Raw genomic sequence first — 108,064 nt, 5'->3', positions numbered from 1 at the left:
TGCCTAGACAGCCCCAAAGGTACTTACCAGGGTACTGGGTTTCCGTGGCACAGTGTTGGTAGGGCGGGCTGCAGGGGCGGCCTCAGTGAGAAGCGTCCAGCAGCTGCCCCATGTCAGACGGGCCAGTTTCAGCTGGCTCCAAAGGGACCTGTGAGAGCAGATTTAGGAAAGGGAGGGGAAAAGAAACCTACCGTGCAACAGCAGCTGGGAGCAAAATGAGAAGCAGCCCCACAACCCCGCAGGTGAGTGCAGCAGGAGGGCAGGAGCTGCTCCAGGCAGGCAGCAGCAGTTCCCCTGGTGGAGCAGGCTGTCCCCCTGCACCCATGGGTCCCACATGGAGCAGATCTCCACGCTGCAGCCCCCCCATGGGTGGAGGAGCCCCCGGTGGAGCAGGTGGATGTGGCCTGGAGGAGGCTGCGGCCCATGGAGAGCCCCCGCAGGAGCAGGCCCCAGGCTGGAGCTGCAGCCCGTGGAGAGGAGCCCACGCAGGAGCAGGGGTCTGGGGGGAGCTGCTGCCCACCCGTGGGGGACCCGTGCTGGAGCAGTTTGCTCCTGGGGGATGGACCCCGTGGGACAGAGCCGTGTAGGAGCAGTTCCTGAAGAGCTGCTGCCTGTGGGCAGCCCCCGCTCAGTTCAGGAAGGACGGCATCCATGGGAGGGACCCCACGGGGAGCAGGGGCAGAGGGACCGTGAAGGAGCGGGGCAGAGCGTCAGGGACTGCCCATAGCCCCCATTCCCATTCCCCTGTGCCACTTCGGGTGAGGAGGTGGAACAGGGTGGATGGGGGGAGGTATTTTTAGTTTGCTTGTAGTTTCTCACTGCTCTAGCTTGTTAGTAGCAGGTAATAAATTACATTAATCTCCCTATGTTGAGCCTGACAATAATTGTTGAGTACTCTCTCCATCCTTATCCCAACCTCTGAGCCCTTTTCATCATATTCTCTCCCCTTTTCCCGTTGAGGAGGGGGAGTGAGAGAGCAGTTGAGGTGGAACTCAGCTGCCCAGCTGAGTACAACCACAACTAGAAGCTACAATTATTTGAGAATAACGCCTGCTAAAACACGTGCTTTGGCTCATCGACTGCAACTTCTGTGGCATAGAGCCCACATTTAAACTTTGCATTTTCTCACTTTTCTGCTGGCACTAGAAAATGGTGAAAAAATTCAGTACTACCTCTGGTTCCCAGACCTGAGATCTGGGAATTGTGGGCCCAAAGGAGGACTGCTGGACTGCTCTGATCGCTCCCTCTGAGCTGCCTGGGTGACAGGCTGTGCTCACTGCAAGCAGGGGCACAACTCTAGCTGTGCAGACATTTCTCAAGTTAGGGCTCTGGCTCTAATGAAAATGAAACTGCTGCATTCACGCAGCTTCGTAAGAGGCTTTGGGTGAGCTTGCTCTCTGCTGCAGGCTCTGAGGCAAGGTCCTGGACTGGTCAGCTGGCACCAAGCAGAGCTGCAGGGCTGCCTGGGCACTCAGCTCTCCCCGTGCAAAAGGAAAGCGCGCTCTGACGATACCGAGCATGCTGTCATCTCCTGCTATTAAATGTGTGGTGGGGAAAATGCACAGAAAAAAAATAATCAGTCTCCCGATTTAGAATACATGAATCCATGCCAAAAAAAAAAGTTTAATGTGGGTGCCTAGGGCATCATATCCAGAGTCCAAGGAAGGGCCACAAAGATGCTGAAGGCACCGAGCATCTCTCCAGGGAGGACAGGCAGGGGGAGGTGGGACTGAGCCTGGAGAAGACGCTCAGGGGGAGCTCACCCGAGGGGAAGGTGCAGGGAGGATGGAGCCAGGCTCGTGGCAGCGATGCCCAGGGACAGGGCGAGTGGCGGGCACAAAGTGGAGCTCAGGAGGCTCTCTCTGAACATCAGCACACGCTGCTGTGCTGTGGGGGGGGCGGAGCAGCGGCACAGGTTGCCCAGAGTGGCCGTGAGTCCTTGGGGCCAGCCAGCAGCCTCCTGAACGTGGTCCTGGGCAGCGTGCGCTGGGTGGCCCTGCTGGAGCAGGGGGGCACCGGGTGGCCTCCAGGGGTCCCTGCTGGGCTCAGCCACTGTGATTTTGAGACAGACCAGCAGAATTCTCTGCTCTATACAATAATCCAAGTGCTCTGAACATAGCCAAGTTCTATCTACTCCCCGAGGCTGCACACTGCAGCAGCAGCTGAAGTATCACCCCAAGGACCAGGCTTCTCCACCCAGAAAATCCTGTCTCCCGTTTAATTTTAGGCTGGATAATCTTACAGTGATTCAGGCAGAAGGGACTTCTGGAGGTGTCTAGCTCACCCCACCCCACTTCACACACACACGCATTCAAAGTGGGGCTAATTTCAAGTCCAATCAAGCTGTTCAGGGCCTCATCCAGACAAGTATCAATCATCTCCGAGGACTCCACGCCAGCCCAGCCACAAGCACATCCAGAATAGGCAGCACGTGAATCATGAGTGGACTTTTGGTGTGTGTGGGTCACAGCACAACTGTCTTCCAAGAGCTAGGTGCCTTCCCTCTACCTGTCTTGTATGACAGCACCCCTGAGCAAAAGCACAACATCCCCACTCTTTGCTGTAAGCTCTGCTGGGCTGGTACAAAGCAGTTCTTTCTGCTGGAACTACACAGCAGAAGCAGCCAAACCTCCTGGATGTGCAGCCTGACCTGACAGGAAAGCACATGCAACTGGCTATGCAACAGCAAGGAAGCTTGGTGTTTTCTTACTCAAATGGCAGAGAAAACTGAACTTCCCATGGACAGCAAAACCATGACTTTGGGAGAAAACACAGACTGGGGGACAGCCAGCTGATGTCAGACCTGCCAGCCTGGATGATAAAAAGGGGAACACAAAGTTACTCAGGTGTTCAGTAAAACCTGCTGACATCACATTATCACCACAAAAAGGTGAGCTTTCAAGCTGAATAACGTACGGAGACATTTAAAGCCTGCTGGGAAGCAAGAAGACTTTTACTGACCCCAACCCCATGGTCTCCACAATAAAAATAAGAGCAGTGAGATAGCAGCTTTAGATGCCCACTGAAGAACTGAGAAAAACGGGAGAGTGGTACAAAGGGAGGAGAGATTGCCTTCTCCGTGACGCTTGCCTCCCAGAGGAGGAGACATACCCCTTCCTTGATGCTGTCTAAGGGTGCTCTCGGTGCGTGCACGACGTGGGTGAGCCTGCTGCCCCCAGCCAGCCCTTACAGCGTGCACAGGCGCAGGCAGAATCACTCCACCAACCCTCAGGCTCACCAGCTTTTTTCTTCCAGACCCCAGCAGGAGCACAAAGCACCTCGGAGGCTGCGCCACGCTGCCCGGATGCCTCACGGAGTCACCAGCAGCCAGGCCCAGGACCCCGGCAGCGTCTCCCCTCTGCAAAGGGGACGATCGAGGGTCCGGACCCTGCGGGGCCGGAGGGGGGTGGGCAGGCAGGAGGGCGCACTCCGGACATCCCTTGGGGCAGCAGGCAGCCGCGCAGCAGCCGGTCCCGGGCAGGCAGAGAGCAGGCAGGGCAGGAGCACAGCGGTTTATTGGCAACACGAGCGGAGGAGACGGCGGCGGCGAGCCCGGTGCAGGCCGTGGGACTCCAGCTCCAGCGGCGGGGGGCCCGGAGCCGCCCCCGGTCTATGTCAGCGTCTCGCCCTTGGTGACCTGCAGGAACAGGGAGTGCCTTAGGAGGAGCCAAGCTCGATCTCGGCCCCGCCACCCCCGAGCACAGCGCAAGGCTCACCCTGGCCTCGATGTACTCGATCCTGCGCTCCAGCGCCGTCAGCTTCTCGTTGAGGGTGGCCAGGCGGGAGCGGCACGACATGTCTGCGGCAGCGGCAGTGAGACACACCGCCCCCCCCACACAGCCCCACACGGCCCCCCGGCCCCCGCCCCCCTCACCGAAGGAGTTGAGGAAGTCGGCGATCTTCTTGATGGAGCTGGTGATCACCTCGATGTACTCGCGGTTGGCCCAGTCCTGGTGGATCTCCCGCTGCACCGGGTCCTCCTGCACCGACATGGCCGCCGCGCTCCGCCCTCCCCCCCCTCCCGCTCCCTCCCCTTCCCCTTCCCCTTCCCCGCCCCGGGCGGTGCTCAGGGGGCAGGGCAGCTGCCTGCCGCCCCCTGCCCTTCCTCCTCCTCCTCCTCTTCTTCTTCTTCCTCCTCGTCCTGCTCGCTGGGCTCCTGCGGGAGAGGCCGGCCTCAGCCCCGGGGTTGCGGGCTCGCCCCCCGCCATCCCCACCCGGCCGCCTCACGGAGGGGGCAGGCGGTGCCCCCGCAGCCCTACCTCAGCGGAGTCCTCCTCGGAGTCCCTGGTTTCGGAAGCTTCGGAAGCTTGAGACAAAATCTCTTCTCCCTACGTGTAACACAGATGTGTGTTGAGTGGATGGGAAGCAGCAGAAGCGTGCTGGGGTGGAACGGAAGATGGCGTTTTGTTACTGCCTCAAATAAATAGGTTTGCGGTGAAAAGCAGGCTTTGTGCTGGCTGGCCTGCCTTCAGAGTGTAAGATGAAGAAAACGGCCAGAACGGGTTTCCATTAACACGCAGACAGCTGTGCAGGAGGTGTTCAAGAGGGGTTACCTCTTCCTTTTGCAAGTTCTTAGCCCTGAGGAGAGGAAGGGTCCCTGTACCCACTTGTTGGGAACAAGAAGAGCTGACCCCTTTGGTGTGAGGCACGCTGTGAGAAAGCCCCGCAGAGATGCAGGACCTTGAAAACCTGACAAAATGCTTCCTGCTGTGCTTGTTACAGCTGTAGTATGGTCACGTTGAATGCAGCCTTTCAATACTACCCACACACAAAGGCAGAGTCACAGCTGTGGGGGTAAGGTGAGCACCATCCTTTCCCTGCTTGTAATTGCCCCCAAACAATTCTCACCTGCAGATCCCGATTTTTGAGGATTCCCACCCAGAATGCCTCCTGGCAGTGGTTGAATGCCAGCATTGCCTTCACTCGGTATACAAATTGTTCCAGTGACTTCTTCAACAAAGGCACATGGTTAGTCAGTCCAAGATCTTGGCGAATCTACATACAAAACAGTTGAACAACATGGTTACAACTGATTCTTGCCTACATTTTCTGCCTGTAAAAATTAGGCAGTACAGACTCAGGCTGGGAGGAGAATTTCACTGGCAAATTATGTTCCGATGTTACAGGAAACTGGGCTAGTCCAAGCCACAGTTACACAGGTGGGAGGGATGGGACACAGTTCCTGCAAAGGTTGCCCAAACTATGTAATTTCTTAGCCAAATTCTTTCACATATTAAAAAAAATAAAATAAAACTCAGACAAGCGTTTTGTCTAAAACAGCAAATGAGTCATTTCCAATAATCCAAGCAGCTGCATCCTCTGGTAAGAACAGGAGGAGCCTCAGCTTTTCTCATAAACCTTACAGGCAGGCCACTAACATCTCTACCAAGTCAGATGAATTCTGCTCACCCTTGGGAAATCTTTTGAGAATCTGCTTTTCATTTGCTCCATCCTCTCAGCAACAGGCTGGTGTCACTTGCTCTTTTCTCCAAGAACACACAGCTCCTCACAGACAGATCTCCCACTGCTGCCACCATGGCAGCCACAGCTTGCTTGCACACAAGTGTCTGAAAGATGCACTGCTGCTGGTGGCATGTGCAACTGATAATGTTTGGGTAAATCTGGCTCTCACGTGCAAGCTATTGGTGAAATACCAGTTATCTATGTAGGTCAGAAATGGATAGTCGCACAGATCCAATCCCCAGCAAAAAGCAATGCTACAAACTGCAGACCACCACACTACCTGCCTAGGAAGGGAAATAGCTGCTTGCTGATAGCCGCAAACTGCCAACTAATCCCAAGGGAGTTTCACGTCAGGAAATTCCCAAGTACAGAGAAGACAGAATGAGAAAGGTGTTGAATAAACCACTGTAATGACAATCTTTTCTGGCTTAGTGCCTGACATAGTTCCTTTACGTTAGCTGCATGGAATGTATCTGCACTATCAACTCCAAAGCCAGCTTATGCAGACCAAAGCAGCACTGGCTTTTGGAGGACTAGGACAGTTGGAGCTGATGTAAGCAAAAATCAGCTGAGGAAGGGCAGCTATGCCAAGTATTGTGTGAGATTTAGCTTCAGGTGAGCGTGTTTGTCTGAGCAGTCCCTTCCTGCTAGGCTTGGATCTAGAGCCATTGCTAAACGAGAGAACCTGCCAAGAGACGTAAATAATTACTTTGTGTGCGTTTTCTTCATTCACGAGAATACTTTGCAAGCTTCTTGCTCTCATTAGCTGTAGTCTGAAATCAGAGTAACTTTATTTCTTGGACGAGGTCAACATGTATGGGAAGAGGGGCACTGCCTTGCTTCGTGTTCTGCCAGCAGGGAATGAGCAACTGAGTACCAACAGCAATCTGCTCTCTGGTCTGCGTGAGAGGCAGGAGCTAGCAAGCGTCAGCATTAATCAGAACTTAATCAGGGAAGAGCTCGCCAATGACGCTACCAACACCACAGTGCTCCCTGGGTCTTGGAACCCACCCAACTGCTTTCAAGCAGTTTGGAGACTCGACAAAGCACCATGTCCGTTGCAAAAATCTGTCCCCTTACGTCCAGCATTAGATATGCAAGCTGATGCAGAAGAGCAAATGCTAAATACCTCAGGTGAAGCTGATCGCTGCTGTCTGGTACGAGAAGCTCTTTAAAGACATTCATATCAAGGGAGTAGCAAATCTTAGATAACATCACATGTAAGTCAGTGAGCATCTACTAGTGTTGTATGAAAATGGTATCAAGACTGTTTTAACAAGTGTTGCCATTAACTCCACACAGGTAATTTTCAGGTAATCCTCTTCATTCATTGCATACATTTATTTATTTGCCCCGAATCAGTCACTGCCTTCTCACTCTTGCCAAAACGATTTGGCGCAGAGGCCTGATCAGATTGCAGTGGATGGAAGAGCAATTGTAAAACAAAGGTGTTCACTAATCGCAGTTATTTGCTAAGAGGGACTGTGGGACACCACACTTAGACATCCAGATCAAGTGCAAAAAAAACCATCACAAGCTGCAGTGGTGTTATGCTGCTTTTGGGGTGAACTGGGACTTTAAAGTGGGCACAAGGAATTAAGTTTCAAGTGTCAGACTGGCTTTTTAGCATTTCCCAGGTTGGTGCCAGGTTCTAGTTCACCAGACTGATTGGACAGGTTCTCCTCTATGCTGAGAGCTGCAATGGCACGTTCTGTTTTTCAGCGAGGTTTTTCTGCTCCTGATGCCAGCTCTGGATTACACTGTTAGCAAATCTAGCTTGGGGAGCACTGCTTCAACTACTTTGGAAAAGCTTCTTTCTCAGACGTGTTCTTGGAGCTCTGAGGAGTCTGACACAAGTGAAATTCCTTTTTACTGCATTTTTCCCCTGTGATTCTCTCTTGTGCTAAGTACTGTCTCTCCACACTGCAAGCAGGGTGCTAGTCCTCTTCTTCCTTCTTTCCCCCAGTCTTCTACAGAGAGAACTGCAGACTGGTTGGGTGTCACCATCTTACTCCTCTCCCTTTGCCCTTTTCTTTAATATAAATGTATAAAGCCAAAAAGGCACCTCAAGAGGATTTTGAGTATGGTTTTTCCTCGTCCGTTCTTCTGACTCACAAGGCTGTTGGTCTTTGCCAAGGCTTCTCTCCCATATTATCAGTGTAGCACCTGCACTTTATTCCAGGTCTCTAGGGTCTTAGCTTGTGTCCTCAAAAACATCCTCTTGCAGATGCCAATGACCAAAGATATCAAGAACCTGTCCTAAAAAATAGGGTACGCTAACCTGATCTGATATCCACCTCAGCCACTTCCAAATCAAATAATTGAACTCCAGGGCCATGAACTAAGACTATTTCTCCTCCTTCCAGAGCTTTTGCTATAACTGATACTGCTGTAAGCCTGCAAGTAGAACCTGTGTATGCCCTAGAAAAACAGGGAGAGGAAAATAATCAATTCTTATGACAGGAGTTTGTGCTGCAGTTGGAAGTTACCTTACCTTGGAGTGGCCACACATGTGATGAAGTTGTCTGGTACTCAGCTGCAAGGTTTTCAGCAAACCCTGCACATCATCCTGAAATAAATAAATAAATAAATAAATAGATCAAATCATGGTCAAAGGATTTTTCCATAAGGAAAATGAGAGTAATGTGAGAGTCCCAGTAATCCTTTTAAAGATATGATGCAGAGATCATCAGATGAACAGGATAAACCACAGGAGACTTGCACCATGCACATCATCAAGTAACTGGTAACAGAAGTAGGATCACATGTTATAAGCACTATCAGGCCAAGCAATTTGAAAACTGATTTTGAGTCAGCCTTTGGAACCTAACAGTGAAAGTGGAGCAGTTAAGATCAAGACCATCTTGGCACATCTGTGCTTGAGTACAACCTTCTTTATCAGGGGAACCAGAAGGAAAATACATAACATACTGCTAGACTGTGATATTTGAAACACTTCCAACATGAACTCTGGTCATCAATTCTCTCTACTGAGCAAATTATGAGGCAGTTTCTATTGTGCAGTAGTAATGACTAGATATCTTTTTGATAACTTCATTCCACCAAACAGCCATGAGAACAGATCTCATATTTGCAATGGAAATGGGTTATCTATTAAAGACTCGGACAAGTTGTAAAGACAGAGCCAAAGAACGAGTCTCACCAGTAAAGGAAGTTCATCTTGCAACAAAGGAAAGGGAATAAATAGACTGTTTTTGCTTATCACATAGAGCACTGAGGTTGCTCAGTCCATCTGCATTCATGCATATTGTACTGCTCAAAACTGCAAGAATTTTTGCAAAAACACCCTCCCATGGATCCCTAGACCCCACCAACACCAACTACTCAATGTGAGCTTCCTACTTTGAGGGACACCTTTGTGGTGATAACTGTTGAAGGAGAAGGAGGTTGAGAGGGCTTCCTTTGCTAACAGTGAATCCATTCAGCTTTTCCAGTTCACGGCCAAGAGCTCACAAATAGCAATCTGTTTGCTAAGAGAGCACTGCACAGGCATGTAAGCAGGGCACAGCAAGCTGGAAACATCAGACACATTTGTCATGAAGCACTGCAAGTGTTGTGCCAACATTTGACCAAAGACAGGAATATCCTTAGAGCAAGTATCAGTCGTGCTTCTCAACCAGTTCTAGACAGTTCTGTCTCCAAAGTATTTACCCTATGTTTTTTAAAGCTGTGATCCAGGAGAGGCATGGCAAGCTTCAGAAATGCTTCTACAAAAAGACGTCCGTACTATAAAAGAACAATAAATACATTAGAAGGCAAATTTAAATTCCTTTTCAAAGAACCATCATGAAGTCAGGTAAGAGAGTAATACATTCTTTCAAGTTATCCTGGAGAGACTGTTCTTGCTTAGTAAAAGATTATGTTCATGTAAAAGCTGTACTGGAATATACAAGCTCAGTAAAGGGTCCCACTCTAGTCACTGCAAAGGTGGACTCATACATAGCCTTGTACATGGTCTCATAATTGTACGCATCCCTGGTTTTATTCACTAGCAAACTGGTAATAAACCTAAGTAAAGAAAATGACAGAGTCACTACGTAAATCCTAGCCAGAAAAGGAAGAGCTGCAGGAGGACACACTGTCTCTCTGGGCTCTAAAGGAAACCTGCCTGCTGTGATGTCTCCTCTGATTTGAAGTACCCCAGGGAAAGCAGAGATGGAAAAGGGCTTAAGTCAGTAATGCCATTAGCAGCAAAGTCTTCATGACTGAGCCATTCGAGAAGGATAACTGGAAGACAGCTCAGCGTATGAGAATAAGTTATATCTGCTTCTTCCAGAGAAATCAGTAACTACTCTTCTCCACTGGAAGCAGTAATTCAAGAAAGCTGGTATTTTAATAGCTCTCTTCAATTATTTTGAGTTCTTGCTTACCTTCAGGCAGATGTTGAGTACAGGCCTGCTGTCAAATACCTGCGTGGGCAAGAGGAGAGCTAGATCAGTCTGCAAGTCTAAAGGCAAAAACACAAGCACAGCAGCCAATTGCAAATAGCACTCAGTTACATGTGTGAAACCTGTTCTAAGGCACCATCCATTCTCAAATTTCAACAGAGAACATATGTAAGTGCATGAAATGTAGTGGTTGTCAGACAGAAGTACTTTGCAGGATGGCTATTCAGTCATCTAAAGGGAGCAGGGAGCTATACCTTTTGCAGATGGCACAAAATCATCCCAGTGAGTCTGCAATTATTGATAGTCTGGGAACTGAGAGACCCAGTCCAGCTGGTGGGCAAGTAAACACCTAACAGACAAAGCAAAACTGAGGCATTCAAAACAATGTATTCTGGAAGAAATAATGGAGCTGTTATATTAATGATGTCAGCCATGAAAAAGCAGCAGGTGTCACTGCACAGGTCACACAGCTGTGATCTAACAACAAAGAAAGAAACCAAATAGATGGTCTCAGCTCTCCTGTGGGCTTTCTTCTGGTATATTTTTGCATACATATTTTTTGCCAGTGACCAATTCTATAGCCAAATAATGAGCATTTTAACTGGCATAGCACACAGATGTCAGTAAAGGCTGAGAAGGTACTCTGGTGCTGCTATGGACTGCAAAAAACACAACTAGTTGAGTCAGCTCTACTCTTTATGCTCTCAGATGGCAGGTGCTGTGAGAGCATCTGGAGTGCAGGTAGGGCCCCAGTGAATGCTGTTGTACAGAAGAATCCAGCTCAATTCACCAGAACTCATAAACTGTACTTGAAAAAGCTGAACTTGCTGATCATCACTGCAAATATGATAAAAGCAAATAGTAATGATCAATCTAGGCATAGAGCAACGTGCAGCCGTACTCGTTCCCTTCTGCCCAAAACGTGGTCACAATCAGTGACATTGATTGTGCCAACTCAAAAACTGATGGAAGGGAGTATTTCATCCAGCGGGGCTGGCCTCTGGAATTTATCACCACAGGGTGACGTGGAACGTTGGCAGGGTTCAAAGGAAGCACACATTGGGTGTGAGTCAGGAGATGAGGGCTATCAGGTAAACACTGAATGAATGTTCTAGACAGGAATCCAAGCCTTCTGAGTTCAGAGTATTAGCCTGCCTCTAACTGAGTACAGCAGGAGAATGCCTCTTTCTGTCAGATGTTATTCCAGACCTACCTGTAAGGCTTCTTCCATCTACCTCCTTCCACAGCTGGCAGTGGACTCTGTCATACACAAGATATTGTACTAGATGATAGGGGGGTCATTCTGTACTTTGCCTGCACCACTGTACATCATTCTTCCCTTTTACAGACTTTTTATTTGTGATAACTGTATTAGTAAGATGTGCAGACTGTACAATTAGAAAGTACTTAAGAGAAAGCTAAATGGAAAACCTTGTACACAAATTATAATTGCCTTTAATTACCACTTCCAGGTCATTCCACTAGTAAATCATCCTTCACATTTTTCCCTTGTGCTCACAAACTTGGGTAAATTGCTAGGAATCTGAAGGTAAAACCAGAAAAATATCCCAAATCATCATCAATCCTCACCTTGACCAAGTTAACAAGGATATGGAAATTCCGCACAGCAATGTTCCACTGCAGCAGTTTCTCCAGTTGTGTCTAATGGGATGCAAGGGGACCATAATTAGAACCTCCTGTAAACAATGTTAAGGCAAATGAAAGACAAGGAGGTGATCTGAGACAGCCAGCATGGCTTCACCAAGAGCAAATTGTGCCTGACCAATCTGGAGGCCTTCTATGATGAAGTGACTGCATCAGTTGACAAGGGAAAACCAACCAACGTCATCTACCTTGACTTCTGTAAGGCCTTTGACATGGTCCCACATCACATCCTGATCTCCAGACTAGCGATAGAAGGTATTTAAGGGTGGACTGTTTAATGGATAAGGAATTGTCTTGAAGAACTGTACCCAAAGCATGGTTGTTTCTGAGAACAGCTGGACAAAGCTTCCCCACAGGCAGATTTATCAGACAAACCCACTGACAAAACCACACAATGGCAATGCCAGCCTGATCAGTTCCCACATGCCTTAAAAAATGCTCAGAGTTAACACACTTCCTTGATCTTAGAGAAACTCCTGCTTGGAAAATAATTTTGTGCTGCAACACAGGTGTGCAGGCCAACTGCAAAGCTTTTTATTTTGCTGATTACTATCTGTTTTCCAGTTATGGCTTCTAATGAATTTACTGTCTTTTACATGGTGCAAACCAAGAAAAAAAAAGGATGCTACTCCTGTGCATCAGTTTTGTATGATCAATGAGCCTCTCTGACTGCTTTTCACAGACCATGTTCAGCAGTAGATTCCTTTACAAGCTGTACAACTGTATTATGCTGTATAGTTTAACTTATGCCCTTTTTCCCCTCAAAGATTCCATTGCATTTGTTTTCCTACCTCACTTGAGTCTGATGGTTTCCCAGCTGGGATGCTTTTCACTGAACTCTCTAGCTGAGCTATCATTACTCTGAAGAAAACTGGGAATGTCTGCCTGTGGAGTAAACAAGAGCAAAATTAAAAGCCATCCCTCAGCACCTAGACAGACTTATTGTCCCCAGAACAATGTGGAATACTTAAAGATTGCCCAGCTGAGCATTCTGCTTAGTAGCAAATCCCAAGAGACTGAACCTAGGACTCATAAGCATGTCTCTCCATCAAAAATCTAAGATTTTAGTTGTTTTGAAGTGCAGGAAATTTGGCCGTCCCTACGTATGCCATGCTCCTTAATTCCTGTGCTAGTAGCAGGAATAACATGAGTCCACAGAGCTTTTGCAAACCACGTACCAGCCCAGGACTGCTTAGAGCTGCCCCAGGTTTATGAAGGTGACTTTTAGAGTGCTTTATATCACAACAGTAGCAGCATGTAAAGAGGCAGCATACTTAATGACGGATGGCAGTTCATTCTCTAATTGAAACGGCTCACAAATAATAAAATTAACATTGCAGCAACGCACAATGACATTCCACATCCATTTAAAGCTAACTATGCACTAACCTATTTTGGACTGCCCCAAAAAAAGTTAGAAGTGCCCAGAGCTGTCCACAGCAGTACTAGCATGAAACCATAATAGACTACAAAATAATTGAATATAAAAAGTCATTGTGCATCTTGCGATGTACAAAGTCTCTATTGATATAATTACCTGCTCAGTGTAGGATATGTAGAAGAACATCCATCTTTGGCAGAGTTGATCAATTCAGGAATACCAACACTGGAGATTTCTTCTATAGCTTTCAAGATGTTGTCTGTGTGCTCTAGGTAGACACTAAATCCGAAACAAGCTTAGTTCACCAGTAAATATTACACAGAATAACCCAGAAAATTCTTGAACTACCTGTAGCACGTGGCCTAAAATTGTCAAGCTCACTCTTATGCCACTCTTACGTAGGAAATCCAAAGCAATAGTGACTGGTAGAGGTGCCTGAGGACTAGAGGAAAAGCATCACTCCTACCTTCAAAAAGGACCCAGGGAACTACAGGGATATGTATGTAATGTTAACCAAAGCTGGCCCCAGTACTGAGCCCTGGGGAAGACCACTTGTGACTGGCTGCCAAACAGATCTAGCTCCATTCATAGCGACCCTCGGGCCCTGGCCATCCAGCCAGTTGTTTTTTACCTAGTGAACCATACAGCCCTCCAAGCCACAAGCAGCCAGTTTCTCGAGGAAAAGGCTGTGGGAAACAGTATCAACTGCTTTAGTAAAGTTCAAGTAAACAAAGTCTACAGCCTTTCCCATATCCACTAAATAGGTCATGTTCTCACAGAAGTAGATCAGGTTAGTCAGGCAGGACCTGCCTTTCATAAACCCATGCTGTCTGGCTCTGATCACCTGTTTGTCCTTCATGTGCTGTGTGAGGACACTCAGGATGATCTGTTCCATCACCTTCCCTGGCCCCAAGGTCAGACCGACAGGCCTGCAGTTCCCCAAAGCCTTCTTGCTGTCCTTCTTGTAGACAGGCGTCACGTTTGCTAACCTCCAGTCAACTGAGACCTCCCTGGATAGCCAGGGCTGCTGATAAATCATTAGAAGTGGCTTGGTGAGCACTCCTTCAGTACTCTTGGGTGGATCCCGCATGGCCGCATAGATCTGTATGTGTTCAAGTGGCGTAGTAGGTGGCTAACCATTCCCCTTGGAATAACAAGAGCTTCATTCTGCTCCCTGCCTCTGCCTCCCAGCTCAGCGGGTTGAGTACCCTGGGAACAATTAGTCTTACTAATGAAGTCTGAGTCAAAGAAGGCATTAAAAGTACCTCAGCCTTTCCCTCATCTCTCATCACTTTTTCTCCCTGCATCCAGTATAGGATGGAGATTCTCCTTAGCCCTCCTTTTCTTGTTTATGCACTTATAAAAATACATTTATTGTCTTTTACAGTAATGACCAAGTTAAACTCTAGTTGGGCTTTGGCTCTTCTGATTTCCTCCCTGTAATAACCTCACAACAGCTCTGTAGTCCTCCTGAGTTGCCTGTCCCTTCTTCCAGAAGTCACAAACCTCTTTTGGTCCTTGGCAGCCTGCTTTAAGGGGTACCTGTTAGAGCAGGGGAGTTGAAACAAAGGAACCTCCAAAGGTCCCTTCCAACCTTCACCATCTTTTGATTTGGTGATTATATTTCACCTAAGACTCAGTCCTGCTCTCCTTGGCTTTAGTGAGAGCAGATTTGTGTTCACTTTTGTGAAAACAAAACCAGATATTTTAGTCCACATCCACATTTCTACATGTATGCACACATATCTCTAATGTGCTGATGTACACTGACAAGCTATCATCTAGCAAACACGAGGTGCAAGCATGCTTCTATGGCCAATGACTAACAAAATTCTTACCACTCATTGTATCCTTAAAGTATGAGGGTAATGACTGAGAGGAGTCATCCCTCTGCAACAACGGTAACGACTAGAAAAATTTGTATAGAGTGTCTCAGCATGCTCTTACAACAGCTTGAGTCTTACCAGAGCAGAGTATGCAGTGCGCTGTTGAACTGGCTGCCCTTCTCTTGGTCCCCATTGGGTTTCACCCAGGACCGGCAGAGGAACTGCTTTGCCAGCAAAGCTGTAAAAGATAAGGAATAACTTACAGAAGAAATTGGACGTGCTTTGGTTCCCAAGAATCTAAAACAATTTCCTTCTTCCATAAAAAGGCCATATGTCCATGTGTCTTGCAGAAATATTTTAAAACCGGATATTATTAGTTAAAATTTATTATTCCCTGACATGGTCAGTGGGCAGTTCTCTCAATGTGGGCCTGTTTAAAGACGTAAAATCCCATCAAAGATGGGATTTATCACGTCTCTCAAAGATGAGAACTTATCATTCTGAGTGGCTATGGACATCTGAGAAAGGCAAATTCTAGAGGTGTCTCAGTATGACAAGGTACAGCTGAGAGAGCTGTCATACACTGAAATAAAGAATTCCAAGCGGAGAGCAAGTGTTTTTCTTGTATATTACCTGCAAGCATACCTATGCTTCATCTGCTTGAATGTTGTCCCTCCTACAAAGCTGGTTCTAATCCCTAATAAGGGCGGTTCTAGTGACTGAGAACATTTGTTGTATGGGGTTAACAACAGATAAGCATTCCCCTCTCTACCCTGAAGTAACAGCTCTATATGGACAGTTCATTTTAAGGGAAGTTACATCTGATTATGTCTGTGGTTAGCTCCATCATCAATGGTTAATCTGGTATCAAAATTAAACAGCAGAAACTCTTAAAAGTTGTGAGTCTCTGATTTTAAAAACACCAACCAAAGGAGCTGGAGTCTGCCTTTCTGCATGTGACTGAGGCACAATAAAACAAATATCAAAGAGCTTCTCATACATTTACTGCAGTTCCTTTTATTAGTGGTTAGGACTGCTCACCCTGGTGAGACCACTAGGATACTGAGAGGAAAACTCTCCCCAAAAACATGCACTCCAGAGACAGAACCCAAGATTTACTGGCGAAGGACAGCATGAAAACTAATCTGGGAGAAGAGGTTCTTCACACATTACCCATTTTCTCTTTCTTCCAGCCAGCCATTGGTTTCTCAGAGATGGCAATCAGGAGCTGAGTGAGGATGAATGCACACTGGAAGCTGGGAATGCTCTGCTGGAAATTCAGTAGGTACTGGAAACTCTCACTGGGGAATGACAGGAAAGAAAAAGGTAAAGACTGTAATCTCCCATAAGCACATAAATAAAAAAGGTGTATTAGACCAGCTTAGATCCAAGGTCTCCATAGTCCAGCCTGGCATTTGTCTCTAGCAATACTCTCTTTGAAGAAGGGGTAGTCAACCTCTAGGAGACCAAAAGTCAGTCACTGGGAAACTTTTCTCAGGCTCCAGTCACTTTAAGTTTAGCAACGTCTTTATACACTGCTTTTGCCTCATGTCCCTATAGACCTTTTAACTACCCAGAACTTGCTCATTCCTTCTGTGAATCCTACTGATCTCCCAGTCTCAAATAGCTCGCTTACAAATGACATGCACAGACTGATGCACATCTTACCATCCTGTAGCAACATTTTATTAGCTTTGACTGCGCTATGGTTAGACTAAATGAAAAATCCCCTGTTTAAAGGTGGTATCATCTCTGAGAGAGATCCCAAACACACATTTACCCATAATGCCCACCAAAAAAAAAAAACTGCTTGAAATTCATCACTTTCAAAGTTTGGGAAATATTGATTCTACCTTATCAGCTCATCAAGAAGAAGAAATTCCGTCTCTCCTGGCTTTAGCCTGTCTGCAACTACCTGGAGAGCTGACCTTAGCAAGTCAGTATTCTCCTGCTGAGAAAAACCATTCCTGAGGGCAGAAAAAAAAAGTCCAGTTTATCATCAGACTAGAAAGAGGAGAGATATCAGATACAAAAGCATATCTGGGCATACATTTGCAACAAGAAAAATAAAGAAGCTGATATGCAAGAAGAGCCCAGCAATATGAAAGTTATAGGGCACATACACACAGAAACCCACAATTTTAACAGCAAGCTTAGTTCAAATATTCCATCTTTTTCCCTGCAACTGCCAGGGCAATGGAAGAGAAAAAGGAAATTAGAAAATTCTGCTAAATATTAAAGAGAATGTAACTTTTATAACTGAGCGTTTAACGTTTAGGGAGTGCCAAAGTGACAGTTACTTGCATTCTGCTACTGCCTTTTCATACTCTTTTTACAGTTACTGATGTTTTTGAAATACAACAAAGGTAAAGTGCTTTCTACATACAGATCTAAATTAGGATTCAGATAAAAAACCTCCATGATGCTAATCAGAATTATACTAACAGATGCGGAGGTTAAATCCATGCTGCACATGCACTGAGTTTGGCATTTATGAGTCCAGTTCAAGTACATGAGCAGCATAGGCTTTTCAGTAATGAAACACACATTCATCCTATCCATTGACAGAAGAAAGTCTTATTGCTCAGGACTCAGGCAATGACAAATTAGCCTGAGACAAGGGGACTTCGGGGTAAGAAATTCCAAGATCCTTAGGCAGAATGAGAGTTGCACAGGCAGGTGTGAGAGTATGCCTCTTATGTTGGTCTTAATCCAAAACCACATGGATTAACACAATGAATGCTGGCCAGTTCTACGCTTCAGACTACCCTGCATTCACTGTGAGTCACCTACTGTCTTAGTTCAGGGTTGACAACAAAGGTTGACATAACTACAAAATGTTTAAATGTCTCCAGTGTGTTGTGTGCAGTGTGTTGTTCTGCATGACTAACAGGCCATTTGCTGGGTACAAACACTTTAAAGGAAGGGAAGAAGAAAAGGAAGCAGTAAATAGACTTTGTTTTTTTATGCAATTTTTATACTCTTCTGCTTGAACTCACCAAGCAAATAGCAAGCGAAAAGTTAGTAGCAGCTGTTGGTAACAAGAGGACATCATCTGGTGCTCCTGGATGTTCACTCCTGGTTCGTCTACCACACCCTGATTTTGTTTAACTGCCTTTAATACAGAACAAATCACTCATTACATGCCATTCCAAGGAAAGACAACAGCACAGCAATCCATTTCCATAAATTCCATGTTTAAAATAACAAACAAACAAAACAAAACAAAAAAACACTCAAGACACCAAAACCACTCTCTTTTCCCCCACAAACAAAACCAAAAATACTTTGAGAGGCAACAAAACCGGATGATTTTTTTGAGTCAAAATTGCTGTCCACTGACCTGGAAGTAATTGTGCATGTTCTCCATGTGATTACACAGTGGCTTCAGTAGCTTGACTACACACACAGCAACTTCCTTAGGGGATCTCTGACGCAGGTGGGTAAAGCCAATATCCTTGTAGCTTCTTTCCTGTGGCAAACCCAAAAATTCAAAGTCACTTCATCAGTCTTACTTGAGAATAATGTTGTATGACATACTTGAGAATAACTTAAGATTACTTCAGCAGTGCAATTCCTGATGTCATATACTCTGCCAGGAAGGAGCACTGAATAAAAAAAAGGGCTTCTGCTGAACAACCAGCACCAACTCAGACAAGTGGACAACATTTGATGGAGAGAACAAAACTGATGTGACATCTAGGTCATCGTGTTTTATTCAAACACTAAGAGAAGGCAGTCTGTGTACATGGGAATTAAGATAGGTAGAAAGATAAAGAACAGGAACACTGATGTAGTGAATTTCTCATAGGTTAATGCAATGGGCCACATGCATTTACTTTCTTCCTGAAGTCATCGGCCAGGAAACCAAAGAGTTACTACATTCGAGGTGCTGTTTTAAAGACTACAAATCAAACAAACAAAAACAAACAAACAAACAAACAAAAAAAACTGAGTCCAACAGCTTCTATCTGCCTAACCTGAGCTACATCTTGTCCCCTTGGACAGAGAAGTGGTACAGAAATCTCTTTAAGACAAATTGTCTTTAGGACAAAGGACAAATGCTGCTGTGACACACAGTTGGGACATTTAGCTGTTAAGAGAAAATAATTCTGAAAAGCATTTATCCATTCAGGATAAGTGTGGAAGTCACTGACATGCTCTGCTTGGCACAGGCGTTGCACCATTAGCTACTGCTGTACGTGCCTTTAAGAAGGGCACTCTCCTTGTGGAGCCTGGAGTCAGCACGTGTTCCAGCTTCCAGCACAGGTCCTCCAGAAGGAAGTAGAGTTCAGCAGGCCCCAGCTGCACAATTTCACTAGCCTGTAATTACAAGGAAGGACAGTCAATTCCTGGACTCAGGACCTAGTTGTAGGTGCCTTGAAGCTCAGCTTCACCTCCTCCATACTGACAGAGAACCGATTTATACATTAAAGTTCAAAATACTATTGACGTCCTAGGGATAAAAAGAGGTTTGAGTCCAAAGAAGCACAAAAATCACCGAGTAATAGCCAAGATGTAATTTGAAATACTGCCACAAATGCCAGGAGATTTGTCACACGGTCTTCCAACTGCCCTGCTCTCTATACACACAGAGATAGCTGGCCATGGAGCAGGCCAGGCCACACTCCAGCCTACTGTGCCCCTTTCATAGCTTATTAATCCCACCGCTGTGCAACAAAATTAGACTCTAGGTGGACTCAGCCTGCCTACAAAGAGCATAATAAAATTACACATTTCTGCTTTCCAGATCCATAGTAATGCAGTTTTACAGAAGCTCCCAGATGGGAGACAGGAGGGCACATCCATGACACTAATCCCATATTTGAGCCGAGTTTCCCATCTAGAATCATAGGATATCCTGAGCTGGAAGGGACCCACAAGGAACACTGAGTCCAACTCCTGGATTGACAAAGGACTACTTACAAATCAAACCACGTACCTGAGAGCATTGTCCAAACACTTCTTGGACTCCAACAAGCTTGATGCCATAACCAGTTCCTTGGGGAGCCTGTTCCAGTGCCCAACTACCCTCTCAGTGAAGAATCTTTTCCTAATACCCAACCTGAATCTCCCCTTACACAGATTCATCTGCTGATAACTTGAGACATTTGCCTTTTGCAATGTGGACTGTAATGCCATAGGTTCTCTGCAATAGGTAGGCCACCACATCCTGCAGCTAAGCAGTGTTCATTATTAAAACCTCTTGCTTTCTGTTAAATGCATACGTTATGCTGTATCTTTTCCCCTTATATGCAATATTATTATTATTTTTAAATATTGTTGCTGTATTTGATGTCTACTATAGAAGGAAAGTCCTTTTTATCTCAGTGCCTTGAGCTACTTCATTTTCTTTGTGGACAGATTCTCTCCTAGTACCCAGCTCACAGCCCTGGATCAATCTTCCACCCATTTCAATGGATCAGAAGGAAACAAGGCCTCAGAGAGAGGCAATACATAACACAAAGTCATACCTGGATGTTTTTGTGTTGTTCCACTCACCTCTGTATGCATCTCCGTGTCCAGGATAGACTTTGTCAGCAGCCCGCAGTGGAGTACAGTGAACACTTCCAGGTCTAGTTCTCGGAAGTAGGGGCGATAACTCTGCAGCTGCGCCAGAGGGTTCCCTGCCTCTCTCTCAACAGCAGTCTGAAAAGTAAATGGCAGAATTCAGCTTGCAACTTGTAAAACTAGAAGACTTACTAGCTCAAATAACACTATTTTTTCACAGTCTTTTATATTTCATGCCAGGCTGAAACAAGACTAAGAAGAATTCACAGTAGCTAATACAGAGATGGGCACACAGAATTAGAATCAATTCCATTTTGTCCCATACAAGTCACTGAAAGCTTTCTGGGAAAAAAACAATATCTAGGAAACTGGCACAATCTTTGCTATCGTCTTTCCATGAATCAACAGCCATCATGAAACTCATTCTGGACTTGATAAAAGACAGTGTCCCATAAGCACCATAAAAGGAGAAGGCAAATGTTTTTGTCTTTGATAACTATCAGGATGGTAAGCCATGGGATGCTATCTTGCTTTTAATCATATCTATAAATTTGTAGAGTTTCATTCCATGCAGCCCTGTTATGTGACCCAATGTATGTTATATGTGGCTCACACCAGGATTTCTGTATTCTGTTGTGCTGGATAGGGCATGGCATCTATGGGTTAGTCTGGGACCTGTACTCTGTTTAGCTAAGAAAGGTTAGTTACATTAATTCCCAAACTATCTGAGACTTTGTTTATTTTTATTAAGTTAAGTGACATTCATAGAATGGCTTGTGTTGGAAGGGACCTTAAAGATCATCTATCTCCAACCTCTCTGCCCGAGGCCCCATCCCTCCTAATGTCTAATCTAAATCTATCCTCTTTAGTTTAAGACTATTCCCTCTTATCCTATCATTAGCTAATCAAGTAAGAGTCCTTCTCCATCCTTTTTATAAGACCCCTTTAAGCATTAAAAGACCACAAGGAAGTCTCTCCAAAGCCTTCTCTTCTCCAGGCTGAACATGCTCAGCCAGGCATCAGAGCCCAAAACCAGGCACACTTCTCTGGCTTTGCTCCCTCAGCCAGCACAGACCTTGCATTCTCAATATGATGACAATACCTTAAGACCTTGCTTCAAAGAACAAGAAATTTAATCCAACAATTCATTAGCTGACAGGTTTGGGAGCTAGCTCTTAACATGGGATGCAAATGGGTAATTTTTAATATGCCTTATGATGAATATACATTGATCAAACAACACAAAGAAAATATGAAAAATGAGCACCTGTGACTGAAGCAGTCTGGAGACAGTGGGAAATACGATCCTTACAAGGGTCTGTATTTTCCAGATTTATCTCACAATTTCTGATCAGAGTCTAGAAATAGCAGTTGCCTGATTATTTTAGTAATTCAAAACTTTTTTTTCTTTTTCTAAGTCATTTTCCTTTGTCTGCCTTTCTTGCCAGTCCCCAGGCGTATATTCCTACCTTCTCCAGCTCAGAGAGCTCAGTGTCAGGCTGGTTTCCCTCAGAGCTTTCATCTGCTTGAGAACGGTCTGCAATGCTGGCTTTGCTGCCATCAGACTTTTTCTTCCTTCCTTAAAGAGAAAAGCAACTTTAGAAAAAAAAAAAAAGCTGCACCATGCTCAACACTGTTGAGGCTGCAAGGCAGGGAAATAGCTCAAGCTGTACTTTAATCAGCCCTAAGAAAGCATGGAATATACACAGGTTGTGTGTCATCTGCAGCTAGGATCAGAAAGAAACAAAGAGAGTCAACAGCATTTGGGGCTTTCTCCCCAACCAGCTTCTCTTTTATAAAATCAAGGTAAGAAATTAAAGTAAGTCTCACTTTTTTTATTGTACTTTAAAAATGTTATGCTGTGACTGCAAAAAAATGGTGGGTCATCATCTTAAAAAAAATGCTTGAACCAAAATTAGTGTTGCTGTTTCACTGAGAAAAGCAGAGGACCTGGAAAATGACAGTAAGTCAGACAACTCCAGAAGGGGCTTGCAGGGACGCTATGCCAATAGTAGAGTAACTCGATGAATTCCTTGCAATGGGCTTCACTGCTGACAAAGGTGGGGAGACTCTCAAACCTGACACACTGTGTAGCATCTCGAAAGACCAAAGGAACTACATTTCAAGTAATCCTAAACAACATGTTAAATCAAACAGACATCATCCAGGAAGTCACCAGGGCCAGGTAACATTCACACAAGCTCCAAAAGCAATTCAAGCAGAACACTTCAGAACTGCTGGCCATTGTGCCACAGGACTGAAAGCTTGCCAACAGAATTTCTATCAATGAAAAGAGATCTAAAGGGGATCTGGGGAATTCATTTCAATGAATTTTCAATAGTTATATGCTAAGCATAGCTTCCCCCCAAAAAAACAGACTATCCAGCAGCTGTATAGAGTAGGAAAAATTTTACACCTCCATCTGCACCAGGAGTTGATCAGGTAAGATTTCAAGCTAGATTGGCCATACCAGAAATTCTGTGCTTTATGCATCACACAAGTGCTATTGACTACAGTGCAACTTGCCAATCAAACCCATCGCGTCTGCTTCCTTGTTATAAACTTGTTACCATTTTTTTTTCTCATGGCACCAACAGCGTTAACGGATGGTCCTCCCTCCGTGGCTTCAGAATCAAAAGTAGCTGGTGGTGGGACATAGCCAGGGGTTGCTGAAAGAGCCAGAATGCAGAACTTTGGTTAGTTCAGCTCCTGAATGAGAAAACAGAGGCAAGATGCACGTCTAGAGGAAGCACCCCATGTTTCCCCATCCCTGCGAACATCCCTCTGCTCTTACGCTCAGGCACATTTAGCTCCAGTCAACCTTCTTGTATTGCCATGCTGCACCAGAATCACAGCTCTTTGCATTCCTCCAGAGAGGGAGAATAACAAGAGCTCAGCTGTCTTTGGACCTTCATAAATGTAAGTGAAGCTGAAAGGGCTGCTCTAGCGCATCTGAGGTCTTTCCTTGCTGTCCCTGTAATTCTCTTGGAGCAATAGAAAGGTGTTAAAGAGGCTCTTTATTTAGGATTGATGTTGATCCACTGGTTTAAAAACAAAGCTTGTAATGGATAGCTTGTGGAAGGTGATAAAGTATTCTCTATTAAGGTTATTTGATTGAGGACCTTTTCAATGCAAAAAAGAGTACAATAGGCGAAGCCCATAAACAAGAACAAACACAAACCTGGTAGGCAAAGACCAAAAGTCTCCACTTACTCATTGATGTTCAATAAGGAATTCCCAGCAAAGCTTTAAGGAGAGACAGCTGGGCTTTGAAACTGATAAAATGGGATGAAAAAGAGGAACTTGAGGACTTATGATATTCCAGGGGAGTAGGAGTGGTGGTGGAACTATGCAAACTGATGAAGACATGTGCATGCAAGGAAAGGGGATGGGGAGGAATGAAGAGGGGAACACATAGAAGCAGGTATAAGAGGACTGGACATGAGTACAACATTGCCAATCAGTACATTTGCATGACCGAGCCCTTCACCTGACCCCACAGTCTGTCCTATCTTTGTATTAAATCCTTTCTTAGCTTCATTTCAATGTAACCTCACTTCTCTTATCCTGTGAGTGTGTGTGTGCAAAAGACACAAAACACAAACCACTGGCCAGACCTGTGTGAGTAAATGCTGGGCCAGCAATTAGAGTCAGACTGGGCATTTAGGAGCCCTTGGCCATTGGTGCCAGTATCTGGAGTGAGCAAAGGTCTCAATTTCAGTAGCTGCAGGACCAATAGCTCTTGGAAGCACCTCGACAGGTCCTGTGGACTTTGTGGCCAAAGCACCAGCTACTGGGGTGACTGGCGTGAGTGGATTTGGTGCCAGCACTTGCAGCAAGTGGGTCCTCGCTGTCAGCTCCTGGTATGGGTGGGGGTCTCAGCTACCAGCCACTGGGGCAGGAATAGCGCTTGTGTGTGCTGAGAACCAGATGTTAGAGGGCATCAGCGTGAGTGGAGCAAGTGAGGGACTCAGCACCAGCAGCTGGAGCAGGACCACGGGTCACAGCCCATGTGCCCGGTGCTGGCTGCTGGGACAGAGCAGGGGCGAGCATTTGCATCTTCCCCAAAATTGGCACTCATTGTGGTGTGCGTCTGCAATTTCTCATCCAACTTCAAAGGCAGACTAGCCAGCTAGTAGGAGGCCCTGGGTCCAGGAGGGGCTATCAGCTGGGTGGATGGTCCATGCTGGGATCTGGAGGACCTACAAGCGTGAAGTGCCTGTGGGACAAGTTTTTATATGAGTGTGTGTGTCTGCCGGGTAGTAAGGAGCAGCAAGCTGGACTGGGTGGTTAGTAGGAGACCTGTGGAGCAGTTTATAGGGCCCAAAATCTGGGCAGGAGTATTAGGCAGACAGAGGGGCTGTGCCAGTACTCGGAGATCCACAAATGCATGTGTGCTTGTGACTCAAAAGTGTCTTAAGCAGCTCAAGAGCAGGAAGGGGACTTGGCTGTCTTTATTTATGTTTTACATGAGTCCTATGCATAGGTGCTGTCTTCAACTGTTGTCATCTGTCAGTTTCTGTGGCTGTGCTCATTGGCCTGGGACAGAGACCACCAGGTTCCTGCGCTGGCTTCCAGCTGCCAGACAGCAGGAATTCATGGGCCAAGTTAACAAAGGCAGCTGATGCTTGTAACAGTTCTCAGCAGCTTGGTACAACCTGAATGCCAGAGAATCGCACTGCATCTTTTGGAGACAAACAGGCTTCCTCCTCTATAATCAGGCAGATTATTAGGTCACTGTAATAATGCAGCATACATTACTATACAATTTCTTCTTTGATGTTTAAGCCAATACCTTTCACTTCACAGCTGGTGCAGGCCCAGAACATGCAAATATTTTCATACGCACCTGCCAAGCATTTTCCTAGCACATTCTGCAGCTCTGTGATGTTCTGTATTCGAGTCAAAACCTTTCCCTTCATCTCAGCGTCTTGTTGCTGGCAGAAAGCATTTACAACCTAGAGACACAAAACAAACTCACTGTGAATTAGAGAGATTTGCATCCATTTTTACTTTTTCTTTTCTGAATAACATCCATAAGTCCCAAATAAGCACACAACAATTAGCACAAGTGGCCTGGGTGACCAAATCCAGACTGCATGAACAAAGCTCCTCAGAAGCCCATAAGAAAATGCAATCTGAAAAGCAACAGCACAGCAGCTAAAGGTCAAGTTCTTAGCCAAGTAAGCAGAGTTGTTACTAGAATCAGGATAAAGCATAAATCATAATGAAGAGAAGAAAGAAGAAAGAATCGTAATGAAGAGAAAGAGAAGACCTTGCTGGAGAACATTTCCAAGAGGCAAGACTCTTCTTCGGCAATTGCACCCCTGAAGCCTGGGGTTTGTGTTTTTACGTGCTACTCCTCAGTTCCACTGCAAAACATGCAGACAAGGCTCTACTCACCTCACGAAACCAGTTGAGTGCATAGAAGAGAAGCGAGCACAGAAATTCCCGTTCCTGCTTGGAAAGAGAGTCTATCTTCCCTTCAACTTCCAGATCAGTCGAGTACAGGGGGCAACCTGAGACAGGGTAGGTAGAAAACACACCTTGGACTGTGTTTGCTACCTATGCTTTGCTTTTTGCATGGACAATGACTCTTTCAAAAGCCTGTACTCTCGATTCCAGTGACCATTTGGAGTGAACACCATCAGTCATTTCCCAGAGAAAGTGATTGCCTCCCCTGCCTCCCTTCCACTTGTGGCCAACAGAGCATCTCGGCCTCCATCATAAACTACACAACTCTTCCCACAGCTGCAGGAAGGCTTTGCAGATCTAGGACAGGAACAAGTGAGCCAGAGGGGTCTGTAAGATTTACTTTCCATACCTAATAAGGCATCAATCTCCTCCAGGCTTCCATTGTTTTGCTCTCCAGTGTAGAGCCTGAGCAATCGGAAAGAGGGTGATAGACATATTGGTGACACTACCCTGGGGAAAAAAAAAAAGAGAGAGAGAAATGAAGTGAGTCCCATGTTTTATACGCCTCCAGAATGCTCATCACTTTTCTCTTGTGTCCTATGTCCTCTCCACACCACCTTGCCTGTACCTTCTTTTATTTTGCTTCTTGAGAGTCATAGCAACACAAAGCTGAAATGCCTCGTATGGTTAATAAATACATCAGTGACCATCAATTTTCTGGGAAAACTTAAGAGTAGAAAACCTGCTGTACTGAACAGAAATGCAGTCAGATTTATTTCAGGTAGGAATCAAAGTTGAATAGTTCAGGAGGAACTACAAGAACTTGTGCAAAAGACAGCTGTGAGCAGTAGAGAAACCTCCCTGAATGTTTTCTAGCATGCTACTGCTCACGTTGTAAGCGAGGAAAATTAACATCTTTTTCCCCCTCCATCAATGCATGTGAGGTAGCTATATTTCTTTTTATTTGGTATAAAGTAATCATGTATTTTTTAAGCACAACTATGATCTCAACAAAATCTGACAATAAATTATGCAAGGTATAAAGCTGATTGTTAGAAAAAAAAAGCCTTTTATTATTTTTAACTTTGATGTCCCATTGTTTAATAAGATGTTTTACTTCCTGCATGCTTCTTGTTTCGTTCTCTTAGGACAAAGCCTTTGTTTCTCATACAAATTTTACTTGTGGTGGCATGTTTGTGGTTTTGCTGTGAAGCAGAAGTCCATGCTGTGAAAGTGCAACTGAAGGGTGAGAACCAATTGTGTACTCTTGACACACACAAACTACTTGCTGACTCCATTTGAGACTCAACACTCAAAATATGAATTTTGCCCAAATGGATGGAGTTGCCTATCCATCTTGGCATGGCCTTCAATATCCCAATGATGCTGGAAGGAAGAGCTACTATTCTCAGATGACAGATGGGAAATGAGGTAGATGCAACATGACTTACACAACATCACCTAAACAGTCTGAGCCAGAACAGACTGCCAATTCCCCAGCACGTCCTTATGCCTCTAGACCTATCTGACCCATGTCTAACAGCAAGGGAAGGAAAAGAACACTGGAAACTGGTAAATTTTCTGTCCAGCTCCTAATCAAGCACTTGGGCAGGCAGGGCTGGACACAAAATGAAAATACAATTCCTTTAAATGTAGAATGATTGCAAAGGTAAGCTCCACAGTACCTCTTACTTGGGTTATTCGTTCCATCAGTGACCCTGCCAAGCTCACTCTGTGACACCAAAGGTAAGAGGTTAATAGCAATTGCTCCTTGACTTTCATCTTCATCGAGATTATACAAGGGCTTCACTGGGAACAAGAAGGAGCTGCAAGGAAAGGCAGACAAACTCAGTTAAAAGGATCACCACGTTGACAAAGTTGTCACTGACAGGAACGTTACAAATACTTAGCCTGTGCTCAGCATACCCGGTCACTGTGGGGCTGAGATCCACCACAAAGTCAGTGGGAAAGTCCTCCACCAGACTCTTCCCAAACTCCTCCTATAAAGAAAGGAAAAACCTGCTCAACAAATGGGCTCAGCAAAGAAAGCTGCGACAGCAGCAGTGGAAAATGCAGAAGACAAGGCCAAGCAAAAACACCCTGGAACAATCACAGCAGTGAACCTACTGCCTGCAAGGAAAGCCAAAGCCTAACTTCAGAGAGACAGCCAGGAAACATTACCAAGCATGCACAATCAATTTATTCCCTGCTCTTTCGACGTGGGCTCATCTACCAGCTCCCCACTGCTGCAGAGAGGCAGAGCAGCTGGCTGGAAGGGCCATGGGAAGTTCTCTGTCCTAAGAACCCAAGGTCAGGATGAAATGGCTACAAAGTGCTGGCAATATTTTATTTCACACAATGTATCCCGCAGACTTCACCTGCTTACATGGGTAGCAACAGTTAAGAGAGAAATACTGCAACAGGTGAGAGTTTGGACAAACAATGAAAAGACAAAAAAGTTGCACAAATGTTGCAAGAACTGAGTCATCACCCTTACTAGGAAAAGGGAGAAAGAGGTGAAAAGAGGATTTTGTCTCTCTTACAGGAACCTCAGGCATGCCTCAAACAAAAACAGTTCTCAGACTGGAGTGAAATCCTCAAAATGACTTTGTCCTGCTCATGTTTGAAAAACATTCTGCTTTTGAAGAATACGTAAGTGATTAAATTCAAAAACCTCTGCAACATACCAGGAGCTGCAGGTCCAAATTTCCCTTCTGCTTCTCAATCAAATTGGCAAGTTCATCGTAGTAGAGTGCCAAGACTTCTGGTGTTTGCTCGCAGCAGAAGCCTACAAGGTCCAGCAATGTAGAAAGCTGAAAGGAGAGAACAGTCTTCACAATGTTTTTTTGTTTTTTGTTTGTTTGTTTGTTTGTTGTATTTTTTAAAGAACAATTCAAACTTTTACCTTAACTCCTTCTTGTTCTTACATTAATTTACTCTGAGGTATATCCAAAGATTCAGCTCTAGGCTAACAGCCCATAGTGACTGGTCTACAGACACGTAGTTTTAAGAAGAAACACGGGTCTTTCCCAGAGCTGGGACTGTTCCACCATGGAATAACACAAAAGAGATTGTCCTGTTTCTTTCCTTTTTGTCTGAAATAATGTCTGGACAGAAGACTTTCACTAGATGGCTGTAGTACTGCTGGAGTGCTTCTTAATACAGCCCTGCATTTCCCCAAAACCAATTTTAATTGATTTTTGCCTCTGTAGTTGATACACAAGCCTCCCAGGCCCAGTACAGCTGACTGTCAGACACACACACTGCTTTACCTAAGACTGTGTCTCCAGTCACACCTTCTTGCTGACTGTGTCCTCCCTCTCTCCCATACTGCCCCAGCACGCACCCATTCTTGGCACCCACCTGCCCATCACGCTCGAAGTTCGGCTCAGGTCTCTCCGATGAACCACCATCTCCTTCATTTCTGAAAGCAATTGATAACCTTGCATTTGTTGCACAATGTTTAAGAGATGGCAAAATCCATCACACACATTAACTCTCTCCAGAAAATGAAGAATTATGCATGGAAAGAAGACATGCTTTGGACATTATTAGGAAAAGACCTGCTGCTGTTTGGCACCTTTGGGACAAGACTCAATGTCTTCTTCAAGGAAATGCTTTTTCTAGCCTGAGACCTCTAGCCATCTCCTCTTCTGAAGGCCATGGAGCCTCTCCTTACGTGAGCCTAATATCTGCAGCTGCACATTATGCCAGCTACTCAAATTCCTGCTGCTTATTTCCAGGGCTCAGAAAGGTAGTTTTTTCTTTGACAGAGGCTTTAGAGTCTGTCTTCTTCAATCAGTTTCTTAAGAAATCAGACAGGAAGCCAGTACGGTACACAAAGACCCAATTACAAGGGTATTTCTCAAGTAGCAGAAGACAGATTTTCTCCAGGATCTTGGGTCAGAGTTGGAGAGGGAAGGAATTTCTCTGTAAGTCAAACAAACAACTTCCCTGGGGATTTAATCCTTTTTCTGAGGCACAAACCATGGTCCACCTGCTGGGGTCACCTGTGTGCATTTTACCTGGCAAATTCACTGCTACTGCAGGTTCCTTGATGCACTGTTGACTCCACTCTTCTAACTTTTTGCCTATAGTCTTTTAGGAGTTTCTAATCCTGTTCTTGAAATAACCATTTCGGCATCTACTGCCTAGACTTAAACCAGTGCCTCTAAATTAGTAAGTCTGGTATCCGTGCTATGGGAGCAACCATGAAGAAGTCTGATAACTCAGGGCCCAGAGCTAAGACAGGCTTTTCTCTTCATGTAATAATCAGCAAAAGCATTCCATGAAGAGGTCATGCTTCCCAACACCACTTAAATATTTGTTTCACAAGCCCTTTGATCTTTGTCACAGATCTTATTGGGAGTTTGTCTCATTTATCAATGCTATTTATAAATTATTTATATAGTACATTAGAGATGGTCACACCAATGCCCAGCACAGCAGTAATTTTTCTTCTTCCTTCTCCTTTAGATTTCCCTGTACTCAAACAGGGGAACATTAAGCTATTCAGCCTTAGTGCCAGAGGCTGATCTGCAGTCAGTCCACCACAGCTTTTTCTTTTTTCCAAGCACTAGATCTCACTGGTGCTAGTCAAGGCCCCCATGAGTAAGCACTAACAAGAAATTCAGGATGCCTTCAAGATTTGCAGTGGAGATTTAAGCAGGTTGCAACACCAAATGCTGCAATTTTTAGGAAAGATTTCAAAGTTATTGGATTTGACAGAGATGTGCATGAGCTAGAAGACAATTGCTCTCCCCCACGTTATTTGTCCCACTCCAGGTAGTCTTAAAGCATGTTAAATTCACCTTTGTACATTTCTTCTCACCTTTTCAATGCCACACTGCCTATCATGGTAACAGCACCAATAATCCCCATTTGTTTGTGGTTGGGAACAGTGCTGGAGAGCCATTTCCTGATCACCATGTGCATATCATCCTAAAAAGACAGACACAGCCTATGTCACCACAGAGGTACTTATGGGCATCGTTCAGCTCTATCAGCATCTGCACCTAATGTCATCTCCAAAGGCTGCACAGAAATGGTTTACTGGGATTACAGTGTTGTAGAACGAACGTACATCCTGTAATTTCCTTTATTATGAGCACACTGGTCAAAACTCTAGGTAAGGCTGCAAAAAGGATTAAAAGTGATTTGCTTTGGCTTTGCTCTAGTTACTGTACTGAACATGTCCAGATTTCATTTATAATTAACAGAAGAATATATATTTTGAAAGGAAAAAATAGATGGTCTTCACACACACATTGTAGCTGCATAGCTGCCCTCTGAAACGCTGCCAGCTGCAGGAGGCTCAGGGATAGAGCAGTTCTTGGGGGAAGGTCCAAAGAGAGTTAGAGGAAACAGCACACCAGGCACCTGGGACTGAGGCATTCCTCCAGCTGCCTCCCTTGTCCCCTGGGAAAGCATGGCTGCACAGCTTTAAGGGCTCCTCTGCAGCAGCTCCATGACCACACAGCAGGTCTCAACACAGCATGCGCTATTTTAACAGTTGTATCAAAGCAGCTGATCAACTGCACTTTCCCAAAAGAGGCACAAACACCTTGGAAGAATTCTGGACTACTAAGGATAGACTTAAGAGATCTCCCAACAATGAAAGCACACAGCCTCCCTGTTCTGACAAGGAGCACTCTCAGACTGGAACTTAGTATGTGAGACAACTCAGAAGCAATTTCATAAAAGCAGCAAAGATCTCACAGGCCACCAGAAAATTTTATGCTATCAGAACAGCTCCGGTTGTCTTGATGCTTATTAACTGCCCATGCTGGTTCTGCAAAGGAAGTGTCAGGCCCATACAGAGGTGCTCAGTACGCAAAAGCTGTAGTCTTGAGACAGAGGAGATGAAGACTTAAGGTGTAACTTATGCAAAGAACCAGTGCCAACAAGATCAAACTGGTAGCAAAGAAACAAGGAGTCCATGGCTATGCCATCTTTTCTTGACCTTCCCTAGGCAAGATGCCTCTGGAATGACCTGTGCAGTGCTGGTGCAAATGGGTACAAATTCAGACCCAGGTACCTGACATCACCACTGTTATGCTGCAACAGAGTCATACAAGGTATCCTCTGTAAAATGAGTATGAACTTAGACAGAAGAGGTTTCACAGAATCACAGAACTGTAGGGGGTTGGAAGGGACCTCGAGAGATCATTGAGTCCAACCCCCCTGCCAAAGCAGGTTCCTAAAAGGTTTGATAGCTTCTTTTGTGCCTCTTGTATAAACACATGAGGTAAGAAGTCTACAGCATTGCAGCAGAATCTTCTGTTCAGTGGGGTTTAGTTCTATTAACACGAGAGCTTTTGTCATCTCTGACCTACAAACATCAACAACCTGAAATACGATGAGCACCTTGGGGAAAGAAGCTGAACTGTGCTTTCTGAATGCTTCCAAATGAATGAGAAACAAAGCTTGAGAAAGAGGGTCCAAATCTACCCTTCTGCACATCTTCAAGGTTCAGCTAGATAAAGCCACAGGCAACCTGATCTCATGCTGGTGACAGTCCCACTTCCACTGGGAGGTTAGATCAGAGACTGACATCAGTTCCCTTCCACCGACATTTCTACCAACTCTACCTTTCTTAGATGTGAGAAAAGAGGGCATTTCCAGGACAGATACAGCCTCTGTATTTCCTTGCTAGCATTGCTATACAGGATAGGAAATTCTGGAGCCGCAACCTAGTCTGCATAGAACAGAGTCTAAGCTGAAGGACATCTTGACACCAACTGCTGTTTATAAACAAGGCAGCTATTTGTGCAATATAACCACTAGAATTTAGCCTAGCCAAAGGACCAAGGTGCAGCTGAACTCCTTTTTGTTGTGCCCCTCCTTACCTGAATATAGCTTCCTTCCTGTCTCTGGCTGAAAGCAAGTGTGCTGAGAATGTAGAAAAGCTTCCGGATCTGGCACGGATTCAGTTTCTGTGTAGAGTCTAAAATGGTCTGTAAGAGAGAAGCCACAAACTAGCTCGGATATGTCAAGAAGGCCTTTCCAGATTCCAGTTGTAGGGAAGCAGATAAACTTTGCCATTTTGGTACAGGCATGAAAAATCCACATTCAAATGAAATAAACATAAATGCAGAGCTATTGCTCTGGCCTTAAATATTACAGTCCACTCTATCAGAAGCTGCATGGGAAGAACAAGCTGGCTACTACAAGCATTTTGGGAGTGCTCTGATCCCATTAGTGATGGCTGTTTAGCTTCTATTACATATTTCTTCACAGTGTTCAAAGTATTTGACACAATGAACATTTTATTTTTTTTTGCTAATATTTCCAACACAAGCACTGTAATAGGCAAACCTTTAACAATTTAGGGGTAAGTCTTCTCTGTTGACTGGCATCTTCAGCTATTTCTTCTTCTGGTGCTTAAGTGAAAATAGTCAAGCCATTTTCCAGAGCAATGCTGGCTTTTCTAACATTGACAAGACATTTTGCTAACATTATTTTTCTCCTAGAACTGGTCAGCCTCGAGCAGGATTTAGATCCAGGCACTGAGTTTGACAAGGATGACAGCAGGATTATATAACCCTTTTTGCCACCCCCAAGAAAATTCACCCAGTTTCAACATTAAAAAATAGCAATTAGGAAAGAAAATTTGTGCTAGGATCTGTATGTTCTCTCTGTGCAGAAGAGTCTCCAACTCTGTGTGAAACATGCCAGGCATCTGCTGCTCTACAGATCTTTTTACAGGTAAATGGCTACTGTCTCAACCACCTACATTGTGCATGTCAAACATGGCACGCTGCAGGTCCTTAGGGTTGGCCAGAACATTTATTAATGCCTTTCACATACAGGCTTTGGTAATGCATCGAAGATTGGCCCACAGAAACCAAAATCTGTCACTAATCTGCCAGGGCAAGAACATGCAAACAAGGTCAGGTGTGAGCAATTGCTCCCCACCACACTTGGACACTCCCATCTGTGATGATTTTAAGTGTTCAAAGAAAAACAGTCCAATCTTTCAGCTCACCCTTCCATAGCAGGTTCCTTTTCATTCTGACCACTGCATTTCTCAGAACTTTACAAATACGGGTTGTTCCCTTAAGGCTGTTTCTGAGAAGTACTGACCTATTCTGGATTTGGGGCAAAGTACTTTAAGGGTCCTGAAATGTTGTATTCCCACGGAAATATACGTACCTTCACAAAGGTGGCATAGCGCATCAACAGGGATGTGTGCACAACCACCAAATCAGTGAGAACATCCAGAGCAATATCCAATTCTGCTTCGTTCCCACTGCACACGTGTGTCACCAAAGCACTCACAACCTCCTGAGGAAACACCCACCAGAGAAACCGCAATGAAATATCAGCAGAAAAATGTCTGTCCTGTTCTACTCATATGAAATCTATTGATCAAGTACAGATAGTAACTTGAAACTCAACCATATTATTCCATCTCCCCTCTCAGTTTGCTTTTTAATTCCCACTATCCACAATACAGGCTCTTTCAGCCTGAGTTTTATTCAGTTCTAAAAGCTTCCATGACTTCACAAAGCTTTTCTTCACCAATCTTTTCCTGCCTGCCTGCTAACATTACTGCAGCTTCCTCTATTTGCTACTATCACATAAGATTAATAAAAACCCATACAATTTTCATAGGCACACAGAATGTTGCACCTTACCCGGTAAGACCTCTAACTACAGCATTTCCAACGTCTCAGCCCTCATTACCAACAGCAGCTCAAAACAGGTGTTTTTGTTTCAAAAATCTTCTTATTTGCCTTACTTCAACTGGCTTCTAGACATGGGTCTTTCTCCAACTCAATCCGTTGTCTGGGGCTCTGGGTCTTTCCTATGTCCTTAACTGTTAATACAGCCTTCCTCTTTTGAAATTTGTAACATCTCAAAAATATTACTAAACTCCCTAACTTGCTGCAAACAGCACCGAATGTCTTCACATTTCAAGTTTTTCTCAGTTGCTTATTTTTTAAATTTGCAATATCAAGTAATACAGGCGCAATGTTGGAAACAGCCCTAATCATAAATATACTGTGCCAAAAACTGCAAATACATTCAAAAGCTCGTGCAGAGCTGTTTTCAGACCACAAACTTTCTGATGTAAGCATGGGTATTGGAACTCATAAACAAAGTCTGGCCTGCAATTATTTCCGAATATACAGGAGTCCAAATTGGTCAGAGCTCTGAGGGGAAGTTGTGTAGACTTTTTCATCACAGTGAGTTCTCCAAGGAAAGTGTTTCAATAAAAACTATAACAATGGCTTTTTTTTAAATAGAAGAGGCTCAAAGTGATTAAATAAAATAGAAGAGATAAGGAAGCACAGAGATAAGCACAGTCCCCTCTGCTCCACAAGTATTTTTCATTCTGTCACCTCTGAGGTCTGCCAGTTTGCTCCCGGCTCCTCTTAGGGCTTTCTGTGCTCAAGTCACTTGAGTAAGGCTCTGGTAGCTACAAAATCATCACAATCATCTTTTACTGCAATGGTTTTCCATCTTCTGCTTGGCCTACTCTACAGCATAGACCTCTCTCAAAGCCTTCGAACTGCCTCAAATCCCCTCCTCTGAAGGATCAGGACATGCATTCCATAACAAAGTGTGAACAAGCACAAATAAAGCAAATCCATCACACTGTACCTGCTGGCAGTAAGAGTCAAAGACTGCAAAAGCTTGTTTGTACATGCAGCTGCCAAAGGAGACTATGGCTGGGTGTGCAGCGTGCAGAAATGTCTGAGCAAGTACTAGGATTGAAGGGAAGAAGTCTCTGATAACCTGAAAAACAGAAATGCAGACATTGTTAGAGAGCAGATTGCTGCTGCTCATTTTCAACTCTCGGGTCTCTAAAGAGATGCTACAGCTCATGCCAAAAGCTTTGTCTACTTTAGTAAGTGCTTTCCTGACTTCTCTTGCTGTCCTATCTAGCACAAATGAGCAGCAAGAGCAGATGAGGCACACCGAAATGGGTTTCTCCTACTTTCTCCACACAAAGAATTTACAGATTGGTTAAGCCAATCTGCAAAGCTGCAGAGTTCTCAGCAATATATCCCTGATCAGTGACACCACAGAAGTCACTTTATAACTACACACCACTAAATAAAAGCCCCAGGACAGAAACAATACTGGCACCACTTTAACAGAAGGACTCTGCCACATCAAGATTTTCAGAAAATTCTGAGTTACCTTTTAAACTTAGATAAATCATTCAAAGCCCCTCTAAACAAGCTCTTATTTACCAATTACGTGGAAGGATGTTAAACAAAAATTGAATTCAAGTCACTTATATTCAGAATAGATGTTTTCACTTAAGGAATTAATATAGTTTAATTTATTTTAAATTCACAACAGTGTTTTCACCTGCTCCCCCATATCTACAAGAAGCACTGTATCAGTTTTTAGTTTTCTCTTCAGTTTTGCAAATCTGTTCTGTTTTTCAGATCTTCCAGATCTGAAAACTCATCTCAATTTCTCAGATATTTTCAGTTTTCTCATAGTATTATCCAAACACGTGCCTATACATATATACATGTACACATATCTAGACCTAGAAAATATTGCGCTCAAAAAACGGTGTATGTAAAGATATGAACTTATAAAAATACTGTGGGAGACAACAGCATGTCAGGAACATGCAGTAGAGATCTTGGGCTTAGACCACATAAAGGCTGAGAGGTTTTGCACCAAAATAAAGGAATTCTGATCTCTAAAATAACAAACTAAAACAGACCATTACAACACAGGACATGTGCCTTGGAAGATTGATCAGTGACCAAAAGAAACCTCAGGAGTAAGCATACATAATGCAGTCCAGGGTTAAATCATCATCTGACAAGATATTTGAGGGATAAAGGAGAAAAGGTGTCCCGGTGCAGAAGCAGCACTGACCATTGAATGATCCTGGAAGGCATTCTGCATCAGCTGTTCTGGCATGCAGCCCAGCCGAATTTTGCTCCTCAGCACCTTCTCAGCTTGCTTCCTGTTCTTGGTGTTGGTTGAATGGATTAGCAGCAAAACTATCAGATCCAGAACCTTTTTGAGGAAATAAGCACCGATCATTATGCTGAAAATATATGAAGCAGTCCAGACAGTCTAGGCTTCTTTGAAGCCAAAACTAAGAAAATCAAGAGCTTAAAAAGCTCCCAAGAGCCACAACTATAGAAAACTCAGCCCCACAAGAAAAATTCAAAGCAGGTTAATTCTGTCCCCTGACATTTAGAAGGGATGAACTAAGAGTTACAATGAAAATGGATGGCTGTTATAGGGGAAACAGGTCAAATACCAACAGATGCAACATTACATACAACATTATTTGCAGTTTCTGGTTTGGTTAGAAAAATCTCCCAGAATTTACTCAGAAGTATTACCTTATGGTCAGACACAGATGTGGTGTTCTCAATAGCCTAAGAGCAAAACACAAGAATGCTGTTACATTAAAGTACAATACTGTATTTCAAACCCAGGAGTGTTACATGAAGTCAAATGAAAAAAGGCAGACACCAAAAGAAATACTGCTCACAGATTACTCTTCTCTACAACAGGACAACTATCAAAGTCAGCAAACTGGATCTTGCAAACAGCACAGAATCCAGAAGGCACTCAAAAAATGGGCATGAAAATTCAGTACAGACATTGTCAAAAGATGACAAACACACACACGACAAGCACACACAAAAACCTAAGGTACAGAGCAATCAAAAGCTGAGAACAAGAACAAGTTTCATGGTTTACAATGAGCCACAATGCCAGCCAATACAGATATCCTGATAGATATTTTCAAGCACCTTAAAACTTCGTAAAACTCATTCTCAGTGGATGGGTAAACATTTGTGCTCTCTAGCTGATTGAAAAAAAGCTAAGACTTTTTCTTCAAAATTCTCTTGTAAACACATAGAATCAGGTTTACTACACACTTCAAGATCTAGGGTCTATACAATGGAGCCTAGTGGCCAGCTTGCAAGCACTGGGAAATCAGTAACTGAAGAAGAAAGCAGACTCCTAAAAAAGCACTCCTGATTTGGAACAAAATTAAATCTGTGTCAGTAAAATGACGGGCTAACATTTGTCTTTTGATGTCACATTTGTCAGCCTGTTGTCAGGCTCAACCTACAGGTTGAATTCTATCAGGAAACAAGGGCCAAAGCACACAACTCACCTTAATCCAAGCTTCAGAGACATCTTTCTGAAATCTTACAGCTAGCTTTATCACATCAAAAAGTAGCTTCACACAATTCTGGCTGGTGGTTACTTGGCTCGTGGATGAACTGTAAATAATCAGAAATTCTCAGCCTCTGTAAATACCGTAGTAAAAGGAACAAGGCAGCTAGCAGCAATGGCAGTTATGTAAAGCAGAAATTCTCTAGAGGGAATGTTGTGGTGAGGACAGGGAGTTTCAGAAGAGGGTGGAAGTGGAGGTCGCAGGACCCATCAAAGACGTACCGGAAGGAAGTTAAAACAGATGAACTGGCAGCAGTATCATCACTAACGGAGCCATGTACTCTCCTGCAGACATGGATGCCACGACAGACATTTCTCAAAAGGTACTATATAAATGGCAGGGGAAGCTGGCTGGGCAAGGATTGACAAGTGTGTTACACTAATACCAAGCAGGAAGGAATAAGGGTCTTAAAGGTCAGCACCTTTACTTAAGATAAATTAGGCTCACGTATGCAACTAGGCATGCCTCAGAGACCAGATAAAGAAGAGCTGAAGTCACCTTGTCCCACCTCACCTCTGCAGAATCATGTAAATATGCTCAAGTACCTGGTTTGGACTTGGCTTTTAAGCTTCTTCTGGGACCCTACGATCTGAAGTGGCAGAACACATGACGACAGATCCAAGTTCTTACGAAGATCAGAAATCACCTGCAGAACACAAATCCTGGCACAAATCACTCTGATGTATGAGGGAGAAACAGAAAAGGCTAAGGAAAAGAAAAAATCTCACAGAATTACAAATCAAAATCTCCTAGAATTACAAATCAAAACTCATATTTGTTAAGATTCCTAAGCATTTAGCTATGCTCAACTTTTTAAATACTTAAAAAGTGAAAGTTCTTCATCACAATGTTACGAGGTCATGTGTGCATGCACGCAAACAGAAAGCAGGAGAGGATTTCTTAACAGCTACTCCATGAAATTCTCATCTATTTATGCTAAAAGCTGCTGTGAATTAATTTTATCCTGTTTAGCAGCAGAGCAAGAGAGGAGACAGCCATAGAAATGCTGGGGTGTGAGAATTCACCAGTTTGACTGTTGTCAAATAGTCAGTGCTATGCTGTGGGTCAGCATAGATTGGGCTGCACGTTATAGGTATACTGTTTTCAGTGCTTTCCCTGAAAGATTTGGGCAGATTATAAACCACATCTGCCTTAAACTGAGGCTTCTTCAAAGAATGAAAAAAAAAAAAAAGCATTGTTCAACAGTTCATCAAGGCTGGCTTAACAAAACAAATGGTTCATTTAAAAAAATATTCTGAGTATGTTTCCTTTGATAAAATGACTCTCAAAACCAAAAGATTCTTACATACGAAAATGAAAACAGCCCTCTAAACAGGAGAATCACTACTTTGGGAATGTTTCTAGAATGGTATTTAGAGCAGAACTCAGTGGAGAGAATTACCAAGTTGCAATCCCAGGTCTGTTGGATACTTCATGATTTTAGAACCCTTAAAAGATCTGTACAATGAAAATACTTAGATAAAACTCAAAGGCTTAAAGTTGCCACAAACAATTCTTCAGTTTAGGAGCTTAAATCAGCATAATTTCATTACTTTCAGTTCTCTGAGGTGTTCAACACTGAAGAAAAAAATAAATGCAAATTCTAAAACCAAATGAGAAAAATCTGCAACGGCCAGCAAAAAGGAGGAGGTTTCAATTTTCATGCCTGAAGGCATAACGAAATCTATGTCAAAGGACAGACAGTTTCTACATGTGCTTTCATCCTTGGCAATTTTAAAAACTGTACTTGAAAATATATTATAAAGCTTATATTATAAAACTTAGCAGTCTTTAGTATAGAGAAAATGCCATACCTCTACTGCGTTAGCAGCCTTGACGTTATGGAGGATGAATTTTACCACCACAGGCAAATCTTCCAGTTTTACAGAAGGTACAATGGTCATGGCAGACTGCTGCACCTGAGGGGAGAGCAATGCTGGATCACAGCTCTAAGACTCTGGTTCACAGATACACGGATTAAGTCGGTCGGAAGGGATTGTTTGAGGTTTCTCCTGTGGCCTTCTGCTCAGAGCAGGAATATTGCCAATACTAGATCAGGCTGACCTTGACTTGATCAGACTTGACCAGACCCCAAACCATTTTCCAGATGTCCAACCTGAACCTCCCAGACTGTAATTTGTTGCCTCTGCCACTTAACGTATCACCTGGCACTGCCAAGCAGAGCTTGGCTCCATCATTTTTAAATAGCTTTCAAAAGGGGAAAGCATGGAAGAATCTAGCACGTTACACAGCACTAGCCTTTGGGGACTATGAAAAATAGCATTTAATGCACTCAAATGAACCAATGTTATTCTATTCATTAGAAGCCTAACTGAAAGCAATCCAGCATACCCAGAAGACCCAAGGCACATGATCTCTTTTCTTTTGGCCAAGAAAAACTATGGTCATATGATGATGCAGTCACCAGCCTGCCTTTATTTAGAATACGGCACTCTAGTCTGGTCACTGTACCTCAAAAAAAGAAACAGTGACAATGGGTGGGTTTAAGATGGGTGGTAAATGTTTACTGCAGCAAGGCAAAATGCTTTTGCATTTTGTAAAACAGAATTGTCTGAAACTTTTGAATGGATATTGTAATGGCCAGAGTATGCTTGTCAATGAATCCCTCATAATGTTTCCAAAAATATTTTAAAAATATTTTTAGTTTCCAAGATTCCTTTCCAATTCCAGCTAGCTCAGAACTTCTGAAGGCCTACAGAAGTCATATATAGCGACATATTTTGAATGACCAAACAGCTCTTGCTGGCATGTTGCTATGAAGGGGCTAGATTCTGTCTGACCACTAAGTAGCAGCACTTACTTCAGCAAGGAGTTCTGCATCAAGATCCAAACGAGAAAGAGCATCCAGAATCGGAACTGTCAGCCGCCTGCCCTCTTTTAGTAAGCAGCTGATATGCAAGAAAAAAGAAAATAAATTATCTTAATAGAACCATGTAATGGGAACACAGAGCTACAAGGTACAAGGAATAGGATGTACCAGAGGTACAACCAGGGTTAGGCTGAAATAACAAACACCAGAGTGAAAAGATAATTAGCACTGGCATAAATGTAAGTGAACTGTGTAACAACCCAAACTAGAAACACGGATGTGTATAAATAAAATTATAAATTAAATATAGGCTAAGGCTAACAAAAAAATATATTATTGCGTAAAATGAATACACCATAAAAAAGACAGATATAAGGGCTAGCTTAATGTGATGCTCCCTGAGAAGATATCTATTGGTGTAAGGTCATCCTGTTCTTCAGGTCAGTAAGAATGCTTGAGAAAAGTGTATAAAAGAGCTAGAAGGTTCTGCTTCACAAACATGTTTATTTTGTTGTGTGTTGTGATTTTTTAATTAATAAAAGCAATGTTGTCTTTACCATGGCAGAATCCAAAACAAATCCAAAGATGCTGATAGTGATAACCAAGTGACTAATCACAGCAGAAGTAATGAGTGCTTAACTGGAATCTACCTACGCCGTACCCATGTACTCAAGAACTTAATAATTTTATTTTATTTTTTTAGTTAAAGACACTTCTGGAGCATTAGACATCTCTTTAAGAGCATAATAGCACACATCCTAAGCCTGTGCTGGTTGTCCTTGAATGTTACCATTAAGAGAAACAACTATTGTGCTGCTTTAGTCCTGGTACAAACTACTTTCACACAGGATTTTTTTTTCTTCTGTTAAGAGCAAGAAAAATGGAGGAGAGGGAATGGGGGGGGTGCTGAATCAGCTGTACCCAAGCTCTCTGGCAACTTCACTTTGCTGGGAATCCTCCAGGATCTCAGGTAAGCTGGTGATAATATCATGCTGAATTGGCACAGGAGACACACTAAGCATCTGCATTAACTTCTTGACGAGATCCTACAGGAAAAGGAACACTGGTAACGTGCATGTTCATTAGAATGGCAACAATACTACGCATGAAAGATCACTCAGGAAGTTATTTGCTTGGATTTATGCCAACTGTCCCTTAACTCATTGTGCCGCTGAAGCAGGAAATCATTGCACAGACTCTTAGGGAAACCAGCATTTTACAGGTAGGATATGACTATCTTGCTGAGCGAAGCAAACTGGGAAACCCAACAGCAAGCTTCCCAGAGTTGGGTCTTGATTCAGTTCATTCTGCAACTCTCCTTAGGAACAGCCCTCCAGGACAAAGTAACTCACGGAGACCGCTGACTTAGGAAGGGAAAGAAGGAAAAGAACCATCAAAGCCAGAACAGAGAATTCATCCCCAGGTGCTTGCAAGTATCCAGTACCTCTTGTTAAAAGGAAACAAGGAGGGGACTGTAACTTCTGCAACTTCTTGTTAGAGACTGCTTTAAAAGGGGGTCACCCATGTGGATACACACGTACAGATACAAATTTATGTAAAAGGACACTTAGAACAAGAGAAGAAGAAAATACAATGGGACGTCCAAAAGTCACCAAAGAAAAGAAAAAACAAGAATTAAATACCATCTCCCCTTCAGGATGTGCATAAGGAAACATCTGTTCTCATTAGCATCAAAACTGATCTCATCCCACCTGAGAGGTGTTACAGAAGTTGACTGGAGAAACACACAGGGGTTTGTGCCATCAGTGCCCACCTGGCTGTCAAGAAGACCATCAAGCCATTTAAACTGGTTGACAATGAGCCGGGGAAAATTTGTTCCAAATGTACCCACACTAAAAGAGAAGTGAAACACGGGTTAGTCAGATCCACAGACAGACTCAAAGGCTTTGCTGCTGGTCAGCAAGACCATGACAAGCAGTTCATATTAGCCAACTATCAAAATCCCATTGTGAAAATATCATTAACACCTCTAGAGCTTTTAGCACCATGAATGAAGAACCCCCACACTTCTTACTTGCTGGACACACAAATCAGGGATACTACACTCTCAGCAACACCCTAATTACAGCACAAAAAAACAAAACATGCCATATGACCTCACTTCAGGTCTCCTGTCCTGCCACACATGTGGCTATGTTACCTTAGCCTAAACCTCTTTTTGAACCTGGTATCCTCATCCCAGCTGCTGGGATTAGATGCATTTGGACATTTGGACTTCTTGGTATTAGATGCATTTGGACAAGTTTTGAGCACCAGAAGATGCACAGGGCCATCTTTTCTGAGAGTTTCACTCAGCCTCCAACAATACACAGCTTAGTAAATTCCCAAGGCAGAAGGCTCTACACTCTGCAATACCGAAACTGCAAGGTAACTATACATGACCTGAAAAAGTACTTCTGCTTAAGTTTGCTGCCTTGCATAGTTAGAAACATGGGTTACACTTTCCTCAGTTACTTTTTCTAAGTCTTTCTTGCTTTCACTTGCTTTTCCATCCTCTCTCTGCTTGTCAGGCAGGTAGAACTCTATTTTACTTACAATATTTTTCCCTACTTATGTAGAAATTATTCTACTATGTTTTCCTTTCTAGCACTTCTGAAAGGCTGCCACACTCAAAATGTGAATGTGCCATGCATTTACAGTGACATGCTGCTTTCCATTTTGTTCCCAATTCCTTTCCTAATATTGGCTGCTGTTCTGACTAATGCTGAACATTAAATGCATACTCAAAATGAAAAACAAAGAACCATCTATACAGGATGTCTTTCCCCAGTTATAATACCGAGTTTGTCACTGTATTTACATAATCAGGATTATTTTCAGTCTGATTTTCTATGAAAACAAGGCTCATACAGATGCACTAAGGCATCCTCCCTCACCTATAACTGCTGATCACGATGGTCTATGTATTGATGAATTGGCTGTTCCAAACAGTGTAGATAAACCCAAGTTGCCCCCACCCTTCCTACAGTAGGCTAATAAATTACTTTTCATCTGTGCAGGCATCAGTTGGCATTAAACCTGTAGAAGTCTATGTTTTTATGTCAGATTTGGGTGAAATTGGCCAGCCAGTCCACGTGTGGGTACAGTTCAGCTTTAATGAATGCTCTTTCTTGTCCCATACTTGAACAAAAATCTTCTATTGCTCTTCACAATCAGTTTTAGATAAGATTAGCTTGAAAACTTGTTACCATAGGCTGGTACTTTACTCCTCATTCCCTTTTTCATTTACAAACTTGCTGAACAGCCCAGATCTCCAAGGGACTGTCCTAAAACTTTCTTGTACTGCAAAATGGATTTTTCTACTTTTTTGTTTCCATTTTTAACTGGTCATTAACACATGGAAAAAAACTTCACTCTTCATACAACTCAATAGAAAACAAGTGTAACAACATCCCTTTCGAAGTCAGTAAGAGTTTTTTAATAAAAAGAGTTCACAGCACAATTAACAGCTTATCATTTTTAGATCCAAGATTCTTTAGAGCTCTTCAGTGAAAGCAATTCAGTCCTCGTCACTGTTTGTGTTAAACCCTCCTCTAACAAGATTCCAGTGAGGGACAACTTCTCAGGCTCTGTACAGCATTTGTATCCTGCTCGATATTCAACACCGAACAAATACCGTACAAATACTTTTTCTGTTTTCCTTGTTTAAACCAGAACTGCATTTTTAAGAGGCTCTATTTTCACCTAACAGCCACCTAAAACACTGCCAGTCACTTTCATCCTTTTTAAATATTAGGACACTCTACTGAAATACTTCCAGAGTTTGTACCAGTAGCTAACAAAAGCATAATGAATGGTGAGGTGTGTCTGCATTTAAGCTTCTTTTAGCTTGTTTTCTGCTATATGCACACATAATATAAAAGGCATAGTACCCCACAGATAATTTTACATATATATGAATAAACAACAACAAAGCAGTGCAGACTTCCATTTATATTTTTTAAGTGTTTTTTTTTTAGGTAGATCCTTTTAGGTAAATTGGAAATTACAGTCGAAGTCAAACAGCTAGTAATTGTTCAAAAGAAGAAATTTCATTTCAAGTTAGAGGGAAAAGTCTATACTCACACATCAAAAAAGAATTCAGGGATCTTTTCCAACAACAGCGTTATGACAGCAGGCTAGAAGGAAGGCAAAAAGACAACATTAGGATGATGATTTACTGCTTCTGCTGTGGCATTGCCTTCAAAACTAACTTTTCACAGAAGCTGAAATACACAGGGAATAGAGGACTCAAAAGAACAAAGAAAAGTATTTCCTGTAAAAGAAATCTCTTCCCTGTTGCCAGAGAGGAGACACACAGCCTGCAAGGTAAAAAACACAACTGCAAGCTACATACGTAATTTAACAGAAGTAGACCATGTGAGCAGAACTTACAATTCCTCTGGGCCAAACTCTGTCCAACCCATCTGAGTAATTTTTCACCACACAAGGATCTAAAGCATCAACTTTAGATAGGTTTGAAAGCTACCTACATGATCTCACCATTTCCCTAGCAAGGCTGATTCTTTTTCCCCTTTTAATATGCAATTCTAAAAAAAAAATGTATTTAAAATAAGAACTTTGAAAAAAAAACAATTATAAGAGGATTTAAATCCACAGCTGTTCTCAGGTTTCTCATGCCTTAGCCTTAGTGAGATACATCATCCTCAACTCCATATGTTGATGCAACTTTTTTACAACTTAATAAAACTTGTTACCACCAGCAATGCTTTGCAAACACAACTATTTACTATTCAACAACACCTATTAAGTACTATTTAAGTACCACCACAGCGCATTTTGCTTCACGTGTGTGGTTCTTTTATGGGGGACGAGCACCAGCTCCCAGGAAGGCAGGAGAACAGGAGCTTCGATTGCACTGTAGGGCTGAAAGAAGTTGTCTTTGGAGCCACATATGGGAAAGGAAAAGACAGAAGGGGATGAAAGGAGAACCGTGTCTTTTTGCCTGGACATTTCTTGCACAAGGACAGTCTGTATGTTCACTTTCTCCTTCCGTGCCCCAGGACAAGGCAGAGGAAGAGAAGACGAGCAAATACCCGTTGTCCTTTTCCACAACTGCAATTAGCAGCTGCAGGAAGGGGAGATGACTGATACAAGAGTTGAGTGAACTGAGCTCCCTGCTACACCCAAGGAAATCTTGGGAGGGCCTCTGTCCTTTCACATGGATTGTTTCCTTGTAAGGCTTCTTCAGAACTGTATTTTAACTATGAAAAAATTTGCGTTAGAAGGGAAATTTGGAGTTCTCTGGTCCAAGTCTCTGCTTAAAACTTCATCATCATTAGATCACGTTGCTCAGTGTCTCGTCCATTTTTAAACACCTCCAAGATTTAACTACATTCTCCACAGTGGAAGTGGTTAAATTCTCTCAGAATGTCCTGTCTTTAACTTGACTTCATTTCTCATCCTGCCCCAGCCCACCTTTGAGAAGACTCTCTCTGTTTTCTCTGCACCATGCAACTGGAGAGCAGCAAACCACAAGACCTCCCCTAACTTTCTCAAGACTAAACAAGGACAGTTCCCGCTGTCTCTTCTGACATGCCGTGTGCCACAGGCCCCAAGCATCTTTGTGTCCCTCAAGAAACAAGAAATTATAAAATCATTTGGGTTGGACAAGACCTTTTAAGATCATCAATCTATTAACCTAGCACCACCAAGTCTACCACTAAAGCACATCCCTAAGCACATCTACAAGTCTTAAATACCTTAGGGATGGTGCCTCAACCACTTCCCTGGGCAGCCTGTTCCCATGCTGCACAACCCCTTCTGTGAAGAATTTTTTCCTAATATCCAATCTAAACCTCCCTTGGTGCAACTTGAGGCCATTTCTTCTTGTCCTGTTGCTTGTTGCAAAGAGATCGACCCCCACCCTGCTACAACCTCCTCTGAGGTAGCTGGAGAGAGCAGTAAGGTCTCCCCTGAGCCTCCTTTTCTCTGTGCTACATAGCCTCAGCTCCCTCAGTCACTCCTCATAAGACTTGCTTTCTAGACCCTTCACCAGCTTTACTGCCCTTCTCTGGACATGCTCCAGCACTTCAATGTCTTTCTTGTAGCGAGGGGCCCAAAGATGAACACAGTATTTGAGGTGCAGCCTCACCAGAGCAGAGCACAGGGGAACGATCCCCTCCCTGGTGTGCTGGCTGCACTACTCCTGATACAAACCAGGGTGCTGTGGGCCTTCTTGGCCACCTGGGCACCCTGCTGGCTCGTGTTCAGCAGGCTACCCACCAATACCCACAGGGCCCTTTCCTCCAGGCAGCTTTCCAGCTGCTCTGCCCCCAGCCTGGAGCACTGCATGGGGCTGTCGTGTCCCAAGCACAGGACCCAGCCCATGGCGTTGCTGAGGCTCATATACTTGGCCTCGACTCGTTTATGACGGATGCTCCTCCAGATGCAGCCTCCTCTGCCTCATCACCAGTTCTGCTCATCCTCTACTTACAGAAACAAAAAGATCCCGAAATAAATCAACACCACTGTAAAGAGAAACCTAAGGTGTACGTACCTGTAAGATATTAATTCCAAGAAGCATTTTTATGAGGCTTTCACAATACGAGTGCACCAAAGTCCTGCAAGATGACATTGCACAGTTGTAGTAAAAGCACAGGAGGAGAGCAAAGTAACTTTTTCCAGTACTTTTAAAAAACAAACAAACAAAAACCACAATGATTTGCTTTATATACCAAAGACAGCCCCCAAAACAGTAGGTAATACAGCAGGAATGTTAGTAAATACTCATTACTAGATAACTGCAAGAAAATGACACTTCCAAGACTTCTAAGAGAATTCTTTTAGAAGTGAAATACGAAAATTAATGGCTAGGTTTTAAAACCTTTCAATCCTAACTGTCTGTATTGGTTTTCCAGGGCAAGTTTTTAATACTGGGGGCCTGCAGGGGTGGCCTCTGAGAGAAGCGTCCAGCAGCTGCCCCATGTCAGACAAGGGACAGTTTCAGCTGGCTCCAAAGGGACCCACTGCTGCCCAGAGCCAAGCCAATGGCAATGTCATTTGCACCTCTGTGAGAGCAGATTTAGGAAAGGGGGGAAAAAACCCTACTGTGCAGTAGATCTGGGGGGGCTGCTGCCCATGGGGGACCTGTGCTGGAGCAGTTTGCTCCTGAAGGATAGACCCCATGGGACAGAGCCGTGTGGGAGCAGTTCCTGAAGAGCTGCTGCCTGTGGGCAGACCCCACAGTTCAGGAAGGACGGCATCCATGGGAGGGACCCCACAGGGAGCAGGGGCAGAGGGACAGTGTCAGGGACTGCCCGCATCCCCCATTCCTGTTCCCCCGTGCTGCTTCGGGGGAGGAGGTGGAACAGGGTGGATGGGGGAAGGTATTTTTAGTTTGCTTGTGGTTTCTCACTGCTCTAGCTTGTTAGTAGTAGGTAATAAATTACATTAATTTCCCTATGCTGAGCCTGTTTTGCCTGTGACAATAATTGTTGAGTGATCTCCCCGTCCTTATCCCAAACCTTGAGCCCTTTTTATCATATTCTCACCCCCTTCCCTTTGAGGAGGGGGAGTGAGAAAGCAGTTGCGGTGGAGCTCAGCTGCCCAGCTGAGTAAAACCACAACACCATCTCATACTTATGCTTTCTGAGAGAGAATATAAAATACTTTAAAATACATGAAAGCCTACATGTTATAAGAATTAATTAAATAAATAAATGACATTATATGCTGGTTGGAGATTCCCAGTGTCAAACCAAACTGGAGGTTTCAGCTGCCTTTGCCCTGAAATCAGCAGCTGTGTAAGAGAGAAGACATTTTCCATAGGTGTCTGAAAGGGGAAAACATTCAAACCAAAGAATGACGGGGTCTTTTGCATAAGACACAGGTCTTGTTATCAGCTGGAGCTACGGCTTTTCACTCCACTCAGCTCACTGTTGCACAACATTTAAGTAGAGACTGGCTCTGACTGAAAGGGAGAACAAAAAATACATTTTCCCTGACCTTGACCCCTCAGTCCGTACGGGAGTGCATGGCAAAAGACAGTTCTTGAACTGGTTTCTGTCCCTGATGTGTGATTCCAATCCACTGATAAACTGCTTCACAACCTGCAAAGCAGAAAGAGATCATTCGCTTCCTGAGAAGATGCCCTCATCAACTGCTGGCTTTCAGGATGCCCTTTGTGAGCAGATGATGAAAACAGGAGAGAGCTAGCCAGGGAGCTAGAATTTGTCATAGAAGGAATGCTGGATAATCTGTAGCCTCAACCAAAAGCAAACACTGGTTGGTTTACAAAATAATTCTAAATTAACAGTCTCTCACTTCACCTCAATTTAACCTGGCTTTCCCTACCTCCCTGTTCAGCTGAGACAGCAACATTTATCGTGACAAGAACGGCATCCAAAAACATTTGCAGGATTCAAACCACTGGCCTCAGGACATTCATGCTGGGTTTGTTGCTGGAGAGGAGCACCAAATCTTGACCATTTTAACACTGCCAGCTCCCAGCTAACACAAAACCAAACTTCCACTGGAAAAGTTAAGCAAGCTACTGTGCTCTCTTAAGAGTCTTTATTTATTGAATAACGTTGCCAGTGAATTACTTTGACAAGGCATGGGGTTGGAAATGCAGCAGTTGTGCTTTGAACTATGAAAAACCAATCTCGGAGCAAACACATCGAGGTTGGTACCAGAGGTACGTGCTGGTTGTCACTTTGTGCCTAACTGTTCTGAAGAACAACGAGACCAAAGGCTGGGATGATGACATTGAGCAAAATAGCAAGTTTTGCTTGCTTCTGTACAAGACCAGCAGAGAAAGGCAGCTGCATCTGTGCCTTTTGCTACACAGCAAACAGTTTTAAATCTGGCTCCTGCCAAAGCACAGTCAGTTACTTACGCCTGGGTAAGTCGGGTGCTTCTCTAGGGTCAGGCGGAGCTTCTTCTGGAAAGCCATTTGATCTACAGCTAAGGAGAAAGTTTAAAGAGAATAAGGAATCAGACATATTTTAGCCATGCAACACTGCACTAAAGCTACACTGGCTACAAGCTCTCAGGATCACCCACCGTTATTGCTGCATTTGCTGTTGAGAATTCCAGCTAGCAAAAGCCCGAGTGGTATTACCTGCCGCGTGTGCTCTCTCCACTCTGGGCTGAGGGTACCTAGTAGCACTGACAAGGTTTGACACACCAACTCCTACATTTTTTGGCAGATAAAGACAAATCCATTCCAGACAGAATGAGGGGTCAGGAAGTGGAGGAAGAATCCCTAGGCTTTTTTTTTTTTCTGTCCTTAGGAGGCAACGTGATCCTTGCCAAATGTGCAACCCAAAAATCCCTTTGCCCAACGTAACAGAGTAGCCATCTTCCAGCAAAATCAGGCCTGTAGCCACAAAGCGGCTACACTCCAAAAGCAAGCGTGATGAGTTTAAGAGAAGCACTCAGTTAGGCAGGAGCTGTGCAATAACAAATAAGAGTCCAGATGAAAGTTTCCTTGAAGTTTCAAACAAGCTTGCTCAAGCATTTCTTACTCTGCAAGTAACAAGTGTCTTTACTTTGTAACAGTCATCTTTGCAGGCTTTGAGATACAAACAGAAAGAACAAGTGTTAAATCCATACCTATTTCATTCTGTCCTTCCCCAGCTTTCAGTATAATTCCTGATGTTCTAAGGAGCTCTTCAAATACTCCCTCACTCTCCAGTCCACCTTGGGCAGAGGCCTTTTCCTTATCAGAAGCCCGTGGCTTCTTCGTTTCTGAGAAAACAAGACAAGCTACATCAAATTATTGTGCAAAAGAGTAGCAGGGAATTTCCATAAAAAGAACTAATTCAAAATTAACCTTCTAGTAAGAAATTACAGGAACGCAGGAATACATTTATGGGATCAGACAAACAAACAACACTGTGATGCTCTGTTTGACAGCAGGCATTAGCTAACCCAAACACCAACGCAGAGATCCTATCAGAGTTACCCCTGCAGCACGACACCACAAAGGAACATTTCTTAACCACCACTTTTAGCACTCCAGAGCCAAAGGCAGGAAGACACACTTTTGGTGCTGTACTCCCAGGTGAGACATATCTGCAAACAAACTGCATAATACAAGAATCATGCTTTCCTCTGGCCTGGAAAGCACAAATTTAATTTAGATTCTTCCACTAAACTTGTCACTTAGGGATCCACTCACATGCTAATGCAAAAAAGTCTCTTCCCTCTAGCTATGTAGAGAGGTTATTTTGGTTTCAGAGGTATCATTTTTGATCAAATGGGATTAGTCTGCAAAAAGCCAAGGTGCTGAAGCTTCAGATGATTGACCTTGACCAAAGGTACAAGAACAGTGGGACTAATAAAAGATATGGCACTGCTTTTAGTGTGATTTGACTGTGATTCTGTTGGGAGGAAGGAGTTAAAAGTGGAAGATCGTCTAGGGGGATGGGGTCAGAACTGAAGACTAGCAAGGAGGATTGTAAATATGTACAAATGACCTTGCAACTGGGAACGCGTAAAGTCTGGGGAGTAGTAATGTAGGAAAGCACATAAATTGTACCTGCTACTATTTGTACCTGGGTATTTGGCAAGTAGCACATCTGTGTATAAGTAATAGAGGTGTTTGGCAGGCTCAGAGGCATCCTATTGGATGCACTTGAGCTCCCAGCCTCGGTACAGAGAAGATCAAAGAAGCACTGTGAGGATCACAGCATGGTGGTAAAAACTGTGCCTGCGTGAACCCTTGATAAACAGGTGCCAGCTGGAGGCAGTGACCCACCACGGCCTGAGCTCGGCAGTGCCTGCACCCCTGCTTGTGTGCAGCTGCTGCATGTTGCTCTGGGAATCCCCTGGTTGGCGAGGTGATGGGAATTAATCCACCACGGGAGCCTGTGGTTGTTCCTGCTGCCTGCCTGTGCTGCGTCACACAGCTTCATAAAACAATAACGCTTAAGATCAACAGTAAATTAACAATTAGCTACTGGGATAATCAAACTGCTGTTATGGCCTGTTCTTTCTCCTTTGGAGCTGCTGCCGCTGCCGACAGGTTTCCAGTTCTTGCAAGATTATGCCTGAGCACCTACTCGGCAAGTCTGGTTTTGAGTTCTCTCCAGAAGCATCAGTTTTTGACAATTTCCTTTTGGAAACCATGGTAACAAATCGTTTGTTGTCGCCTATAAGAAAGCAGGAAAAAAAGACAAGTAGGTAAAGGAGATATAACTTTAATTCAGAAGAAAACGTGACTTTAATTCAGATCTTTTTATGCAACTCTAGAATGGATTAGCGAATAGTGAAGCAAAACGCTCCAGAAATGTAACTTTTCCACAGGAAGGCAGGTTGCCTGGCTGACCGGTGTCACACCACGCCGCTCTGCCGTACAGGTTAGATTTTAGACTCGTACAGGTTGGGCTTTTAGAGCCCGTCACACTGAAGCACCCACACCCACACCCACACCCACACCCACACCCACACCCTCCCCTCCTGTCGGGGCCTGGAGGCCACCCAGCGAGCCCGGGCCGTCCCCCAGGGCTTAAGGGGGGTACAGCTGACAGCGAGTGTCCGCGCGGGGAGGGGCCTGGCCTTAACTCACCCAAACGACGCCAAGTGCCTCCCGACACAGGGGACGCGTCGCGACACGGGGGCACCTCGCGACACCTCAGAGCGGCGCCGGGCCCTGAGGCGCCTCCCGGCTCGAGCTTCCCGCCACCGGCGCGCGGCACCGCCTCTTCCGGCGGGGGGGCGGAAGCGGAAGTTGGCAGCGGAGCGGCGGCGGCGGCCGGAGGCGGAGCAGGAGCCGGGACGCGGCCGGGACCGGGGCTGGGCCCGGGGTCGGGGCCGGGCCGCCATGAGCGAGCCCGAGCTGCTGCTGGACTCCAACATCCGGCTGTGGGTGGTGCTGCCCATCGTCTTCATCACCTTCTTCGTGGGGATGATCCGGCACTACGTCTCCATCCTGCTGCAGAGCGACAAGCGCCTCACGCAGGAGCAGGTGTCCGACAGGTCAGGGCAGGGCAGGGCAGGGGCAGGGGGAAGGGAAGGGCAGGGCCCGGTCCCCCCCTCCCTCCCTCACCACAGCTCTCTCTTGCAGCCAAGTCCTGATCCGGAGCAGGGTGCTGCGGGAGAACGGGAAGTACATCCCCAAGCAGGTACGGGGGGGGCAGGGGCAGCATTTGGGGCTCGCAGCATTTGGGGCTCGGCCGCTCCCAAACGCTGCACAGAGCAAAAGCTGGGAGTCGGGCGGTGGGAACAGCAGCGCCGGGTTCACGGGGACTGGTACTGGGCGAACAGGAGCTCTGCACAGTGCCAAAAGGTCCTTATTTGATGTAGATTCTTTTTAAGAGATTTCTGTCTTAAAATATTTTAAGGCTTGCAGAGAGACAGAGCTAGTACTTCAGGGAGACATAAAAGAGCTCCATTTAGAGCTTTTTACATTTAGTAAAGTACCTGAGAAAAAAAGATTTAATCAAACAGCTCATAATGTGTCTAAAGGAGCAAGAAATAACCTTGTCCTCCTTTCGTTTCTTACGGTGCTATTGGCCTTGGCTTTTTTTTTTCCTCTCCAGTCTTTCCTGACTCGGAAATACTACTTTAATAACCCAGAGGATGGATTCTTTAAGAAAACAAAAAGAAAGGTAGTGCCTCCTTCACCAATGACAGGTACGTTAATATAGCTGGGCAGAAAACGTGTAACTTGCTGCCAAGGCAGCAAGGTGAGCCACCTCGGCAAAGAGCTCAGCGAACGTGAGGGTCGGGGTGGGGCTGGGGGGTGAGATCGCTCCCTTCGGCAGCAGCGTATCGGGTCACTGAGTTTTGTTTAACGGCACTTCGTGTCTGCCTGCAGCATCTCACACCACCACGACTGTCCCAGTGCTGCTGGAAATAGGAAGTCCTGCATGTTCTTTTTTTTTTTTTCATCAGCTGCAGCAGGACCTTCTCTAAACTGATACAACTCACTAACACAGCCAAAAACGCAAAAAGCAAACCAGCTGCATTGTTCATTGTCACCCTTCTAGCTAAATAGTCTTGCAACAAGAGGGATCCATTAATTTCAGAGATATAGAGCAAGGGATGGGGTCACACGCAGCAGGGAACGCAAGACACTTCCATCAGCAGCCACTGCTACACTGTGAGCTACCCCTGTGCCTTTAATGTGACACACTCCTACATTATGTTAAATCCTTTAATTACAGATCCTACCATGCTGACAGATATGATGAAAGGGAATGTAACCAACGTTCTGCCTATGATCCTCATTGGTGGTTGGATCAATATGACGTTTTCAGGATTTGTCACAAGTAAGTGTGCGGCGTAGCACAGCCCGTGGGCCGGGCCGTGTTGGGTGGTGACCTCCTGGGTCCATCAAAACCTTCATCTGGGGTGGGAGCAGCTGGGTTTGTCTTTGTGGCACTGTTGCTGTTTGCTCTGTGAAGTGCAGTGACTTGCTGGCCCCCCAGTAAAGGAGAGAATGTTCGTTTCAGGGTGCTGGACAAGATCACAAAGAAAAGTCTGGACTTCCACTTGTAGTAAGGGATTTTCCTCTGAGCACGTCCAGGCAGTCCGTTACCATGTAATGCAGACTATACAAAACAGAAATACTCCCTCAAATTCAGAGTTCGGTTGTGTTTTTTTTTTCCTTACTATTTACGTGATAGCTGTTTCCTTCAGAAAAGATATTCCCCTTAACAGTCACTGAAACAGCTGGGGTAGTTTGGCTGCCTGATCATGTTTTGAAAGACTCCATATTAAAGTCAGTATTTGAATTACAGCCTTTCTGAAACTATTTGTTATCGTATGCATTACCTTCAGACTACGTTAGGTCCAATGAATGAAACATCTGTTGGCTTTGCAGTTTGCTGTGCAGTTACCTAGTGTTGCTTGGTAAAACTGGGCTTTTTTTTTTGTCCTGCAGCAAAGGTTCCGTTTCCTCTGACGCTGCGTTTTAAACCAATGTTACAGCAGGGAATTGAGCTGCTCACTTTAGATGCATCCTGGTAAGCGTGTGTCCTCCACGAGCAAGGCTGAATGTTTATTTGGAGCACTGGGTGCAGTACTAACCCCTCAGCAGCCTGTGCATGCCTCTGAAATAAGGTCACAAGCCACACGTCCCATGCACAGGCAGCATCGAACTGCAATCAGACATGCTGCTTCTGATTTCTCAGGGTGAGCTCTGCTTCCTGGTACTTCCTGAATGTGTTTGGACTCAGAAGCATTTATACCCTCATCCTGGGCCAAGATAATGGTAAGACAGCATCATTTCTGTGAAAGAGGTGGCTTCTCCTTCCACTGGAAGGCTTGTGGGGGAGGTTGGGGAAGGATTTCTACGTTTTCAACCAAAAAGCTCTTCAAAGCCTCTCTCACTTGTTTGAGATTACTCTGCACTGGCTAGGTTTGATAGCACCTGCAGCAGTTACCCAGCTCTTTTTGCACCAGCCCTTGGCTAACTGCTTGTGAACTTCCATGGTAATTAACCCATGCTTTTCTTCTCATCAAATTGGTGCTTGGTAACTTTGATGTTGTGTTTTTGTTTCTAGCAAGAATGGATTTTAAGGAAAGCTGCAATGATTGTTTCTTGTTAGATGCAAGGCAAGACACTTATGGAGAATGTAGAAGACCATATTTTCCTCTGTCTGCCTATTTTAAGTAAATTTAGCTAAGATGTAAGGAATAGGGACAAAATATCTTGTGAAAAGCTGCACTAACCAGTTAATGTTGCATTCTGGGGATTTGTGCAACCTTTTAGTCTTTAGGAAGAAGCCAGCCTGTTGGCACTACACTCCAAGCAGTCCTGTTTAAGTCAAATAAGAATGAACCTCTCATTTCTTTTTGTAGCTGCAGATCAGTCTAGGGTGATGCAAGAACAAATGACAGGTGCAGCAATGGCCATGCCAGCAGATACTAACAAAGCATTTAAGGTACGGTATTTCCACCTGCATCTCTCTTTGCTGTGACTTTACAAGATTGCAGGCTGTGCATAACTCCTCCTCTCGCCCTGACAAGCAAGGGAAGTGTTCTGGATTCCTGTTCCTAAAATTAGAGGTGACAACTAATGTGTGTGGAAGCCTGACAGTGCTATAGTACCCTGAAGCACACCTGATTAGGCAGTCATAGCTGATGAGGCAGTCATTCCTGATTTAAAAAAACTCACATGCCATCTTCTGCCTTTGCAGAAAATCACTTTTTCATAGTTATTGTCTAATGTGTACAGAAAGTGCTGATAACTACTTTTATACTAAGTGGCTTTTCTTTCTCTACCTGTGTTTAATGTCAATGAAGACGGAATGGGAAGCTTTGGAATTGACTGATCATCAGTGGGCCTTAGAAGATGTAGAAGAAGAGCTCATGGCAAAAGATCTCCATTTTGAAGGCATGTTTAAGGAAGAACTACAGACCTCCATCTTCTGAATTTGAGAATATGCTGTTGGATCTTCTGGTAAAAGGCATTTGAAAAAAAACGTTACGTAAAACTGTATAATGTATTTTAGCAAAGCTGAGAATAAAAGAAACACACCACGTTCAGTACTGTGGTTACCTAACTCTGTGATTTGAGCCTCGGGCCCAAGTATAATATATTAGAGCCAGAAGGTCTCAGGGTGGGTTTCTAGCTGCTGTTTTACTCTTCCTGGGCTACATATGCTACAGGAAAAAAGGGAAATTTCTAATTCTAGTACAAAAACAACCAAATTAATTACGGCATTGAAAATTTGAGACTGGAAAAAAAAAAAAAAAACTAGTACCTGTACTTCTGGAGGTATCTGTTTAAATAGCTTTGTAGCCAGTTGTCTTTTGAACAAGACAATGTCACATTAACAACTCACACCTGACTGCTGTGGAGGTTCTCTAACATCTTCAGTAGCAGCTTGAGTTTCAGTTTTTTGAAGTGTTGGTTGTCCTTCCTGTTTATAAGGAGGATACCTCTTTTCCTCTTGCAATAATTGTGGTTTGATGCTTTCTCATAAGAAAACGAATGAATGAATAAGAAATTTTCTGAAAGAGGGCTTTTTGTTATTTTTCCTGCAGAGAATGGGCAATTAAGCAACATCTGCTAGATTACTGCTCTGACAATTAAGAGCTAACCTACAATTTATGAGCAGTAATTGTGACAGAGAAGGCTCTGATATTTGTACCTTGTGTGACTGGCAGGCTAAGCATTACTTCTCTTTTGGTAAGAGAGTTCTGTACAACAATGTAGAACCAAAAAGAGACGTCCCCTTTACCACTACTGGCTCTCACAGGGGTTTTTCTAGCACCTGTTGATGGCTGAGCTCACCACTCGACGGCGTGAGAGAAGTGGGAGTAGTCACTTTTGCCCCAAGATTTCCAGGTGTGATACAGGAAAACTGGTCAATTAATTAGGTTCATTTGCAGACATGTTAGCTGTAATGGGCTAAATAGCCTACAAAGCACCTCTGAATCCAGCTGGCCTCGGAAAAAAAGCACAGGCTTGGACTTCAAATTCAGAATGGAAAGCATACACACCAGCCTCCAAGCAAAACATCACCTGTGTGATCACACCAAGGTGGTGGCAGTGACCCCACTGCTGCTGCCCACCAGGCAGGAGAACCCAGTCTGCGATTACAGCCCACCCCTCTTACCTCTCTCCCTGAGCACACAAGAAGATCCTCCACACTTGCACGCAGCAAAGCCTGGCACAGCCCCCCTTCACCTCCGATCCAAGCCTGCACCACAGCTCCCCAGTGCTGCAGAGTCCCATCAGCTCCCTTCTGCCCCGGTCAGCGTGCTGGTGGACACTCGTGGTGGTCACACAGGCAACCTCTGGCTCCCCTTTCACTTCTTTTGCTCCTGGGCAGAACGGCTCCTCAGAGGGCTTTGGGGAGCAGAGACAGGAGGCACTTCTGTGCACACGTGGCAAACACACAGGCTGTTTTCCCATTTATTTCTTGTTTTCCCAAGCACCTTTATAAGCACCTCACAACTTCCCACTGAGTCAGCCCCACAGACCGCAGAGACCCTCACGCCTGACACACCAGCAGAAGGATGCACGAGCACACGGGGGTGCCCTATAGTCCCTGGTCCAGTTATTTACTGGGCTAGGTGTGGAAAAATAAACACTGATCTTGTTTTAAGCCTCTTACCTGTCACCTTTTTGAGCTGGGACGAACAAGGAGAAGCTGTTCCTGGCTCATGTATTTCAGTGCCAGAATCGAGCACTGCAGGAGCTCCTCAGCTGTCCCGTCCCCAGGGTGAAGAGCACTGACCTGGGGAGGTGTTTCTTAAGCAGAAGTTGCCGTAACTGTGGCTGTTGTTTCTTCCCTTTTTATTTTGGCTCCTTTGATTTGGGATGAACAACACAGGAGCTGAGCCAGGACTGAGACACATCCAATTCGCCGTTTTTAGCAAAATCATTTGCCCTCCTGTTAAGAGTCATAGCGCTGAGACATTCTCTGCCTCAGAGATTTCTTTCCAGAACACTGCTGCTCCACTGGCAGCACTGGTGTTTCAGGTCATTCCCCACTCCCCACCCCCAATCTTTATTTTGTAATGGGGAATTTCGCCTCATTTCATGCCTGGGGCATTCTCGCATGAGATTCCTGCAAGCCCATGCACTGATACAGAATACCCCAATAACTCCACGTCAGAAAACTGCCAGTGTGCTCTCTCTTCTTCCCCAGTTCCTACTTTAATGAAAAAATACACAGATCAGTACAGGGTTTTAACACAGATCAGTACAGGGTTTTGCCACCGACCTCTGCTATTGCATAAAACTTACCCTGTCCTCCACTTTCTGGTTTTGGATCATTTTTCTTCCAGGCGACCTCCCCATTGCACAGGAATTTGATCAGTCTGTATTCCCTTTCTCCCGGTTTTCCACCCTCCCTCATTTCCCAAAACACCGCCCACTGCCCTGTTTCACTGAAGAGAGACACACAACCTCGCGTTCCTCTGCAGTCACAGATGGTCACAAGGAGCTTCACACCGTGCTTTGATGGTCAGCATTTCACAGCGAAACTCAAGATCTGCTCTTCTACATCAGGGTTCTTCTAACCCTCTCTGAGGCTCCAGCTGAGATCCAGCTCCTCAGCACCACATGAAGATATAAACCTTCTTACTGGGGCTCTTGTCCTCACAATCACCCTCGATCCCCCAGATAATCCCCCAAGTCTCCCTGAACATGCACCTACACTAAAGAGTGCTAAATACATACCAATCTGTTGCATTTAACTCCCTTCCTCAGCCTTTTCCAGTACTTGCTCAGCGTGCCTCCAAAGGAGGCTGCAGGACTGCAGGACAACCATTTCAGCAGCCACAAGCCCAAAAGACACCACCTGCTACTGGAAAAAACAGTGATAAGGGCAGGGCACCCTCGTTCTGCAGAGGAAGAGGAATGACGATGAAGCTGAGGCTGCCCAGTATCACAGAAAGGGCAGGACGAGCTTCGTTATGCCACCAGAGACGAGCGGCCCAGTGCTGCAGAGGGGAAGAGGCACCCTCTGAGCACCGACTCGGATTTACACAGCAGTGTGCTGTTCTCCTGAATCCCCTTGGCAAAGCAGGGTGGGCTGTGCAGCCTCACTCTACTTGCCATGGCCCAGCTGAAAGAGCTCCTGCGCCACCAGGCATCCCCACAAACCAGCAGCTGTTCAACCCGCACTTCAGGTCACTTAACGAAAGCTGAAAAAAACAACCAAACAGTTTCAGTGCAAACCACTCTTTAATTTTCCTCTTTGTACAATAGAGCCAGCCACTTACAAAGTGCTAGTCTAAAAAACAGGTCTGGTATTACAGAAGACACACACCAGCCTAAGCCCATCGGCTCAGAGTCAGAGAAGGTAAGAGCTGGGCCACTTTTTCTGCAGTACAACAGAGTCTGTTCAGCATCTGAGCATCAGATTTAGCCCCACTGACACATTTCTTAGTGTCAGCACAGGAAAGGAAGTAAAGAGGAGAACAAAGGCTATTTCAGATAGATCTTTCCTTTAAAAAGGTCTTTTCATCCCCTTTCCTCTCCCCCCCATTTTGGAATGCCCGTGTGACTTTCTTTCAGGGTAAAACTAACAAAAATGCTGCTCAGAGTAATTCAGTGCAGTGCTACAGCTTAAAAGTTGATTTTTGGATGCTCCCCTCGGTAACGAGGAAAGAACAGAAATAAAATAGTAAGAGTTTAAAAAATCCCAAACAACCCAAAAAAACAGAACAGCAGAAGCAAATAAACAATTCGGAACTCTATAAACTCAAATTTCAATGCTTTAAAAGCAAAATTCTGCAGAACAGGATCATAATACTAACGTGCCAGCTAGAGACAGGCCTCCCAGTCCTCCCTCCTCCTCTTACACCAAGACCTTCTCGTGCCCTGGCCAGGGAGCCGTAGGTGCTGCCCTCCCATCCCACTGCCTGCATCAGGACAGGACAGCAAGCAGCCAGCTGTGCTTTGGCAGGGCTGCAGCACAGAGGTCTGGGGACTGGCACGTGACAACTTCCGATGGGGCTTGTTGCTGAGGGAAGTGGAAAGGAGCTGAGCTGGTGCGCCTGGAGTTCAACGATGGCTGCTGTTATGTTGACAGGACAGTTCTGGCCAGCAGTGAAGCCGCAAGAACTGTGCAGAGAGGAGAGTGTGACTGCAGGAACACATTTTGTTGGGGGGGAGGGAAACAAGCCCTCGTGAGGCAATAGTCTTTCTTAGCCTTTGGTTCTGCCAATGCACCTGGCTCCGAGAAGGAAAAACCCACCTGTGTGGCTCGCCACCTTGGGCTAGAACTTACCCTCAAAACCACAGATTCAAACTAGATTTTTCCTATTTTTCATGGGAAGACCACTTCTCCATCGAGGACTGACCCAATCTAGCGGTCCCCGGAGCCCTCATTCAAGAGCAAAGCCGGACTCAATTCCTGCAAATAACAGACAGTTTGGGTAAAGGTGGAGCAGGAAGAGCATTTGCCAGTTGTGTCGGAAGGATGGAGCAGAACAGCTGAGCAGCTATGGCAAAGGGGAACCGTGGCCAGGGCCTTTACACCTGCAGCCTCACAGAAGATGTTCGCGTGGGTGACATTCAAGGGAAGAGGACAAATACCAGAAGAACGGTGCAGAAGAAAAGTCACGAGAAAAGGACAAAACCTCACACAATCCATTGCACTGGGCTAGCATCCTTACAGGCGACAGCTTTGGGACACAGAGCTGAGCCTTACCAGCGTAAAAGCTCCAAGGAGACACTTCAACGAACTAAAAACAAAACATAAAAGTGCTGCAACCATACAAACCATGGGGAAACGCTGGAGGCAGTTGTGGGTCGTTAGGGGCTGGCGGCCGGAAGATGTGGCGCTGGACGGAAAGGTGGAGCCCCTCCCTTGATGGACAGCAGCGTGTGGCCTGTGCTGTAAGCAAGCGGAAGTGATGCTCTGGGCCTCGCCTAGAGAACCCCATGGGACTCGACAATAAACGCCATTTGCCATCCACCACATTGGTGTCTGGGAGCCGACGGACCGAGCGGCCTGGGCTTGGCCGCCGTGCCGTTCCTGAACCAGGTCGCCGCTGCCCCCTGAAGGCAACAGGCAGTAAAGTCCTTAGAGTGGCCTGAAGGTGGCATGAGGGATACAGGAGACAGATTGAGAGGACAAGAAGTGGACAGCCTTACAGGTGGTATTTTCTCTAGTGAAGAATAGGAGCCAGAGCTCTAAGAGCTGCATCCTGCAGCCACTGTGCATGCACCAACCATGGGGCCAGGTGCAGTAAAATTACCCACATGGCAGGATTCGGTGTTCACATTTACAAGGCTGAGTCAAAACTGCCCAGAAGAGTTGTGAAATGCATCAGCAGATAAAAGGTGCAAGAAGGAGAAACTCTTGATGCTTGGCAAGGGAACCAAAGTACAACGGCAGAGATGGCAACAGGCAAGCCAGATGGATGTAGATTTGAACTGAGAGCTTCCAGAAAGGGTGCACGCGCCTCCCTGGCATGGGATGGGGGGGCCTGGGGCATCAGCAACATCAGAGGATTTACAGGAAGCCCCTGGACCAATTCACAGAATCACCTACTGCTCCACGGGCCTCACAACATTCAGCTGTGATCTCCAATTCCTCCTCTCCCCAACCCCAGCTACAGCTCTCAGCCCGGCTCAGCCCTGACCCCTGCCTCCAGCCACACAGCTCAGACAGATTTTTAAAAAGAACTTTATCAAAGCTCCAATATATGTTATTTTTGGCCTCTAAATATACAAGTGTCAGCACCTATTCCTGACTCTCCAGTGCTATTCTGCAACCCCAAGCACCGGATCTTTCAGTGCTACGTTTTCTGCTCAAATCCTACAGAAGGAAGAAAAAATTTCAGATGCCTCAGACATAGCTTTAGAAGAGTGACCGCTAACACGGTGGGCGAGTGCTGGGCGGGGGCGATTGCGACGCTTAGTTGGTATCCATGCCATCACACTCTTCTTGGGGAGGAGATGGAGCAAGATGTTCTTCACTGGTTCGGCGCTGATAAAACAGCACATATGCAGCTTTTGTCTACCAAACAGAGAAGAAAAGAATCTGAAAGACTGAAGCAATCCATGTAGCTTAGCTAGAAATACAACCCCCAAAGCAGGAACCACCTGCCGTACAAACTCGGATTAGCCTCAGGCCAAGCACTCACCACTATTTGGTCTTCTGAAGCCGCGGACACGCTACTGTCATCAAAGTAGTACCACTTGTCGTTCACTTTGTTCTTGGCATAGGCGGTGTCTGTTGAGAGGAAGGAATGCCACTCAGGTAGTGCCACTCAGCTGCACTGCACAAGTGACATTCAAGACTCAAACCAGTCGTGGGAGACGGTTCCAGAGCTAACGTTGTCAGCAGCTGCCCCACACCTCATTCACTAACACAGCTTCAAGAACACGCTAGGTCATCTAGTGAGGCTAGAGCTATGTCCTGCATGGGACTCAGCACTAGTCGTAAACAGTGCCCATGGCTTGCACAGGTACACTCTGTGCTGGGTTAAAAACTGGCTGCATGGCCAGGACCAGAGAGTGGTGGTGAACAGAGTGAAATCCAGCTGGTGACCGGTCACCAGGGGTGTTCCCCAGGGGCCGGTCCTCTTTAATGTCTTTCCTGATGATTTGGATGAGGGAATGGAGTGCACCCTCAGTGAGTTTGCAGGTGACACCAGGTTGGGGGGAAGCATTGATCTGCCAGAGGGTGGGAAGGCCCTGCAGAGGGACCCGGACAGGATGAGGTTCAACATGGCCCGGGGAGGTTTAAGGAAAGGTCGTATATGATGCTTAAGGACATGGTTTAGTGGGTGATATTGGTGGTAGGGCCATGATCAAGGACCTTGGAGGTTTCACCCAACCTTAATGGTTCTCTGATTCTATAATTCTGTGAAGCACTATGCATTTGTCTGTGTGTTTTTGTTTTTAAAAAAAGCCTGGAAGAAAGGGGGAAAAAATATAAACCTGCTTTAAATCGCTGTTGCACCAAACAAGTCAGGAAAGCAACTGCAGAAAGGCATCAGACCCAGGTTCACGGCAAGGTTTGTTCTCTGAACCGTGTCCTTGGCCTACGTGCAATTATTTGTCACACCTCGTGTGACACCACTGAGGGAACCTGGCAAGCTCTTGCCTGGCTGGCTCAACTGCTCACAACCTCTGCTCCGCAGCTGTAATGCTGTGCCCATGCTGGACGAGCAGCTACACTGCAGTTTGGTGCAGGGCAAGAAGCTGAGACTTGGAGTCGAACTGACAGCTTAAGCTGAAGACTCTACACCAACACTCTTCTGTAGGAAGCTCCTTTCCACAACATCGTCATGTTCCAGCATTAAAAATAACGATGCCCCTCATTAACTGCAAACACAGTTTGCACACTCCATAACAACTACTAACCAGGGTCCTACAGTCGTTAAGATTCAGACCCAGGCAGCTGCAAACTACTCAAACTAGCTGGCTGCTCAGCAAATCCTAACAGGAAGGAAGCTTCCTTTCAGTAAGATACTCACTCGCCTATAGAACGTGAGTAAGTTTTGGACTAGACATCCTTAGGTGAGGGCTGCTGCAACTCCCCAGTGCACAGAGCCTCCCATGGTCCCTCTATTTCCTTGCACACATGAAGTACAGAAAAGCAGTTACTTACAGTGGCCTACTCCCATGGCTCCATAGTGATTGGAAACTGCAATAAGGTCATAGATATACGAGCCTCTTCTTGGATCACAGACAAACTCAGACATGTTTAAACCCCTGGAAGAAAATCCAACAGTATCAGTACAGGTTACTGGCATATTTTCTGAAAACTAATGCCTGACACACCTGCGAAGCTCTGCTGGCAGTCAGCACTGGCTAAGGATTGTGCTCTGCTGCTGAACAGCCAGATGCTACCAGTGTAGATGTGCCCGTGTTACCAGAAACAGGAACCCTCTCACATAGGGTCCTAGTGAATTCATCAGGTGCTGCCAAAAGACCGAGAGGGAAGTGCTGAATAAAAATCAGTGCAGAGTGTATCCGTGTGTAGGCATGAAAAGCGAGATGGAAGTAGGAAGGAGTATTGCCTCAGCATCAGGGCTGAGGCAATCCCAAGCACAAATATAGGCTGGGGCTTTGAGCAACCTGTCCGGTTTCACAGCAATCCCCCAGTTTTCATCTTTTTTCAAAAGAACCAATACCTGATAGTAACTGTAGTTCTCTGAGATGTGTGGAACTGATTAACAAAACCAAAAAGAGGTAACGCAGAGCTGATTCACATTCTGACTTTCTAGGAGTGTGTCTACCATGTAACATAACACACTTGCCCACCCTATCTGCCCAGGAGCAGAGCAACAGAAACGGGAAACTGCTGATGTGTCCTGCATTTTGACTATTACCCAAGTTTCACTTAGGCCTGCTGCTTCCAAACCCTAAGACAGAACTGTTCCAGTTACACCATTAGTAACAAGCCCACACAACAGTAACAGCAGAAGTAGATTCCTCTTGACCAACTCTTCACATGCAGACTAGCTCGAAGGAAGAATCCTACCTGATAGGGAATTCAACAACGGTGTCGAGTTTATCCCTCCAGTATCGGCTGTATGAGAAGCGTTTTAAATGAACTACCAAAATCTTGGGCAAAGACCACAAGTCAAACTTCTTTGTGGCCTGCTGATGTTTCTTACAGTTAGGGCAGTACCTGAGGAAAGAGTACAAACAAGGAAATGAAAGGCTATGGTAAACAAAAATCTTCTTGTCTGTCTGTTTGAGGATACATCAGTACTGCAGTTCAGTCTCTGACTTAGAGAAGACATTTCTGGCTTGTGCAATATGCAGGAGAACACTACTCCCTGAAGGCGTCAAAGCTACACACTGCTTTCACTTTGTAGGTAAAATGTCCAATTGCAAGTGCATTAACTGAACATTGTTCGAAAACAAATAAAAGGTTTAAAGGTTCCATTGCTGTTTTATTGTTTGTTTTATTGTTTCCTGATGTAGCTCAAACAGGTAACGGGTACAAACATCTAATAACCTGTAAACAGAAATTAGTAACAAACAAGCACCTACTACGCTACAGGTTGTTTTCTTACACACCCAGCAAACAACTTCCAAGGATGTTCTGTATGCACATTAATCACATTTTGGTCCCTTAGGGTGACCTAAGTGCTGTACCTAACCCCTCAACTGGGGATTTTTTACAGAGTTAGGAGTGTTTCAGGATAAGTACAAGCTGAAAATAGAAAAGCAAAGTAAAAAAACAGCCACATGCTAGCCATGAAGTAGCCACACACACTGATATCACAACTGCTTCCTCTGATGCATCTGGAAGATAGATGTATGTTGGAGAATGAAAAATAGCCTCATCTCTATGTATCCAGTGTCTTTTTGTTTAATACAGGCAGGAAACACGTATGTGTTATTAACCCATGCTTGCAGCCTACTGTCAGTGACTGAACAAAGACACAATAGACTTCTTCACACCAAGACAAAGAGACAGACCTAGGAAATTATCAGAATCCCGTGACAAATAACGTGAAATCAAGCAGTTACAGCATTTTATGGTAAATGTGACAGGCAGAAAGATGGTCTTACCAAGGGTCATGTTCACCGAGTGTTTCCATAGTAGTAAAGAGCTCTATGCAGTCTCTGAGAGCTACCACAGCCTTCTTCTTCTGTGGTTGTAACAAACTTGAATGCTTTTCGAATGCCTAGTGAAAGAATGCATGCTTTATTCATTTCCATGTAGGCTTTACTCCTTGACATCATGAAAACAAACATGGCCACCTTCACTCTGCTTATGATTTCTGGACCTCTTCTCCACCCACACAATCAAGTTTCCAGCCACTCCTTTCCTGTGCTCTGAACAGTCCTTTTCACTTTTTCCACCTCGGGTATGATCCTCCCAGACTCCTCAACAAATTTAGAACTCCTCACACCTTAGCAGCAATGAAATAAGGCTGGCATTTACCAGAACTAAACACTTTCTCCGTACAAAAATGTTTATAAGGTATGAAAAGGACTGGAAACACCCAAAAGCAGATACAAGGAATGATTATGGTAGCTTTGTGACAGCTAGAACAAAAAGCAAATAAAATATCAGTCTGCACAGCCTTATGACAACCAGACCATTAAACTTGTTCTCTGACAAGATTATGAAACCCCTAGTAAAGGACGGATAGCTCTGCAAACATATGGCATAGCTCAAGTATGCTGCAAGACATCCAGAATAATCAACAAATGTTAAAATCATTATGACATATGCTAAATGTATTCAAGTGATTGACAGAAACCAAATGATACCGGGCCAAAGAAGCTATCAAATCCTAGAGAAATAATCGCGTTTGATACATACTTCCAAGTGAACCAACTCTTGCTCTAAGCCATTCGACTGCTTAAGTGTAGCCTCTTAACAAGAAGTTTAAACAAAATCTTTGCTGTTTTAATTGACAGAAAAACAAGTATCGCCCTGATAATGCAACTGCATTTTTTTCCTGGCGATACCAGAGGGTGGTAAAACTCAAGCATTCTGGATGAAGTGCACTTCAACTTGCATTTGCATCCAGGTGTTAATTTCAGGTATGCCGTATAACAGTTGCAATAAACAGTTTTGCACACACAAGCAGAGTGTCTGAAATATAATCCTGGCTCTCCACCCCTACCTTCTATGAAGACAGTGATACTTGAAATTGCATCTAAATGGAATAACACCATTTCCTTTAATCCTGTCCCAAAAGTTTATACTCCAATTTGGTATACCCATGAGCCCAAATATGACTTAGCTACTGCCTAGCACTGCACAATGCCTACACATGGAAAAGTTGCTTTGCGTGAGACCACATTTAACTAATGGGGGCCTCTCTTCATAAGACCAAAACTTATGTTGTTACTTCAAAGTTAAATTATTTTTGTTTTGGCAAGGGAGCAACAACAGATTGTTCTGTTACAAAGCATGACTCAGCAGAACCCACAGAAAGAACACTGTGGTTTCTATGAAGCTCTATGCATTTGGTTTAGTGTATTTTTTATTTTTATTTTTTTAATTTGAATGGATAATGAACTAAACTTGAAAAAAAAAATAAAGTATATACTTTTAGGAACACTGGCAGCAGATATCAGCAAAAACAGATCTATAGGCCTTATCTCTAGAAGATTTTAAGTAAGCTTATCACATGCTGCTTACTCAATTTTTATGCAGGGGACCACACCTACATTTCAGTGCTTACTATAATTTGTTTAAGTACCATGAAAGTTTATACACACAATATTTATGAAAAGAGCATACTACAACCTGTGCCTCCTGTTCATCAAAGAGTAGCCTCCGCGTATCAGAATCCCAGTCAATAGCAAGTGTAGAAAAAGCTACAAGAAATACAAAAAACATTTGTTGCAAATTTGTTCATGAAAGGAGGAAGAAAAAGTATACCAAGTCAATAATTACCATTCAGTTTCAAGATTTTTCCTTCCACAATGGAGTTTATCTCAGAGGTCCCATAAGAATTCACGAGGCTAAAAGTGAAATGCTGCTTCTTGCAAGGCTGCAGGTCTCTTGTTGACTCAACCTGCATGCAACCATCAGAGTGGCATTCAATTTCTGACAACTTTTCCTTGCCTTCCTGTCCGCCATCCTGATGGTCCATCTCTTCAATGTCACCTGGCAAAATTTAAAACAAGCCAAATATTGAAGAGTTTTGGTTAAATGTTTAGATTGAGACCTCACATTGACAGCTGTTTGCAGGAGCCTGTGCACAGTTGGCTTAGAATTTAGTGAAAAACACACACAAAGAAATCTGTGCTTCCAATCACTGCATCTGAAGCTGTGTTTTGTCCTCTAGCAAATGTCAGCTAAAACACTGGGGTTTGTATCCCAGCATCAGATATGATGAAACCTGCTTAATGCACAGTAGGTTATCAAATCACACCATCTGATAACACACCCTAATAAATATCGCAAAAGAGAACCAGCAAAGGTTGCAACTAGGTGTCTTCACAGAAGGGAAAATATAACGCCAGGGAAGCTGTTGCCATTCCTTGGTTAAAAATGGGCATGCTTTCTCCCCAAGTTAAATTTCCGATATAACTTGTTCTGATTGTTATTCTCAGCATCACAAGCAAATCCTTTCAGAAAGGGAAGGGAAACATGTACTTCTCATCACCATTAAAAGCTTCCTTGTGAACATCTAACCTAGGCACAATACCCCATGATTCTAGGTCCAGGAATACAAAATGCTGTTTTCATTGCATTTCTCCAGAACTTGCCTTCATAGGATCTAACAGGCCAGTTTTCATCACAAAGGGCACATTAAAAAAGGATTTTCCTCTAGAGGGAGGCACCCGAACACCTAATAGAACACCAAGAACTTCACTAACACTGATCAGGACAAACACACACCACTTTTTTTCTCCACCTGTTGCTTGCTGACATCTGACCTCTCTAGGAAGGAAAATGGTCTACGGGAATCTTCACTACACCACGACAAAGTCCTATGCAACAGTGCAAATTAATCTTTGTGTAGAGCTAAAAATCTATCTGCTGGAGCTTAAGCCACTTACGCACAGCACAACCTAAATGCTGACAGAAGCTTTAAGCTGAAAAGCTTCCAACCAATTTTGAAAGGCTTTACCTTCAGCCACACCGCTGGAGCCATTGCAGGTGCCTTTGTCTGAGCAGGGCGTCGAGTATTCTTCTGCCAAGGGGAGTTTCACGTAGCGACTAAACAGAGGTCATATTTTTATCACACAGTCATAACAAAGCTGTACTTCAGAACAACTACACCCTCTCCACCACCAGTAATAACAGTCCCTGCCACCCAATTGCCCTCTGCAAACCAGCATCCACACACTGGGAGCTCTCAGTCAAACAAAAAATTCAATAATTTTATGTTTTCACCACTTGTACCAAGTTTTACAGGTAGTAGAAGTAGCATAAAAGCAAGTTATGGTGGCCCATCAAAGGAGATACAGGAGAGCCCTCAAAACGTTTCCCAAGTTGTGCTCCTGATCTGTTTTGCAACACCAAGCAGGTGACTTCCATTGGGACCACCAGCAGCATCATCATCTTACAGCCCCTGCTTCTACAGGACCTTGAGATGCCCTCGTGGCCTCCAGACACTTCTGTAATCCAAGTGCTGATTGGTGTTCCACAAACAGATCAAGGAAAAGATTTCCCACTAAAAAGGATTCAGTGATCTTATTGCAGCCTAACTCAGTAAGGAAACCCTAGAATTCTGCACAGGAATAGACGTAGACGTGGCTTACCTGATCTGCTCCAGAACTACAACGTACAAGTGATCCACTGTGAGCTTGTGTTTCGGCACGGATATCAGCAGTGGCTGCCCGAACAGAACAGTGCCTGAAGTATTGCTGGATTGCCTCATTGTCTTTTCCCGAAAGTAAACGGAGAGAGTAACATACTCTGAGCCATCCTCACTTGGCTTGCAGACTTCATATCTGTTTGAAAGACAGGCGTTTCCACAAGTTATTTGTGCTGCTGAGAAGCACAGTGGGTAGAACCAATATTAACTCAGTCCAACAACTCTCTCCACCACGTTCTCCTGAGAAAGACAAAAAGGGTTGTACTCCATGCCTTTGTGCCAAAGATATGCTTCCTGAACACCTCCCACAGCCCGCAGTGGCACAGGATACGCACCTGCAATCAACTCAGCTGCCACCTTCCCTCTGCCTTTACGTCCTATATTCACATCCATATTGTCACTCGTGTCCCCAAACGCTACCCTGACAACTAGATGTTGTTTCAACCAAACCATCGCACCAGTGAAAAATAACTAAGTGAACTTTTACATCCCTGAAACAGTGATTGTTCTGTCTAGAGACGGAAACCCCTCCCAATACCTTGGGTCTCGCACTCCCCCAGCCTCTCATACAGTTACGAGCCTGGGCTCACACCACTGACCGGCCAATGCTTCAGGAAACCAAGGGCTGGGAAACATTTGATTCACAGAAAAATCCAAGGACTGTAAACACAACAAAATCATTCTGGAAGAAACGTGAAACTTAAGGGCAGCCTTGGTTGCAGTGATCATGAAATGGGGGCGTTTTGTATTCAGAGGGCAGCAAAGAGGGAGCACAGCAAGCCTCCTGGACTTTGGGGGAACACTTTGGCCTCCTCAAGGATCTGCTTGGTAGAATATCATGGGACAAAGCCCTGGAAGTCAAGAGGAGCCCAAGAAAGCTGGTTGATATTCAAGGATCATCTCAGGAGCAATGCACCCCAAGAAAGAGGAAGCCAGGCAAAACCAGCAGGAGGCCTGCATGGATGAACAAGGGGCTCCTGAAGAAACTCAAGCACAAAAAGAAAGCATGCAGACAGTGGCGGCAAGGACAGGTAATCCGGGAAGAATGCAGACACACTGTGTGAGCAGCCAGGGATCAGGTTAGGAAAGCTAAAGCCCAGACGGAATTGAATCTGGCCATGGACATCATGGGCAACAAGCGAGACTTGTACATCACTGACAAAGGAAGATTGATGAAAAGGAAGATTGATAAAGGGAAATTGTGGGTCCTCTCTGGAACGAAATAGGAGACTTGGTTACCCAGGACCCAGAGCAGGCCGACGGTACTCAGTGACTTTTTGCCTCAGTCTTCATTGGCAAGTGCTCTAGCCACAAAGCCAAGAGGGGCAGAAGGCAAAGACAGGGACTGAGAGAATGAAGAACTGCCCACTGCAGGAAAAGATCAGGTCTGAGACCATCTATGGGACCTGAAGGTGCTCAGGTCCACAGGACCTGATGAGATCCATCTGCAAGTCCTGAGGGAACTGGCAGATGTAGCTGCTAAGCCTCTCTCCATCACATTTAAGAAGCTGGGGCAGTCTGGTGAAGTTCCCAGGGACTGGAAGAGGGGAAACACAATCCCCATTTTAAATGGGAGAAAAAGAAGACCCAGGGAACTACAGGCCAGTGAGTCTCACCTCTGTGCCCAGCAAGGTCATGGAGCAGATCCTCCTGGAAACTCTGCTGAGGTCCATGGAAAATAAGGAGGCGACTGGTGACAGCCAACAGGGCTTCACTAAGGGCAGATCGTGCCTGAAAAATCTGGTGGCCTTCAGCGATGGGGTTACAGCATTCACGGGTAAGGGAAGAGCAGCTGATGTGGCCGACCTGGTCTTGTAGGAAGCATTTGACACTGTCCCCCATGATATCCTTGTCTCTGAACTGGAGAGATGCGGATTTGACAGATGGACCAGTCAGCAGATGAGGGACCATCCAGATGGTTGCACTCAGAGAGTTGAGGTCAACAGCTCAATGTCCAGGTGGAAACCAGTGACAGAATTCCTCAGGGGCTGGAACTGGGAGCAGCAGTACATGTATTTAACACCTTTGCTGGCAATCTGTATGGTGAAATTGAGTGCACCCTCTGTGACTTTGCCGATGACACCAAGCTGGGTGGTGTGGTCAGCACACTGGAGGGAAGGGATGGGGATGTCATCCAGAGGGACCTGAATAGGCTGAAGAGGTGGGCCTGGGTGAAACTCATGAGGTTCAGCAAGGCCAAGAGCAAGGTCCTGCACCTGGGCTGGGGCAATCCCAAGCAGGAATACAGGCTGGGTGACAAGAGATAAAAAGCAGCCTTTCAGAGAAGAACCTGACAGTGCTGGTAGACAAAAACCTGAACACAAACCAGCAACGTGCGCTTGCAGCCCAGAAAGCCAGCCCTCTCCTGGGCTGCACCAAAATCACCATGGCCAGTAGGGCGAGGGAGGGGATTGTGCCCCTCTGCTCTGCTCTTGTGAGACCCCACCTGGAGCCTGCGCTCAGCTCTGGGTCCCCAGCAGAAGGACAGGGATGTACGAGAGTGAGTCCAGAGGAGGACCACAGAGATGAACAAGGGGCTGGAGCACCTCTGCTATGGAGACAGGCTGAGGGGCTGTTCGGCCTGGAGAAGAGAAGGCCCCGGCAGACCTCCCAGCAGCCTGCCCGTGCCCAGCAGCAGCTACAGGAAAGCTGGGGAGGCACTCGTTGTCAGAGGGTGTGGTGATAGGACAAGGAGTAATGGCTTTAAACTAAGAGAGGGTAAGTTTAGATGAGATATAAGGAAGAAATCCTTCACTCAGAGAGCGGTGAGGCCCTGGCCCAGGCTCCCCAGAGGAGCTGTGGCTGCCCCATCCCTGGCAGTGCCCAAGGCCAGGCTGGATGGGGCTGGGGGCAGGGGGCCCTGCCCATGGCAGGGTGGGTGGAATTAGATGATCTTCGCAGTCCCTTCCAACCCAAATCATCCTGTGATTCTATGAAAACAAACAGCTCCAGAGAGCAGTGAGAAGACAGACACAGCTTGTGCTACTGGGTGAAACAGCAACAGCAGATATTCGCTTTTATAAGTGTCTAAAAAATCTACATGGCCCAACACTATTGCATTTTTCACCCCCATGTATCTTCTGAGACTATTCATTAGAAAATATTTATGAGATCTCAGGAATGCCACATCATACTGCTCTTTAACTTGGTGAGTCACCTGTCCCAGGCTTATATTTCTTTTTTCATTAAAACTGAAAAGTTTTTTTCAGAAAAGAAATATAAATATTTCATGAAAAGATGCCACTAAACAAAACCACAATCACATATCTGGGCATACCAACTCTCAGCAGCTCTCTTACATTAGAGAAGCCACTTTCTCTTGAAAGCCAAGAAAGAGATTTTTGCTCCTGTGTTCAGAAGACCCTTTCAGAGCAGGGAGTGGAACAATTTCAGAGTTGCAGTTCTACTTCATTCTATTTAAAAAGAAGTCTGGGTCCCAGCTTGAGGCCTACCCTGAGCCTATGTATGTCAGTAGAAAACAAACAAAAAAATTCCTTCAGAGAGTTTCATCCCAGCCCCCAGGAGCACTAGCGATTAGCAGAGCCCTCCAAGAGCAAGTGTGCAATCCAATGACTGCTGAGGTTTTCTATGCTATCGATGCTATTCAGTTAACCAACAGCACTGCATACAGCTTGCACCTTCTGAAGTTTCCTGAGAAACAGCACCACAAAGAGTTGAATTATTTCACTTAGTACTGTTTAAATGACAGAAGACCATCATACTCAGAGCATCACCAACGATTAACTCCAGGTCCTACGAGACCCTTAGGCTGGTCTCCTACAAAACAGATCAGTACACGACACAAGGTACACATTCCTCAGCGTCCTGGTGACTGCCTCTCACACCACCTACACTGCTGATTAAAGCAGCCCCCATTCATACCCCATCCTCACGCAGGTCCTGTACAAAATCCTGCCTCTGTGCTGGAACAGATGGGAAACAATGAAAAGCCAAGTGTTACCCACACAGAGGTGCCATCCACCACGAGCAGCCAGCGTGCTGTACCCCTTACAACACTCCTCAAGGGAGCATCTTGCAAACTTCTTACTAGAACATCCCAGCTTGGTTACTCGAGTGCCCCTCTACCTACTCTGCTGCAGAACGGCTGTTGTTCTAGTATTACAGACAGATGTAACAGAATCCAGATCACTTTCTGAATCTCTACAAAAAGAGTACTTAAAAATTAAAGAAATTAAAAGAAATTAAGAAAATACTTTATCAGTATTTTAAGGAAGCCTACAGAGCTGATAGAGGGAATTAGGTGACAATGAGCTGTACTTCTGTACCCTAGAACTTGACTGAAATAATCAAAGATAAAGATGATGCTACGCCAGATTACACAAGGTGGTTTCATAAATCAGCCACCTGCTCACCAGCTACCACACTGAACGTTCCCTTTATAATTCATGACAGCCTTTACAGATGTTTTTCAATGAAGCACCAGTAAACAGGGATGGCCTTGACCAGCCTTCAACCTGACAAATAAGCACCGGGAAGCTTCAGGCTTGTGGTTACTATTCAGAAAGGAGGCACCAAGCAGTGAAGTAGCTAACTTTTGATCCTTTGCAAATTAACATTAAGCGAGAGCACAGGAACATGAAAAACTACAGGAAAGACAAGGCAGGGTGATGTGAAAGGGCACTACAAGGAGAAGACAGTCTGAGCTAAATGCCAGGGTAATGTATCTATCACAGATACCCATCTATCACATACCTACCCACACACACTACAGCGTGTTATTCAAGCATTCCCTCCAGAGCACCGGGATGTAACATTAAATACAGCTGGAAAACACTGCGTGGGTCACAGGTCAGCTCATAACCACCAAGAAAACAAGCGTATTTTGTAAGTGAACAGAGAAGGGTAGAAAAAAATGCTACTGAAGAAGCTGACAAACAGATCCACCTGAACAGGATTACCATTCCACATCTACCCAGACACGCTGCCGTGAAGTTACAGCATTTTCAGAAGTTGACAATAAGAATGAACAGAGGCCTAGAAAAAAAGACTGAATGAAAACAAAGCACATATTCTATCTCTTCTGGGAAATGGAGATACTCCTAATCTGTTTACTTTCTCTCATGACATGAGAATAAACACAATCAAGTGAACTAGGAGATATGAAACTGGAAGTAAAACATATTTATTTAGACAACAGGTGGATTGCCCTGCAGAAGTCTGTCACAGGATTTTCCCAGTCATGCAGAGGAGCAGGATTTAAAAGGATGAGGGTACTCAATGAGTAAGATTTTTCTAAAGGTTAAATGATACAAACACATACTGGAAGGGATACAAACTCTTGTAAACAAGCAAACAACTGAGAACAAGCTTCCTAGATTAGCTTGCTACAGTCTCACGCATTTCAGATTTCACACAAACTCCTGGGCTAGCTGGTTTGCTGACCTAGCAGTGCAATAACTGTTCTAGCTCTTCAGTAACAAACTTGACCTTTCTGCAGCCAATCATGGTTTTCAAGACCACCTAAACATAAAACACTGCAAAAAACATAGTACGTATGGCAAACCCAATATATTTTATTAAAATATGCAGCTTTTATAGGTTAAAGGTGACCTGCAAATCAATTTGTGCAACTCTCATCCATGTAAGCAATACACGTTGTGTTATATGCCCCATTAGCCAGGCTAAGAGAACGGGGAGATGTGGTTTATTCATCAAAACATTTTTCTTCTTAGGTCTTAGGAACTAAGAAGAAATACTAGGAGTTGTGCCCATACAGCAGTGGGCCATAGAGTCTGCTTTCCAGTAGCACTTACCTGACCCCTTGTAGGCCGGCTCCGAGCTCCAGCGGGATCCCTGGGTGATGTGATATCACCAGCATGGTGCATGCGGGGGTGTTACATTGGAGCGGGAGCCGGGGGTCCTAGTGGGGCTGCACTTCATGGAACCTAAGAAAAAGAAATAGTAAGCATTTTGGTTATGTGCTGAATGCTGCTCTCTGCTTAGCCTGGAGAATGAGAGCATTCAGCACAAACACTGAAGTGATTTTGTCAAATTGATTTGCAGACCACCTTTTCATGAGTGACTTTCTGGTCATTTGCCACAGAACTCCCTGTCCTCTCACAGTACCACCGTGACTGCAGACAGATGTTTACAATGCTGCAATAAGTGGGCTGCTCCCACTGCTCTTTGGCTGCACAGCTCCATGTGTCATGCCAGCAACCTTCCTTATATCAAAACCCTTTTTTTCAGCAAGTATCTTACCTCTTCTCTGATGCTAAATATATTAATATATCTTTCAACAGGATTATACTACGTTTCCAAGCCTATCACAAAGAGAAAGAGATGAATACAAGCCCCTGTGACAGAATGGGTTTGGAGAATTCTAGACCCAAATCCCACTCCACTGGAGAAAAAAACATTGTTGTCCTCTTGTGTATATGGAGCCAAATTCATTTTGGAATGCTTATCACTTCAGAAGTCCAGTAACGATTCATTTTTCTTTTTTTTTTTTTTTTTTTTTTAGAGGTTTTACTATCAGAGAGCACAACAGACAATATGCCATAAGAATCAATAAAACAGAAACGGATCAGCTGAACGGAAAAATACATCTTAGCCATCCAGGATCAAATAAAAAAAATTACTGTCCATTTAGCTTCAACTCCAAATGGAGTCCAAGGGCACTCTTCTTCCTCCTCACACCACTTTAGCAGAACATGAAAATTCACAGTGCAAATTTCAAAACACCCCATGTGCACTGCAAAGTCACAGAAAGTTGATGACCTCCGTATATTGAGTGAAAACAGGAAAAAAAATACAGCTTTCTGACCACTAAAATCACTTTTAAAAGGTGCAAGTCACAGCAGACACTGGTGCCAAAAGCAGGACAACAAAAATTCTAACAGTAGTACTGTCATTTCTTATTTTTAAAAATGAAACAAACAAACAGTGTCAGGGGCACAGACCTTCTACGGGACTAGATGTTTGAACTAAGACTAGAGTGTTAGATTTGGAACTGAATTTTGAGCTGAGCTGTGTGTTGCCCACTGGCTAGCACACTACACTCTAGAATCAGAAGTCTGTCGAAGCAACTGGGATATTGTTTTCACATGTAAGCTCTGGTTTGCCTACAGCTTTCAGTGAAACAAACCTGGAGAAAATACTGCCAGAGGCTGACCCTTTACATTGAAACTTCACAGTCCTGAGTCAACTTCAGAGTAGCAGCTAACAGCCTCAATTCCTATACCGAGGTATTTGTAAGAAGTAATTTCATGAAATCATGCTTCAGCTAGGAAAGAACAGCCTTGCTCCTTCTGCTCAGCTGACAGTAGCTTGTCTCCTCCTGAACAAGCCCAGCAGGAACAGATGTAAAATACAAACCCTGCAAAATCAACTGCTGGATTCTGTCTGGCAACCTCTTTAGATGGCGACAAGGAGAGCAAGGCACGAGACAAACCCACTTTGGATGCAGCTCCTTGTGAGATCAGAGCCTTGGGGCCCCCCACAGCTCCCCCAGTTACTGCATACTTGTCCCTTGCGTCCTTTGCTCACGCTCTAGCAAACAACCGCAGTTACTAACAGCACCTTGTTTTGCTTTTTTCAGTGGAAGGGAGGAGTACTTTTCAAATGAGGAAAATATTACACAATTAAAAAAGATTATTCGAACTCTGGTGGGAGGCAGGGAAGGGTGCTGCCTTCAGTTTATCACAGCTTTTCTCATAATTCCCTTGGCATGGAGATAAGGAAAGAACAAATGAAGAGACCTGTGAGAACACCAAGCAAAATACTTAAAAAAAAAAAAAAAAAAATACACAAAGGACCCACTGATAAGTTTGCAATTTTTAAATACAAGTTTCTGAAATGTACATCTAAGAACCTATTTCTGAATATGCTGTACTGATTAAACTCTGTTTTTAATTGCTTGGTTACTTGCACTTTGTTTCCTTGCCAGTGAAAGGAACTTTCCATCTAACTTCAGTGACTTCAAACATAGTGATGAGATGTACACGTTACAATTTGCCAACAAGGAAGTCGTGCCACTGGATGTTAGTGGAAAACAAGAACAGATAGTCAGCACATAAAAGGGACGAGGAGGTGCAGGGATCAATGAAACAGCAATTCGGAAGGAGTTTGAGTATCTGTGACAGTGAATATCACAAATTTAATTACGGTAGACCTTTTGATTCTAGAAAATATCCTTAATGTAAACCACAAACAAGTCCATGGTCCTCAACAGTCATATCCTGGATTGCATGCACCACCCTAGGTTAATATTTAGTACTTAAGAACACACAACGTAAAAGATACCAGGATTATCAGATCTCTCTCTAGTTGATTTTTCCCCAAATGAAAGCTAACGTACTTCTCACTCAGGTTTGCTGGACTGCAGGCACAATGTCCTAAGATGGTGCAGATTTCCCATTTGATATGTACCAGAAGTTATTAATGTTAAAAATCTCATTTTCTGTTACTCTTGTTATTACATAAGGAACTTAAGTGATTCTTCAGAAAATCTTAGGAAAAATAGTTTTCAAAATATTGTAGACAAACAGCTTAACAGGGTTTTTCTTTCTTGCATACATGTATAAATCATTATCTTCTCAGGCCAATTTAAACACTACAGAACATTTTCTTAGAAGTTTATTTTGTGGTAATACACTCTTGTAAATGTACTACTAAAAAGACGGGTTAGCATGATTGGTTTAATCACTATCTTTATCACAATTGGTTGATCACTATCTTTAAATCGTGAATTTTAGGTGAAACTGCTGTAGCTGTAAAAACATTACACCTACTTTCTAATAGAAGGCAGCTGCTCCCCTTATTAATCAACACAAAGTTTTATTTCAGGAACAGAAGGGAGATACATTATACAGTGTAGACAGGATACACACCCAACTACATCGCCACTCAGCCCAAGAGAATCTTTTCTAAAAGTTTTTGTGGACTACGAAGATGCACAGAGCCATGCTTCGAGTCCTAAGATGCAAAAGTCTTTGCATCACTTCACTGAAGAACTAGCCTTAATTTAAGCCCAACAAAAAAACAATACTTTTACTGGGCACTCAAGTCTTCTTTGCTGACTTGAGAGAAATGAACTATTTCTCAGCTATATGTGATTTCGATTACATACCTCTGCTTTCAAGTGTAGCAAGTTTGCTCTTTACAGGTGGAAGAATTGGAAAGACTTGAGATATCTGGAAATATCTTTAATTCTCCCATTTATTAAACAGCAAGATGTTTGTGTGTAATGAAAGCAGGTAAATAAATGACTAGGATATCAGAAAACCTTGAAGTTATCAGCAGCAATGTGAACACACGCCGCCTGATATCTCACTCATTAGTGAAGCATCACACAGCACCTTCAGGAAGGCTGTGAACACTTCGCAGTCCCTGTTGGTAACTTCCACCAGAAGCATATCACTAGGACTACAGACTGAGGAGCAGCTGAGTATTTGTTTAATCATACCCATGTCCCACCCGTTTCCCCATTTACAGCAGCACAGCGATGCACAGAGCGACACAGCACACTGGACAGGGACCTGACCCGTATCCTGATCTAGCTCACCCTCCAGTTCCACAGTTCTGCCAGCACAACTAAGGCAAATGAATGCTGAGCGTTACCCAACCAGCACGTAGGGTACAAGCTATTTTCTTGCTTAGAACATAACACGCAGGAAATTTTAGGAACACTAAACCAACGAGGCTAGAAGGAACAAAGTAACCCAATAACACAAGAGGAATGAATGGGGCCGATTGTGTGCTGGTTTTGGAGAAGAGGCCCACACAAAGCAAATTCACATTTCAGTGCCTGAGCCCAATCCCGAGAAGAACAGTAGTGACAGGTACAAGTCAGTTGCACTTGCTTCTGTTAAATAAATAAATAAATAAATAAATAAATAACGTAAGTAAGCAGGTAACCCATGGAAGTCCCAGAAGTGAGGGAAAATGCCAAAGGGCCAGGATGTCAGCTGGAAGTGCCAGGGCAGGTTCTATGAAACAGCCCTCTAAGCTGGTATTAAATCCTCCTTTCTGCAAGAAGCAGGAGGAAGAAATGCAGCTCCATGGCTAGGAGCAAATTTCTCAATGGAAAATATGTTTTGAAGCCAGTAGGATAAAAATATCCACATTGCTTTGGAAGTGATTCACATTTTAGTAACAACGCACCAAGTCCAAGCAGAAATTAGCTCTCCAGAAGCAACTCAGATCATTCTCATAGTCCTAAAGTTTAAGATTTAGAAAGTTTCAACTTATACATGACAGTTTCAACTTGCTGAAGAGCTCTTATTCAGAGATCTTCAGGGATTCCTCAGTACATGAGCTACATATACAGAAAAAATAAAAAGTTTCCTAAAGAAAAACTAAAGAAAATCTTAGTTTCTTTACACAAAAGATATTAAAAATACACAGCACATACACTAAAAAGCTCGCCTTCAGCATGTTCTTAGTGTCAACACTTTGCAAGAGCTCAATGAAAAAGAATTGACATAGCTATTCTTAATCTCAACTGAATCCTTTCTGTGACAATTTTCAAAGATTCAAAGTTCCTGCCAGTGCCACGACATTCCCACCACCTTCACACCTCAAGTTCTACAAGGCAGTAATAGAAAAAGGGTAAACATCACTAGAGAATCACTTGGAACTGCAGATCAGAAATCTCACATTGAAGACCTACTTTGCTCCCCATCACCACCCTGTGAGGATCTTACCACAGACTTATGTACCCTCAATCTCTCATATATCCTTAATCAAGTGATTATATAAAGAGTTTTGCGTGTTATGAACAAGTGCTGCTGTCATGTTTTGGTACTTCCTTTCAGTAAAAAGGCTGGGGTTTAGTATACAATTTTACATTACTTTTTCTTGGTGGTATCATCCCTTCAAGCAGTTCTGGTGCACAACTTTCTCCTAATTCCCACCCTGGTGCCTGCCTGGCTGCTTGTTCTTGTCCCACAGTGCAGAAAACATCTTAAGAGGGTTACGCGGAAAAATAGGATTAGCAAAGTTTCCTCCTGCTGCCTCTCCTCTTTCTTGTAGCGTTATTTTTAGCCCAGGTCAGGTCACTGCTGTGACTCACACACCGCATGACCTCATTTACAGTTAAGCCTGCACATAAGGAAATGGTCACTGCAAGGGCTGCAGCTGAGCTAATGCTTCCTCAGCAACCCAGGAGCTGAGCTAATGAAGACACAGTCGTTTTCTGTGGAGGAATATGCAACAGATCACACGTGTAAGAAAATTATTTTCTTGCAATTAGCAAGTTCCTCAAAGTTACAGGAACAATCCCAAGGGGCAGCTGAGAGATTCTCCAGGCTGGATTTCAGAAAGAGCACTGTAACATTATGTTTGTGTTTTCTACATTGTATGAGCTTTGGACAAAGGCTTGGTTGCAACTTAATGCCTTACAGTATCATAACAAAAATGGATTTCACAGACACCAAATATCCTTCCGAGGCACCCTAGCCAGCCTCACCTTCAGCTGTCATTGACGAAACCAATGGGTATGACAACAATTTCCAGAAACCATCAGCTTTTCCTTCTCAGCAGCGGATGGCACAACAGGACAGCACCAAGCAGAATGTCACCGCACTCCACTCAGTGCAAGGTACACGTTGTGCCAGAGTATGAGAGTGCAGGGCTTCAGACCAGCAGAATTTTTTAGAAACAGCATTGTTGCTCTGGAATACTCTCAAGTGAGAAAGACAGGACTTCTCATGAAGGTCTGAACTGGACTTCACAAGCTCCAGGTTCAGCTACTAGCTCCCAGACTCTGTTTTATGTTTCACACGCACTATTTTCCATTACTCAGCTGCAGCAGAGGAACGCTACTTTTGCTCTCCTCACAGAGAGCTAAGTCATCTCATTCACCACATGTATAGCAAACAACAAGCACAACCAAATCCTCAGCTTCACTCAGTCACTTGTAACCCCTGAGGGGAGTCTACACGGTCCTCTGCAGTGGGACACAAAAAACTGAGTAAGCACTAGTCAGGAGTCTATCAAAAACTCCAGTCATGAAGTGCTGTAACAACTGCATTGGTGTTGGGAAAGGCACAGTGCAACAGCTTAGGCTTGATGCTATTCTAACATCACCTCCAAGGCTTTGTACTGATTTGGAGCATAAAGTTAGAGGCTTGAGGCACAAAAGCAGGAGCCACATGGAAAGGGTCTACAGGAAGGCTTAGGTTTTGAGAAAAACAAAAGGTTCAGGTTCTATATTTTGACACTGAAGCAAATGTTCTGTAACATTCTTTGCATCATGGCATCTTCCCACTTTACTCACACAAAGATGTCGTCTTTTGGCATGATATGATTTAAGCCTTCATCCATTTGGAAGATTTTGTGGAATCGATGATTATACACGTCTGTCACCACCATCTAGAACAGCAAGCGATATATACAAAGAGATTATAATAAATATTTACATTAACTTAGGCAAACTAAATTCGAGCAACAGTTTATTCATTCTTGTTGTGATTTTTCAGCATATCTATCATCAGTACTCTGCTTTCTGTAACAGCACCAGCAGCTAATCAGCTGTATTCATTAAGGTGGATCAGAAAAACAAAGCAAGCAACAGATTGATTTTACAGAGGTATCAAGGAGATGCAGTTCCTACAGCGGCTAATCAGGCTGGTAAAAACAACTGCACAAATCTCAACACCAGAGTGACAACGGGCTATGATTTTAAGCAGAGATCACTCACATCTGTAATTAACTGACACAAAATGAAGTGCTACGCTAGCATCCTGAAAACAGTCCCCATCGCCTATGAAATTGTTCACTTTATAAAAAGCTCACCTGATCCCTTTGTTACCAAAAGGATGTCCAACGGGAGGTGGACCCAAAACAGACTGAGCATCTCACATTACTAAGAAACTACACTATCAGAAATGCTAGAGTGAGTAGAATACACCGACATTTAACGATTTTATTTTATTTTACAATTAAAAACTGCATTCAAACTTCTAATGAAATAACGACAGAACCATATGATTCTGCTTATCAGCCATTTAAAAGCTAAGACACCAAAATGCTTCCAGAAGAAAAAATATTTATCAAAATCACTGTTAGAATTTTTCCTTACATTTTCTGCAGGAACCCCAGAAAGTTTGGAGAGTGATTCACACAGATCTGAGATGGCCCCCATCATTGGCACCACGACCCGGTACTAGAAACAAAGATAACATCATGCTTACACAAGGCAGAATAAACCCATGTAAGGCAGCGAGCAAGACAATGGATATAAAACTTCAAATTTGTAGGAGTTCAGGTCACAGACACACATATTAAGGTTTTCGGGATTTCAGCTCTACCTTACAAAGCCAGGATTTACAGGGAACAAAAGAGCCTTAAACAGCTGGCCTCCTGCTTTGGTAAGGCTCACTTGTAGCATAACACGCACACACAAATACAAAACAAAAAGCACACACGACAACCTGCTAAGTAGATAACCCTGCTGGGTTATTTTATGTGTTTAAAAAAACTCCTATAGCCATTCTCCCCTGATTTTGAAATGCAGGATGGCAAACTCATGTGTACTGCATATAAGGATGGATCTGCCTGAGCAGATCAGGTGACTCAAGCTTGCAGTGGACTGGAAACATCATCTGCACTGAGTGTAGCTTACTTCTTTTAGAAGCTCCGTTCTGGACATACTCTCAGAGCTCACCCAGCAGAGGACACACAGGGCGCTACACGGCACTGGGGCTGGCGAGGATGTAGTTAATCTTCCTCACAGCAGCCTATGTGATGCCATGCTGTGAATTTGTTTCTAAAACAATGCTGATATCACACTGAGCAGTGGCAAGGCTGTCTCTCTCTCCCCGCTCTGCCCTCGCAGCAGATAGGCTGGGAGTGGGCAAGAAGCCAGGAGGGGACGCAGCCAGGACAGCTGTCCCCAACTGGCCAAAGGGCTATTCCACACCTACAACCTGATGTTCAACAAAATAATTGTGTTAGAGACAGAAGGGGTGCCTTGGGCACTGGCTCGCTTGTGGGAGGTGGTGAGTGATTCCCTTGGTGTTATTTGTGTCATCATTCCCACTTCCTCTTCATCTATTAAACTGTGCTTTTGTTCTTCCTATTCTTCTCCCTTCCCATTCATGGGCAGGTGTGGGGAGTGAGGTGCTGTGTGGGTGCTTGGCTGCTGGCCAGGGTCTGTACACCACACTCATGGAGCTACAAAAAGAATGGCACAGTTCAAGAAACCCTTCACCCTGTACGGCAGAAATATCTTGCAAGTCTGTAGGGAAGTGCCCTACCTCAGAGGCTAAACTTTGGATAAAAACACTCCTCTGAAGACAGCTATATGACCTTTTACAACAGCTAGCTGATGTTATGCAAGCAGAAATGTGCACGAATGCAAAGATTTGGGTGCACCAGAATGCAGACACCTACAGCTTGATTTGGCAGGGCATCTTTTCTTCATCAAGGAATCGGTACTGTATGTTTTAGAGAAGGACTCAAAGGCACAGTAGTAGTTATAGACAGGCACATGTTTAGAGTATCATGTGGAATATGAGCCTTGACTAAAAGGAACTATGTATCTTGATTATTCACTGGGATCCTCTCAGTTGTCCTATGTGCATATTCAGCTGTGGCCATCACAGGTTCTCGGCACAACCCTTACGGTGTCACACACCAGAGGTGGAAGGTAGTGGTGCGTACCTCTGGCTTCTCAATTGGGAGATCACAAAATGCTTACATAATAATTACAAATAACTGCTTACAGGGAGACTGCAGGTGGGATGTGGAACAGGCACACAGCCAGTTCATCTAGAAGAGCTCCAATTACTGACAGTTGGGTTTATCTTAATTCAAAGTAGAATTTATCCTTTCAACCTCTATGCCACCAGTAATCTTGGTCAGCTTCTCCATGAATCGCCCCCCTCTGTTCTTTCCCTTTATAAAGCCTCAGTGACGAGTGCAGCTGTCCTTGATTTCACAGTTGTACAAAAAGCAGGATGAGAATTCATTGCTAATTCAGCCTACTGCATCTACCAGTCCCCTCTGACAAAATAACAGCGTATATACAAATCACTAATTTTAATGCACAACACATGCAAATATTGAAGGCTACTTCAGGTATATGTGCGTTCACCAGCAGGCCTATTTGAAAAAAAGGAGAAAAAAAAAATTAGTCTACCCTGGAAATGAGCAGGCTTTAAAAGCAATCAAGTCATTCTCCTTTTTTTTTTTTTTTTTTTTGCAAAAGGGATTGTTTTTTTCAAGTGTTTGAAACTGCAAGGCCTTACTCATTTAGAGTCAGAGAAGTTTCACCTTTACGTTTTCCCCAGGCACATTTTATACGAGGTAAACATGATGACGTAAACATATTACTGCCTTCAGAGACAGCATATCACAAATAACCTCATCACAAGAAAAATTAAGCCACTTTCAGCTGACCCATGACCTTGGTCTCATGAATGGAGTTTTTACAAAGCCTTTTGATTTCACACGTTTAAATCCCAGCTTTTACAATTAAAAAAGGCCATCCCACCTGACTCAAAAGCAGACAGTGTCTTTTAGGTTATTTGAAGTGTCTCAACTTTAAAACTTCAGAGAAAGAGACAGATTAAAAAAGAAATTCAGGTGTTACTCATGCCTCACCTGGACAGGTCTGCGCTGTGGGTCTGCGTATACCAGGGTGACTTCCATGAGACGATCTCTCCTCAAAGGCAGTGGAAGGGTCAGGTAACAGAAGGGATCAAAGGTCACAGAAACTTTAGAGCACTTGGGACAAACAAGTGTCGATTTGAAGAGACCATGAAAAATATCCACAATGATAGAATCATTCCTCAGCCTATGGTTCTCCCAGGCTTCTTTTGCTACCACCTGTAAAAATTAAAAAAGAATAAATATTTCTTAACAACACTTCCAAGGCTCTGCGTGCACAGGGATCAAAGAAAATTCATGAAGTTCATACTGACAGATACAGAGAAATTCCACAGATGGGGCGGTGGGAGGACCTACCCTCTTTCCAGCCTAACACACACGGATTTTTCTCAGTGAAACTAAGGCCTTGTGTCAAGTGTAATTCATCATACCAAGTCACTTGGCCAGCATTGCTTTGATGCAAGCAAAGCCAGAAGCATGAACAGAAGCAAGTGGACAGTGACAGGGTTACACGCTGCTCCTCAGAACAGAAAGCTGCTAACTCTACCCCAGGAGGAATGGATTGATGTCCCCTGCTTTTAAAGGCAGCTGCGGTTACAGCTTCCAAGAAAACAGTTTTTCTTCGTGGAAGGGCCTATTGCTTGACAACAAAGTATAAAAGAAGGCAAATTAAAACCCCTTGAAGACTTTCACAATACAACTGAAAATTCCTCATGTAAGGACAACAAATAGCTAGCATTTGTCTATTTGTGTGATTAGAGGCTCATCTTAATATGAGATTTTTAGGTTGCGGTACAATACTGTATTTTTCATAGCGCATCTTCACTTCATCAAATAAAGTAAGTGCCATACACACCCCCTCCAAAGTTACTGCCAGTAACCAGGATGCTGAGATGAGAAAAGAGGAATTAGCTCCAATAATTGCAGCAATACAGAAACATGGCAGAAACATTTGTGCACCTCCTACACCAAGAGAAATGGAAGTACCTAAATAACATGAAGGCATGCTGGGCACCCTCTTCATCCCACAACTATCACCATTTCTTGGAGGAAAAAAAAAAAAAAGACTAAAACTTCTTGTGTTGCTGCTACATGCACTGTATTACACATGAAAAGGCAAAAACCATTATACTATTGCCAGTTAAGAGGAAAAAAAAAAAACAAATATTCACACAGACTTCCTAAAAATAATTGTTTTACCTGGCTTTTAACAGCTCCTAAAGCCTTACCCCACCCTAACAATATATTTACTCTGGACTCCGCATTTCTCAGTATGCTGCAGCTGTTTGTACCAGGGCAAGAGTTAAAAGCCTGATCAGGAGAATGCAATTTCACTTAGGGAAAGACATTCCACTATTGTGTGTCTCATTTTAATGTGAGCGTGGTGTTTGGCAACTTGAGAGCAACAAAGAGGTATTTGCAGAATGCTCACGTACGAGCGTTGACAGAAGATGGAGAAAAAGGCAGGAAAAAAAAAAAAAAGAACATGAGATTTTTCAGGACTTGGTCAGGAAAATGGCATAAGAGAATTAGTTTTCTGTATTTATGTACAGTGGGTAACTGGAGCCCAACAGTGTAAGGTTGCTTTTACATCAGTGCACCCACTCCCACAACACCAGAAAGGAGGAAAAATCAAGTCAAGCCTCTGCAGGAGAGGCAGGTAGTTCACCAACTGTTAGGTGTTCAAGATCCACAGCAGTACCAAGTTACAGTGAATCACCTCCGCACAAAACTAAGTTCTCTCTTTGCTTTGCCTGGTGATTTCCAACACCCTGTTCAACCCAGGTCGGCAGCCGATGGCTTACATTCACCTAGAGGCCACAAGGGAGCACACCTGAGAAGTACGGCTTCTAAGTTCTTTCTGTCTGGCACGCTGCTGTCTACCAGAACACTGCTTACGATCCTGTGCCCAGGACACTTATACTGGCACTTTCTTGAGAGCCACCTAGGCACCACTTAAGAAAATCCTGTTCCACCTAATGCCACATGTAAATACGACCGCTTGCACAGTAAGCATTTCCCTTGAATTGATGCAAAAGCTGCTGCCCAAACTACCTGGAGGAAGCTACCCGAAGGAAGACAGTGGGCCTGAGTAGTCAAGAGACGAGATTATGGTAATAATTGCAATCTTACATTTAGCTGTTATGTCACCAGATCAATTTCCTTCCTTCCCACTGCAGAAAGGACACTGGTGTTCTGCTATAACACAGAGCAACAGCTACGTGCTGCAAAGTGTCACGAATAACCATATGGGCCACAGAGCATGGCAGGGTTCTCCCCTCCCAGGTACACTAGCAGGGAAGGTGCTTGTGCAGTCTGTGGACAAGAAGGCCACCAAGTGTCACAAAACCCAGTTGGGCTCCCTCAGAAGCAGTGGACACTTAAGTAAAGGGCACCATACCGAATCAGGTCTGCCATTAGCATCCTTCAGCTCCAAGTAGGGCTTCTTCTTCACTCTATTCAAATCCTCATGCAAACCATCCAGAAGAAAAGCCAACAGCTCCTGGGAATCTTGCTGCTGGTATCCTGAAAACTGAGGAGCAAACCGGCCAACCTGTGTCTGAAACATGATGCAAGAGTTAGAGGGGGGGGAATATAAACTGTGTGTAAAACAAAGTGGAATAAAAACACGTCCTAGCTTTTGCGGGAATCAACCCCATGCTACCTTGTATTAGTAGCAGACCCCAGTGAGCTGGATGCTAACAGAACAGAGGGTGCCAAGATACTATTCCCAACTATTTTCTACTATATCCCGCAACACTTGAGAGAGACGAATGCATTTAGTGCTGTAACACTGGAAATCTAGATTACCAGTGTTAATATAGGAACCTGCAAACAACCAGCACACAAAACTTACCTGCCTGATGCATTTCTTACTTTTAATTTCTTGCAGAAGCCTACACTTCCCACAATGCAGACTTGCTATACGACTGTAGCTTGAAGAAGTTGGACTGCAAGATTGGAAATGCTTGCAGAAGATGCTTGTGAGCTAACACAACTGACTTAGAATTATGATTGAAATCACTAGTCACCCGTAGCCTCTAGCTATTCTTAAATTATTATTATTATTATTATTTTTTTTTTTTTTTTAAAAAAGAGCTATGAAGCTCTAATACATAACAGCCTGGGCAGCAAAAGCCAGGAACAGCACACCCAAATATATCCTTTGCTTCTTCATGCAGCACAACACTGCCCTTTAGTGTTCCTGCTTCTAAAAACAACAGCTTTTCCTGTGGCATCCCTTTCAACAATTAGCTGAAGGAGCGGTCTTGTCCAAGTGACCAGCAGAAGTTTTCTCATGAACACACGGCATCCAACGTGCTTCCAGAGCTAATGCTTCAAACATTTTAACCACTCAAGATGACAACTGCAACAAAACCCAAACTGAAGGGCTGAGACAGTCATTTATCTGCAACAATATTAGAAAGTCACAAGCAATACTGCTCCACAAAGTAAGAAGTAATGCTTATTCCAGTCTTAAATAAGAACAACCTACATTAAGACATTTTTATTGATGTCCACTACTGATTCTGCATATTTCTTCTGAACAGAAGATTACAGAACAACTTTAATAGTGGTAGATGTTGTGCGACCAACTCCAATTCACGGATATTAAAGACCATCTTGTTGATGCATAATGACCTACAGCTCTACAGAGGACAATTTCTATAGTCCATAAGACTTTTGCTCTAGGTCACAAAAGCATTTACCCTCAACTTCGAGACCGTCTGAACGGCAAGAGGGTGTACATTTACATTAAGGTCAGCTCATTGCTTATTTTGTGCGTTCAGGACATTATTCTTTCTCAGATTACTAAAACTGCACTTACAGAGGTAAACTCTTAATGTACCTTGGATGCTTTCATTACATCGTCATGCAGTGCAGCATGACATTATATTTAGAACAAATGACTTTTTATCCTATGGGGGGAGTGTATACAACTGCTGCATTCCAGTATTTTAGCTGAAAGCAGCTCTTTATAATGAAAGATTAGAAACATTGAACCAATAAATAACGTGGCAGACAAGGAAATGTATTTTACTTTCTACTTTAAAAATTCCAGTTTTCAGATTTATGACTTGTACACCTCTTTTCATTACTTAAATTCACAGCTGGCAATTCACATTACCTTGCCTTGGTTTGTAGCAAAGATCATGTTGATTCATTTGAAAACAACTCTCAGGTTAAAAGGTCATTTACTAAGTAAGGCACTTAACATTAAAAACAGAAGCCAATTCCAGGTTAAGTTCCTTCCCTCTATCCTGAAAAGCAGTTAATTAAAACATGAAATAACACTGAAGCAGTTCTGTTATTACTGCTTTCAGGACACCACAATTTGTGGAACGCATGTTATCTTGTTTCTTCTGTCAAAGACTTATGCTACAAGAACACAGATTACTTACTTTAAACATGCGTGGGGCCACGTGAGACTGTCTCCCAGACCAAATCTGTTTTATGAGCTCTGCATAGGCTTCTGCAATTTCTCCTCTCATTCCCAGGGGATTGTTCTGATTTATTTCAGCTTCGTATTTATCTTCCAGGAAATAGTCAGTCAGAGGAGGGGTATTGCTCAGACACTGAAGAAATATTAAGGAAATGAATTTACTGCACAGGACAATAAATCTGCGTGACAGCAAAATAACAAACCCAGCTTTCACATCCGAACATGTACTAAGTTATTAACAGATCAGTGAAACAGACTTACAGAGTACATACTTAGGAAAAAAAATCCAAAATCTATGGGAAGGGTGGGAAACTGTAATCACTGCAACTCAGAACATTGCTGAAATAAGGAAGTCACCACATGACAGACCACGGCATTCAAAAGACTCATTTCTGAAACGCAGTTTCTCTTTGCAGATGCCTCACTGACTTCTCTTGTTTGCCCACAAGTATAAGCCTTCTCTTTGGAAGACTTTCTCCCAGTTCGTCTAGCATAAGGCATATAAGGCTCAAGGCTCCCCGGCCTGTAGCTCCTTGGTTCATCTTCAGAAATTTTATTTAAAACTAACATATTTGTCACCTTCTGCTCCTTTGGTGTGGAGTAATTTTACGCATGTATTTACTACTACTGTAATTAATAGTTCAGCAAAGCAGATAGCTAGCAATCTTCTGGAAAAAGTGGCCAGCATACTCATCTCACTAATGCTGCACGCACGTTAAAACATTTCCCATGTCAGATCATCGTTGCCTAAGCACTTTTTTTTTTCCCCATTCTAGTAGTGGTCTCTTCATTGAGCCCTGTCAGAATGCTTTTCTTTCCACAGATTGTGATTCACAATTTCTGTAGGACTGTTCTTGTATTTAATTCTGAAGTGTTTCTTTCCTTTTTTTTACCTGCAATGCAGAGTTCATGAAGCAGGTATTCCCAAGGTTACTGAGTCCACAAAGTCCAGGTTGTGACAGGGAAGCAGAGTCCCCGCAGTTGTAAGAGTTGCAGACAAATCCAGAACCTCTGAAAGAAAGAAAACACAATGAGTTACCCGGTCTCAGTAATGCTGAAGACTCACACCAAATACGAGATAAAAATTGTTTAATGAAAGGCAGCAGCATGCATATTTCTGCTGCTTCAACGCTGGATAACATTGGATATCAGGATGATGAGGTATACATGCTAACTTTGGAAACATTAATCACTACAGTCTATTATTAATTTATGTTTCATAAAACCTTAATTTCCTGTCTGCGAGTACACAGCACGCTATCCTAATGCAGCAAATCTAGTATAAGAATCCACACGATGTATTGTAACAGCTAGCAAGAAAATTACAGTCTCTACCTGGAAAGGCTAACACACTGGCAGGTGGAGAGAAGAATATAATCCTTTCCCTCGTATCCTCAGTCCCCTCAAAATGGGGCTAAACCCTAGCAATTAGTAACTATAAAACACGTACTACTTTACCAAGCGAGCAGGGAACTGCAGAGCCTAGTTGCCTCAAAAGCAAGGTTTGGTGACAGGTACACAAGAGAAGCAGAACTCCTCACAGGGCACCATTACACTCCTTTTCTATGCAGGCAAGGATGCACAAGAGAGTTCACACAAGGGACGAAGAAACAAAAGAACATTCCTGCTCTTACCCCCTGCCCAGGTGGGAGCTGTTCAGTCCATAGGAGTTACTGCTATCACCATTAGTAATGACAGAAGTGGCAGACACTGAGGAATAAGAACTTGCTGATGATTTTGAAGAGGTAGTAAAGTTTCTGCTAGTTGCAGTGCTTGATCTGGGAGAAAGGAAAAAGAAGGAGAAACAGTGCTACTACTTTTGTCTCCCCCCACACCACCTCCCACCAAACTCCGAGGACTTGCCACTTGACAGTCAGTCCCTCCACACAGATTTTACTGCTTTGATCTGTGTGATCACATTTCCAAACACTTGTCTGGAACAGAAACGTCAGAAAAAAGTATCAGAAGCAGGAGTAGCGATTCTTGCTTAAACCAAAATCTGGGTCCCAGACTGAAACAAGAGTGTAATTCAGATGGCACAAGCGACAGGACAGCAAGATTTACATTTACTCATAAACCACCATGGAACAAACAAAAATCCCAGTGTTAAGGCTACAAAACACTCGCCCCATGTTAAACACCACAAAATAAGTCCTCCTCTACTTAAAACCCAGACCACCCACCCAAACAAAACAGTGATTAGCAAGAACTAGGGTGCTAGGGGGAGCATAAAGCACTTTGTTACTCCTCGAGGGCCTCCAGATGCTGGATTCAGGCACTCTCTTAAGCAGAGGTCAATGTATGAAACCAGAGGGAGGCAGTGGGAAGATGACTGCTATAAGGAACGTAGAGGTTTGTAGATGTGGCCACTGTAAAAACCACCCAGGAATCTTCTGGTAGTTGCAGAGTTAGCAAATACAACAAAATACCTAAACTGAACATAGGAAATGACAGAGGGAATCTGGGCTGTGGCAATTTAGGCTGACAGAGAGGAGTTCTGGATTCCCTGAGCTGCTGAATATAAAAACGGAGGCATTGGTCAGCCTCATTTACCTGGTGGAAAACTGTTGGACTTTGAAAGTGGGGGTAGAGGGAGGCTAAACAATGCAAAACGATAAAATCCCTGAGAGAAAACACAAAAAAAAATAGATGGAAAAGTTCATAACTTTCAATCTATCCAGCTGAGTCACAGACTAATGCACACAACTCCTCTCCCTGTCCAGAAAAGGACGGGAACACCATGTTAATAGACACCTACAAGGTTCTAAAAATCAACAATGTTCTGCCACAGACAGTTTTGGCTCCACAAAAAGCAAAACTACAAGGATCAGAATAGTTTCTGTAAGCCTAAGTAATTTCTCTGTAGCAAAGGCTAACTGGGAAACCTTTATCCTCCCCATTTTTACCTAACCAAACACCCAGAACTGACTGCAGAGAGGCCCAGAACACAACACCCCACACAGCAGCGCTAATTTAGGCACCCAAAACACAACCAGAAATGATGCCCCCGAGGTCTGGCTCGTTCTTCTTAAGGTACCCTGAGACTTGAAGGATAGAAACTAAACTCCCATCTTCATACTCAAATGCTACTAAGAAAACAGGACTGGAAAACCTTGGCAGAGCAAAAACTGAAAGACAACAAGCTGCAAGGGCCAAGAGGAGACAGAACAGCTGGAGGCCTTACAAGTTTGGAAATAAAACATCAGCAAAAGAAATACAGAAGGGCAGAAGTTAAAACAGGAGCTTCTGGCTGAAAAATGCTTGACGTGAGCCAGCAGTGTGCTCTTGCAGCCCAAAAGGCTGCACCAGCAGCACGGCCAGCAGGGTGAGGGAGGAGATTGTCCCCCTCTGCTCTTGGGAAACCCCACCTGGAGCCCCACGTTCAGCTCTGGGGCTCCCAGCATAAGGAGGACAGTTAGAGCAAGTCCAGAGGAGGGTCATGAGGATGACTGGAGGGCTGGAGCACGTCTCCTATGAGGAGTGCTATGAGAAGTGCTTGGCCTCCCCAAGGCTAACCAAAAGCCAGAACACGTTAACGAGGGCAGTAACCAAACGTCTCCTAACACCAAGGGGCATGAGACAGGCTGGATGGGGCTAGGGGAGGGGTTGTGCCTGTGGCAGAGGGTTGGAATTAGATGGTCTTTGAGGTCCCTTCCAACCCAAACCATTCCGTAATTCTGTGATCTCACATCATGGTTTTAAAGTGCTTTTATTCAACCCAAGAGATTACAGATAAGCCGTTCAGATCATCAATAATCTCTGAAGTCACAACAAACTTGTATTTCATTCTGCAGCATCGAGTATCTGGCTTCAGCTTCTTCTAGACATTGGTTTGTGCTCATCTCCATCTGCTGCCTGTAGAGTTCCTCATTTAATTTCCATTTCTCGTACACCGCAGAAGCTTTTAAGCATTCAAATAACCTTTTAATTTTCTCACTGGAATAATACTAACTTTAAGTAGTCCGGTACAAATATCATCTGCTACTTCAGCAGTTCACTCCACTACTTCCGAAACTTCATTAAGCTACTTTTCAGATTTCTCAACCTACAGGCACACAATCATTTCACATGCCCTTTACCAGTGTGCTGGTGTGTGACAAAAAGAAAATCTGATTCGCACTCAGAATTTCCCTACTGAACCACTGAGGTTGTTTTGTTTTGGCCTCAAGGCTGCTACAGGAGCTTACTTTCCGGAGGCTGACCCAGAACAGGAATCCCGTTGCCACAGAGTCCAGCAAGCACGCAGGGCTCCCGTTCTTGATCCCCAAACACACTTCACCTTTCACAGCAGTGATGCACGCTGCCCCTACTCTACCAGGGGAGACAGACATGTCAACACTTAGCACACAACCTTTCAAAAACGCATAGAAATGGTAACGGAAGAGAAACCTGGAGACCAGCAGAATAAATCTGTCAGCTTTATCTAGTACAGAAACTGTGAGGCCTTGTGGTTGATCAGCACAAAAACCGCTAAGATGAATTATTGAAATTAAAGCTATAGAAGACTTTCAAGTGGTTGGAAGACACAAGAAGAGTATTCTAACTGAGCTAAGGTTACCTTCAGAGCACACAGTAAAATGAGTCCTTCTATAAACTAGGAATACAAAGAAAAGAAAAAACATTAAAAATACTTTGACAAAATCAATGTCAAAGGAAGAAAAGATGGAACTTGTATTTAATTGGAAAAGGAGGGGCTATAACAAATTTCCATTTCCTCTTCAGCAGATCTCATATTCTTTGTCTGCTCACAGCACAGCATTTGCAGAGCAAGCACTTCCACAGCAAGAAATAAAGACCTGCCCACAACATCTTTAGCCCAGTTGCTGAAGGGTTTCCCTGAAGTCACCAGCACATAAGGGAATAGGATCAGTTTCAAATCTGGAAGTCCATTTAATAAGGCATTCTGTACCTACAAAATGCCTATCGGAGGTCTTCAACTGTACAAGAATTTTGGGCGTGTGTTATCACTGCCTGGTGCATCAGGTTGAACAGATGCCTAAATCATGACAGAGCAACTGAAGAAAAGCAACACGTGTTCTGCGAAGAGCAAACTACAAGACACCTCCTCGACGCTTTTATTCGAAAGCATCCTAGGAAGAAAGAAGTGCCCTGAGTGCACAGTGCTATCAACAAACTGAAGAACAGGAGGAGAATTCATTCCCTCTTCTGAAAAGCAATTTCAAACTACAGGAAGGAGAAGTCACCTTGCTCCTTCAGGAACAGCAAGTTAACAGCAGTGGCCACGTGCACTCCAAATACATCCCCCAAAGAATGCTATGGAGTTGAAAAGCCTTTTTTTTCCTGCTAAAGCCCAGTCCACTTGATGGCTGGGGATATCAAACACATGGAAAAGAGTCTCTGACAGGAGGCAAGTGGTGTGAAAAAAGCCTTGTGGCAGGAATTCCCCCACACCTCACAGCCCCCTTGTGCTCGGCAAGCAGTGGATGACGGACCCCCAGCTCCCCAAGGCCTCCTCAGGCACATGGGCAGCAGTGGAGACATTCACAGCTCCTCCACTGGCACCTGAGAGCTCGACAGCCCACGTGGCTTATGGCATCAGAGCTCTGAATGCCAAAGAGCTCTCTCATAAGCTTTTAACATTAGTGATGCAGGCCAAGGAAAAAAGCAGGGCAAAAGAGTGACCATGAAGGAGCGTCAGACACACAGCGCTGGGGACTGAGCCTGTTCCCCTGCAGAGCTCAGGGGCAGGTGGCAGAAGAGGCTGAGGGAGGAGATAAGGTGGCTGCAGCTTACTTTTAGTTTCCTCACTGCTCTAGGCTGTTAGTTTATTACTAATACATGCTGATAATCTGGTGCTCAATCTGTTTTGCCCGTGATGGTAATTGGTGAGCTATCCCCCCGACCTTATCTCAACCCAAGACGGATCTTGAGCCCTCCTCCATCATATTTTGTCCCCCAGTTCCTTAAAGTAGGTTTGAGACCACCATACCTAGCACAACCTGCCTCTCCAGTGGGCAGGATCAGACACAACTCCTTGGGGCTGCAAGCTCTGTACCACCCCTGTGGCTACTCTCCTTCCCTTCCTCTCACCAGCTCTGTTTGGTTCCATTGCTCAGGATCCCCCACAAGTCTTGTACATATAAGTAGCCTGTTACTTTGTGACAAACTGAAGTCTTAAGTATACAACATTGATTTAATGTAACATGTGTATGCACACACAAACCTCAAAGAGGAAGACAAACCACATCCCAGCCCTCTGCTCCAGGTTAGCCAGTCTTGCCAGCTGGGAAGAACAGTTAAAAATGCTGGCAATGTTTCATTGTAGCTTCATAAGCTACTCTTAAGAAAATAATGAAAAAAATAAAAGATTCTCAATAAAATATGAGAAGTAGCCAGAGAATATTCCAACATCAAATAAATTACAGATCAAAGTAATAACTATTTATACATTTATAACAAGATATGCCAAAAAAGGGAAGGAAAACAAACTTCAGAAATGATTATGACTGATGTCAAGGCAAAGCACGGAGCAATTATGAATGGATTCATAAGGAGTAACACAAATGACTCAGGAAAGGCATTAAATCTAGCTTATTTGCTAAGAATATATGAAATAACAAAAATACAGCTTCAATATTTCTTTTTAAATATCTGAGAAAATAGGCTCAAAGTTGTGTGCAGGAACTTCTGTGAAGGACAGCAGGAAAAAAAGTAACATACACACATGACCCAGCCTAGCACCTGAGGGGAGTAAAGGCATGTAACAGGGGAAGCACCAAAATGCAGGAGAAAATCTCCCCAGGCCATCAACACCTGTTCAACACAAAGATCTAGCAAGATGACTGCCGTACGGCATTAGTAGTTTAAAGATATAAGACAACACGGAAGGCATTAAGGAAAATACTTTGCGTCCATCATCATCCTTTTTATATGTCTGCGCAAGAGCAGGAAGTTCTCAACTTCCTCCTCCTTCCATTTCAAACACAGAAAAAAGTTTAAAGCCCAGGCTTTGTCCCAAGTTGTCTTATACAGCACAGCCACCTTTGGGTAGGACTGCACAGTATTAGGGCTTGTCATAACAGACGTTAAGACATACTGTTCTCTTCAGAGACTGCCCGTGCACTGGTCACACAGAAATCTTTGATTAGCACTGCGTGCTCCGAGCAGCACACCCCGGTGTCAGTCCCACAGAGAAGGGGCAGGCCAGCTGCTTCTTTCCCTCTGTCGTTCCAAGAGGGTTTCTGAGCAAATGGCAAATATACATTTAACCCAAAAGACTAAATAAAAGCACAAAAGCCAGAGAGCAGAACCTACTAAACCAACTCACCCAAGTGTATAAGGAAGACATCACGTGGAACGTACACGCATGGTTAAACAGAGATGAGGGGAAAGTAAATAGTTAGCCCAAAGGAACAGATAATCCTCTATGTAGGAATTAGGTAATTCTTTCAGCTACCATTATCAGCATCAAGTCAAACAACGTCACAAGTTCTGTGTTGTAATAAGCACTTCTTTATTCCTGCATCATTAGAAAATATTAATCTACATCCCACTAACCATTTTTATTTAAATACCATTAGACCTAAGTTGAAAGTCTTTATGGCTAGCTACTAAAATAAACCCTGAGGCCTGGAAGCACTCCTAGGCTGAAGCTTTGCTTCACATGGAAACAAAAACTTATGATCTGGTCTGTGTACAGCCGCCTCTCAAATACCTACTGTCAACCTGTACTCGGTTACGTATGTGACATGCTTTTATTTACATGCTTTTCACGTTGTATTCTTATAGGAAGGTCACAGTGATCCTGTGGACATTCTCCTAATCCATTTCTCCAGCACTGCATTTCAAAGGAACTGAATCATTTCAGAACTGGCTTTGTGACAGTCCCGTCTTGACCCCAGCCTTCAAATTTAACTCCAGGAAGATCTGGATCTCAATGTGATCAATTGGCAGCAGGTTCTGTAAGCTAAATGCATCGTACAGAAAAGCATTTCCTTTAGCAGTATTGAGTCTGATGGCCTCATCTTCACTGGATTTTACCTTCCTTAGTGTAACACTAGATAACAGCAGTTCCTCGCCATTGTATGTATATAGCAAGTTGTATGCAATATTTCATCATACATCTTACTCATCTCTTCTCTAGAGATTAGATAGAAGATTTGTGTCAATACTTACAGTTTTCTAATTGTTGGGTGTTTTGTTTTCTGTTTTTTGGTTTTTTTTGGCTGAGGGGAAGCTGCATGTTTGTCGCACTGTTTCTATGCCCTCTTTAAGGGGGAACAACCAGAACTCAGAGCATTCAAACTACTGGCAGCTTTGGAAATACATGCCAAGATCCTTTTTATTCTTCTATAGCAGCAAAATATAGATTTTCACTATGCAGTCTGCAGAGTTAGCTTTTTAAGTAGACTAGCTCAACATAAATAGCACTTATGTCTCCTAAACACTGCAGAAACCTAAGCTATTTAATCCTTACACAACTTATTTGAAACGGGCTTTTGGACAGAAGACTGCTGCTAAAACAAGAAACCAGCTGTAGAACAACTGAAGGATGCTTATATTCAAGTTTTTACATCCTCCAAAATATCCAAGACAAAGAAATCCACAATAAGCAGTGATAACTAGGCTTTCATGGAAGACACGGTGACTAAAACCAAGTAAACAAATCGGACAAAATAGTGGAAGTCATCAGAATATGCTTACTTTGCCAGTAAATGCTGTCTAGGCCAGGTGTCATCATCATTTTTCACTTCTATTAGAACAACCTGAAAGAGAGTTCAGGTAATAAAAACACAACTGAAAATCTGCTACACACTTTGCAAAATCATTAACAAATCACATTCTCAGCATTTGCTCAATGTATATGACAGGGAAAGAAAACAGCACATGATAATCTAAGAAGCTGTAAACTCAGAGATAAAGCATTGCTCGAGAAAACTTATACTGTAAATTGCAGAGCACTTTTAGTGTACACTGCCATCCTTTACCGTGAGCATTGGGGGGGGGGGAAGAAATGCCCCTTACCTGCCCATGATACAGGCCCGCATCTTGCACAGTGCTATCCGGCTTGCTGAGCTGCTCAAAAGTGTTACTCATATACCTGTTCCATAACCTAGTTTCCTTCTCAGCTGGGATGTTAAATAGTTTTCTCATTTCTTTCTCAATAGTGGCTGTTCAGGAAGAAAAGACACCAAAATTCCTAAAACATGAGTACTTTTGGAAAAAAAAAAAAGCCAGCCTTCTAGCAAGGAAGTACATCATCGATTAGTCAAGATCTTTTGAGTAGGAAAAGCACCATGGAAGTTACAATTGCTCATGTAACTTCTCCAGTATTTAGTCTGAAAGAAAGAAATGCAGTTATTTCAGTCGTGCATTTGCATATCAGGCCCTTCATTCGATAACATTCAGAACACATGGAGAAGCTTCTGTCCAAAGGCCAGCTTTTGTGAAGCAGTCATGATTTGAAAACACAGGCTCAAGAAACATTACAAGAAAACTTTACAGAAACATAATAGCTGACACTCAGCATTTTTGCAGGTGAAAATACAGGGATGATACACAGAAGCCACGCTTCAGGAAGAACAGAAGCATAGGATAAGCCATTAAGAAAACATCTAAATATTCACATACAAAGAATCATGTAAGAACCAAAGACAGAACTGCTTTACACAAGTGACGTGGATGTTCCTCAAGAACACAGGTTAGTAAGCAATGCATTCCTCAAAGCTTTTAATAACAAATCTCTGCACTGCACACAGTCTCTGTGGCTAGAAGAAACTTCAGGGTGTTCCTAGTCCAACCACTCAAAGCTGAGTTAACACCGCATTCAGACCAGGCTGCTTGGGACTTATCCAACCAGGTCTTCCAAGCTGGTAGGGAAGGAGATTCCCCCTCCCTCTGGGCCCCGTTCTGACTGTCCAGCTGTCCTGACAGGGAAAACTTTTTCATTATATTCAACTGCAGTCTGTCACGTTTCAAATGATGACTGTCTGCCGTTTTCTTGCATTGTGCCTCAGTAAAGAGCCTGACTCCATAACCCCAGTAACCTCCTCATAGGTACTGTGAGGCTGCTAAGAGGTCTCCCCAAAGCCTTCTCCAGGCTAAACACAGCTCCTTCAGCCTCTTCTCGCATATCGCATGCTCCAACCACAACCATCTTTTTGGTACCCACTAGACTTGTTCTAATTTCTCAACACCTTTCTTGCTCTGAAGGGTACAAAACATCTCTTGATGGAGTCTCAGAACACAGCTTAATGCATCAGAGAGCTACTTACCAACGGTATCCGCTTTGCTGAAGTGGCAGCTGATTACGTTGTCCGGATCACTGCTCTCACACAGCTTCAGTTCAAGAAGATAAACTTCAACTTTACAGTGCTTCACAAACAGACCGTATTCTACTACCTCCAGACAGAAGGAAGATGCGACAAAGCACAAACAAGAAAGTTAGAATCGTAAAGAAGTGTAGTTTACACAGCATTAAGTGTTTTTAAAAAGTTGTTAAAAGTGCTTCTTACCCTGAGACCTGTTTTCAGCTAACTGATGCACTAAGCCATTAAGGTTACAAATTTGATGCATTTATTTCATTTCCTGTCTCTACACTATGGACAATTCCACCAGTACTATTTAACTTTACGTGCTTAAATACAAGTAATTTGCATTTAAGCCTGCTACTTTATTAATTTAAATACTATACTCACTTCCTCATAGTCTCTTTTTGATAAAGAAAACTACATACAGCACAATCCTGAAGTCTCTTCCAACACTCCATGCAAGAGTAATATTTCATTTATAAAATGAATAAAAGCCAAGTTTTAGTCTATTTAAGACTGTACAGGAAAAACACGTGGTTTCCCAAGCATTAAACTACTAATTCCATATCGATTTGGAAAGAGACACTGAAAAGTTTACCCTATTAAAAAATAGTGGTTTTTTTTTAATTATTTGCACAGAGCTTTGCAGTTGTAAAGCCTATGAAACTGAGATCACATTTCATTTAACCAAAAGGTGTAAAAAGTAAGGTTTTTCCCGTGACATCAAACTAACTACGATCTACATCCATGATCTCTATCTTTCTCATTTTATAGGTGAAAACAGAAATGAAAAACACTTGGTCGAGTTTTGGAAAGAAAGGAAGAATCAAGTCTAAGACTTATTGTAAGAATTTGGCAAAACTACGCTTCCCTTTTTGGAGCTTTTATCGGGTAACATAATATGAAATATTAAAGGTTGTTTTTTTACAGAAGGATCTTCAGTATTTTACTGTTACAACAGGAACAGAAAGTAACAGTCAGGAAAGTTTTTTTTTTTTTTTTTAAATATGCAAAGGAACCCATTCACAAGCTCTCGATTTCTTTTTAGAAGAAATTTTAGTATATGGGACTTCTTGGTTTCTGGGATTCTTGACTTAGAAACAAGTGAAAACTGCATTTAGAAATGGAGGAACTCTTTCCAAGGAAAAGTTTCTGATCAGATTACTGCATCTATTCATAGAATTTGGGTTGGAAAGAACAAAGACCATACAGTTCCAACCCCCTGCCCCCAGCCCCATCCAGCCTGGCCTTGGGCACTGCCAGGGATGGGGCAGCCACAGCTCCTCTGGGCAGCCTGGGCCAGGGCCTCACCATCCTCTGAGTGAAGGATTTCTTCCTTATATCTCATCTAAACCTACCCTCTTTTAGTTGAAAGCCATTATTCCTCCTGGTCCTGTCACTACACTCCGTGTAGGCCCCCTTTAGATACTGGAAGGACAGATGAAAGTCTCTAATCACCTGCAGATGTCTTTTAAAAAAAGTCTCTCCTCAGCTAGCTTGCTCTCTGTGCAGTTTGCCAAAGTAGAATTTGAGTCATCCCATTAGACATTGCTGTTCTCAGAGTGCTGTCCAAGTGCTGAGGAAGCACACTGGTACTGACATCCAAACTCACTGCTCTACAGTTTGTACATTAACACACTCTGCATTGGATCATTTATAGGGACTATCCCAAAAACACGGTTTGGAATTCTGAAACAAAACGAACCCCAAACAAATCTGATCTCCCCGTACTTGTCATCAGACACACAGCAATGGAAGAAATCCCAACTTGCAAAGTTAGGAAGATGTTTGAAAAATAATTACTTTCAAAATCTTACAGATACCCTGACGCATAAATCATAGTTGACCTACTTTTAGGAAAAGGATTAGAGCACTCAAGGATCACAAGTGCTTTACTTCCAATGCCATCTAGAAAACTCTCACCAGACACCAGCCAGGTTACGCTCAGGTGCAGTACTGTGGCTTGCATGCCCCACTGATGTTTCCTTTTTTTTTTTTATATCCTTCAAAATTACTATTCCCATATATATTAAGGTGGTTTCTTTTAGACTGCAGGATCTACTTCAACCAGTAAATTAATGACATAGACTGAAACTCTCACAACAATTCAAGACTTTAAAAATAGAGGTATTTTTAACTGGACCATGGTAACTCAGCATCACTTGTCTGTAAAACAACATCTCTAAGCTCTAGCACTCAATAATTACAGTGCTGAAAACTTGCATCTGATAGCCCATGAAAAGGAGATTCATACACTTAAACCTGTCACCCAATTGTTTCCCCAATAGATTCCAAACTTGCTGCCCAAATTTTTCAGAGAAAACAAACATCTAACGATACACCAGGTTTTGTAAAAGTGATCAGTCTGTCAAAGAAAGAAAATCTTCCTTAATCATAAAGGCAGCAATCATTTATAGTAGTATTTTTTTTCTCTGTATATATTTTTTTAATCCAGAATTAAGCATTTCTATTAAAAAATACATCTTTATATGGTATAATTCATTTCCACCTGCCTCCACCTGCTTCTAGGGAGTTCACACTGTTCTACCACAGTAGAGTGAACGTGGGGCTACCTGGTAAACCTCGGAAAGGAGAAGCTGAGATCATTTACACTTTGTGAAGAAGTCAGAATTTCCTACTACATAGAATATGTGACCCACACGGAATGACAACATTCCAGCATCACTGATCAGCATTGAGTGTGCCTGCAAGAGAGGAATCTTATTTCCTTTTTCCATTCTGGTGCCACCCTTTCCTACACCTTGCTTACCTTCAAGCAGACCTTACCGTAGCACAACGCCACTTAAACACACGCAATACTCATTTTGCACATCAACACCACTTGCTTGGTGTAGCAATTAGTCTTTATGAACCCCACAAACTGGCACTGCCAGTTACTTAAAAGCCAGTATAAAAGCCTACGACGAAAATGAGAACAGAACTCCTTTCACCTGTAAACAACTGTCTGAAAGATTTCAAGAGAACAAGTAGTGGATCGGACTTTTCAGGACAGCTTAGGTACTTATGATTGCATTCGTGACTACTTGCAGAACAAGAGCATGTTAAAAGCTTAAAGAAAACCACAGATCTGTCTCTTTTCTTCCAATTTTAGAGTACGAAAGTTTCTGAAAACAAGAACCACCTTAAACTCCAGAGAAAGTCCCCAAGCCATCTGTATTAGAAGGAAGTTTATTCCAATGCCTCATTCTGTCCCAAAAACCTGACAAGTGTGACTAAAAACCTGCACTCTTCAGTAAACTCACGTTCTTCAATAAACTACTCCATACAACTACACCGCTCAAATCATTAATGTAAAAAGGTTCCTAGAAAAGGTTAACGGCTCTCACCCCACATAACCCATCAGCTGTGAGTATTCAGGTGTTTTAACAGCAATGCTGTAGAGTCATGTTTTTCAGACAAGACTTGATGTTATTCTCTCCAGAGTGGTTGAGCATCCTCTCTTATCTCATATCAAGTAAAACAACCACCACCTAAGCTGTGTAAAGATACAAAAAGCGTGACGAACAGAACACACTCCACCCATACTTACTTTCCTCACAATAGGCTGCTGTCCATCTATGCAGCCGTACCACGCTACCAACTTATTCCAGGCCTCAGTGGGAACCAGCACGTAGTCCAGTTCATCGATGAGGTGTTCCTTCAAGCTCTGCGTTTCCGCATCTGAAAAGGAAACGTGAAAAAGCCGGGTGTAAAAGCGAACTCTTCCCTGCCAAGGGAGTAAAAAGAAATTCTTCATTCCCAGCAGCTACCGCAGCCCCGAGAGCCCCCCGTGAGCGTGCCGAGGCCCCGGGCCGTTACGGAGCGCTCGGCCCCCGGTTGGGCCCCGCGGCGCCACTCACCGCTGAAGAGCCCCGAGTTATCCACGGGCCCGGGGAAGAGGCTGGGGTCTCCCACGCCGAACATGTCCCAGCTGTCGAAGCCCACGAACTTCTTCCACTGCTTAAACCAGCTGATGTCCACCAGGTACCTGCAACGCACGGCGCAGCCCCCTCAGCGGCGCGGCCCGGCCCGGCTCGCTCCCACAGGCCTCGCGGCCATACGGGGAGGGGGAACGTGAAGAAAAAGGATAACACCGGCAGCTCGGCCGCACTCACCAGGCCTCCCCGGGGCGCAGCGCCGTGGCCAGCAGCGCCCGGAGCTCTGCCCGCTGCACCGCCGTGTCCGGCCGCGCCCCGCCGCCCTCGGCCGCCGCCATCTTGGTGCGCTCGCCCCGCCGCTGCCGGTGGGCGGCCCGCGTGCGCATGCGCGTTGCGAAGGGCGGGGGTTGAGGGGGGGGGCCCAACGGTCAGCCCCGCCTCAGCGCGACCTCCGCGGGGGCGGGAAGGGGAGGGGGAGCCGCCATTTTGTCCCTCTGCTTAGTTGAGGGGGGGGGGGGGTGACAAGTTTAGTTCCGTATTTTATCAAAACATAGAAAACACGAGTCGGAAGGGACCCGTAAGGATCACGGAGTCCAAGTCCTGGCACCACAGAGATCCACCCAAAAATTCAGAGCACAGTCCAAACGCTTCTTAAATCCAACAGGCTCGGTGCAGTGACTGTGTCCCTGGGGAGCCTGTTCAGTGCACGCCAACCCTCGCCCTGAAGAACCTCTTCCTGATGCCCAACCCTATTTCATGAGGGACAGATCCCCTCAGTGCTGTTTCCACCTGTCATGCTTGTTTTCTCCTCCAGCTGTCTTGCTGGAGCCCTCTGCTCAGGGTGCTGGCTAGGGAAGGGGATTTCACATTGGAAGGGGAAGGAAAGAGCAACCAGATCTGAGTAATGGGCTGTGGAGCTCTCAGGAGCTGATAAAGTGTCTCTGGAAACAACTTCTTGGGAAGAGATTTGGTCATTTGTCATTATTACAGTGTGTCCCAGTGGGGAAGCTTCATTTACGTTGCATGGGCTTGAGCAGTGGGAAAAGTGGGGGGGGGGGGGGGGGGGGGGGCGTTCAGGTGGTGATTCAGAAATGCCAAAGAAATTAAATGCCAAAGAAATTAATTACCAAAGAAATCCTTTTTCCTCGCCGAGAAGGCAGCATGCTGATGTGAATATCTGCACAGAGGAATGTGCTCCTGGCACAGGGGCAGCTCTGCAGGTGGGCTCTGCCGCCCCACAGCCAGGTCTGGCCATGCTGCACCCATTGGGGGGAAGCTGTTGGTGTGGTGACTGCTGTGAAAGCCTATTCAGTTCATATTGAAAAAGATGACAATTTCCTCCTTCCAGCAAGAGGAGATTTCTGTTACTTCTGTTTTTCTCAAAGGGCAGTGCCCCTTTGGATTTTCAAGAACCCGGTACACCCTGTTAGGACAAGGCTGGGTGTGTTTTTAAAATGAGTCAGCTCTTCTGAGGTAATGCTTTTACATGGCTGACCTCACTGCTAATGAATTACCTACTCCTAATACAAAGCGTGGTAAAGAAAACAGTCTCATTCATAGCTTTCTGATTCAGAACTAGAAATGACATTATTGCAGTTTCACAGTAGATACGGGGGCAATGTCTTCTCTTGTCTCTTTTGAGCGCTGTCTTTTCATCCATGTAGCTTCCTGTCCTTACTTGCCTCCAGCTGAAAGCTAAACGGCTGTTCAGCTGCCAGAGAGGTACCAACAGGAACAAAAACTGTTCTTTTCAAGCACCACCCAGTTTGAGGTCAGCATTTTCTACCTGCCTTGCTATGGCAATGATTACAACCAGTCTGTCTTAAAGTTCCTGCATGCTCATCCGGAGGAGAAAGGAATTATAAATAGCTGGGAACTTTTTAACAGGCAGAGAAAAGTCTCATGCTCCACTTGATGGCATTTCTGTTGTATAAACACTTCAGACCACCACAGTTCCTCGATCATGGTTTCAGCACATGCCTTCGGGCTCGGTGTGCAGAGCATTAGGAAACCCAGGAGAGGGAGATAGGAGCAGGAAGGGAAAATTTTCTTTGCAGCTAGTTAACGCTTCTGACAGGTTCATCTCCAAACTCGTTAAAAGGTTTAAAAAAATTGATGGCAGCTATCAACAGCTTAGAAAGGGGGCGAGGGGGATCATGAGGTGTGTGGGGAGGAGGGCAAAACACATTCTCTAGAAAGGTGGGAAAGATGGGACTGATAAGTAGAGGAATGGAAAACCGGGGTGAGTGCTAACAGAGGAAGTGGCTGTTTGCAGATAAGTGTTGAAGTAGAAAGGTGTAGGAGTGTAGATATGAGACAGATATGGAAAGGGCAATGTCTTCAGGCCACGGAAAGTATGCTACAGTAGTATTTATTCTAAGGTGTCCTACTGAGTCAGACTCTTTCTCTCTTAAATTACAGAAATAGAACTCTTTTATATTCACTGAGGAATCAGCTGGCATTCTTTGGGTGTACCCTGAGTTTAGAGCTGCTACCTGTAGTGAAATTTCCTCCCACATGGTTAAAACTCATTTGAGCATGAAAGCCTGCATGGGGGCAGTCCTCTTCTGTATGTCCCTGAGGAACATTTCCAGCCTGCAGGCTGCACTTTCTACCACAGCCTGCTTTTACCCCAGTAGCCAGCCATTGTGGGGAATGATGAAACCAGAGAGGAAATAACAAAGGGAAGAGGCTTTTATCTGCTCTGCAGAGTTGCTTCTGGGACTGCAGTGTCCTTACACTGGGATCATTTGTTTTCCTACTGGCATTGCTAATTTTCATTCTGGAATAGCATCACTGAACTTTGGTGCAGCTTTATCTGTCCTGGAGCTGCTGCTTTGCTTTGCTGCTCTAACAGCCCCAGCAGCCAGACAGTAAATAAATCCCTTGGCCGTTGGCACGGACTGATCACCATGTAAGATGCGCTCTCGGTCAGCAGGCAGAGATCCTGTTTAGCAGAGAGCTTCCTTTTGGCAGGGCTGCCCTGGGACCAGCAGCAGGTGTTATATTCTGCTCTGCTGTGGGGCTCAGCAAGGGCTGCAGGCTGGTACGGAGATGGCAGAGCACACGAGGTGTCCCTGCAAAGGCTCCTGTTCAAACATCTGGTGAGCCAAGATGAAGGAAATGCCACAGTTCGTGTTGAATACAATTTTAAAATACAGTGCAATGAGTAGCAGTTCCTGCTGCCTGTGAGCTGCTGTACTCTCGGCGTATTTCAACATCCTGTGTTAATTAGGGAAGTAGATTTACTGCAAAATTAACACACCAAATCAAGCAGCTTCAGCCCCAAAGCTGAAATAGTTACTGAAAACATCCTGTTTTTCCACAAAGCTGTACTGGAAGTTAAGAAATAGCCCGGTGAGGATTGTGCAATCTGAGTTCAAATCTTGATTACTCACAGGCAGAAGTAAGCAGGGTGGAGCCAGCTGTAGGTTTTGCTGTAATGCGTCAAGCCCAGCACCAGTCAACCCAGCAAGGGCCTTGAATGTACTTGCACTAACAAAGCAGGCAGAAAATCAAGGAGGTAAGAAGCTATGGACAGGAGAATAATAATAAATAAATAAATAATAATAATAAACAGCTAAAGTTTAATTATGTAAATAGTGTGTAAATGATAAAGCTTAAAAGTGTGACTTCCCTTCAAAAGTTGCAGTTCCTAGTTTGGGTTTGTACCCCTCAGTTCAGCACCAGGTTTATACCCAGTGCTACAAGGCCTTGTGAGGAGTAATTTGTACTGAAAATGTGCTCACAGAGATGTTTAAGGAGTGAAAATTTACCTGCAGAAGGACCTGTGCAACTGCCCAATATGATGGCAAATAGAATTTGGCACAGGTTCATGGTTTCCAGGAGAGAACCAGTGCTAATTTTAGCCATTCAGCAGCATGTTGTAAACCCTGCATCACTGCTCAGGAACAACACATCAGGATTGTCACAACTACATGAAATATGTCAGCTTGGTGCCCGTCAGGAGTCAAAAACATGTCAGGAAAGGAATAAAAACAAAATAAAAACATTGCCTGAACCCTGGTTCACCCACGCTTTGCATGTTGCATTCAGTTCTTTGCCCAAAGGTCAGCAATGACAACCTGAGGTAAAACAGTTTCTGCAGGAGAAGCAAGCTGATATTCCGTGCTGGAAATGAAAGAACCACTCCTCTGCGTAATTCCCTGCATTGCAAGGTGATGTGGGCTGAATGCCAGACTGGGCAAGTGTGTGGAAAGCCCAACACATGTTGGGCTGCCTCCAATACAAGATGTGACAGCCACAGGAGATAGCTGGGCCAGAAAGGAGGCAGAGGTGCTATGGATGCTGCTGTGGTTCTGAGTCTCCCCAGAGTTTCTCCTGGTGCAGGACAAATAATAAGACAGGCCTTGGGCAAAGGCTGCTCCTCCGCGTGCCCCTTGCCAGTGTGGGCACAGCAAGCAGGACAAACCACGTGGTTGCTCATCTGCCTGAACATTTATTAACCTGTTACGGACTGCTCCTGGTGTCTGTGCTGAGGGTCAGCCAATCTAAATTCATCCTTGGCTGCCTGCCCCCATGCCTCTCCTAAACAAGCCTCAAGGTCCACTAA

The 108,064-nt window shown here is 44.2% G+C and overlaps 4 protein-coding genes across 6 annotated transcripts; 1 reads left to right on the top strand and 3 right to left on the bottom strand.

The window, feature by feature from the left end:
• Nucleotides 1–3,497: 3,497 nt before the first annotated feature.
• On the bottom strand, nucleotides 3,498–4,011 carry BRK1 (BRICK1 subunit of SCAR/WAVE actin nucleating complex). The gene is made up of 3 exons (XM_027467995.3): nucleotides 3,875–4,011; nucleotides 3,717–3,799; nucleotides 3,498–3,637 (listed from the first exon to the last, which is right to left on the bottom strand). The coding sequence occupies exons 1-3, from the start codon at nucleotides 3,990–3,992 to the stop codon at nucleotides 3,611–3,613; spliced, it is 228 nt and encodes a 75-aa protein (XP_027323796.1). The 5' UTR covers nucleotides 3,993–4,011; the 3' UTR covers nucleotides 3,498–3,610.
• Nucleotides 4,012–4,018: 7 nt separating this feature from the next.
• FANCD2 (FA complementation group D2) lies at nucleotides 4,019–52,380 on the bottom strand. Its single transcript, XM_027467990.3, has 44 exons — nucleotides 52,221–52,380; nucleotides 51,715–51,804; nucleotides 50,264–50,398; nucleotides 49,545–49,612; nucleotides 48,653–48,756; nucleotides 47,205–47,268; nucleotides 44,771–44,823; nucleotides 42,459–42,537; nucleotides 41,606–41,730; nucleotides 40,676–40,763; nucleotides 39,669–39,773; nucleotides 38,400–38,500; nucleotides 37,792–37,900; nucleotides 37,004–37,039; nucleotides 36,525–36,668; nucleotides 35,280–35,414; nucleotides 33,825–33,956; nucleotides 32,519–32,626; nucleotides 30,502–30,611; nucleotides 29,034–29,094; nucleotides 28,358–28,483; nucleotides 27,597–27,670; nucleotides 27,356–27,496; nucleotides 26,080–26,180; nucleotides 25,659–25,774; nucleotides 25,105–25,213; nucleotides 22,826–22,924; nucleotides 21,725–21,834; nucleotides 20,247–20,393; nucleotides 18,951–19,067; nucleotides 18,088–18,216; nucleotides 17,744–17,859; nucleotides 16,598–16,711; nucleotides 15,918–16,045; nucleotides 14,883–14,982; nucleotides 13,075–13,197; nucleotides 12,329–12,422; nucleotides 11,463–11,534; nucleotides 9,855–9,893; nucleotides 9,136–9,210; nucleotides 7,958–8,032; nucleotides 4,849–4,995; nucleotides 4,260–4,328; nucleotides 4,019–4,156 (listed from the first exon to the last, which is right to left on the bottom strand). The coding sequence occupies exons 2-44, from the start codon at nucleotides 51,779–51,781 to the stop codon at nucleotides 4,067–4,069; spliced, it is 4,335 nt and encodes a 1,444-aa protein (XP_027323791.3). The 5' UTR covers nucleotides 51,782–51,804; nucleotides 52,221–52,380; the 3' UTR covers nucleotides 4,019–4,066.
• Nucleotides 52,378–56,146, top strand: EMC3 (ER membrane protein complex subunit 3). Its single transcript, XM_027467994.3, has 8 exons — nucleotides 52,378–52,630; nucleotides 52,719–52,776; nucleotides 53,194–53,287; nucleotides 53,821–53,925; nucleotides 54,540–54,621; nucleotides 54,790–54,869; nucleotides 55,460–55,542; nucleotides 55,904–56,146. Exons 1-8 carry the CDS (start codon nucleotides 52,476–52,478, stop codon nucleotides 56,030–56,032), a joined length of 786 nt encoding a protein of 261 aa, XP_027323795.1. The 5' UTR covers nucleotides 52,378–52,475; the 3' UTR covers nucleotides 56,033–56,146.
• A 3,135-nt stretch (nucleotides 56,147–59,281) lies between these two features.
• USP4 (ubiquitin specific peptidase 4) lies at nucleotides 59,282–103,889 on the bottom strand. 3 transcript variants are annotated; one of them, XM_027467992.3, is made up of 22 exons: nucleotides 103,729–103,889; nucleotides 103,474–103,601; nucleotides 103,164–103,294; nucleotides 99,578–99,704; nucleotides 98,328–98,473; nucleotides 98,007–98,068; nucleotides 90,977–91,120; nucleotides 90,236–90,353; nucleotides 89,302–89,475; nucleotides 87,300–87,458; nucleotides 84,893–85,117; nucleotides 82,368–82,451; nucleotides 81,564–81,658; nucleotides 69,267–69,458; nucleotides 68,633–68,721; nucleotides 67,450–67,662; nucleotides 67,300–67,370; nucleotides 65,604–65,719; nucleotides 64,561–64,710; nucleotides 63,685–63,788; nucleotides 62,213–62,301; nucleotides 59,282–62,085 (listed from the first exon to the last, which is right to left on the bottom strand). In XM_027467992.3, the coding sequence occupies exons 1-22, from the start codon at nucleotides 103,875–103,877 to the stop codon at nucleotides 61,984–61,986; spliced, it is 2,868 nt and encodes a 955-aa protein (XP_027323793.1). In that variant the 5' UTR covers nucleotides 103,878–103,889; the 3' UTR covers nucleotides 59,282–61,983. The 3 variants fall into 3 exon arrangements, 2 of the variants coding, with proteins under 2 accessions (XP_027323793.1, XP_027323794.1); XM_027467993.3 differs by lacking the exon at nucleotides 90,977–91,120; XR_003500377.3 differs by lacking the exons at nucleotides 59,282–62,085; nucleotides 62,213–62,301; nucleotides 63,685–63,788; ... (3 more) ...; nucleotides 67,450–67,662; nucleotides 68,633–68,721 and adding an exon at nucleotides 75,097–75,228 and having other exon boundaries at nucleotides 69,320–69,458.
• Nucleotides 103,890–108,064: the final 4,175 nt, after the last annotated feature.

This window comes from Anas platyrhynchos, chromosome 13 (genome assembly GCF_047663525.1).
Source record: "Anas platyrhynchos isolate ZD024472 breed Pekin duck chromosome 13, IASCAAS_PekinDuck_T2T, whole genome shotgun sequence".
Classification (NCBI taxonomy): Eukaryota; Metazoa; Chordata; class Aves; order Anseriformes; family Anatidae; genus Anas; species Anas platyrhynchos.
The sequence above is the reverse complement of the archived record's forward strand: the minus strand, read 5'-3'. Positions and strand labels throughout refer to the sequence as shown.

Excerpts from the sequence above, each read along its gene's own strand:
- BRK1 (XM_027467995.3), bottom strand. The coding sequence starts at position 3,992 with ATGTCGGTGCAGGAGGACCCGGTGCAGCGGGAGATCCACCAGGACTGG. Across the intron at positions 3,800-3,874 it reads CGACTTCCTCAACTCCTTCG|ACATGTCGTGCCGCTCCCGC; the intron begins GTGAGGGGGGCG and ends CCGCTGCCGCAG. Across the intron at positions 3,638-3,716 it reads TCGAGTACATCGAGGCCAGG|GTCACCAAGGGCGAGACGCT; the intron begins GTGAGCCTTGCG and ends CTGTTCCTGCAG.
- FANCD2 (XM_027467990.3), bottom strand. The coding sequence starts at position 51,781 with ATGGTTTCCAAAAGGAAATTGTCAAAAACTGATGCTTCTGGAGAGAAC. Across the intron at positions 39,774-40,675 it reads ATGCAGAACTCCTTGCTGAA|GTGCAGCAGTCTGCCATGAC; the intron begins GTAAGTGCTGCT and ends CTCTCCCCTCAG. Across the intron at positions 27,497-27,596 it reads CTCAGCCCCACAGTGACCGG|CTCCTTCTTGTTCCCAGTGA; the intron begins GTATGCTGAGCA and ends CTTTCCTTGCAG.
- EMC3 (XM_027467994.3), top strand. The coding sequence starts at position 52,476 with ATGAGCGAGCCCGAGCTGCTGCTGGACTCCAACATCCGGCTGTGGGTG. Across the intron at positions 54,622-54,789 it reads CTCACTTTAGATGCATCCTG|GGTGAGCTCTGCTTCCTGGT; the intron begins GTAAGCGTGTGT and ends CTGATTTCTCAG. Across the intron at positions 55,543-55,903 it reads ATACTAACAAAGCATTTAAG|ACGGAATGGGAAGCTTTGGA; the intron begins GTACGGTATTTC and ends ATGTCAATGAAG.
- USP4 (XM_027467992.3), bottom strand. The coding sequence starts at position 103,877 with ATGCGCACGCGGGCCGCCCACCGGCAGCGGCGGGGCGAGCGCACCAAG. Across the intron at positions 103,602-103,728 it reads CTGCGCCCCGGGGAGGCCTG|GTACCTGGTGGACATCAGCT; the intron begins GTGAGTGCGGCC and ends CGTGCGTTGCAG. Across the intron at positions 81,659-82,367 it reads CTGGGGTTCCTGCAGAAAAT|ATGGTGGTGACAGACGTGTA; the intron begins GTAAGGAAAAAT and ends TTGCTGTTCTAG.